Here is a 142,676-nt window from a genome sequence, read left to right on the forward strand (position 1 = left end):
GCATATTCGCTATGGGCGACGAAAAAATAGTAAAACATTTCATCCTGCAAATAGTGAAAAAATAGAGGGGAGGCAAAACGAGAATGTGCAACGGTTACACTTATATCCTAAATGTATTCTATTGACGTGGCGATGGCAAAACAATTTTTGCACCCATACTGGGAGCAACGACATTCAAGATGACAACGCCCTCATGGAAAAGGTCTATAGAATAATGTGCGACTCCAATGTCGGCACGGCGCACACTTCAACTCGGGTCAATCTGGTTCCTGCAAACATGCAGTTGGTAAACATAGGCTTATTTCTACACAATGCATTGGTGTATACGGGAAAAGAATAAATGTCAAAGTACGAGAAGTCAAATTTGCGAGTTTTACGTGCCAAACCAACAACTGGCATCTGGCACGCCCCAGCGGAGGACCGAGGATTAATTTCCACCACCTGTGGATCTTTTGACGTGCAACCGAAAGCTCGGTTAGACGGCGCCTTCTCCACAATAGAGGCGCGTTCACACTCTTGCAACCGAGTACGACCGAGAAAGACTTCTTGGGACCGGATGCGCTGAGCGGAGCTGGTCCTAAGAGATCGCAAGAGGCTTAAAAACCGGTCTGGTCTCTCTCGGTCGTACTCGGTCGTACTCGGTTGCAAGAGTGTGAACGGGCCTTAAGCCTCCATCAGATTGCAGTCACCTCGGCCGGGATTCGAAGCCGCCACCTGGGGATCCTTAGGCCAGCGCTTTGCCTCGGAGCCACCGTGGAGGCTATGTCAAATTACAGAAGTATTGGGGATGTGCACGACCAAAAACATAGTTGACATAGTTGTGGTCAGCCTTCCATGACTGCCCAAGATTCATCACTGTGACATCTTAACCGTCTTAACCCTTTAACTGCCGCGCCCGAGTATACTCGTTTCGGGTTTTCAATTTACTCCCTGCCTCTCCCGGCTAAACTAGGGATGACAATATTGGATGATGGATGGATGGATGAATACGGCTGAGCCCTTTGGATCGGGCGGTAGCTTACGCCACCTAGCCATTTTGTTTTACCATTTAAGCTTATAATATTTAAATGTGAAATCTATATTCACTCCGCAGTGCAAAGAAAGTGAGGCTATGAAACCCCCTTTCCATCAGTGGATAAGAAAATACCTAGTTTTCTCTCGATTTCTGCCACCATTCACTTAATCTTTGCTTGGTAATCTCTACAGTCTTGAAATCCACTCTCCCTTCGCTGTCTCTAAAACCCAATGACTTTATTAAATCTATGTTGTCTTCGGTAGGCATAGGGTGAAGCCCTTTACAGTAGAGTATCAAGTGCTCAGCCGTCTCGTCCTCCTCTCCACAAGCAGTGCACACTGTATCAATTTCCTGGTACTTCACTCTGTATGTTCTGGTTCGCAGAACACCCGTTCTTGCCTCAAACAGCAATGAGCTTCCCCTAGAATTGTCATAAATGCTTTCTTTGGCAATAACTCTTTTGTTTGATCTATAGCTTTCCAGAGCCGTCTTTGTCTGCATTCCCTCTAGCCACCAATCTCTTTCTGTGGCCTTAACTTTCTTCTTAACTGAGACTTGCTCTTCCTTTTTTCTTAATTTCCTAGTGCGCTGTCTCCACTTTGTGTCTACACTCCTCATGTATAAATAGCTGAAAACCTTTCGTGCCCATTGCTCCCCGTCCATTTGCCTCAACCTATCCTCAAATTCTACCTTGCTCACCGCTTCCCTGCTCTCAAATGATGCCCATCCCATGTCTCCTTGTACTCCCTGGTTTGGCGTTTTGCAATGTGCCCCCAAAGCCAGTCTACCTACTCCGCGCTGTTTTATTTCTAGTCTCGCATGCACTTCGGATTTCATGCATAGCACTGCATTTCCAAAAGTCAAGCCAGGCACCATGACCCCTTTCCAAATCTCTCTAACCACCTCATACCTGTTGTAATTCCAAAGTGCTCTATTCTTCATTACAGCTGCATTTCTGTTGCCCTTACCTATTATATACTTTTCATGGTCTCTGAGATATTCTGCACCATCACATATCCATACTCCTAGATACTTGTATTTACTAGCTCTCTCAACTGTAATATTCTGTATCTTCAGCCTCTCAACTTCATCCTCGTTAAAAATCATGACTGCCGATTTTTCGCTACTGAATTCTAAACCTAATTCCTCTCCTTCCCTACCACAGATGCTCATTAATTCCTGCAACTCTGTCCTGTTGTTAGCCATTAGTACAATATCATCCGCATACATCAATCCCGGTAAGGATTGCTGAATTTTTTGGCCTAGCTTACTGTAAGAAAGGTTGAACCCAAGCCCACTCTTCTCTAGTCTATCCTCCAATCCTCTCAGATACAACATAAACAGCAAAGGCGATAACGGGCACCCCTGCCTAAGGCCTCGTCTTATCTCTATTTTCCCTGTCGCCTTTCCTTCCCATGTTATAATCACCTTGTTATCTTTGTAAATGTTCCTTAATAGTGCTGTTAGTCCTTCATCTAGGTTTAAGTTCTCCATTATGTCCCACAGGTTTCTTTGGTTCACATTGTCATAGGCACCCTTGATATCCAGAAATGCCAGCCAGAGCTGTCTGTTTTCTTTTTGCGCTATTTCTATACACTGTGTTAGAGAAAATAAATTGTCCTCCAACCTTCTTTGTTTTCGAAACCCGTTCTGTAATTCGCCCAGTATGCCCTCGCAATCTACCCATTCCTCCAGTCTGTTCTTTATAATCTGCATTACCAACCTGTAAATAACCGGTGTCACGGTTATAGGACGATAATTCCTAATATCAGACTTATCTCCCTTTCCCTTATATATCATACTCATCCTACTAAGCCTCCATTCATCTGGAATATTTCCTTTTGTTATCATGGTACTCACTACCTCCCTTAGTTTTGCCTTAGATTTAGGACCCAAATTCTTCACCAGCTTGATAGGGATACCATCTGTGCCTGTCGACGTGCCACTAGGGACTCTTCGTTCCGCCTTTTCCCATTCTCTTTGTCCAAAATCCGCGATGTCACAAACTGGACTCCTACTTCCTTCGGTTCTCCTATCTTCCACATGTAACCGTTCCCGAAATTTCTCCTCCATCACTGCTCCTATATATTGTATCGCATCATCTCCCTCTAATTGATATCCCTGATGCGAGAGTATGAACCTCTGTCTAGCTTGCGTTTTCTAATATTCTTCTGAACAAGAAGCGCCATCTATGGACAACCAATTGAATCAATGTTTTGAGCGGTCGTTTCGCCTCTTGACGGCAAGTGGAGATTTTTTGTAAAGGCAACTTCCGTATGCGTTTCCGCGTCGACAATCTTTTCCAATGGCGAACGCACATGCTTTGACTTCACGCTCCTTGACGGATGCTAAAAATACAGGAACTTCTAATGAATTCAGAATCTGATGACAGTGAAACCGAGTGTTATTTGGAGAGTGACGAAAGCGACGACGACTCGACGCCACCAGAGAGGCTACTCAAAAAGAAAAAAAAAACTCGACACTGGCTACAAGTGGACCTACAGGTGACTTCACTCCTATTCTTCACAGTCTTGGCTCGTCGTCTTCCGGAGTTTAAAAGATATGTATTCTTTAGATGAACATACACATTGAAGCATGTAAACATATTATTACGCCCAAAATAAATTTGTTCGTGCAGTTAAAAAAAAACGGCACAGGGGGATTGCTGGGCCGAAAAAAACCCAGCACTCAAAGGGCTAAGAAGGATTTATTCTGCTTTGATCCACGAGAGTAAGGGTAATGTTGGAATTTTCCCACTATGCTCTCTACACACACCACCAAACTCGTTCGCAACTGATGATAAGTAGCCAGGATCATTACCGTTGAGACAGAACCTGGCCATCACGTCGCAGTCAGGAACCATAAGAGGGTGTCACTGAGATTTCACCCAGACGCCAATACATCGGGAACCACAGCATGTGCAAGGTACACTATCTCACAACCTGCAGTGGGCCGGAAACACATTGAAAGGTCCCGAATTCCCATCACAGATGGCTTTAATCCATACCTGAAACCCGTTTTCTGTCGTAAGGTTGGAGTACTTCATAGATTCAACCCGGAAGGTTTGCACTCGACTGTCGCTTTGCAGCCAAACTTCATACATGCAGCTACTAAAACCAACAAACTCCACATTCCATGGCTTTGCCCAAGAAACATGTAGGAGTCTACGCTTTTGAGGCAGTTCTTTTATGGCACATTTGATATCTAAAACTGGGCCCGGAGACATAGCCCTTGTTGGACCCTCATTGTCTAGTGCCTTTGTGGCTTTAACCTGCACGAGCACTGGAATGATGGACGAGTCCACGATAGTGTCCTGGTAGATTCGAAAGAGCCACTCTGGGTTTTCACAGCACAGGTGCAGCGGCACTTGACTGCTGTGCAGTATCTTGTCCCGTTGTTCGACGGGGAGGTGCAATATCCCTCCGAGGTGTGGTTCGTACTCCGGATGGGGAACGGAGTTGCTCAGGTTCGTGTTCCTCCAGGACTTGTAGACAAGATTCATCCCTGGCAAGGTGGCCAGAGTCTTGTAAGGCGTGTACTGGTTGGGATTTATGCCGTAAGGGAACATTTCCAAGACTACCCCACCTGGCTTCATGAACATGGACAAAATGAGGGCCGAACCATGCATGGCAACGAGCAACTTGGCCCCCACCAGCAATTGTAGGACTTTGGACAGAGCCTGTCTCTCAAGGTCTACGACGACCGGCACCAGAGCTGCGTGCGTTTTTACCATGTCCAGCAGCTCCTCCTCGTTCAAAATCAGTCTGTTCCTGCTCCTCGATACAATTACGGCATAACCGGCCTCCACCGACAGAGATGGTTGTATGTTGAGCATTTTCAGGAATTCTTTCGTAAACAGCTTAATTTCCTTGCCGGCCGATTGGAGATTTCTTTCAAGAGGTCCCTGTGGCATTCTAAAGCCATACTGGTACCATGTGCTCTGTTTCTGCAAACCCACAATCGCTTTGTTGAAGCAGTACAGCTGTGTTGTTTTGGAAGGTGGTACCAACAGCAGGTCTTTCGTAAGAACTTGATAGAGGTACCAATACGGTCCTTTCGGCCTATTATCTGTAAAAAACAATGTCAAGTTGTCGAGGCAGTTGGACACCTCTTCGCCGGTGCTGCAGCCACGATGTTCTCGAGCCGTTGCAAATATTGGAATGAGGTCGTCGTGGAACACGTGCATCAAGTTATCTGGGTTAAAGCGACTCATGACAATCGTGTCGGTGTGTATGTCTTTAACATCAAACTGTGCCCGCGCTGCCAAAGGAGCGTCGACGAACGTAAAATAAAAAGCACCGTGGTCGTTGACGGATGACAAATCCGCAAGCGCGGGATTGTGTCCGCTGTCCAGATTCCCAAGCATCGTTGTACGCTCGCCATGAAAGAATACAAAATCCCCTGTGTCACTTCGAAAGCACAGGTTTCTAAAAGTACACGTCCTTTCGGTGTGATGCGAACCGCGGCACCAGGCGGAACTCGACCTGTCCTCGAGAGACGAAGTTGGATCGTAAAGCCAGGCCTTGTGGTTCCAGTAGTACACGATTAACTGGCATACTGATAAGTACACAAATAACCCAAGAGCGTGCCTGTAATCTGGCCACATCACGTTCATATTTGCGATGTTAAGTCATGTTCGCGGCTTCATCGTAGCACGGGCGCACGGGTGAGCTCACATGTCAACATCCCTACGGGCGTTCGCAAAAGCCCGAACCTGGACACCTGGACACGGCGATACGGCACACAGATCAACTTCAGATGTAGTCAACATTTTTCAAGTGACTTTCGGGCTCATCAGGGCCCGGAAGAAGGCAAAATTAAATAAACAGAAGAAGCAAAAATCACGCCAACAACTTAACGACTTAACCACTTTACAGCCCTAAATAATACAGCCAAATGAGAAGGATGGATTGGATTGGATTGGAATTCTTGAATTGATCCGGCTAAATTTGACTGAAGTTCTCAGAAATGTTAGTTGGGCAGGCATCTATTTTTAGAAATTGAGAAGTAGTCGTATAAAACAATTGCTGACAAAGTAATTTTGTTTTTATATCTCTAAATTCGCTTACAGCCAGCTAGCCTTCGCTTCAGTCAGTTCAGCGCCATCATGGCCATCACCGCTCATAGAGCAATGGCGCAGTGGAGTGGTAGTGGAGGAGTCCCTTCAATCGGTGCTCTAATCGCTGATTTTGGTAGCTGTGGCCCTACATTAGCGTAGCGTTCATTGCTTTGGAATTGCCGCAAACAATGAATGTGGCGAATGCTTGTTCTCACGCTCCGTGTTCCCTGTGGGCCCGAACAGCCGCATCCTTGTTTCCGTGCAGCCGCGGTCAGTCATGGAACATGACACTCTTCAGGTTCGTTTTTCATCCGAGTTGTCCCGTTACTTTAGGAATGCTACGTTCCAAGGTGCACCGTTGTAATTGAGGTACCATCGCGCGTATAGAGTTCCTCCCTGAGCAAGGAAGAACAGTTTCTAGACACTGTCTTCAAGGAAGTCCGCAAGTTCGCCAGCGGCGACGTCCAAAACAGGTAACCAAATCTTCCGTTTTGTTTAATCTAAAGAGAGATCAAAAAAAGGATAGACCTCTGCTGTCGGTCAAATCACTGCATCTTTTTATGTTTTTATTTTGCCTAATTTATATTTGTTTTGCTTCTAGCCTGTTGCTGTTTCCTGCCTTGCTGAAACGGGAGAGGTTTTTGACCCACAAGGTTGTCGAGGAAAACTTCGAAAACCTTTGTAGTTTTTCGTTGGGCGAGAATGATCTTCGAAGAACGGCGGTTTGTCTGAAATCCCGCCTGATCCAGTAAGCGAAACAAATCGTTATAAGAAAGAACCCTTAACTCACCTGAAGTTACTGACTGAGCAAATCTGAACTCGTGCAAGTGATTCCAGCCATGTGCCTTCAAAAGAACTATCAGTCTGCGAGTGTCCTGTAATCAAACTCCTGTTGCGCATCGCTGTAGTGGATTACTTTTATAACTGATTCTGTAACTGTTTTACTTTCTTTTTCTCTGGGTACTATAGTTTTATCAGTTCTGTTTAAGTAGTGAAACTGCTAGCAACCATATGTGATAACGACAGACATTCCCCATTTTTGCAAATACTTTTTGATTGGGAGTAATTGTATATGGAATGGATTACCTTTTTTTTAATATGTTTAAGACTGACTGACTGACTGATCTAGTGCATCATTTTGGTCCACAGTGCTCTGACAAGCAGACAGTGCAATCATGAGGGAGTACACCGCCTAGCTCTTACTCTCTGCCGACAGCAAGGGTTGCCAGTTGATTTCCTGTCGTATAGAATGAAGAAGGTTGCGACTAACAAGACGGAGGCGGCACTACCTCCGAGGGCGGCACGGTAAGGCAATCTGATTTCTGTTCTTGTAGAGTCTTGCCTGATAGAAGAATGCCAGAGAGCTAATGGGAGTGTGACCCTGTCAAGGAGCTGGGAACTTGGGAGTTATGAAGGAGCTCCCGAGCAACTTTGGCTGCATAGCTCCTTTCCAATTCCCCCCCCCCCCCCCCAAAAAAAAAAAAAAAAAATATTGAGCTGCATTTTTTTTTTTTTTTTAAGAATATCTATTGTTTTTAAGCTTACTTTATACAAAACAATGCCAACTCGGGCTTCAGGTATTCGGTACACTGTTCGGATGAAACTTTGTTTCGCTCGTAAACGTTCAGAAGCTTTCGAGTGTCCTATCTGCACACTTTGGTCAGTATCTAACGTAGGACTTATTTCATGAGCAGGCGGCAGAGGCGGCCCGACATGCAGCTCTATGTTCCTAGAGGGCGCAACCTGGAACCTCCCCAACGTGCAGCATCTAGCTGTGCCCAGGAAGACCGAATCAGCAAGCGGGATGACGACCAAACGAGATGGAACACCGAGGTAAAGGGTCCAAGACCATCGGCTGGGGAAGCCCTTTTATCGCAGAATCATGGTGCACCGTGTCTGAGCACAACACAAATGGAACACTTTGACAGGCGGTCGACAGCGAGCATTCCTGCTGGGAGAAGTTGCAATGCACCAAAGCAGCAAACCACCCCGCTCCCGGGTTGTTTGCCTGAACCTTCAACAGACTCTATGGGGTGTCTCGGCGACCGCAGTCTGAGCAAGTCGTCGCAACCTTACACGGAGGCGGCAGAATGCTCAAGTGTGCAAAAGAAGGCTGCAGCGTCGGGGCAGCAAGACGTCTTGGGAGGAGCCAATTTGTCAAAAAGTTTGCCCCTTGGACTGAAACAAGGGGAGCACAAAGGAGACGTGGCTTCAAAACATTCTTCAGTCTTGGAACCATCACGACCAGACTCGTCAAAACATTTGTTTGGTACAGTAGAGCAAGTGCAGTCTTGGAACAGTGGAGTACCAACGCCACTTGTGTCCTTAGGAGGAATGAGCTCGGCCACTGATGTGCAAAGAGTGCAAGTTAAGTCCAGGAGCAATGAAACAATGAAACTACCTGCTGTGTCAGAAAGTGCCTCATCAAAAGGTTTGTGCAGTGCTGCAGTTCAAGCAGCGTCCGAAGCAGGGGAGCCATCGAAACAGGTTGTTCTATCAAAAAGGGAAGGCTCTTTAAAAGATAGCCATGCTGTGCCACTACAAAAAAAGTCAAGGAGTGAGAAGTTGTCAAAAATACCTGCTGTATCAGAAGGTGCATCGTTAAAAGACCTGCATAGTGTTGCAGTTCAAACGGCGTCTAAAGCAGAGGAGTCATTAAAACCGCCTGTTCCGTCGGAAGGGGAAGGTTCTTCGAAAGATATTGATGTTGTGCCAGTTCAAGCAAAGTCCGGGAGCGATGAGTCGTCAAACCCACCTGTTGTATCGGAGAACGTATCACTGAAAGATGTGTGTAGAGCGGTGGTCCAAGAAGGGTTGAAGACGGAGGAAACATTCACACTGCCCATTTTGCTAGAAGTAAGCTCATCGAAAAATAACCTCGCCTTACCAGCACTAGCAAACTCCAAAAGTGATGATGCATTGAAGCCATCTGCCGTGTTGGAAGAAAGCGACTCGTTGAAAGACTCGAATTGTGCGATGATAGAAGACAAATCTAAGCCCGATGAGAGACTGAAGCCACCTACTTTGTCTGGAGGACCTCATTCATTAGAGACTTTGCCTGACATGCCAGCACACGCAGAGTCCAAGAACGGCGAGGTGTTGAAATCGCATTTTGCTTCAGAGAGAGGTGATGAATTGGCAGATTTCAATAATCTACCATTAGAAGAAAACTCCAGAAGTGACAAATCCATAAAAGTGACTATGCCAGATGTCAATGACTCTGAGAGGGATATTTATGCTGTGCCGGCACAAGTAAAGCTGAAAAATGACGAAACATTGACACCACCCGTCATTTCTGGGAAAGAGGACACATTACGAGATTTACATGCCGCACTGGTGCAAAACATCCTAGAGACTGATCATACACTAAAACCCTCCATTGTTCCGGAAAACGCGAGCTCTTTGAAAAATGTCCCCAATCTGCCAGGACGAGCAAGAACCGAGAGTGATGATAAGGTACTGGATCTGCCCACTGGCTCAGGGTGCACTTCACAAGATTTCCACAATATTTCTGAACAATCGGTGTTTGAAAGTGACGAGTTGTCCATATCTGCCATTTCGGAAGAATTCAACACGTCGGAAGATATCTGTGCCGTGTCGGAACAAGTGGTGGCCGAGGTTGATGTTTCTTTAGAACTGCCTGCTGCTGCAGGGGACGCCTGCTTGTGCGAGGGTGTGAAAAGTGTGCCTGAACGATCGGAATCTGAACGGCACGAGACATTAGAGCCTTCCGAGGTCACATCCACAAATGGCTCGGCGTCATATTCTGGTGAGCAAGACGGCCAGGAGCACGATTCGTGGGATGCTCTGTTTGACGAATCGGGAGAATGTTTCGACCCGGGGGTGCTCAAAGATGTGAGTATCCTGCAGTGTGCTCTCTCTGCCTTCGAAACATTGGGGCCAAGATTAAGATGGGACATCTCTCTTTTCCTGCACTCTTTCAGATTACTCAAGCTCTGGGCGACATTAAGGTGCAGTACGCGGAGCTTGACTACACTAAGTTTGAGCCACACATTCCGGATCTTTCGGAGGCAGGCGAGTGGCTCAAGCATTTTTGGAGGGTTTGGCCAGGCTACTATACTTGAGATTTAGGCATCAGGGTGGGAAAAACTGAACTGTGGCTTACCTTGCTGCCGACTTTCTTCTAGAAGAGGTAGAAGGCACGCATATTGCAGTAAATGGGCCTGCCACAGTGCATTTTAAAAAAAATTAATTTCAGGGTGTCGAGGGAGGTCCTTCAAATATTGTACAAAGGCAGATCCGTGCTTCCGAGCACATCTTCAAGAAGTTTCACCGGTACAAAGCATTGTGAAAACAAAGCCTTATGAAACCTAAATAGCCTCATTTCAGGGTCTGTTGAGTGAACAGAATTATGCGATTTACTTTTTTCTTGCTCGTGGAAGTTTAGAAAAATATATACTTTATTAACTTGAAGCTATGACTTCAGAGCAATTTCGGCTGAAGAATAATACCTTCCTTACCGTTTAAGGGAAATTTTTTGAGTTTAGTGTGCCACTTTGGTAGTTAGACCTGTTCTTCAGTTGGACTAAGCTATCTTTCTCATCGATACTTGCAGCTGATCCTTAGTGCTGTAGTGAGAATGTGCTATTGCAATGGCATACAGTTGACATATGAAAAGGTTAGGACCGTTTAGGTGAGGCAGCGAACATCTAGTTTAAAAATGTTGTTTTGTGACCAAAGCTTTTACCGAGCGTTCTTTCGGTAAATGCAGAGTATGGACACATTCTGGAGATCTACAACTTTCCTCCTGAATTTGAGACTAAGGATGTGGTGTCTGGACTCTCGTGCAGCAGGTGAGTGCAGGAAAATATTGGAAGGGCTTGCATCTTGTAGGTGCCGTCTTGTGCCAGTGGTAGATGGCAGCTCACGTCATTTGAATCCTCAACGGAGGAGATTTCACAGTGCTCGTAACTTCGCCATGCTCGGTACCATATTTGAAACAGAACCGGTGAAAGTTTTTTTTAAAAAGATTGCCCTTTAAAAGCGATAACCCTGCTAATTGCATTTCTGTTTAGTCGCCAACTGGCTGCTGCGACAAAAATGGTTGTACACCGACATCATGCTCTTTTTGCGGCTCTTTCACCTTGTCCCTAACGGAAGAGAATATATTGCCTATGCATGGGAGACAAAGAAAAGGAGGGAAATGGTATATTAGCATAGTTTTAAAACGTTTCTGGTGGAGGCGTGCAATGGCGTAGCCAGTAATTTTTTTCGGGAGGGGTGGAGGGCTGGGACGTCCATGACTTAGGGCTCGTTAGAGATAGGGGAAGGGGGGTAAAATGCATGTTTATATTATGGGGTCGGCTGGGCTTCCGGTATGCGAATTCAAAATACGCCCACTCCTTTCTGTAATGCCCCTTGCGGGGCCTCAAGGAAAATAAATGATGATGATGATTTGACTGCAAATCTAACCTAATATTTTCAAATGGCATTGTTTTACATTTAATGTAAATCGCAGCTGGAATTCTTTTTTGGCAAACATCTATGAAAAGCAAAATAGCTCTATTGCGTGGGAAATATTTTAGGTACTTGTGATCCATAAGCAAAAATCTCTGATAAGATGAGTCAGGTATAAAACATGCATCATGGCAAAGAAAGCGATGGCTACCTTATTCTTTTGACACTGTCCTTTAAAATTAGGGGTTGACTTACAATAATGAGCAAACTTTCTGAGCCTATCGAACCAACCGGGATGCTCCGTCACATGAGCTATTTTTTTTTTTCTAAGCAAAGTGGTGAAACTTGATGCTGGAGTGCTGGTGCAATGTGGTGAAACTTGGCAAGAGAAATCAGGGGAATTCTGAAGGCGTTATTCACAATTTTCTAATATTTAAAGACCTCAAATATTTTTCACAGTAAAGGTGCTTCAAATCGCATGGCAAACATTACTTGCAAATTATTAGAATACTCGCACACCCCTTGTTTCTGGAAATTGAGATGCAATTCCTATTTGTCTTCACTTGCTGTCCACTGTCTAGTACAGGTTTCTGTTGTAAATGCAAACTCCAAATTTTGTTCATTGTGCCTTTTAAGTCAGTGTGTACATTGAGCTCTCTTTGGTTTTGTTTTCTTGTAAATGATGTAAGATCACTACTTATGTCCATTATTTCTTTTTCAGAGACCAGTTCAACATCAAATGGGTGGACGACACCCATGTCCTCGCGGTGTTTTCAACACCATTTGCCGGTAACTCAAAATCCAGTAGATTGTCATACTGGCACTTACTAGCATCTACGTGGCAATGGTTTCATTTAAGCAATTCCTTTACACTATGTTTCTATGTACATGCACTTTTTATTGCATTTGAGATTACCAGTGTTGGGTAAAGTACATCTTGAAAGTACTTGAAGTAAAGTACAAAGTAAATGAGAGTCTGTGTACTTCAAGTAAAGTAGTAAGTACACTGGGTGCAATGTACTTGAAGTAAAGTTCTATCAGTTCAATGTACTTTCGAAGTAAAGTACAAGTACTTTTTGACACAATATTCCAGGATCAAGAGAGCATGACGTCAGCACCGTAGCTTCCGCAAGCAATCCTCTCGTGGAGGAGTGTCCTCTTCAAATATTTTTAACTACCTCGCGTGCACTGACTGAGGTAGAAGTAGCGAGTTTGAAATGCTGCGGGAAAGCCGCCTCCAGTGCAAAGGGAGCGATGCATCGTCCGGTTGCGTTGTTGGAGAGAGTAGAATATCCTGCCTAGTATTTCTTTAAAGTTAACAATGCATCATTTTGTGATACAAATTTATTGAGACCATATTTAGGGAATGTACTTTAAGGTCGGGAGTTGCACTTTCATCAAAAAGTACAAAAAAAAAAACAACTTCAGTAAAGTATAGGGGTGTGCAAATATTGAAATTTTCGAATACTAATCGAATACAAATAAGACAAAAAAAAGGGGTTTGAATATCGAATTGAATATCGAATATCTGTCTAGTAATAAAAGATTGCAAAACAAGAGGTAAGACCAGGTTTTATTTCCTTTCTAAAATAAATCAATGCAACTGCATATTACTGGGCTGCAGCAGATACTTCTAGTAATGCACTCATTACAAATTATCGTATAAGAAAATTAACTGCTCAACGTGTTCAGAAAGTAAGCGCTTCCTACGCGCCGTGACAACATTTCCGCCAGTAGAAAGACCCTTTTACTCGGGGAAACCTGCAAAATTGCACTAAAGTTCGAAGTCCCACCTATGGACAGTGTTATTGCCCGGCTGCTACATGAATATTTGGAATTTTGGGAAACAAATAATTTATAAAGTACTTTATTTTATATTTCATGAAATGGTTACCAATGTTTACACCATATAAAAGCGAAAATATGCGCCTTTAACGCTTTCATTAGTTATTAATGTGAACCAGTGATGCCAATAAACTCAACAAATGTAGCACTTTTCCTCTGCCGGACGGAGTCAACTATATTTTTTTTAAATTTTTGTGCATGCGCACAAAAGTCGAGCTTCACTCGAACCTTTGTCAAACCTCACGTTGAAAGTTAGAAAAAGTCGAAATTGGTCGAACTCGAACCTGGGCAGGTTCGCGACAATCCCATCTTTGACTGTGCGGGAGTGGTAGTTGTTGTTGTCGATAGCGATGCAATGTTCTGCTCGCACCTAGCTTTTTCTTTTTTTTTAATTTTCAAACATTTAATAATATATATTAGATAACACACTCGAGATTTATTTTATATTTATATTTCACTTTCGAGGTTTATTTCATTGTATCAATTTATAGAATGCGCAATTACATTACATATTGCTATACAAGTGCCACACAACGAGGGCTTGGTGAAAAAGAAATCGAACCTGATCCTGTCTTGCTGGCATCGGACAGATAGAAACGGAGCAGACGGATAACGCACGAATTGTACATCTTTCTCAGTGAATTAACATATTCATAGGGTAACGCGTGGCAGGCAGATTATTCGTTACTTGCTCGAATATTCGCAGTTTGTGCGAATATTCGCCGTTTTTCCCGAATATTCGGGAACTTCCGAATATGCAATTTTCTAATCGAATACGTTTCGAATAAGAAAAGTATTCGATTCGTATTCGAAATTTCGAATTTTTGCACACCCCTAGTAAAGTACAAATACATACTGAGAGAATGTACTTCAAACAAAGTACAAGTTTTATGAATCTACTTCAAGTAGTAGTTCAATTACAGTGTACTAAAAGGGACACTGACAAGGTATTTATGCTTACCAAGGTTTTTATTTGTATGTGACATATGAGAGCCCAGCTATTCAAAACAATTTGCTGCTCAAAATTTCTTGTTTTTTTTTTCCTCCCGAAAGTTGTCGATCAAAAACTGGCCGATTGAGACGCACATCTTAAATATAACTAGTTGTGGGTCATCGAAGGGACAAACTCATTATTAAAAACAAAAAAAAAAGTGAAAGCCGTTTACAACTCCCTGTAACGCCGAATTGGAGCGCAGCTCTTGAGGAGGAGGAGGGAAGGGTACTGAGGGGAGGGTGAACCCCTCCTCCTCCTTCTTCTCCTCCTCCTCCCCTCATTCTTGAATATGCTCCGGGGAGGGGGTCACGTGACCTCTGGGAGGGGGGCCACGTGACCTCGGAGGGTCACGAGACCTTGGGGAGTCACGTGACCTTGGGAGGGATCACGTGACCGGGGGGGGGGGGGTCACATGACCTTGGGAGGAGTCACGTGACCTTGGGGTGACCTTGAGAGGGGTCACGTGACTTGGGGGTCAAGTGACCTTGGGGTGACCTTGGTTACGCCGACGCCGCTCAAGCCGGAAACGGGCGCCTAAGAGCTGCGCTCTAAAATATGAAACCCATATGTTTTGTTTCTAAAAAGCTGCAATTACATTGAAAAAAAAAAAGCGGCACAGAGTACTGGAAGTACTTGTACTGCGTAATTCTCAACATGGCGTCATATTGCTGAAGTCGCGGGCTGGACGAAGTGGATTAAGCGATGGCGACGGGTGTGGGACCTCTACTTCAGAATTTTCATTTGCGGTACCGGCGAATCTGTTTAGCTTCGAAAGAGAAATTTTTTACCGACCAAAACACTTGGGATTTATTCTATACGACATGCCCGGCCACCAAGCTGATTCGCACAAAGACGTCGCCAAATCATCGCCCCTCTCCTGGCTGAAGACATCGCTCGTCTTACGAACACAAATTGGTAAACGCTTGACAAACGTGCAAAAGTCAAGCACAAAGTGGTTGACGTTTGCATGTTTATTGTTTGCTTTGCACAGCAAAAAAAAACTTGGTTGGGTGCAGCTACATGACTTCCGCCAACTCTCTCCTCCTCTACATTTCTCCCTCCTTCCCAGTCCACATGTCGTGGCCTTTAACTCCATGCTCATGTTTCAGTTTCGAGCTCTTCCGTTTTTCTACTTTATTAAAAATATATGTGACTCCGTAGCAAAAATATTGATTGGGTAGTCTTCTGACACCAGATTAAATTGCCTGGCAAAGATATAAAAAGTAAATTTGAGGGGGGGTCAGTGTCCCTTTAAAGTACTCCCTAATACTGGAGATTGCAAGAAGATAGACAAATAAGAAAATGTTGCAAAAGGTAGCAAATATTCTAGCAAATTCAGAGAGAGAAAGCAGAACTGACAACATTTCACTTTGTCCATGCAGATATTTAGTTCTACTAGGGGTACAAAAAGAAGGCTATATTCTTTGCGGTATACCTGTAACTGTAGAAATAAAAAAATGTATTAAGTTCTTCAGCTCTCCAGCTAGGCAATACTCTGAAGACATTTAGCATATCAGTTTTCAAGCAAAAATTGATTAACTTTGAAGTATGCTAGGCAAATTTGGGGAATGTACTTTACTTGAAGTACATTCTCTCAGTATGTACTTAAACTATTTTTTTTTCTACTTTCCGAGGAAAGGGCAACTCTCGACTTCAAAGTACATTCCCCAAATTTGGTCTTCGTAAAATTAAGCCGTTCTAAGAACCACGCGCTCACGTCCTTGGCTTTCCCAGTGCTATACACAACTTCTGAGGTCGAGTGTGAGGGTTCACCAACCTTTACCAAAAAAGAAAAAAACAAAAAATTTAAAATGCACTATAGTCTTTCAAGACACCGTCCGGTCATTTTTCTGAGTGAAGTAATGGCGGCTGTCGGACCGATACAAACAAATGCCTTATAAACTGATTGTGTTTGATAGTTTGAAAGCGAGAGTAGAACAACTACTCTTTGGCTACTCTTACTCGCCGCCAAAAAAGTACTATGTTGTATTTATAGTGCTTTACTTATAGTATGTTGCACCCTCATTTATTTTGTACTTCAAGTGCTTTTTAGATGTATTTTACCCAACACTGATTTTAGGCAATGCTGCAAACAATTTACCTACTATACCTTTCAGCTGGCTCGCTTTATCTAGCATCTTCCGATCCTGGTTCAGAATAGCAGCAGCACTATGAGGAACTTTCTCAAAAGGGACATGGACAAACCTTTGTTTTCCTCCCAAAAAGTTAGGGGGAGGGAAGAACCAAAAAAAGAGCCTCCAGAAAGTGATGGTCCCGGCTCTGCCCCGTAGGCACACCGGCTTCTTTTTCCCTAAATTTCCCTAAAAAGACGAGTAAACAAGCAGCATTGGGCAGCAGGAGCACAGGGCCTCGCCGGTCCTGACTGTCACAGTGGCAATAGGTCTCGGCAGTGCTGCCAGTGCCCTGCCTTACGAACACTTCTTTCCCTTGCAAAGAAAAAGGGAGCTGCTGAGATGAAAAACTTCTCTGCCGCCACGCCAAACCGCCTTGGCATGATGGAACGCTGAAGTGTAATTTCACGCCCATATACTGCCTTAAGAAAGCTTGCGAAAATACTCAATGTAGCGGTTGCATTTTTTTTTGCCTTTTTTTAGAGCACAGCTCTTAGGCGCTCGTGTCTGTGCTTCGCAGCGTCGCCGCCGGTGTAACCGCTCTAGATTTAGCGGGAAAATTGACATTGCGTGACCTCAACACCAATTCAATTCCCCGCTAAATATAGCGGGGAATTCAATTGGTGTTGGGGTCGCGCGACGTCAATTTTCCCGCTAAATCTAGCGGAAAAACTGAATTTGTTCATGGGTGACGTGACACCAAGTCCCATGTGACGTCGTATTCCCCGCTAAACTTGGAGGGGTAACTGAATTGGAGAAGGAGGGGCATACCCTCCCCTCCTTTTCCTCGAGAGCTGGGCTCTAATTTCGCATTACAAGCGTCTCATTTTTTTTGTAAATTATTTAGCAGGTTGGTTTCTTTCACTCTGTTCTTTTGTATAGACTTTTTTGTTTCCTCATTCCAACTTTTTGAAAGCTTAACAGATGAGTGATTTGCTCCACATGTCACGAAGGTTATTGCAGTGACTTAGTCGAAACTTGCTTTGCGACCCCTGCATCGCTGCAGGGCGATGTGAATAGTAGCAAAATAAAGCAATACGGCCATATTTGCTCTCTTTTTTTTGTCCTGCAGCAACAGAGGCCCTCTCGCTACAAACCCCCCTGATGAAGATGCGACACATTTCGGAGGCCTCCAAGCAATCCAAGCTCAAAGTTAAACGGTGTGCAGGTGAGGAGGGTTCCCTTGGTTAGCTGCCAAGGACTTGATGAAGATGACTTCGCTTCCAGTGGAGAGTGCTTTGGTATTCTGCGCGAGGTTTCCATTGGTCATAGGTGCAGTTTCAATGAACCCTAGAGGTCAAAATGTTGAGGGAATTTGTTTGCAAGAAGCCTATATCTTGGTTACTACATTTACTTAAATCCAATGCAATGTGTAGAAAGCAAATCATTAGTGTAAGAAAGGAGGCTCGCAGCTGATGAGACGTGGAATATATTCAATCCCATAAACCTCGTCTTTGCTGGGATCTCGGCACGCGAGTGTTGTGCTCAGAATTCTAATGCTGGTCACAGTTTTGAGTCCAAATTGTACCCGGCTCTCATTTGCCGGTCTCTTCCTATGAACCACAATGATTGGCCCTTTGCATGCTATGTATGAGAGTAGAGGCAAGAATGAAGAGGTTGCGTTAGATTCAAGTAAACGTAGTGTGGACTTTCATACACTGTGCGGCACAATCTGCTCAAGTGGAGGATTAGTGCGAGTTCACATTTTGCTCGGGAACATTCAACGGTGGCATAGGACAAGTGTCACGAAGGACAAGTGATGAGGCGGCGAATAACTGAAGAAACTAAACGTTTAATCGGGCGAACTTGTGCTCAAAAATAAAAAGGAAACAGATGATAACAGCAGGACGTCGTGGGCGTCGAAGTCGGCGTAAGAGCAGAGTCGAACGCTGGGGCAAGACTGACTGCGGATTGCCGCTTGGAGCCCCTTATGTACACGCGCTGGCTTCTGGAACAGTCGACCTAGGAGGTTCGGCGACTAGAACATTCATACCTCGAACAAGCAACAGAGTTCTCGAATGTACCAGAACACTAAATTGCAAGAATAAATAAAAGAAGCATCGCTCCCAGGAATCAAACCCTGGCTCTTCGCGTGGGAAGCAAGCACGATAACTGTTAGGCCACAGCCGCGCTGCCTACTTGGCCAGCTGCGGACGCGGCATTGACAAGAGACCGGTTTGTGCGCAGAGTTCCTGCAGCCCTTCAAGCCCCGACCACAGACGTCGGCCTCAGTGGCGCGTCGTCTTGTGAGCGGAGCTCTGGGACTCCGCGTTCAAGTAGAACCAGAACAGCGAAGGCGAGAGCTCCAAATGCTCCGGGAAGCCAAAGGCAAGTCCCACGACTTAGCCGCAGTCCTTGATCCTACGGCTTTTGAGCCAACGGCCATTGCGCTTGGTCACACTTAAAGTCCGACCTACAGAATCATCTTCTACCGGGGAAAAAAACGGTTCCCAGTTTCCTTCTCTCCATTCCCACTCGCCCACTTTTCCCCTCCTCTCCACACGAGCGGATCTCTGAACTACTCCCGGTAGAGAGGGGGAGGGTCTCCCTCTTTCTCAAATGGAACGGAGGAATCGAGGGAGAGTTTTCTTTCTGCTTGTTGGTCGGCCTTTAAGAGGGTGCAGGGAACGTGCAGCATGTCTGACCAAGGCCAGATTATCTAGGGTTAATTAATAAAGTTTCTGCGTAAGACGGACCAGTTAGATTTATTTTATTCAGCGATTACCTACGATGGCAGCAAACATTGTCAATTGGATTACTGAATGGGTGCAAACGTGTTTTCACTATTACACATGTCCTCTCAGCACCTTGTCTGCACTCTGGGCAGACAAGGTACTGAGTATGTTGCCTGGAACTACACTCTAGGACACATTCCGTCTGGGCTGCACAAGCTGGTGCCTTATTGAATGGCGATGCCATATATCTGCACAGAGGCAGACAGATGGACTGCAAATAAGAAAATGGACAATATATGGATCAATCGCTTGTTATGTGTTGTACGAGCTTATTCTGCATGGGACAAGGTAGAGGCGGCCCAAATGCTGAAAGCATTTGCATCTTTTTCCCAAGGTGGCACGTATACAGACATGAAACACTTCAGTGTGTGCACCCTGTGCAAGACCTCAGTCAGCCGATGACCATGATGGTTCAGCCATAGAGTTATTATAATGCACGCTAGAGGTTCAACTGGCGCTAGTGTCTATGCGACATCCGTGATGCAAATTGAAGCAGACAGCAACCAGTCTACTTTTGCGGTGCTCATGTGCATTCCTATGGGAAAACGCGCGTGCATTTTGTCTCTTCGACGGAAAATAACTCTGAGCACTTTGGTTATTTGGGTCGTACCGAATCGTATGTACCTTGATTAACGCTGTAAAAGTGTAATTGCTTTAGTTGGCGCATTTTTCTTCATCAGTGAACGATGTTTAACTTCGCTAGATTTCAATCCCAAACGTGTGTTCTGCAGGACGTATGTAAAAACAAGCGACGATTCAAAGCAAAATTACAATGGAAAGGAATATAGAGTGTGTTTAAGGCTCGCCAGCATTCCAAAGATGCTTATATATTGCTAATATGCCAGTCCTGTCACTATATAAAAATGACCATGTCGTGCATGAGCGGATAAAAACATTCAAAACGTAAAGAATAAAGTATGTGGGCTGTGAAAGGTGTCTCTTCGTATTGTTTTCTCTACACGGCAGCTTTTATCGGGCACTTGTTCTCAAAGATTTCGAGCGTGCGGGTAATATTTTGAACTTAGAACAAGCATCTTTGCACAGAGCAGAAAGAATAAAACGATATACATACTTATTTAAAATCGGAATATATTACATGGTCTTCAATTTATTTTGATCGTACATGCACGAGTAGTGGCTGATCCAGTGTTGCTGCGTAGTTCTTGCAGTCCTTAATTTCTAGATGTCCTTCGTTCGTTTGGCACGTATATTCCCCCATGCTGAAAAGCGCCGACGTCGTGTTCGCGCTAACAGTGTCCGACAGTGCACACAAATACATGTACGAAGGCGTTTTAGCACCGTTTTTAATGCGATATGAATTTGAAAGAAAAACGCCGTAACTGACCGATTATTGCGTCGGCCTGACTGAGAACTGTTCCAAGCTACCTTGTACGTACAAATTATTCGGGATATTTGCTCTTATGATTGAGCGCAGGGAGAAAATGCACTCACCTTTTCCCATAGAAATGCATTACCGGAAGTCAATTTCGGACTGGTTGCTGTCTGCTTCAATTTGCGTCAGCACGCTAGCGCCACTTGAACCTCTAGCGTACATTATAATAACTCAATGGGTTCAGCGACATTGCAGGTGCACCGCTAAAACAGTATTCATAAGGTTTTCTCCACCAGGAGCCGTTTTGTGCCCCTTTTAAGGGGGGACACTACTCAGAAAAAAATATTTCCGCAAAAAGAGTTTATTTAGAAAAATGACAGGATTTACATCCAGCATCATCTAGAGCGTATTCCCAGAAAGATTCATTTGTTTACACTCCATAGTTACTTTTTATCAGTTATTTTCGGTACGCCAATTCTAAAGGAAAGGTAGAGCTTTGAGCGCCTTGAAGGCATTTTTCTCCGTTGCATTTTTTGGCATATATATTTCACTTTAGGAAAACTATCGTTTCGTAACGGTCGACAACATTAAAGGCAGAAATTTGGCTGATTTTTCAGGGCAGTGTTAGCATAAAATAAATTGCTTTTTGGAAATTTTGTTTTCACAGTTGCACTCTCCAGGTATTCTACCGAGTATCTAGTGACGGAAAATGTTTGGTATTACATTAGTTTTCTTACTAGGTAAAGTTTTCCTAAACAATATCAGTGTGTTCCTGATAAAAACGACTAATTGCTTTCACAATTCATGTACACAGATGAAACTTTGCACTGCATTCTGCCTCGCAACTGCCAGTACATACTATGAATTTAATTCATCATAAGCCAAAGCTTCGAAGGTTGAGCCTCTTGGGTAGTGACAGATTCCAACACAACCAGCTTTTGAGTCGCACTGCTGCTGTGCAGAACAGGTTGTGTCATAGTCGGTCGCAAGTGTCCGAACCAGCTTTTAGCTTTTTCCCATCCCTTCTCGCAATAACATGCAGTTGAGGTACCGTGCGCTGCCATCGCTAACGAGCCGACGCTGTCAAAATTGTAAGGACAACTTTATTTCAGTTTTGTTGACTTAGTTATTTGGCAAAGGGAGCAAGCTTCCCAAGGTATGCTTTGTTTTCCACCCACTTCAGAATCATTTCAATGATGGCAAGTGATTTTGTTTTGTTTTTTCTCTTCGCAGGCCGACGGAAAACAGTCGCCAAGCAACGAACTGATGCCTGGAACGGCGACGTAGCATGATCACTTGGGTGCTAACCGTCGGCCCAGTTACTTTCTAAAGTTGCGCGGGTGCAGTGTGCCTCCGAAGGAACATTCCCAGAGCGAGTAATCTCGAGAGACGCCGGACGGAACTTGGCAGGTGGAGGTCATCCGGTCTGGTAGATCGTGTCCCACGTGAGTCCACTGCCCTCCGGTGGATGTGCAGACGGCCAGAGCAAGTGGCGCCATGTGCTACGAAAGGATTGTGGCAAGAGCGACCATGAACCGTTGCTCAATTTTAACCGGCGATTTTGCGCTCGCAATTGAATCTGCTTCAACGACAACAGGAGCCGGTTCTAAAAGCTTTCACGTCACAAACTGCAGGATGTACAGGAATCACCCCAGAGTGGCACTGTCATTTCTACAGCCAGCCACAGTTAATATTGTGAGCAGTACCAGTTTACAGTATGCTACACGGTAAACAGCTCTGGGTGCTACTAGCGTCAACTGGCTGGCAGAGCTTATTGACTAGATGTTTATTTTGCTAAATTTTTAGTAGTCTGGAGTTGCTCTACCTGAAGGATATATGTCAGTATGGTCCATGCACAATTTTGAGGGGCGGTGGGTGAAAAGAGTCTACTTTTACGTGAGGCTAGCTCGTTAAAATCTGAATTGCATGAGGTAGGACAAAAAAAAAATTCAAATGTAATTGCAAAGAGTGCTGCACATTGGACTCTGAATTGCATATTAAATGTGTCTGTGGTACCAGAAGTGACGAAAAATAGAGTGGACTCCACTTACTGAATGCTCATGTTCAAACACGAAACCTATGACACCAAGGTGCTGTAAACAACTCTAGCATAGTTAAAGCTGCTGACAAGTGGGATAGTACTGCAGCTGAGGTTTTGTAATGCCTACTCGTAGGCCTTTGTAGCACAGTAAATACAGACGCTCGCAAACCTTTAGGTATTACGAAATGGTATGTACAAACAAATCCAGTTAAATATACCTTGTGCTAGATCTCGTGCACTTCTCTCCTTTTCATTGGGAAGCAAATTCATAGCTTTTCTTCAAAGCAAACTAGTTAGTGTAGCATGTCTGATAAAAGATTTGTCTGGAACACTCCTGGACCCTTTCCATACGCACACTACAAGTGGTTGAAAGAAACTTCCAATGCTGTTGAAGCATTTCAAACCTTTAAAGAAATATTGGATGATCAGAAGACTTTCCAAAGAGGACTACCACATATTTATTTTAAACTAGGTCGACCTTTTGTGAAGAGACCTGTGTCTACTTTCCCGCAGAACCCACAGAGACCAATAATTAAGACTTTGAGCCCTAGAATAGGGAAGCAGAGATAACAATGGAATAAAATATAACGCAATTCGCACAAAACTAATTTCTGTGTTCCAACGTTATCAGTGCCTCGTCATTCGCTGGGCATCTTCTGCAAATTGCAATGATAGGCTCCCCTTGAACGTTGCAGAGAAACACGGGCTTTGTTCATAAAGAGGTCTTTTCAATAAATACGGTAACACAATTCTGACATCCTGTAAGATCATATCAGGTACACAAAGGGATGATGCCTGATACCCCTGTAAGACTGGCTAATTTGTGTCACTTGAAGCGAGTGCATTTCGCCCCCAGTGTCACTCGTGCGGTGCCATATGGTAACTCTTAGTGTCACTCATCGAAGAATGCACTCGACGGAGAGTGTGTTTCGTAAGCTCACTACATTCGATCCAGGAGACCGAATGTGTAGCCTCGATAGCAGTATTTCAGAAGTAAAGAAAACACCCAATAGAAAACCATAAAGCTGCAGAAAATTAATGTATTTTTCGGAGAAGTACTATTAGATATGCACTTGTTTTATGCCAACAAAAAGTAATATATATTATCGCAAAAAAAAAAAAAGGCTAATCTAGCTATCAGATTTTTCGACGTACACACTGCACTTGATTGTGCAACAGTACTCGGTGCTTCGTCTTTCAGAAACGAGCCAAAAAGCTTGAAGGCGAAACCACGAACTTCAGATTGTAGTATGGAGTCGGCCGCAGCACCGCAAACCCCAAGTTGCCCATGGTCCGAGCAGGAGACTTTTGCTGCATTCAGACTGTGGGAAGACCACCTGGAAGACCCCCTCCGCGCGAAGGTCTTCCAGGTCTGGATGTGATATCTGCTTCGTACTTGTTTCGGCTTGTGATGGCTCAATATATTCATCCAATTGGCGTAAAGCTTTCTAATTAATGTAACAATGTCTGGCAACATGTTTTTAATAAGGATGCAAAAAAGGTTATTGAGAAATATGTGCATATTTATGAGTAATTTGTATGCTTTTTACTTTACCCAAAGTCATTGATATCATTTCCGAGTGACACGAAATTTTGCCGTGTAGCACAAAAGCACTGGAAGTGACATTCGATGCGCTGAAGTGCACTCGCTTGAAGTGACACTAAATGAATCCGTTTGACAAGGGTATTACACACGTGTTCCTCAAGCCAGAGTTTAGAGCTCCGGGTTGCCCATCAATAGACCATATGCGAAATGTAGAGCGCCATCTAGTAGCACGCCGAGAACTACGTCCACCATCCTGGTAGCGGCAAGAAAACGAAACGAGTGACCCGACCGACAAAGAACCCACGTAAACAAGCGACCGCGATGCGAATGTGTTGCTCTCTTCCGCTGCGGATACAGCGATAAATCTGATTTCTGTGTGACGTGAATGCAAACCTGAACAGGGTTCACAATTTTTTTTCTTATTTTTATTTCTTACTTGAGATGCAGCTTTTGACTAAAACAATCGGTAACAACGCGAAGAAACATGCAGACGTTATTGCGCAGCGTGAAGTCATTTACAGCTATTGAACTTTTCAGAAAGTTGTACCAAATTTGTTTCGGGACTTTTTTTTTTTTTTTTTTTTTTTATGCACATTGTAGGTGTTGGCCTGCGTTTTTCTGGATGTGCAAGCAACTCAATGTATGCGGACGAGACCAAGGCTGTTAAGTGAGGCAAAAAGACGAATTTAAAGAATCTACGCCACCAACCATAGTTGAAGATGGGTATGGTTAACACTGAACAAAAGCTGAAAGTACTAGAGCCCTCATTTTAATGTCATGTATGTTAAAAAAAGAACTACTTTGGAGGGCCAGAAAACAATCTCATTGCTTTGCAGCGATTTCTAAACACTTGATCTGGCGTCGGTAATTGAGGTTTGTAAAACACTGCTAAAACTAAACAGGAGAGTTTGTTGATACAATAATCTTGCATATTTGAAGCGCGGGCATGCAGAATTGAAAACAGAAGACACGGATGACGTGCCTGTTTTGCTCAACACTCGCAAAGACGGGATTTTGCTGTATTTTTGTAGAACGCCACACTCGATTACATTGAATTGGGCGTTCGAATTTGGTTTATCGCAATGACTAAACCTTCTATGTCGGCGGTGGCGAAAACTTACGCTGTGGGCGTCGAATGGAACAACACGGCCGGTGCCAACTTCATTTCACAATCTCCTTTTCTTTTTCTTTTGGTCAAAATTTTAGTGCAAAGAAGCTCGGAAATAGTTTTGAGAAAGTCAATGCAGTTATACAGCCAGGGTTGAAATCTTCTTTAATAGCGCAACATCCGTCAACTATCTGAAACCAATTTGAGCTGAACTGAACAGTACAACTTCATGCGTATTCGCATCGAAAAAAGAATTAAAAGTGTCCAGATGAAAGACATGACGGCCTAGTCCTTTGTCCACGTTGGGTGATCGGAAGTCAGAAAACAATAAAGTTTCCTAATTGCACTTCGTGGCAGAGCGTCTATGCCCTGGAAATGCTGAGAAACCGAAACTCAATATACTTGACGCTACCAAGATGGCTGCGTGCACAGTGCTGCCAGACCACCAAACATTTTGCATATTGTCTATCGGATATAGGAGATACTCGCCCAAGAGAAAGAAGACAGTTTGATCATCTCAATTACCGGCCATGAGTGAGTCCCAGAAACCGCCTCCAGTTCCTCCTGGGTCCAAAGTCATACGGGTTCACGTAGACCTGAAAGCGAGGTGGACAGAGCATGCAATTTTATGCTCGGCGTCAACTATTTCGTGCTACCTTCTTAAAGCTAGCATAGCTTTTAAAGTACTCCAACTCTGTCAAAGCTGGTTGCGCGAGTGATCGAGACGCAAGCCAAAGCCACATGCTCTTGCAACAGTGCGGGGCTGCAGCACTGTGGAAGCTACGATAGCTGTGACAGTGGGGCACAAGATAGTTAATGCTGAGTATAGTTAATAATTATCCCGAACAAAGTTAAAGGAACTCTCCATGGAGAGAGAGAGTACTTTTGCTTGTCTCCCAGACAAGGCGACTACAAAACACCACACTTGAAAAGTGATGTTCATCGCGTGTACTCAAAACCAAGTCGCACTTCTACCAGAGGGTGTGCTGACATCTTAAAAATAAATAAAAATTTTTCTCACAAAGCATTAGAATATAGTGTCAAGACACTATCCAACTTTTTTTTTCTGCCACAGATTATCATATTTGAGCTAAAAAAAAGGAAAACGTCAAACCAAAACCAGGGACTATGATGTCGTAATGCCCTGGAGTTGCAAGGTGTCTCTCCTCGTGTAGACTAAGTGCTCGTAGTTTCTATAAATCAATGCGTGTTTTAGTGTTTCAGCGGTAAGAAAAGCCATGTTTCGTGGATTCTATTACTTTTATTAATGAATGTGTGCTTTAGGTGGCAATAAAATACAATACAATACAATACAACTTCAAAATTACATTGTGCTCCGACATGTCCACACATGACCACAGAAAAGAGTGAAAGCAGACCTGAACACTCGATTCTCGACCAGCGGTTTTCGTGCATATATAAATCGGATTTTGAGTCGCAAATGTTTTTGCTGGATAGTTGGGTCCCCGTAGGACAGTATCTTTTTAAAGGGATGGTGAACCAAAATTTGGATTTAAAAAAACCAATGCAGGATATGTAGGCGGGACACTACAATCCCTACAACACTACTCTTAAGGCGATATCTCAAATGGACGGTCGTATTTTAGGAAAAAGAGGTCGAGATTGAACCAGGCCGACGAGGCACGTGACCGTGAAGATACCTAGTTTCCTCCTCTCTTCGCTTCGCTCCCTCAAGGCGGCGAGGCGGAGAAGACGCGAGGCCCTTCCCTCTCCTTCTCGGAGAAACATGACGTAAACATTTCTATCAAATGCGCCTCCTTTTCTTGCAAAATACGGTCATCCGTTCGAGATATCGCTGTATGAGTGATGTTTTGGTGTTCGTAGCATCCCATTGCACGCTTTTGCAACGTGTTTTGTGGAATCCAGATTTCGGTTCAGCATCCCTTTAACCGCTCACCAAATTCCAAGTTGAAAATTAATATAAAAGACACGATATACACCGTGCAGTGCAAGCAAAGGCAACGCCAAGCAAAGAAGGAAAGGGCGAGCACTACAAATGCGGGAGGGGAGAAAGTGATAGCACTAGGAACGTTAGAGAGGAAAGGAGGTTTCTCTCCTCCTCCAGAGCCATCCTAGTGCTTGCCCTTTCTTCCCTCGCCTGGCGTTGCCTTCGCCTGTACTGCACGCAACTGGTGACACGGAGTATAGGTGCTGAATTTTCAAAAATAAGCCATACCATGGTATGCCTCTATAGTCCAATGCTACCAAAAACTGCACAAATCCTCCGCTTGTCCAGGTACTAAATGAGATTACTGACAACCTCTGATGGACATGGAGAAGTGACTGTGAAAGGGTACAGCCACAGGCATCGCACATCTCTCATGTCAAGGTTCCCAAGAGGTCTACACACTAGCCTCGTGTCAAGCTTTTCATCATTTATCCGTATATGCGGTGGGGCTCGCAAACGGCGGATGCAAGATGGACATGTCCTTCAGAAATACAACTCCCTTTGCATTCAACCTCAAGGAACGGGCACTGATCTGTTTCGGTCCGCACACACGTAGGCAAACGAGACTTGTCAAACAAATGCTTTGGTGACAGAGCCAGCAGCGTTGCTGATGTTTCACTCACAATGCCCTCCTTGCCCAGCCGTATGCGCTCCTTCTTGTTGATGTGGGCCTCGATGCTGGTCTCACCATTGGTGATAAGGCGAGCGTGCCACATGGTGAGCGCTCCCAGGGCAAAAAAAACTCCGATGCACACGAGCGCCGTGAAGGTGATGTAGTACCGCCTGGCAAAATCTCTGGAGTTCTTGGTTGGGGCCGTTGGCACTGTGACGTTCTGCAGGAGAGAGCAGGCGACTTAAGCATCCACTGAACTCTCTTTCTTTACTTGGTAGTACTTTTTGTTCCTCCCACTGTTTTGCAAAAGCAGAAAATGGTAATCCTAAAACGTTGAAGGAAGTGGAAAAGTAAGGGTGTTGCAAAAAGCACAGAAGGCTGGTGGCCTGTTGCAGTCCGTGTGGGTTTGCTAACACCGCAAGCTTTCTCTGAGAAGTTAGGCATTATGGCTATAATATACAAGTTTGGTGAGGCACTGACCCATTCAATAGATTGAGGAGAATGCTTTTTTTTATACAAATGTACAGGAGCTCGTACCAAAGAGCAAAGAAGAAAATGATATGGGACTGAACAGCTGGAAAAAAATATTTATAAGGAGAGATACACGCACTGCATACCTCACCTCTGCATGCTGTGGAAAGCAGTGAGAGTGAAAGAGAAGAGGAGGATTGGCCCATACACTCCATCCACGGCTGAATCTAAATTGCAGCTCACGGTACAAACCTTGCATTGATTCACTTTCTTTAAAATGCATTTTGTGAGATACATGGTATCTCACAAATTACTGATGGACATCAGAAAGTGTAGATCTGATAATGGACACTCAATTTGGTGATCTTGGGACAAATTTAATTTTTCTCACCACTGCATCTGCTGCCACGGATACGTTGAGGGGTAGCTGCAAGTATGAGGATGAAATAATTAATAAAAACTAGTTGCGAAAGCCACTACGCCAGGTCTTACCGTGGTGGGCTTGCTAAAGTACTCATCGTAGGCAATTTTGTAGCCGAACACCATGAGGAACATTATGCCCAGTAGCATGTAGGAGCAGAACATGAAGAAGTAGCGGTGTGTGAAGTGGCCAATACAATTGTTTAGCCAAGCTAAAGCATTTAAGGAAGCTACACTCGAATGAAAACAAGTTGTATCTCCAAGCTTTGTTTCTGAAGCAAGGAGGCATTTGTAGCAAATAGGTATGAGAGCTGGAGGCACAGGATTAAACAGTAGACAGTTTGATACTTCAAACCCATGTTTTAGGGGTGACAAAAGGCAGCTGTCGGATGGCCAAAACAACATGCTTTTCGTGCAAGGCTCCTCAAAATATTAGGTGGAGAGAATAAGCCATCTGCTTTAGTTCCTCATGTCGAACTCTGTGTTCACGTTCCGTCAATTGAAAAGCACAGCGAAAGAGCCCAAGTACATACCTGATCTCGTTACAATACAGTCTCCTTCCGCACAATAAAGTCCGTCTGCTGCGATCACCAAATGCCAATAGACGCGCACGTGAACGCAGCATCTGAAGTCTGCTACAGCTGTGCCATCTTCTGAATGCCATCTGCTGCCAATGCGACAATGTTAGTTTGGGCTCCAAGCTAGGCTGCCAAACAGACTACGCTGCGTGCAGTCAACCCTCACTTTGCTTGGGGAAGCTTTATTATAATCTCAGGCCTGAGCATGCACCAAACCTTGTCGCAACCACCAAGGGTTCGCCAGCTGACCGCTTTCCGCTCTCAGCATTAACCTCCACAACGGCGGGTCCGACTTTGGCTAGCATTACGGCGTTTACTAGCAGACAACGTTTGGAAGATGGCATCTGCCATTGCTGGCTTCAGACGCTGCGTTCCTCCATAAAGAAGGCGCTTCGTTGCTGTTACGACACTGGCCATAGCAGATAAACTTTGTTGTGTGGAAGGAGACCGTGGTTTTCAATGGGCGAAGCGTAAACAAAAAGCGTTAGAAATAAGGACTTAATGCAGATGGCCAATTTTCTCCAGCACCTAATATTGTGACGAGCTTTACACGAAAAGCATGTTCTTACTCGCAATTTAAATTAAGTTTTTTTTATTTTTACTGCGACATGGGGCTAAACTACTGATGTGCTATACAGTATAACATTTCGAACACCTAGTGACCAAAACATCAAGCAATGAAAGCAAGGTTGACATGAGGTCTCGCGTCATGGTAACTGATAATGAAACTATGAAGGATTAGTGGAACTCTCAACTTTATAGAGGACCATTTTGTAATAACATTTTCACCATCGCCATTCTGAATTTTGACATGATAGTATAGACACGGACTTTGTCAGTGTAACGAAAGCACAACATGTGTGCTTAATTGGTGCAACCCCACCAATCAAGTCATGTTGCTTCTTTTTTTAGGGCTAATGCAAAGTGCAAGTTCATCTGCAGAATGCCGAACTTTGATTGGCTCTGATTGAAGGATAGCAAGTAGACCTCAAAGCAAGCTGCCATGATGCCATCAGAATGCCGAGCTCCGACTGAAAGATAGTGAGTAGACACTCACTATCCTTCAGTCGGAGCTCGGCATTTTGATGTCACCAGAACCCCTGCAAAAGAAGCAGATGAACTTGTGCTCCGCATAACTTTCTTTGTGTGCTATGTACAATTATAAGACTGATGTCAATATAAAGAGCTGTCATTTAACTGTAACTTGAATGTTCAGAGATAACTCTAATGTACAATCATTGTTTTGTTATCTAGGTTTTAGTAGACCCTTTCACAGTTTGGGCATTTACTTCTTGAGTTGTAGTGTGGCAAGTTTCATAATACTTCATATGCACGGTCTACAAGATGTCAGGATTACAAGGAGCAAATTCAGTTCACAATACCGTGTATTTTGTAAAATAAAATATAAAAATCCAATTTACCCGATTTTTTTCAAGGTATAAAAGTTTATGTGAGTGAACAAAATAAAATTTTGTTTGGTTACATGTGAACTTTAGTATTGAACACCAATTTTTTTTCCATTGAGTTATGGCAAGAACAGATTTACTGCATATTTATCATTGTTTGCCACTTGGAATGCCATGTGAAGAACAGAAGCAGCACCAGATGTTCAGGCATCTGATGTCTTGATGCTTAACATGAGCAAGTCGGGAAGTTTAGAACAACAAGCGCGAGGCTTCACAAGGCCTGGACGACTACTCTACGCCATCTTTTCGTTCAGAATCTCACTAAGCAGTGGTAGGGTTTCAGCTCGTAAAGAGGCAGTATAGCATTGCATTAATTTTAACTTTTATCATTTCAACCGAAGAAGACTGATCCAATCGGGAGTTATTTGACGGCAGGAAAGGATACGGCAATGATGATCCATTTTGAGGACGCAGCGATTGCAGATGCTGCAGTGGTGCGTGCGAGGTGGTTTTGGCGCTATGCATTTCTTGCATATGGACACCACCTCTGGCAGAAGGGAGCCCTGATGGAAACAGACTGGCGTTAGGCAAATGAATGGCCGAGCTCGCCCCCCCGACTTGCCTCTGGAGGAGTGCCAGGGTTTGTGGTGAGTGCCATCCAGTAGTGGAAGACGATGTTGACTAGCAGCCAGTGGCCAATGACTAATGCTATTGCCAGGATCCATGTGTTCCTTTGCCACCAGTATGGAATGCCGATGGTGTAGGCGATGGTGATGATTGTACAGGCAACAATAGTGATGGTGGTGACAAATATCTGCAAAAACAAGCGCTGCATTAGTTACCCATGCATGTCGTATACACGGGTTGACAATATACAACATTGTATCAGCAATGATCTACTAGTATTTTTTCATGTGCTTTGATGCTGCTCGAAGATACGATACAGAAATAAATAGGGCAAGAAATTGAGACACCGTTGGAAAGGAGTTTCACTACCAATCTCGAGGTGCGGTCACATTATGAAACTTTACTCTGCGGTTATCACGAACGAGACCTTGCTTGACCGGGGGCAGACAGCTGGTCGTGCGAATGGCACAGCAAAGTTTGGACCGGGTTCAGCGTCGTGTGAGTTTGATGTTGTCCCAGTCTACTTTGCTCTCACGGAACTTTGGAGCATATCGGAAACTACTCACCGGTCCCATAGCTTTCGCGAAGTGGTCCACAATCCAAAACAACGGTTCCATGAACGTGTCCCCGACGTAATAAATATCGGCGAACTCATTGTAAACTAGGGAGTAGAACACGATCCTAGGGTAGGTAAGCTTGTGGCGAACCCGACTTTTTAGGCGCCCGAACGCGCGGCGACTCCATCGGGTGAGTCGCACAACTGTTTCCATGTGTCAGCTTGAAATTTTGCGGTTTTCGCGGCCTTTCCGCTCGCTTTGCAGACTGGCTATGCTAGTTCTGCGGCGGGTGCCCACAACCGATCCAATGCGTTACGCAGATTGGGTTTCAGTTTGAAACGTCAAAAATCACTCGGAGCGGATCCGTGCGGAGCAGCCGGGAAGAGAAGGTGGCACGCAGGCACTGCTCGATACCGTGCCAGCGGTTGTGGACCTTGGGGTTGTTGTGCTGGTTGCGCCATTAAAAGCGATCGGATAGCCCTGAGTATGTGCTGCTTGCGGCGTTATTGGCCCTTGAAGGAAGAATCATTTGAAACAAATGAGCAAACCGTACGAGCGAAGCAACCGCTGGCAATGGAAAAAGTGCATGCACATGGTATCAGCAACGGCCAAAGAGGGCAACCGGGCAACTTTTGTTTTATTGTGATTTTGGTTTTATTTGACGTCATGCGTGATGTAGGTAACACTAGCTTTACCCTATTCGAGGGAGGGGCAGGAAAACAAAACTTTGAGAAATTGTAGAAGACGACCTCTGGACTTTTAGCAATAAATTTTTTAAATAAAAGTTATAATTTTAGTTTACATTTTTAATTAGCTATTTAGACAAGGATGCCACTTGTGATCGCAAAGACGGCATCAAGGAGGTTGGATATTATCCAGCTCACAGCCTATCCAGAGCCGACGTCACCCGACGTGGCCCGTGCTAGAGCACTATATAGCTCCTACGGAGCAGAGTAGCGCAATCCTTTGAACCCCGTGTTTTGCCGACAACATGGCCGACAGAGCGGCTCGGCGCGAGTCACGTGGTACTCAGGGTTCCAGGAGGCGGCCCGCCCTATGGGAGAATACATGGAGATCGATACAACACGGCTGATTAAAAAATGAACGGCGAGTTCACACTTTTCAAAACTAGTCTGTCGTGAAGTTAGTAAAGCACTAAACACTTTGTCAAAGTTTTAATAATATCGGATGCGTGTGCAAATTTTGAGAAGGCAATTTCCAAGGCAATGGCGTTTGAAGCAGACGATTTTTGCTCGCAGCGGAGATGGGCTTTTCGGGTTGGCCGGAGCGGGTCACGTGAATGGTGTGACGTCACCGTGTCGTCTGCTGCATGATGCCGCTCAAGCAATTTTTTAAAAAAAGTCAGGTCCTTGCGGGGCACAAAACTTAGCGCAAATTATTCTAAAATGTTCCATTATTATGTCAAAAACGATTGCCATTCCGTATATTCCCACAATATTGAAGAAACAACGATTTTCTCACGTTCTCCATGCATTTTTGACCGCAGTTGGAACCTCCGGGCGTTCGCCGCTAGTCGCCGAGAGGCGGCGTTCTAGATTGCGCTACTCTGCTCCGAAGGAGCTATATAGTGCTCTAGCCCGTGCAAATCTCCTTGGGCTCCTTGGGCCCGTGGGACTGTAGGACGGACTTTGAAGACATGTTCACCGATGTGTTCACCGGTTTCACCGGTAGTAATTGTTCATCAAATGGCAGGACTTCTTTCAGAAAAAGCGTCGCCAACCAACAATCAGAAGAATCTGGTAAGTAGATTGTGAGTCATTTCATCGAGAAAATTGTGTCCTTCGGTGCAGCTTCGGTGATATGAACACAGGCCGTCTTCAATCAAATTTTCCGGAAGATCGCTTGAGCGCTCTTGTAGGATTTCGTCTCTCGGGACTACCTACAGTGACTGACAATCCCGGCTTTTCACTCTTGGATGTCTGTTGAGGTCTTTTGTTGAGCCTCCTCGCTCCACAAAGGACCACGTGGGCGATGTCCTTACGAGATGTTACCTTACGGAAGACTTTTAAATCTATGGTCGTAGCTTCTATGGACTACTAGTATTTTTTCGTCTGCTTTGATGCTGCTTAAGATCAACGCTATTAGAGCTTTGTTGAACGTGTCTTGTGTGTTGTCTTGTTCGATCTCGCAATACGGTGCGCAAGTCCGTCGGCTACTTTGATATTGCTATCCCGTTCGTACTGTTATTTTTTTTTCTTCTTTTAAGTGTTGACTATACTGTAATTTGACAAAATCCCCCCTTGTGTAATGTCCAGCAATGGACCTTCAAGGTGTTATGAATAAATAAATAAATACTTGCGCAAGTTCGCAAGTCTAGTTTACCTGCTAAATACACTTTTCTGCTCTCGTTTACCATTTTCCGCATTTAGTGATGGGACTGCTTTCTTGACTACGTCCTCGTCGTGCGCATCTCGCATTCTTGGTGTTACTCGGCAGTTGGGGTACTCCTCCATCCTTTTCTAAGAACTAGTGTGTTTCCATGCTCAAAAGACACATTTTGGTTTGCTTGAAAAGTGGAGCAAAGTAGTGTGTTTCTGCTAACAGTTGTAGAGTAGAGCAAGCACACTACTCTCCACTGCATGGGCCACAGTTATAAGTAGTCCTAACAGCAGTCCCATGTGGTTGGCATCCATTCATTGTTATTGCAGCCCCTTGCAGAGAAAGCCAAGCCCCTGCACTCTTGGATGGTGAGTTTTGTCTGTCAGTTGCATTAAACATTTGGCACCGCTTTGCTCTGTTGGTACATTATTCCATCCACCGGTATGAATCAGTGATTATACCCTTAACATGCATCACCATCTGAATATGATCAGCTTGCACCATTTTCTCTTATCTTTTGTAACATGGTTGAACAATGGTTGTTATGTTGCAGTCCTGCATTGTAGTAACGTGAAGACAGGGCATCATCATGGTGAACAATCTCTGCACGGGTAAATGTCAATAACAAGCATGCACAATGTGGTCATCAATGATACCGCTGGCAAAATGATTTGACTTCAAGGCTCCTTCAAAGTTTTCCAGGAGGACATGGGTCCTAATAGGCTTTTGATGGTGAGTGTCTTTTTTTCTTTTTCTTCAAAATAATTGTGGCGATTTATTATGATGATAAACTATTCCATCCACCGGTATGAACTACTGTGATTATACCCATATCATGCATCACCATCTGAATGTGATCAGCTTATACTGTTTTCTTGCTTCTGTAATATGCAGTTGAAGAAGGGTTGCTTTATTCCAGCCTGGTGGTGTAATCACAAAGAAAGGTCGTCTGCACAGGTAAATGCCAATAGCAAGTGTGGATTATGCTTTTATCAGTAACACTGCTGGCAAATTAATTGGATCTCAAGGCTCCTTTGAACCTTTCCTGCTTGCTGGAAGATGACCACATGAGACCTGATGGTCTTTTGATGGCGAGTTTTTTTGGGTTGGGAGGGGGGGGGTTCTGAACTATTGGCACCAATTTAATATGATGATAAGCTATCCCATCCACCGGTATGAACTATTGTGATTATACCCGTATCATGCACAGGGTGTCTAGCGACCGGGAACACCGGGAAATGTCAGGGAAATTTTGATTACCGGGAAAAATCTGGGATATTGTCAAAAAGCGAGCCCAGTCAGGGAAAATGAGCCGGAAACGTCATCGAGTAACGCCATCGAGTACCTAAGCAAAGACTTTAGGACTTGGGGACAGCAATATAGGCAAGAAATTTTGCTTGGAGCGGAGCGCGGGCTCTGCTTACCTGATGGTAGAGTGTGCTACCCGATGCAAAGGGAACAGCCGACAAATCCAGTCCAAGCTTTGGATTGGACTGGATAGGACTGAGGGTGTGACACTAGGCTAGATCCAGTTCGAGCTACTAGATTTAGTTACAAATTGGAAAGTCGCAGACCCCAATCCAATCCAAACCTCAAGACGAAAGTCTCCGAAAGTGTGCATCTGGCGGCCATGCTCCCATTCGGTTATTGACGTCTGTGGTCTAGTGTCGTGTTTTCATCGCGTTTCCGGAAGTGCCCTCTTCACTGATGATGTTGGCGGCAAGAAAGTGCTCGTTTAATCCGAAATGGATGAACCCAAATATTTCGGAATATGCAAGTTGAATTAAGCCCGTGCAAAATTATCCTCATAGTGCTCAATGCCTTGTGTGGAAATGGTCTTATATATTTAACCGCCTCTACAGTGATCAGGGAATTTCACCTGAAATTGTCAGGGAAAACCTGGAAAAGTCAGGGAATTCCAAAATAATAGTTCCCTATCCCTGCACAGCTTATACTGTTTTCTTGCTTCTGTAATGTGCATTTGAAGAAGGGTTGCTTTTTTCCAGCCTGATGGTGTAATTGCATAAAGAAAGGGCATCAGCACGGTGAACCGTTTTTCCACAGATAAATGCCAATAGCAAGTGTGCATTATGCTTTAGTCAGTGACACTACTGTCAAAATGATTGGACTTCAAGGCTCCTTTGAACTTTTCCAGCTTGATGGAAGATGGCCACATGAATCCTGATGGGCTTTTGATGGTGAGTGTTTTTTTTGGGGGGTGGGGGTCCTAAACAATTGGCACCAATTTAATATGATGATAAACTATCCCATCCACCGGTATGAACTACTGTGATTATACCCATATCATGCATCACCATCTGAATGTGATCAGCTTATACTGTTTTCTTGCTTCTCTAATGTGAATTTGAAGAAGGGTTGCTTTTTTCCCAGCCTGATGGTGTAATTGCATAAAGAAAGGGCATCAGCACGGTGAACCGTTTTTGCACAGGTAAATGCCAATAGCAAGTGTGCATTATGCTTTAGTCAGTGACACTACTGTCAAAATGATTGGACTTCAAGGCTCCTTTGAACTTTTCCAGCTTGATGGAAGATGGCCACATGAATCCTGATGGGCTTTTGATGGTGAGTGTTTTTTTTGGGGGGTGGGGGTTCTAAACAATTGGCACCAATTTAATATGATGATAAACTATCCCATCCACCGGTATGAACTACTGTGATTATACCCATATCATGCATCACCATCTGAATTTGATCAGCTTATACTGTTTTCTTGCTTCTCTAATGTGAATTTGAAGAAGGGTTGCTTTTTTCCAGCCTGATGGTGTAATTGCATAAAAAAGGGCATCAGCACGGTGAACCGTTTTTGCACAGGTAAATGCCAATAGCAAGTGTGCATTATGCTTTAGTCAGTGACACTACTGTCAAAATGATTGGACTTCAAGGCTCCTTTGAACTTTTCCAGCTTGCTGGAAGAAGGCCACATGAACCCTGATGGGCTTTTGATGGTGAGTGTTTTTTTTTGGGGGGTGGGGGTTTTAAAAAATTGGCACCAATTTAATATGATGATAAACTATCCCATCCACCGGTATGAACTACTGTGATTATACCCATATCATGCATCACCATCTGAATGTGATCAGCTTATACTGTTTTCTTGCTTCTCTAATGTGCATTTGAAGAAGGGTTGTTTTTTTCAGCCTGGTGTAATCGCATAAAGAAAGGGGATCACTATGGTGAACAGTCTCTGCACAGGTAAATGCCAATAGCAAGTGTGCATTATGCTTTAATCACTGATACTGCTGGCAAAATAATTGGATTTCAAGGCTCCTTTGAACTTTTCCAGCTTGATGGAAGATGGCCACATGAACCCTGATGGGCTTTTGATGGTGAGATTTTTTTGGGGGGAAAGGGGTTGGGGGGGGGGGGGGGCTTCTGTACAATTGGCACCAATGTAATATGATGATAAACTATCCCATCCACCGGTATGAACTACTCTGATTATACCCATATCATGCATCACCATCTGAATGTGATCAGCTTATACTGTTTTCTTGCTTCTCTAATGTGAATTTGAAGAAGGGTTGCTTTTTTCCAGCCTGATGGTGTAATTGCATAAAGAAAGGGCATCAGCACGGTGAACCGTTTTTGCACAGGTAAATGCCAATAGCAAGTGTGCATTATGCTTCAGTCAGTGACACTACTGTCAAAATGATTGGACTACAAGGCTCCTTTGAACTTTTCCAGCTTGCTGGAAGATGGCCACATGAATCCTGATGGGCTTTTGATGGTGAGTGTTTTTTTTGGGGGGAAAGGGGTTTGGGGGGGGGGGGGTTTGTACAATTGGCACCAATGTAATATGATGATAAACTATCCCATCCACCGGTATGAACTACTGTGATTATACCCATATCATGCATCACCATCTGAATGTGATCAGCTTATACTGTTTTCTTGCTTCTCTAATGTGCATTTGAAGAAGGGTTGTTTTTTTCAGCCTGGTGTAATCGCATAAAGAAAGGGGATCACTATGGTGAACAGTCTCTGCACAGGTAAATGCCAATAGCAAGTGTGCATTATGCTTTAATCACTGATACTGCTGGCAAAATAATTGGATTTCAAGGCTCCTTTGAACTTTTCCAGCTTGATGGAAGATGGCCACATGAACCCTGATGGGCTTTTGATGGTGAGATTTTTTTTGGGGGGAAAGGGGTTGGGGGGGGGGGGGTTCTGTACAATTGGCACCAATGTAATATGATGATAAACTATCCCATCCACCAGTATGAACTACTGTGATTATACCCATATCATGCATCACCATCTGAATGTGATCAGCTTATACTGTTTTCTTGCTTCTCTAATGTGCATTTGAAGAAGGTTTTTTTTTTTCAGCCTGGTGTAATCGCATAAAGAAAGGGGACCACTATGGTGAACAGTCTCTGCACAGGTAAATGCCAATAGCAAGTGCGCATTATGCTTTAATCACTGATACTGCTGGCAAAATAATTGGATTTCAAGGCTCCTTTGAACTTTTCCAGCTTGATGGAAGATGGCCACATGAACCCTGATGGGCTTTTGATGGTGAGATATTTTTTGGGGGGAAAGGGGGGTTGGGGGGTGGGGGGGGTTCTGTACAATTGGCACCAATGTAATATGATGATAAACTATCCCATCCACTGGTATGAACTATTGTGATTATACCCGTATCATGCATCACCATCTGAGCAAAACAAGCCTGAGTTGTTTTCTTGTGCCTTGTTTGAAGTTCTTTTTATGAAGCATTACTGTATTTCAGGCTCATGTTTCTGTCAAATGACGAGGGGTCGTCAACATGTCTCCATTTTCGTGCAGGTAAATATCAGTTGCAGGGCAGTGCTAACTGCTTGTTTCTTTCTGTGTAATATCCTATGTTTATGTTTGCATTTATTGCAGTATTCAAGTGCAGTGCTAAATTTCAAAATGTTTGTAGATAATGTTTTTCATGTGCATATTTTCCAAAACCATTCCAGCTCTTCAGCAGCCTTGTGTATGTTGGTTGTCAAAGAAAAGCAAAAAAACATCACGCAGTAAGTTTTTTGCGTGCAATGTTTGTTTGGGGACCATTTAATGTTATGGTGGTTTATTGTGTCCACCATATAAATCCCTCTGATTATACCAAGCATCATCATTTGAGTTTTTCCATTAAATTGTGTTTTGTCAGTTTGCGCGAGGTAATTTTATGAATGGGTGCCATTTTACAGACTGGCGTCAGGGGTTTGTCTAATGGTGAATTCCACTGGTAGATCCGGAGCGCTTTATAAAATCCGTGAGGGAGGCTAAATCCCGCTCCATAGGACGACCCACCGACCTGGATGGCCGTTCAAAATGGCCGCTGCTCGAATTTGACAAGCCGACCAACGCCTTTGCCGGCTGATCTTTTCAGCGGCCAGTGACAACTGTCACTGGCTGTCGGAAATATAAATATTCGTACCACGGAGCCCATGTCATGAATAACGAGGAAGACGTCCGCATTTGCCGCCGTCGCATACCTTTTGGCCGCCTCAAAGTGGCGGGGCACGCACATTGATTGCCATTGGTTGTAGTTCAGATTGCTGGTACGACTTAAATAAATACAAAGAGGTAGCAAACTATCACTTACATGGTCGTTGCCTAATCTGTTCTTGCTTTATTACGCTAGAAAACACCGGCGACATGCAATATAAAAAGGTAAACCATCGGTGGCGGCAAAATAGACAGGCCTAACCTTGTGTTAGGCCTGTTCACGAGAAAAAAAAAAATGACAGAAAATTGGAAGGAGGCAGTCCTTCCGATTTTCTGTCTTTTTTTTTTTTTTTTTCTCTTTTTCCTCCCACGACCACAGATGTCAGCGCTTGTGACTTGCCACGCTCCAGGCCCAGCTTTGAATCCCTTATCTACGCGAGGTAGAAGCGTTCGAGCCGTCAAAATCCCACGTAAACTACTGACGCATCCAAACAGATCCAACTCGACAGCGTTCCGGCGACCACGTCCATTGTTTCGTCGCGCATGCGCACCTCTGAGTTCAGGGGACACACCCCCTGGGAGGGTCAACTTTTGAACCCTTGGCTTAAAATGAATGAAATTTACAGGGTAGGCTAGTGGCTATGCTGGAGGGTGCATAACAAAATTTCAGGTCTGGCGGTTAGATGGGAAGGAAATTGCAGCAGCTCCTATCAGCAACACGGCTACATTGTTTAGTTAATCTATCGTCGGAAAACTCGCAATATTCAAGATTTTTATGCGTTAAATATGTAGCAGATTGCCTAGGGGGTGCGGTAATGAAATGCTTTTTGTAAAAAGTCGTTTATTTCTATACATTTTGTCTTGTCCAAAGTTTCTCAACTTTTTGGTCTTCTGCGTCTTTGACAGAATGTCAACATTTTTTATAAAAGACATCCGTAAAGTGACAAAAAAGTACCATAGCCGCATTCCTTATTAAATTTCAGTCAGGAAAAGTGAAGAACGAGCCTTCCCTGTATTGCCATTATCGAACGATAGATTGACTAAATGGAATTTATACCAAAAAGTGGAAGGGAGAAAGATGCATTCATAGTACTCCAAACCCTACCTTTTCTTTAGCTTCGGTGGACAGAAAATAATGAAAAAAATTAACTATGCTGTGTAAACTAATAAACTTACTGGGAATCCTCCCTAGATATTTCAAAATCAACTTTTTTTGCAAAAAAATTGTCAACTTTCGCCAATATCTCTGAAATCCCACGGATCAAGTTCGGCGGGGTTGCAGGCTCTCCACGGGGCGGGCGCTGCCAGAGATCTACAAGTGGAAATGGCCAACTCGAGCCAGATCTGCGAGCGGAATATGCACACTCCAAATGGAGCACTTTTGGAGCACTCGAGATCTGCAAGCGGAATTCACCATAACGCAGCAGCCAGTTTCTCGACCGGGAAGTTGGTGTTGGCATCTTCTACTTATGCCCTAATACACTAGCCCTTTCAACTCTCATTGAACCAACGACAGTAGACGCATTTGTGGTTAGCCGGGGTTACATATTGTTGCTAAGTTTCATTGAACTGCTAATGAGAGTTAAGCTCAATTGAGACTTAGTTTTTGTGCCTTTTGAACATTCCTTTTCTGTGATGCTCTCATGCCTACATTGTTTGATTAGCTCCGATATCAAAAGTTTACAGATGACCACGTCTGAACAAATCCGTGTTCTGGGAGGAGAGTTAGCTTGCACAATACTTGATGTGGCTGTCCTTTCTCTTTGCAGAGGTCAACCTGAAGTCAAAACTCAAATTACTACATGCTTAGAGGTGGCATTCATGTTTTCAGAAGCAGTTAGTTTTATTCTCGTGTCTCATGGTTCCTTAAGTTTTCTGTAATGCTCTCATACCTACATTGTTTGATCAGCTGTGATATCAAATCTTTACTGATAATGCCGTCTGAGCAATTCTGTGAGAAGAGAGTTCAGTTTGCATGCAAAATCTTTGATGTGGGTGTCCTTTCTCTTTGCAGAGGTCAATCTGTCTGAAATGATGAGATGCTTAGAGGCAACATTCATCTTCCAAAATGTGGTGAGTTTTGTTCTTGTGCTTTTTGATTTTTCTCTTTCTGTGAGGCTCTCATACCTACATTGTTTGATTTGCTGTAATATCAGATCTTTACTGATAATGTCATCTGAACAATTCTGTATGAAGGGAGTTGAGTTTTGCAAAATCTTTGATGTGGCTGTCTGTTCTCTTTTCAGAAGTCAATCGGAAATGAAAACTGAAATAACGACCTGCTCAGAGGCAACATTCGTCTTCCAAAATGCAGTGAGTTTTGTTCTTGTGCCTTATGATCGTTCCTTTTCTGTGATGCTCTCATACCTACATTGTTTGATCAGCTGTGATATCAAATCTTTACTGATAATGTCATCTGAACAATTTTGTGCGAAAGGAGTTGAGTTTGCTTGCAAAATATTTAATAGGCTGTCCTTTCTCTTTGCAGAGGTTAATCTGAGGAGAAAACTGAAATGACGACATGCTCAGAGGCGACATTCATCTTCCAAAATGCAGTGAGTTTTGTTCTTGTGCCTTATGATCGTTTCTTTTCTGTGATGCTCTCATACCTACATTGTTTGATCAGCTGTGATATCAAATCTTTACTGATAATGTTGTCTGAAATTTTTGTAAGAGTTGAGTTTGCATGCAAAATCTTTGATGCCGTCCTCTCTTTGCAGAGCTCAATCTGTCCGAAATGATGACATGCTCAGAGGCAACATTCATCTTTCAAAATGCAGTGAGTTCTGTTCTTGTGTCTTATGATCGTTTCTTTTCTGTGATGCTCTCATACCTACATTGTTTGATCAGCTGTGATATCAAATCTTTACTGATAATGTCTGAAATTTTTTGTAAGAGTTGAGTTTGCATGCAAAATCTCTGATGAAGTCCTCTCTCTTTGCAGAGCTCAATCTGTCCGAAATGATGACATGCTCAGAGGCGACATTCATCTTTCAAAATGCAGTGAGTTTTGTTCTTGTGCCTTATGATCGTTTCTTTTCTGTGATGCTCTCATACCTACATTGTTTGATCAGCTGTGATATCAAATCTTTACTGATAATGTTGTCTGAACAATTTTGTGCGAAAGGAGTTGAGTTTGCTTGCAAAATATTTAATAGGCTGTCCTTTCTCTTTGCAGAGGTTAATCTGAGGAGAAAACTGAAATGGCGACATGCTCAGAGGCGACATTTCATCTTCCAAAATGCAGTGAGTTTTGTTCTTGTGCCTTATGATCGTTTCTTTTCTGTGATGCTCTTACATTGTTTGATCAGCTGTGATATCAAATCTTTACTGATAATGTCTGAAATTTTTTGTAAGAGTTGAGTTTGCATGCAAAATCTTTGATGAAGTCCTCTCTCTTTGCAGAGCTCAATCTGTCCGAAATGATGACATGCTCAGAGGCGACATTCATCTTCCAAAATGCAGTGAGTTTGGTTCTTGTGCCTTATGATCGTTTCTTTTCTGTGATGCTCTCATACCTACATTGTTTGATCAGCTGTGATATCAAATCTTTACTGATAATGTTGTCTGAACAATTTTGTGCGAAAGGAGTTGAGTTTGCTTGCAAAATATTTAATAGGCTGTCCTTTCTCTTTGCAGAGGTTAATCTGAGGAGAAAACTGAAATGACGACATGCTCAGAGGCGACATTCATCTTCCAAAATGCAGTGAGTTTTGTTCTTTTGCCTTATGATCGTTTCTTTTCTGTGATGCTCTCATACCTACATTGTTTGATCAGCTGTGATATCAAATCTTTACTGATAATGTTGTCTGAAATTTTTGTAAGAGTTGAGTTTGCATGCAAAATCTTTGATGCCGTCCTCTCTTTGCAGAGCTCAATCTGTCCGAAATGATGACATGCTCAGAGGCAACATTCATCTTTCAAAATGCAGTGAGTTCTGTTCTTGTGTCTTATGATCGTTTCTTTTCTGTGATGCTCTCATACCTACATTGTTTGATCAGCTGTGATATCAAATCTTTACTGATAATGTCTGAAATTTTTTGTAAGAGTTGAGTTTGCATGCAAAATCTCTGATGAAGTCCTCTCTCTTTGCGGAGCTCAATCTGTCCGAAATGATGACATGCTCAGAGGCGACATTCATCTTTCAAAATGCAGTGAGTTTTGTTCTTGTGCCTTATGATCGTTTCTTTTCTGTGATGCTCTCATACCTACATTGTTTGATCAGCTGTGATATCAAATCTTTACTGATAATGTTGTCTGAACAATTTTGTGCAAAAGGAGTTGAGTTTGCTTGCAAAATATTTAATAGGCTGTCCTTTCTCTTTGCAGAGGTTAATCTGAGGAGAAAACTGAAATGGCGACATGCTCAGAGGCGACATTTCATCTTCCAAAATGCAGTGAGTTTTGTTCTTGTGCCTTATAATCGTTTCTTTTCTGTGATGCTCTCATACCTACATTGTTTGATCAGCTGTGATATCAAATCTTTACTGATAATGTCTGAAATTTTTTGTAAGAGTTGAGTTTGCATGCAAAATCTTTGATGAAGTCCTCTCTCTTTGCAGAGCTCAATCTGTCTGAAATGATGACATGCTCAGAGGCGACATTCATCTTCCAAAATGCAGTGAGTTTTGTTCTTGTGCCTTATGATCGTTTCTTTTCTGTGATGCTCTCATACCTACATTGTTTGATCAGCTGTGATATCAAATCTTTACTGATAATGTTGTCTGAAATTTTTGTAAGAGTTGAGTTTGCATGCAAAATCTTTGATGCCGTCCTCTCGCTTTGCAGAGCTCAATCTGTCCGAAATGATGACATGCTCAGAGGCAACATTCATCTTTCAAAATGCAGTGAGTTCTGTTCTCGTGTCTTAGGATCGTTTCTTTTCTGTGATGCTCTCATACCTACATTGTTTGATCAGCTGTGATATCAAATCTTTACTGATAATGTTGTCTGAACAATTTTGTAAGAGTTGAGTTTGCATGCAAAATCTTTGATGCCGTCCTCTCTCTTTGCAGAGCTCGATCTGTCCGAAATGATGACATGCTCAGAGGCAACAGTCATCTTCCAAAATGCAGCGAGTTTTGTTCTTGTGCCTTATGATCGTTCCTTTTTTGTGATGCTCTCATACCTAAATTGTTTGATCAGCTGGGTTATCAAATCTTTAGTGATAATGTCTGAAATTTTTGTAAGAGTTGAGTTTGCATGCAAAATCTTTGATGCCGTCCTCTCTCTTTGCAGAGCTCAATCTGTCCGAAATGATGACATGCTCAGAGGCGACATTCATCTTTCAAAATGCAGTGAGTTTTGTTCTTGTGCCTTATGATCTTTTCTTTTCTGTGATGCTCTCATACCTACATTGTTTGATCAGCTGTGATATCAAATCTTTACTGATAATGTTGTCTGAAATTTTTTGTAAGAGTTGAGTTTGCATGCAAAATCTTTGATGCCGTCCTCTCTCTTTGCAGAGCTCGATCTGTCCGAAATGATGACATGCTCAGAGGCAACACTCATCTTCCAGAAAGCAGTGAGTTTTGTTCTTGTGCCTTATGATCGTTCCTTTTCTGTGATGCTCTTATACCTACATTGTTTTGATCAGCTGTGATATAAAATCTTTATTGATAATGTTTGAAATTTTTGTAAGAACAGTTGAGTTTCCATGCAAAATCTTTGATGGCGTCCTCTCTTTACAGAGCTCAATATGTCTGAAATGATTACCTGCTTAGAGGCAACATTCATCTTCCAAAAAGCAGTGAGTTTCGTTCTTGTGCCTTATGATCGTTCCTTTTCTGTGATGCTCTCATACCTACATTGTTTGATCAGCTGTGATATCAAATCTTTACTGATAATGTCTTAACAATTCTATGTGAAGAGAGTTAAATTTGCTTGCAAAATCTTTTATGTGGCTGTCCTTTCTCTTTTTGCAGAGTCAATCTGAGGTGAAACCGGAATAATGACATGATTAATAAAGGCAACATTCATGGTCCAAAAACCAGTAAGTTTTGTTCTTGTGCCTTACAATTAGGGTTCCATGTTTTTGGTGTTTATTTTTGCTCAAATTTGAGTGTCTTTGGGGTTTTCTTTTTTTCTTTTGTGTTTGGTGCTTTTTGGTATAAAGTTTTGGTGTCCGACAAAAAATCTGAGATTATCGGGTTTATGTTAAAAAAAATAGTGCACGGACATGGAATTCCCCAACCTTCAAGGAACATGCACATGGGCCGATTACTGGGAAAACGTCCCCGTATCGATAATAAGAGAAAACAATATGTGATTCCAGCAGCTTTGAGGGCAGTTCATAGGAGTGCTACATGCAGTGGTGGGACAGCTGCACCATTTGAGCCAAACTGCTAGAATGAACAACCTGCTACCTGCTGCTCCAAGGGCTGTATTTGTGCACAACTTGTGCCATTTCTGTGCCAAAAGGGAGTTGTTCTCGAAAAGGAAACTGAAAGTGTCTGGCACGTGGCATTGTTGTCGATGCCACTAAAAATAAAAAAAGTAGTTTTTTTTCTTCTTTTCTTTAGATGCCTAATTACTATGTGCAAAAAGTGGGGTTGCATCAGTATTCGAATTTTTAAATAGTTGTTTCAAATAATACATTTGATATTCTCTTCAAAATTAATTGAGATATTTGTACTTTTCGAAGTGTTGATCATGGTGGGTTAGCCCATTTAAGTGAGCTTATCCTCAAGCACCGGTGTATTACGGAGAAGCAATACCCACAGAGCTGACACCGCGATATCGCGACTCGTTTCGCCGCCTGCTTAGGCAAAGAACACACCTTTGAAGTGGTCTGAAGTGAGTTTTGTTCTTGTGCCTTATGATTGTTCCTTTTCTGTGATACTTACATATATACATTGTCTGCCAGTGCTTTGTACGGGCTGGTAACTTTGTCATCATAAAAATTAAAAAAAAAATAAACTGCAGTAGATGTTTATTTTAATCTACTGCATTTTTGCCGCCATTATGATGACAAATGTTAGTGATAGTTGAGCCACTGGAGGGCACTAAATTTCAAAAAGGGTTTACAGTGGGACATCCGTTATGCAATTCGAGGAAGTTTGCCGGGTGCGGATCCACCGAACTCCCTGTAGAAACGATGTCTTGGAAGTTACAAGTGCAGATTTAACATTGCGAAAAAATGAAACTGCACTTCTCTCGCAGTTGCCTTCTCCCTATTTTTTCCCGCCCTGAGGGGCTGTTCTTTGTCTCTTTGTTGTCTCCTTTGCTGGCGGTGTTGCTTTTGGTTTTGGTTTTCGCCCCCTTGCCTCCTTTCGATCACGCCTTCCTTTGCTTTCGTGCTCCCCTCTCTTCTTTTCCCTTTCTTTGACAACATGCTGCCGGGCTGTGAGGCAGCAATTGCCACGTGCTTTCGAAAGCCGAAAAGGACGGCAGATAGCGTCATGTTCTCCATTTTTGATTTCCACGTGCTCTGCTGTTCTCACGCTCATGAATAACGACATGCCATGCCCACGTGGACATGAGTGCAAAGTGATAGGTTCGCACATTACATGCCGGCGAAAGCCGCAAATGCACGCCACCGATGTAAAGAGAGAAGAGGCATCACGGCACTATCACGATCGCCGCAGTGCCGGCAATGTTTGGAACTAAGAATGCCGCGAGCCTCCCAAGTTTTAAATTAAGAACCGTTTAGGAAATTTTTAACCTCCCCAAGGTATGTATAAGAAAAGCTTGCAGCTTTTGAACCATACTAAGGTTGGAATTTGAAAAGTTTGAATATGTCAGTTCCTGAAAGTTACGGTTCATATTTTTCTTTTTACAAATCATGTCAGAAATTTTGGAAGACTTACATTTTTAAGTTTGAATTCTTCTAATCTCGCGCATGGAGGTCGAACTCTGCAGTTTTGAATAAAGTTTGCACGGATTCACCTCGAAAAGTTGCGGAAAGTATTGCAAATATCACTAAAATCTTCCACATTTCTTTTATACCATGAGGACTCCTTCCTTCTCAGCACTTTGGTACTTAGGATACTACCAGTACTATCATTATTTATTGCAGCTCATGAAACAAGCATTGAACTGATTTAAAAGTTCAGTGAAAATTCTTGAAGCAGTCCGGTGAATGCCCTTCGTATACCTTTTTGTAAACTGACGGCAATCCGATTCAACACCACGTAAATATGATGCTGGCATGAAACAACAAAAGATACAAGACGATATGTGCACATAAAGGCACCCAGACACAACATTCTGCATACCGAGAGGTTTGTTTCTCTCCATTTATTTCTTACAAAGTGGCCCATGTGAAGACAGTGGTGTGATTGCTGCGCCAAAGGCGCTTACCCTGCTACATTTTGCCAAAATGTAAGGAATTTGCACCAATATTGCTCCAAAACTTGTTTTGCATTTATTATTACTAAAAATTTAATACAATAAAACCTCGTTATAACAAGATGGGATATAACAAACTAATGGATATAACAAAGCAATCATAATTCCCCTTGCTTGCTCATAGTGGAAAGAAATGGACAGTGGCTATAACAAACTAATGGTTATAACGAAATAATTATGACCGCTCCTTCAACCTTGTTATAATGAGGTTTTACTGTAAATCATTCGCTGCTACATGCTTAAATCGTGAATGTAGGCTCGTGCGAATTCCCAAAACTTTTGGTTATTGCCTAAAATAACATTATATTTGATTTTATCTTTATATCAAACTCAGTAGTAGCAAGTTTTGCAATATTTCTCATGTTTGTCTGTTCTGACTGGATCGCTAGCATCGTTGAGTGTGCTTATCACCTTCCAGTGGTGTACTTGAAGTGAAGCAACAGCAGCATAGTAAGCGTTGCAATTTTGCATTTCTTGCTTCGCCACAGCCAACAGCGTTCTGAGGGAAAAGCACTCCTCCAGAACGGGACGTTACACACAGTTTCCGGATATGATTGTGGCTAGTAGTATATACGGTAGACTACAATGGGGGGGGGGGGTTCTGATTAAATCTCTTTCACATTCAAGATTTATCAAGGATATTTGAGTGTTGTGGTGAAACTTTTGGGGATTGCTCTGGTGTTTATTTTTTTATGTCATCTCATTTAGTTGTTATCTTAATGTTTTTGTTGTGCTTTTAAAGCGTATTTATTGTTCCCATGCTGATTTTTGTTATCGTAAAGTCCTGATTATAAGATGTAATTGACGTTTATAATCAAATGATAAAAACTTTTTCTCTCTAAATTAAGAAATGCAGTTTAGTTACAACCTTTAGAACTTAAAAACAAAACAACAAAAAAACATCAATTTTGGTGCTTGAATTTATTATAATCTAACATTATTTCAGAGAAATATACTATTTGGTGTATGCTTTATTTTGTATAAAAAATATTGCATACACAGCAGTTTGTACTGCCCTTCATCAATCAGAAGCTTGTTGCCGTGACTTGTGCTTCTACGTGCAATTAAAGTGTCGGTCAAAAGGTTGCAGAGAAGCAGGATGGCAAAGTAGATACAAGCACATAAATCTTAACATAATATTTGCACTGGTGTGAGTGAAAATAAACTGTGTGCTTTTGCTTCAGAAGTATGTTGCACTGCTCTTAAAGGTGCTCCAGAACGACTAAGATCAATCGCATGACCGGGAAAGGGAAAATCCTGGACAGAGGGACTCGGACAGAACATTCATCGCAGCTAAAAGCCGACTGACATGCAACCAGGCTAAACTCAGGGGGCCGGTACAGGTGATGAGGTCACGACCGGTCGTGCCTCGAGCCCACCACACTGCCAGTTTCTCACACTTATTCGGTAAATAATAAAATAAGTGGAAATGTTGTCCTTTCTAAAATGCAACTAGCTACTCACGATAATGGAGGCAAGTGCTGATCCAGCGTTCGCTGTTGCTTGCAAAAGGAAATTGGGAGACTTGCGTTCGGAAACAGCAAAGGTTATGAACAATGCCCCAGCAAAGCGCTTCGGTCGGATTTCAAACCTGCAGACCAGGGATCTGTTGGCCCACTGGTTCCATCGGGGCAAAGAGGTGGCTCCCTGCAAAAAGAGGAGGAAAGGATCTCTGGTATGAGGCCCGAGTCCGACATTAAGTTAATACATAATCTAGTGGGAAAATTCCCATGCATTTTGACCGCAGCATTGATGAAGAGATTGACACCATGAAAAATAAGAAGAAAACTTGAAGCAAACAATAGCTGATCTCACAGCTTCAGCTGATGCCTATGCTGAAAATGCAGAAAAAGAAAATATCCTCACATACATTGTGAAGTCAAATAGCCCGAAGAAAATTGCAAAAAGCAAGACCGAGGAGCTACTTAGCATCAGCCAGCAAATACAAGAAAAGCTGCAGGAGCTCCCCTGAAGTTACCACAAGGGGTTTTACAAACTAAATTGTTTTTTTGGCTTAATGCAATGCAAGCAATTTTGCAAGAAATTTTTTTTTGTTGTTGCTTAGTTCAATAGAAATTATACCTGCAATCGTTTGACAGTGGTGTTTTGTTGCAAATTGCTGCATGCAGTATCGGGTTAAGTAATTGAAAATACTCCAACGGGGCCATGAAATTTAATTCTTTGAAATCTGTAGGAACCCTGCAATTCATATCTTTGTATTGTTTATATTTTTCACCTAAACCTTTGAACCTTTGGGTTAAAAGGCAACTCCGCTTCAATTTTCGTTTTGAAAAAACAATGCAGTCCTCTTCAGTATCGCCTAGGAAGACCACACGTCAAATATTACGACGCAGTTCTGTCTAAATGTTTCTTAAACGGTCCGGCAAACTTTGCAACTCGCCAAGTTGCCGAAATCGGCTGACTCGAGCAGGCGAATTCAGGCGCAACCAACAGCGCAGTCAAGGCTACGGCATGGGCGGAGCCAACATTGAGCTAAACGTCATCATCATGGCGCCCTTTTGCTTGTTTTTACTTCTTTGGGCAAGCGTAGCGCATGATGTCAGCAACGTTGCCTCTCGGCGCTCAGAGGTGTCCACGTGATTGGCGTAACGCACCTGCACAGCACGCTTCTTGGGAGCTGTCCAGCCCCCCGCTGTGGTCCCGCCGTTACCGCCGTCTTCCACATCACAACCACCGTCGTCGTCGTCTCACCGTTTGTGATTATTGTCTCGGGAGTTTCGCCCACTTTACGGACACCACGTGCGCAGGTATATGCTGCAGTTGTGCAGACGTCGTCGAATGCCGTAGACACCAAAACGTGGCAAAGAGTGCGGTGCAGACGACACTCGCGCCTGCCACACGCCCGCCCCAATCCCGCCTGTCGTTGGGCCGAGGATCACATGACATCTCATACCACGTGATGGCTATGTAGTTGGCAGCCCGAGGCCAATGTTTCCAAACGGAGCCGAAGTTTTGGTTTCAATTTCCGCTTGTGTTTAAAATTAGATTTAAAAATATATATCCCATTTTTCGCGAAGCAAACAACGTAGTGTCTTTTAGTAGGGCTTTTTAATGTGAAATCACTCATTATCCCGAAATCTTCAGAATTGAGCGGAGTTGCCCTTTAAAGTTAATTCAAACTTTTTTTTTTATTGTAAGTTTGATCTTTGTTAAACTTTTGAAGCCTGCAGGTTTCAACATTAGAAAATTATTAATTTTTTAGCATGATGAAAATTGTAGAATTTCGTAGTGTGGCAAATTCAGAAGTTTGAAAATAATTTAAATTTATAGCACAAAAAAATCTGGTTAAAAAAATGTTGAATTTTATAACGTAAAAAGCTTGAAACATTTTTGAACTTTTGAAACTCTTTGTTCAATCTTCAAGCCTCGTGTTCTAAAAAAATTTGTGGCATCTTTATATAGAACTCATCGCACCTTGTGGACCACGACGAACATCAATGACAGCATTGTTTTACACGATGCAGTGTCACTCGAAGCCGTTAAAAAGTGAACTACCCAAATGACACTTGTTCCAGGTGCCAAGCTGCGCATGCTGATATTTGCAGACATGTTGCATATAACCGTCTGCCTACACACACGATGGCATTGCTCACTTTTCTGAGAATGAGGAACGGTGAAAATGTTATCACCGCCTTTACCGCACCACACTTTGATATTCATTTCATTTTGGAAGTTCCATGTATTCTTGTTCTGTGGGGCAAAGCACCAAAGTCGCAGTCATTATTTTTGGTGTTATTCAGATTATTCGACTTGTATAATGGGGTTCCACTGTATTGCATTTTAAGGGAGGTGAATTCTTGACACAGCTGCCCTCTTTCCTTGCAGAGATCAAGTGAAAGCCCAAATGATATTATTTAGGGCTGGCATTGGCATGCTGAGAAGGGATGGGTTTTGTTCCTGTGCCTCACAAATTTTTCTTTTATGTGATGCCATCATACCTACATTGTTTAACTCCAAAATCAAATCCTTGCTGACACCGGTTTGGTTGCTGGCACTTTGACCTTGCTGTTTTGTTCCTTGCAGAAGCAGTTCTGTAGGCTGATGGTTGCTGGCAAAGCCATTTGGAATGCAGCTGGTGGTTAAACATGAAACCCAAGACTGGGACGAGAAGGGACGGACAAACAGAGTCTCAACTCGATCACCAGCTCGTTTGCACCCTAACCTTTTGTTCACTAATTTGCAGCTGGTGGGTTGTGCAATTGCTAGGCATGAATATTATGTTGACTAATAAAGGGCTAGCAAAGGGAGATGTGTTTCTGAACTAGTGTTTGTCAACTCTAAGACCCCATCAGGCTGCTCTTTAGCAGCTTTTTGTCTAAGAGATCTGCTGCCACCTAGGTGCACAACAGAGTTTAGATTGGGTGGCTAGAAAGCAACACACACTCAAGCATCTCTGATCCGACCCCAAAAACATCAGCTACATCCTGTTAGCTCATTCAGATATTGTGACCTAGATATGGCTCCCCCAAAGATCGCTTTTGCGCCCAATGTGAATTTTCATTGACCCCAAGGTTGATACAAAGAAGCCATCTTCCCCCTCTGCGTGGCCACCAGGAAGAGGGACACCTTGCAGTTGACTGTGATAGGTGTATGTGTTCTCTGGTTTTCACGGAAATTCAGATTCTGACTCTTCGCCGCAATAAGTGACAAGAGAAATTGACGAGGCGTTTTTTATTGCTACCTACAGAGCGGACACGTGTGTGAGTGCCCCGTCCGTGGCTTTGGCGAATGACGAAGTTGCTTTTATCCAGAAATTCGCCAAATTTATTTAAATGTTTGCAGGCGTGGCTCAAGGGGGCAGATTATTTCTTTATCTACCTTGCTTTTATGTTTTCCTTTCTGTTCCTTGGAGGAATAAATTTCAGTTGCCAGTTAGCGGAGTGTTCGTTTGCTTATTTTGTGCTGTTTTAAAGTTTTCATAATACAATAACTAGCCAAACTTCATGGCTTGTTGTAGAGGGAGGGTACTAAATTCATTATCTCGTACCCGCATTTCGGGAAAAGGTTGATTGGGTCTACACATGGGCAAGTATATTGGTTATGGCATTTGTCTTGGTAAACTTGGTTCTGTAGTTTATCGCTCTTCCTGTAGACTACAAACTTCTCGCCAAGAGCAGTAACGGCGGAAAGTTCGGCGAGTTGCTGCTGCTTGTTGTGATGAAGTAAAACCGAAAGACAAAATGAAGTATGAAGCGCATTAGCGCTTTATACTTCATATAGGTGGTATTCACTGGACGCCATATTTGAGATAACTGCTCACAGCGCATGCCCGGGAAGAGTTTCCCGTCAGCTCTCGGGCAACCGCAAGAGAAGAGGGAAAGGAGAAATTCTCTTATCACCTGGACTCACCTTTGTAGGTCCCAGGCCTCCACAAACGTCGCTATTCTGCCTCTAGAAGATTAACTTGCCACTCAAAACTCGTACAAAAGCATCTTTCCCCTCTCTCTTCCCCGGTGGTAAGAAAGCAGCAGCGAGCTCAGCTATGACCGCCAGTGAATACACCCTATTGTCTTTCGTTTTTTGGCGCTCTTTATTTGACCTTTAAGTTTGTCCATCCTGACCGATTCAAGCATCTGGCGTCTTCTCGGTGAAGATGAGGCTGCATTGTTTGTTTGTTTGGTGAATTAATTTTCAGCATTACATTTTGCTGGTCAAACTATTTAACAATATTTTGACTAGCTGAGTCAAAAGGTAAGCGTTCGCGCAAAGATAGGAAAGGCAAGCTGCTATGGTCGACACCGCGATCGCCTCGTCTGATAGTCGAGAGAAACTGACTAAAAGTCGGCAAGTAAATACCGAGCAAGCCCCGCATGAAACCAGTTAAAAGGACTCGAGCGATTACAGGTGTAAAGAGCATTATTAAAGGGGCATACTCGATCAAATGACACATGGGTGAATCAGACGCTCGCAGTGCTTCTGACGCTTCTCCGAGCATATCTGTTTCGGTTTGTGCTTTTCGCGGCCCTTTGCCTATTATCACTTCCGCTTCCGCTATGGCGTCATTTTGTTTTTGTACGTAGTTCATTGTCGGTGCAGTCGGAGCAACCCCCGGTCACAGTCCCAGTTTCGCGGCGCTGACATTAGCGTCGCCACCATCAGCGGCGCTGTGCATAGCGTCGCCACCGGCAGCAGCGCTTATGCGTCGTCAGTTTCGTTCCGCAGTTTCAACTGGGTTTGTCAATTTCACGCTGGTTTTTAACTTCTATCTCACGGGCAGTTTTGGGGTGCAAGCTCGTTCTTGATGACGCTTTTCGGCTGCTCGTGCGTGACTGCGATCGTTAGTCGCGTCGAAGCATGGCCAGAGCGAGCTCGGAGCGGAGGCGGGACAATCGAAAGAACCTTACTTCATATTTCGTGTGACCTTACCATTTTTCTGCTCAGCGGTAACATCTGTTGCTGCCATGGCGTGAATTATAGCGTGTTCGCAGTTTCATAAAATTTGTATCGCCTAGCTGCGAGATAAGTTCCATAATCCCTTTCCAACTCTGCTTCCGAAATTCTGTGCGGCGCTGTAGAGAGCGCTTTTCGTTCATGAGGGCTCGTCCAAACAGCAAGCAGGTGTGAGGACAGGCACATTAAATAAAAGGAATAAACGCGTAAAACAAGGAAGGACTCAAGCACATACTTAATATTTTGCAGGCTTTTCTGCTACGGGCTTTCGGCCTATCTGCTCTTGCGACGTACTCGTAGGGCGCGCGAACTAGCCTCGTTAGATTTACTAGCACCTCCTACACCGGTGCGATAATCAGTGGCGTACCAATTTGTTTTTGAGTTGGGGGGGGGGGGGGGGGGGGGAGCAAATTAAACCCCTCCCCCCCCCCAGGGCCGGGGGGCCGTGCCCTTAGTATCCCTTGGGCGCCGCCGTCCAGTGTTTGCCCTGCCTAGTGGCGGCTGTTTCAAGGGGGGGGGGGGGGGGGCGGGCGGGGCAAAACACATGCCTTGCCCACCATCCTGAGAACTGGGGGGGGGGGGGGGGGGGGGCAAGCCCTTGCCCCCTCGATTGATATTCCCATGGCGATAATAATAATAATTGGGGTTGTGTGGATATTTAGACAGCGTGTAGTTGGTCAGCCATTTCAAAGTTGTGACGAGTCGCTCGTTGTAGATGAGAAATTTAGCCAGTGCAGTACAACTGCTAGCCTGGGGTTTTTAACTTGCACCACGCGGTAGTGATACGCAACCGCACGCCGGTACGATGCTCATCCAGATCAAAACGGGCAGGGGTGGGGATTGAACCCAGGACCCCTGGGTTCTGCAGTGCGAGCTTTCGCTCCACGTGCCCTGAGCTCGTGTGCGCTAGCCCACTCAGCCACCGATCCCCTCTGCACCGGAGCAGAAAAGTGAAGGGTGTACTTCCGGTATGTTTATTGAGATGTGAGCGGAAGTACACCGCCCTACACTTTTCTGCACCAGTTTGGCACCAGTGCAGGAGGTGTAGGTAAATCGAGCGAACGAAGAGGTTCAACTGGCGCTAGTGTACTGTGGCTAATGCGGAACGCAAGTTGGTCTGATTCTTGCAAAGAGGTTGCGGTGACATCAGAATGCCGAGCTCTTATTGGCTGATAGAAAAAAGTAGTGGGTAGAGCTCGAGACATCTAGCATTCAGGTCTGCTGAAATAAGTAGTGGGTAGAGCTCGAGACATCTAGCATTCAGGTGTACCCAGTACCCACTCCTTTCATTCAAAGTCGATCAGAGCTCTGCGTCTTTCTGACGTCGCTGCAACTCCTTGGCAAGAAGTAGACAGCGACCATTCAGAAATTGACTTCCAGTAATCCATTCCTATGGGAAAAAACGAGTGCATTTTCTCCCTGCGTTGGATTATAATAGCAAATGTCACAAATAATTTGTATGTACTGGGTAGATTGAACCATTTCCCAGTCACGCAGACGAAATAATTGGTCAGTTATGGCGTTTTTATTTCAAATTCGTGGCATTAAAAACTCTGCGAAAACGGCTTCATACACGTTTTATGTGCACTGTCGGACATTGTTAGCGCGAACACTGCATCGGCGCCTTCCAGCATGGGGGATATACGTGCCAAACAAACCAAGGACATGTGAAGAACCAAGAGAGACAACAAGAACTATGCAGTAACACTGAAGCAGTAACTCCCTGTGCATCTAGACAATCAAAATAAATTGAAGGTCACGTAATATAGTCCTATTTGCAATAAATAACTACTGCTTTATTTTTTCTACTCTGAATATATGAGAAGACACTCGAAATCTTTGAAAATAGGGGGAAGCCAGACAGCAGGTGCCCGATAAAAGCTAGCTGCCTGACATAGGGAATAATAAAAAGACTCATCTTTCATAGCCCATATACTTTATTCTTTATGTTTTGAATGTTTTTAACTGCTCGTAAAGATACACGATGGGATCATTTTATATAGTGACAAGGCAGGCATATTAGCAATATGTTAGCACCACTGGAATGCCGGCGAACCTTGAACACGCTCTACATTACTTTCGACTGCTATTTTGCTTCAAATCATTGCTTGTTTTTACGCACCTGCTATGGAACAGAGGTTTGGTCCTTAAATATAGCAATGTTTAACAGCGTTCACTGGTAAAATAAGAACTAAGCCAACTACACTTTGACAATGTCATTAAAGGTAAATACTATTCGGTACGACCCAAATAACAAAAGTATGTTATTTTCCGGCAAAGAGACAAAATGCATGCACGTTTTTCATAGGAATGCACAGGAGTGCCACAAACGTAAACTGGTTGCTGTCTACTTCAATTTGCATCCTGGAAGTCACATAGACACTAGTGCCAGTTGAACCTCTTGCAAACATTATAACAACTATGGGACCAAACAAATAAAATAAAAAAATTAGCCTGTGTTGCACCTTGTTTTATGTGTTTATGCTTTCTTTTTTCCCAGACTTCCACCAAAATGTTTATCGGTTTTGGGAATGAACCTTTCACTTTTTGAAAGGGTGAAAGATGTCTTTTTTGTTAGTTTGTTTTATCCCTTGTTTTGTGTGTTCATTATTTTCTGTGTACTTTCACTTAAACCAGCATGCTCATCGGTTCTGTTAGGGACAAATCTTTTGATAAGTAATCAGAACACTAGCCGCATGCTGGGTATGTAAATACATAATCTCACCTTGTTTGTAAAAAATATTTGGGGTAACTTACTCAAATAAGGCGGTGACAAATGCATGCGTAAAATGCCAATTGTTTGAGATTTTCGCTTTGACAAGTTTCTTCTGCAGACGCCACGACATGCAGCACGACTACCTAGGAACCAAGCATTCTTTGTGTTCCAACTATTTTGCAAAAGGTTATTGAACCCAGGATTCCTCGGTTTTGCAGCACGAGCTTCCGCTACAGCTGCTTGCTTTATAATGCTGCACACAAGATGTTTCACACATGTCGCATTTTAAATTTGTGTTGTTAGCATGAAAATCGTGTGGGCCTCAAAGTGGTGCTTCCGTTTTTATGCCGCAGGCCATGCAGTGTCCGCAAGTGGAGGTGAGTTAAGTGATAACCCGTGGCTTGCTTGTGCAGTTTCCTCAAGTACGGAGTCTCTTTCAGGTGGAGATCTGCGTCGATGGCGTGGGTTCAGCCCGCAATGCTGCTGCTGGGGGTGAGCGGCATACCTTGTTACCTGTGTCATTGTCAGCATGGGCTCTCTTATGCAGGAGCTTCTAGACTGGAGCTGTGTGCAGGCTTGGCACTGGGGGGTCTCTCGCCTAGCTTAGGTAAGCAGCTACCTTCTGGGGAACACCTTTTTCTTGGGGATGCAATAGTTATCAGAAAGAAGTTTGAATGAGAGCAACAATAAAGGGTTTGTTCGATGCAACATTTGGGAAAAGGGGCTCTGGCCAAAACATTGTAGCGACGAAGCTTTAATGTTTTAATATTCGCTCTGATGCGCAACTTTGTAGTGTGGAGTAAATGGAGTTGCATATTTTGTGGTGTTGCACGACATTCCTTACTCTGCTACATGTTCCGATTAGTTTAATCGAAATTGAAATTTGTACCATGCTGCTTGATGACGTGAGTGTTTGGTTTGTTTGTTTTGTTGCCTTATATCTTGCATTTTTTAACATTATATTTTGTTATTCTTCCCTCTGAGAGTGCTTGCTGACATCTTGGGTGGTCTGGGGCTACAGGGCATTTCTTTCGGAGCTTTTGCTCGAATGTCTGACGAGATGTCTACCACCATGGAAATTGAAGAAAGCTTGGAATTGTTGGGGTTCACAAACCTGCAAAATTGTGGAAATTTTCAGAGAATTTGGCCCCATGCATAGCCAGCATTGGGGGAACATGTGAAGATGTGATAACTTTTCAGCACACCTTTCAGCTGCATGTGTAGAAGTGACGTTTGCTTTCTAAAAGTTCCACAGCCACTATCAGCCAGCTGAGAATTGTGAAAGTGCCTACAAGCACAATAAATGTGAATCAAGGCACATTTCAGCCCTCCAATATTTGTGACTAAATTAAGTCTTTCACACAACCATTTTCATTGCCTTTAGTTATAACTAAGGTTCCGTGTTTCTTTTTTTAACTTTTTTTATTGCAATTTGGGGGGTGTTTTATAGGCGTTTGGTGCCTGACTAATTATTGGTGGATATCGGGGCTTGTGTTGAAGAAAATAGGGCACGGGAATGGATTTCCTAAACCTCTAAGGAACATGCGTGCGACCCAAATACTTGGGAAACGTCCCTGTGTAAGTAAAAAAATTAAACAAGATAAGAAGTCTGGTTCCCCAAAAAAAGCAAAAAAAAAAAAACACAAAAAAACAGCCTTATGGAAAGTTTTGTGGGGTTGAAGCTTGATTTTTGTCTTATACGTCTGAGAGCTTGGTTTTTTTTTAATTGAAGCACAGCTTCAATTCTGGGTTTTTCGTTTTTCCCTGATTTTGATAAAACTGGGCCGGGAGTTATTTGTCGGGGTTTTTTGGTATTTAGCGAAAACATGCAATCCTACTTATGACCCAGTTATATGTTGTAAGACATCCTTCTTTCAGCAGATTACCATATTTTCTGAACTATAGGCCACGGGCCATACATCTTTAGAAGTTTATATTCTATATGAACTATCTGCAGATGCGAACTATGCAAACATTGCTTTTTTTTAAACTCATTCATTATTACTAGACAGGCCCAGTGCACTTGTTGAGGTCACGCTGTCTCACGCTGGGCATTATTCAGCAACACAAGGTCAAACTGTTATTGTGTTGCCCTCGATGCCTTTGCGGGTGATAAAGATTAAAGGGACGCTGACAGGTTATTTATACTCGCCGAGGTTTTTATTTGAACATGACCTATAGACACTTTGCACACGCGCCAGATTGTTGCCGCCATTGCTGACCTCCTCTCGTCTTATCAGATGCTGAGCCAGTAAAGCGGGTATTGACGAGCTTCCACAAAGGTCATTGCTGGGGAGAAAGACAGAGTGGAATCTAAAATTGCAATAACCTGCCCTGCTGTGGTCATGATTAAGTGAAGTAAATGCAATAGGAGGAAACAAAAATTGATGGTCGGTTATGATGGCACCCATGCACAGATGCTGCAAAGCGTTTATAAGAGCCCAACTACCCAGTATACGAAGTATATCTTGCCAACTACCAAGTATACTTTACCAACACGCTTGTCAGAAATATATTACCCAGAACACAATTTGCGGCTCGAAATGCGTTTTCTTTCCGCCCGAAAAGAACTGGTTGAGAATTGGCCGGTTTCAGTCACGCTTACTCTTTTTTCCATTGTCACGTGGCATTCAAACTATGTGTACCAAATGTATTTAGTCATGAGTCATCTAAGGCACAGATTCAATATTAAAAAAGAAAAGAATATGAACCCTATTTTTGTAGCATCCAAAATACTGCAAATATGTTAGCTGAAAAAAAGAAAAAAAGAAAGAAAAAAAAATGTTTAGCAAACAGGATAACTGGGCAAGTTGGTATGTATTCATAATACCTTCATAGTGGGAGAAAGCCTTGCCGTCGAGGTCGGGGACTAAAGGACGCCGGTTTCCCGGATTCGGTAATCGCCTCGGCCGTGGAAGCAATAGGGAAAAGTATTAAGGGTGAGGCGCGTGGAAAAGTAACAAAAAAAAAGTAAAAAGGCAGGTCATAGTCATCCCTTATGCGCACCACATGTCACACGGCTTTAATACAGCCGCTTCGAAGTACGGGGTAGGTGTGGTTTTCTCGGCACGTAACAAGTTAAGAGGTATTTGCTGTGCAGTAGAAAAGCGTGTGAACAAGGAGAAAAACGGGGAGAGGCCGTGCGGCATAAAACACCGCTTTGAGTTTGTGCCATGCACATTGGGTGTTGTATACCAGATACCCTTCACCTGCGGGAACGTATACATCGGACAGACGGGGCGGTGCCTCAACATTCGCCTGCGGGAACACCGTAGTTCTTTAACAGGAACAGCAAGCTCCCACTTGGCGTTACACTGCAGGGACTGCGCCTGTACACCGTTACTAGACAAGGCTATTGCGTTGTATAAACACAGGGACCAAAGAGCTCAAGAGATTGTCGAAGTTCATAGAATAAAGAAGGAGGGGCCAGCCTGCGTGAGTCAGGCTTCCTTGAATTTGCTGGACATATGAGGTAGAATTTTTAGATCGGGGATGATGCACATAGAATTGTGTAACAGATAACACCCAATTTTATGAGGTGCATGCGCATTTCCATCGTGATTAGAGAGTCGTGTTGTTCTATGTTTTCTTTGTGGTTTCCTGATAATAAACCTTTCAGTTGTTAGCGCTTGTCCTGTGTAGTTCCTTCCTCTGTCCTTGTAAAATTTGCTCTGTTCCATTAGGAAAAACTGTTGCACAGATCACAGGAAGTACATGCACTTGTCATTCTCAATATGGCGACGTACCGTGGGCTAGACGATGCGATGGTGGCGCACGATGGACTAACGTTGCAACGGACGTGGGGCAGCTATTTCGGAACTGTGGTTCCCCCTTTCAGAAATTACGGCCATGATACCTCGAAATGAAGATAAGCGCTTGCGGCATCCTTCAACCTGAATGTGAAAGAGCTGAAGCGAATCACATATCTGAAAGGAGATCGACATTGAAGAGTGTGACAATGTGGAGATCTGCAGGACCTCTAAAAGAAATCTCAAAATAAAGCAAGTCACAGGGCAGGGTTTGTTGAAGTTTGAAGAGTTGCTGGATGGATTCGCTAACAATGTGAAGCAGGATGCCCCGCATTCTGTGTGGACTATGGCAGGGCTGGGCAGTATCGCGATACAAATGGATCACAATAGTATCTTAGAGGTATTTTCGAGTATCTGTATCTCTGTATCGAGATACATTTGTAAAACGTGTCTGTATCTCAATAGTGAAATATATTTACAATGTATCGCTTGTATCGCGATACTTTGCCCGACTTAGGCATTTCGTTACATTTGTTGTTCTTTTTAAGATAAATTTAAAGGATAAAAACATCCGTTTGGTGCCACTTGCTTCAGAATTTATATTATGAACCTGCCCTGTAACATAATATATCTCAGTCACCAACAATAAAAAAATTGTGGTTTAAAGAAGGTTACTTGCAAGAATAACAAAATCAGCGTCTCTCACAAAGCCCTCCGCTCTTTCTAATTTAGCGGAGCGAATGCTGTAAAGGAGTTGAGCAAAGAAAAAGTATGGCCCTGTTGTCCAATCTCCCTACACTATGGCTATGAATGACTCGGAAGCTTATAATATGACAGTTTGAGATGCACCCTGACGGCAAAACAGGGTTCAGTTCGGGCAGACGCCTTTTATCAAGCATGGTACGCAGTCTTTATTGTTCTGTAACCATGTGGTTCAACGGCAGTGACATGTTTTTTTTAGCGGAATTAATGATAGATGAAGAGCTCGAGGTAATGGGTAGTGGATACAATGGCACAAAAAAGGAGCACAGGCATAAATTACCTTTCGCATTCGCCACAAACTGCACCCTCTCCACGTAGCACCGTTCGGGAACAAATGTATTTCCATGAGTATCTGTATCTAGTATCCTGGAATACATTTTTGCTGTTATTGTGGAAGTATCTCGGGGATATCGCGTTGCGTAAAAGACAAATGTATCTCAGTATCTGTATTTTGGCCTTACAACACATGTATCTCAGTATTTGTATTCCCAAATACGTTTTAGAGTATCTCTGCCCAGCCCTGGACTATAGATAGAGTGTAGGTTATCTAAGGAAAAACTTTTTTTCATTATTTTTTTTTTTTTTCAGCGAAAACTTTTTTTTGCAGACTATATATCGGGTGTGGACTATTCACAACTCCAACGCCCTGTAGACGGCGGGGCGGTAGTTCCAAGATGGCGAAAGAGACGGGTATAGATTCTCCAAGTTCTCCCGCACACCCGCTCGCCGACGCTGACGAGTACGCTAAAATTAAATTATTTGACTACAAATTCAAAATGGTTGGGATGGGACAGGTAACGGAGATGTTGACGTGCATTGAGAAATAGAGCGTAAAGATTTTAAAAGTTGTGAAGCGGAATGCAACAATTCCTATTATAGCGCACTCGCTTTTTCCGTGAAAACTGCACAATGCATGAACACACCGACCAAAACCATGCGGTAACAGCAGCACCAAGGACGACAGTCCCTGCCATCATATCCGCCGCCGTCCCTGCTCTTTTGGTTCTTTGTTCGTCCGCGAGCAGGCAAGCAGCGGGCTGGATTTGCGAATAGTCGAGCGAATACGGTATTCGTCAAAATATGCTAAAATGGCCAGTAGTCACCTGGGTAGGTCAGTTTAAAACTGAAACTGAATAATACAATGAAGGAGGGAATTCATTCTTTGCAGGCACTCTAGTAACCATCAAGGCTCTCGTCAAGCTGCCCGTGTTTGTGTTGGTGCGACCACGTGCTGGTGACTTCTGCTACAGCTGCGACGAGGTGGACCTCATGGAAAAAGATGTGACCTTGTTTCGGGAGCATGGGGCTGACGGCATTGTGCTGGGAGCACTGACCAGGTAGCCAGCTGCCGTATGTGCTCGAATGGATGAAGGCCTTTTTGTGGAGAAGGATTAGGTACTGTATTTACTCGAGTAGCAGCCGCTCTGTTTACGAATGAAGCCTGTGACTGCTTTTCCACGGAGCACGGGGGTAGTGAATCACCGTCATTGGCAGAAAAATGGCAGCAATTTATGGGACGGGGATATAGTGTCTTCACAAAAATGCTATCTTCTCAGATTGCATTTTTACGAAGAATCATGTTCTCGAACTCGTTATTCGCTGCATTTCTTCTGCAGAACGCAATGATTGGCTGTATGTGTGGTCTGCGGGCAAGTAGACGTAAGAGCCTTGTTCATAAGAACTGGCTATTACTCGAGCAAATACGGTGTCTGCTCATCCATAGGGTTTTGGAGAGCCAATCTTTACATTCTGAGGAAGGAACAGAGTGGAATATGAGAGACAGTTAGTGTTCGGAACCAGAAATGCGGCCTCCCCTGGAAACGTGGAGTGTGCCATTTCACACTCAGTGTTTTATCAGTTTTGTGATTCAGTAGGTTCCTTCTGTAGGTTGCGAGTGTTAGTTCTCTGCTTGGCCTACCCAGGGGCAAACTTCTCTCGTCACTTGGGGCGGTCTCCAAAGTGATGTTCCTCCCCTGACTCATTGCATTTAGTGCAGCTTGATGGCTTCTTCATCAGTTGTTGAAGTGAGATTGAAATATTGAAGAACATTTACTACCCCTCATTGGTTGCTATGTTCCTCTTGCCTTCATAAAAAGTTTTTGGGACATTACTACTGTTAGTGACCGCTGACATGCGCCGTTGGAAACAGTGATAAAGAAAAAGATAGCGACAACCAGGTGGAGGAGAAGATGGAGCTAGAGCCATATACTGTATGTAGACCATTCCTCGGTTTTTCAGAATGTGAGACATAAGCATCTGTCAAAAACAGTCCAGTGGCACGAGCCAATAGACCGATTTCACCAGGAGTTGCGCGACGCCACCGCTGCCGCGGTGCATCCTGGTACCTGTTGTTCTCCCCAGTTTTCCGGCCGCGTCAATGCTCATCGTTTGGAAGTTTTCAGGTTAGCACGAAACTTTTAGCCAGGTGTTTACTCATGGTTTTCAATCGGTGGCTTCACATGTTGTATGCCACTGAGCTATAATAACAGCACCAGGCAAAAAGGCCTCGGATATTATGTATTCCCGAAAGAAAGAAGCATGGCAAAGAAAGGTCAACAGAGCCGGACAGAGCAGCAGGAAAAATAGCGTTTTACGATTTGTTTCGCGATTTGCTTCATAATTTATATCCAACCTATTGCACGTCAGCTAAAATGTATAAGATTACAGGGCACGAGACATAGAGCGTGCCGAAGTGTTCCATAAGCTGGAATCTCTCTGACCATTTGATCCGTAGCGGTCTATTCATTGGTCTATCTCAAATAGGACCTCCGCATTGCTTTGTGGAGGCCGTTTTTAATACACTTCTTGCTCGGTGTATTTTGGTGGTTATAACTGTTATTGCGACGACATGTTTCAAGCACAACTGTGCTTCAAAAGATCGGGACAATCACTAAAAAAGAGCAGCGATTCCCGATATGCACCACTTGAAATAAAACAACCTTTTCGGAAGCTTCATTTTTTTTTTCTTCATAAAAACGTGAAAAGATTACATGATGCAATTTAGAAGTGCAACACATACTTACCGCCAAAAACTCTAACAAACGAACCTCATTCATTTTGTGGTGGTCTATTAGGCTGGTATTACTGATCCACTCTGCATTAGCACCAGTCTAGACCGCAGAAAAAAGCTTCCCCCGTCGGGCGACTGTTAGCGTACGGATCTTGCCAAACAAAATAAAACTGAATAGAAACTGTGCACGAAAAATCATCTCCACCCTAAGCTTTTAGGTATCTGGCATGGTTGCTTCTTTTTGATAGATGCCAATTATTACGGCGCGTCAGGCATGGCCTTTTGTAGATCAGTTCTTTGTGTGCAGGCTTCTCCCGCTGTTCATCTGTACTCTGTCGCACAGGCTGTCAACCAGAATGAAACAACTTTTAGAAAACTATTGCTCACCGAGAAATTCTATTTAGCTCCTCTTACTTGATGGCTCATTAAACGTTATGCACAAGATTGAGCACCACCAAGCTCAGTTTTTCCTCACATTTGATGCTGTTCCGTGGTGCCACACAGAATTTTGTTGTTCTTTGCTATTGCACTAGATGTTCACTTGTTTGCAAGGTAATTGAGACGTCCTAGGAATCAAAATGCTGAAATAGTGGCACCGTTTTTTGTTTTTTTTTCCCCGCGGCCGCAGTGGGTTTATTGCGTGAACGGCAGTGGGCTCGAGCGTTCGCGAAGACGAAGAAGCAGACGACAAGGCGATTCGCGATTCTAAAGCGATAAGACGACTGAAACTGCTTTTCTGCACTTGCTGAAGAAAGTAAGGCATCAGAAACAACACAATCTTATGAAGTAAAAACATGCAAGAGAATCAAGGTGATACCGGGGCGTGCCAAATGATAATCTATGATGATGTACGTACGCGCAGCTGTATGTAGCCGGGAAGCCGGGAAGGGATGACTACAAGTAGCATGGCGGCGGCACCACTTCCAGAATGCGCGCGCATGCGCAGTTCGTTTGGTGGCATCGGTCTATTGCCACCTCGTAGAGCGGATGAGGCAAGCATCGACACACAGAATTGCAGTTGCCGGACAGAAGCCCTTTTTGGAATGATTTATATTGGTTTAGATGCCAGAATAACAAGACAAAGGTGCTAGACAATGCCAGAAGTAGCAATGGTAATTTTCATTTGGGTCTTGATTCACCATGGCAACCTGGTGGTGATTTTATGAATTAATCACCCATCCGTTCAAGCATGTGTGGAATGATCCTGTAGCAATGTGCGTACAGGCACGTGATCTTTTCTAACCGATTGGGATGGGGAACAGCATGCTGTAAATGGTGAGATGACACAAGAGCATCATCTCAGCCACACTCTTCAGCACCGTGGAAAATTGACCGTTCACAAGATGCCGTATTTCAGGGTGGCATTGTAAAACTTTTAGAGGCAATTCCCCTTTTCTTAGAGTGGTCTCCCCCCTTGACCCTGGTTAGATTGCTCTGTTCTGCAGCAGGAGTACAAAAGACAAAGCCAGAGTGTGTTGTGGACACCGGTAAGTTGGAAAGCAAGACACACTGCATTTGTCCATGTCATTTCAGAGATGGGGACGTCGACAAAGACATCTGCCAGCGCCTCATTGGTGCGTCAATTCCCTCTCCTGTTTGATATATCTTCTTAAAACTAGGAATCGTGATTGATGGCACAATGTCAATTGTCTGAACACGGGATATGTGTTAGAAGGCAGTCATATCTCGAAATGGGCATAAAGAACGCAACAGGATGTGAACGATTATATTACAAACTTTTTTTAGGAGTATTTGTCAAAAAGTTTTTTGGCTTAAAACTTTGAATAAAAAGTGCCGTGTGTGTGATCAAAGTGGTGCCATAAATAGTTTGTAAATTTAAGAAGAATCTTTCTACCTTTCATGGGTATCTTGAGAGGGTGCAAAGAGTGGAGCTGCACCCCCTTGGGATTCGGGGGTTCATGATCCAGTCCCATGCCCCACAATAAGCCTTTTCCAGAATTATATTGCTTGTCTATTGGTAGACCATGAAGTTTTTTTCATTATACCCTCTCAAAAATTTGAACCAGTTATTATACAGTTGCATTTGTGTTGTAAACAAAGGCAAAACGTAATTGCAGCAGGTTGTAATTGAAACGCTGGGCTATATCCTTGGCTTCTCACTGTTACTGACTGCTGCTCGCCACAAAAGCAGCACCAAAAATTGTGGACGGCTGTGTCTGCTACTGCTAGGCATGTGCTCCCACCTAAAATAAAGAGTTGCCTCCCCCCACCCCCCCTCTTTGGAAAAAAAAGTTTTGTTGACTTCCATGCCTGAATTCAAATCGGACCACAATCCGCCAAAGGCAGTTGCATCTCTGAGTAAATAATTCTGTGGCACTCCTGCCTGTATTCTTTCTTCACAGCTGCTGCCAAGCCCCTTCCTGTCACCTTCCACCGAGGTGAGTGCTCTTCCCCTGGGAGGTGGTGGGGCTTTCAGTGGGACTCTGCACATAGCCTTTGACTTGGCGGCCAAGCCTCTGGAGGCCCTCGAAGACATTGTGGCTCTCGGCTGCTGCCGTCTGCTGACCAGTGGCCAGGCGAGCAGCGTGGACCAAGGCCTGCCCTTGCTGCAAAAGTTGGCTGAGCAGGTGACTGCATGTGGCATGCTCTGCCATTCCTGAGTTTGAGCGGTGAGGAGCTCGAGGAGAGACTACCTTCTGCAGTTGTTTGTAGGGCCATTCCTGACAGCTTCTGCAAAGTTTCGTGAAATTCCGAGAAAGGCTCGGGTGTGAGCGTGGAACTCTGCTTTAATAGACCCTTTCCAGAATTCTTTCTGGCCACTTTGATCACTATCATGATCATCTGAAAATGGCATATGTGTGCTATACTAATGGCGGCCTTCTGTTTCCTGATGAAGGAAGAAGTTGAAGATGCTCCTGATTCGAGGCCTGTACATTCTAGATGTTAGCACGATGTGAAGCAGGAGTTGGACGCAAGAGCTGCTTAAGCGTTCATTTCTAACTCTGTCCCAGTCAATCTGTTAGTAGCACTCACTCGGCTTCAAAGCCCCTTGATGTATAGAACTCTATCAAGGCGACTATGTAGTTTGGCGCTTCGTTCCGACTGGCTGCATTTGTTTTGCAATCGACGCTAAAAGAGATTGAAAAAGAATTGTAGTGAAGTGCACATTCTCGTTTACCGTTGACTTGTGAAAGTGACGGTGCCCCATTAAATGCAGCAGACCACAGGCTCATTGCCGCCATTAGTACAGTAAAAAATTAACTGCCATTTGAGTCACCAGATGGCACTCAATTCCGGAAAGGGTTTATTGAGAACCAGCTTGCTGTACCCAGCTTTTGCGGAGCGAAGAGGGCCTAAATTATGTGAACTGCACTGGACACTCAGCACTATTCTATGCAAAGTCAAAATTTGTGTCACCCCTGGTAACCATGGCATTTTCCTGGCCTCAACCAACGCCTCACCCTCAAGCCCTCCATGTGGTGCCTGAAGGCCCAACCACACGAGGCGTTTTTATGCATATCTCATCGCAGTGGCATAGGCAGAAAATATTTTCGGGGGGTGTTTCAAGGTGCTGGTGCAATCACACACACACACACGCACAAAAAAAAAGAATATATATATATATATATATATATATATATAATGTAAAATTTATGGGGATGTTCTGACACCTGAACACCCCCCCCTGGCTACGCACCTGTCTCATCTGCATCGGCGTCCCCCTGCGTCGGGGCACATTGCTCGATGCCACCCGCAACAATGCGATGCACGTGAGGCGCTCGGGCACCAATGTCTGTCTCGGCCAAATCTCAGCATTCACGCCAGAAGTGGCTTGCCAGGTCAAGACCAATAAGAGTCGTGCGTGGTGGAAGTGAGGCCGGCCGCGCTCCCTGGTACATCCGAGTCAGTCTTCATGTAGTAGATGCAGTAAGGTATACGACTGTTTCGGGATGGACAGTTAATTTTCTTTAACGTAAGGCTTAAACGAAAGGTTTATAAGCTCTAAATAACCTTCTCTCTGCAGCACCAATGCACTGACCAGTGTGTTGATGACGGTTGTCCGACGCTGTAGGCCTAATCGATCTGGCGACACTGCGCAGCGCTTGATTGATGTGTGCATAGAGTTAATATAATAATCTAGAGGGAAAGGTCCCACGCATTGGGGCCTTTCCCTCTGTGTCGTTTAGCACTGCTAATGCACAAAAAAAGAAAAGCTATTGCAGCCAGTGAATACATACCGGAAAGCATGCTGTTCAAACTAGTTGTTGAATTGTTTTCAGGTAAGTTTGGCCGACCATGTCCAGTAACCATTTTTAATTTTGAATAAAATTAATTTTGCCTTTGCAGAAAATATTTAGAAGCACACTGTCAGTCTGAAGTGCTTTCTGCGGATTGCTCAAAGTTGGCATTTCGGGCACTTCCCCCTTAAAGGGACACTGACAGGGTATTTATGCTCGCCGAGGTTTTTAGTTGTGCATGACATAAGAGAGCCCAACTACCCAGAACACAATTTGCGACTCGAAATTTGGTTTCTTTCCGCCCGAAAACCGCCGATCAAGAACTGGCCGGTTCGAGTCTCGCCCGAAAACGGCCCGTGGTCACGGGCCGTTTTCTAAGGTAGCGAAGCGACCACCAAATTTAATCAAAGTCGTTGGTCACTGAAGGCACACACTCAGTATTAAGAATAGAAAGAAACATGCAACCCATTTTTTTGTGGCTTATAAAAAGCTGCAGATACGCTGATTGAAAAAAAGAAAGTTCTACAGAGAACAGGAAGCATTCTGTGCGTGCGTCGTTTCGCGTATCGTAGGACTCGCGGGGACGGAGATGGCAGCGGACGACGGGCGTGGGACCTCTACTTTAGAACTGTCGTTCACGGTACCGGCAAATTCTGTCTGCCTTTAAAAGAGAAATTTGGGACTGATCAAAAGGATTGGTATTCATCCCGTACGACACGCCCGGACTGGACGATGTGCCAATGGACTGGACGATGTGCCAATGGCAAGCAGGTCCACATCCCCTTTATTGCCTTGGCAAGACAGCAAACCCTTGAGAGCCCGCTTTTTTTTTTTTTCTGAGGAAAGCATGCTCAAAAGAAGAAGCATTGTATTATTCCTTTCTATAGATGTAAAAAAACAAATGCAAAGGTTTGAGCAGAAAACATTGTTTTAATGTTTTTATGTGAAAATACTAGCCATGGACCGATTTCCGTTCTTCCGGTATTCTGAGATTTTTGCGTGCATCATCAATTGTATGCTAACAAAGATTGATACTGTGAAAAAGCTCGAAATCCAGTGTCCGAAGGGTTGTGCTAAGACTAATAAAGAGATATCTTACTGATCGTTATCAATATGTATTCATAAATGGTCATTCATCTAGAAATAAAGTGAAAATATGACATGGTATCCCTCAAGGCTCCATTCTAACGCCCTTTTATTCCTCGTGTACATTATTGATATTACGGCAATACCAGGTTCCCCTGAATTAATAATGTATGCAGATGACAGAAGCATATTCTTTGCTGGTGTGACGAAAAAGTGTATAAAAAAGTTGTTAATGAATTTCTTTGTAAATTATCAAAATGGTTACAAATAAATCGTCTACATTTAAATACAGGTAAAACAATGTACAGGGAGTTCCCAAGAAAAGAAAACCGTGTTTTTTTGGCCCGAATAAATAAACCATGCATCGCAGAAAGCTCAAACTCTGTGATAATGTTAAGCTAGCGGTTGGGATAGAACTTGAAAGTCTGAGAACATGTCGCTGCCTGGATTAAAAGATAATTAAGAAAAACAAAATTTATTTATGAGCCGATGTTCACCTATGCCTACCGTAAAATACCGGGGGAGCGCCCAGCCCACTTTCACTGAAAATTGGGTCAGTCAAATCGGGCGCTTTACGTATAAAATGCCCAATTCCCAAGTTTGAGAAATGTTAATAGTGGGCTCTTGAAGGAAGCGGGCACTACCGTGGTATTTTACGGTAATGTCGTCAAAACAAGAAATTATATTGTGAACGCTCAAGGGTTTTATATCGGTGAAAAACACTTCTCATTCAGTTCGTTTCTCTGAAATGGATGCTACAGGCACCCAAAATGTAATTTTTTTATTAGACGACATTAGCAGGTGTAGTCCAGTTGCACCATTTGTGCTATATTGATAAATTCCTGCTGTTTGCCCCTTGCTGCATACAGAGGGAAACATTGTGCCAAATTGTGCTAAAGCGAATGAATCTGCAAACGAATTGGTTTTGGAAGAGTTTTTGTTTTTGTCTGGCCACTGAGGGAGAATCTAGAGGGGTTTGGCTATGGTGGCTAGAGAGTTGGGTGTGTCAAGCGGCGGCCGGCGCGCGGCACCAAAAGGAAATCTGTCGCCAGGAGGCGCCTCGGAAGCCCTGTATGCTATCCGACCGCGGCATCAGCGGCATTTTGGCTGCGCTGGGGCCGAAAAGCGCTGCGTGCGGACCTTTTCCCGGCCACTTGTCGGCTGTGTTTTTTTACAAGATTAATTAGTGTGGCATAATGAAAGTCTGATAAACCTGGATTCGATAGTCGACCGGATTTTGGAGCGTCGACGAAGGCAAATCCGCAATTGAAGTCGTTCTCTTCTCACCGCAACGCTCTCGGGGTAATATAAAAAAATGGGGCAGTTTATTTTTTTTTATTTTCTCTCGTGTACTATGTTTTCAAAATACGTGAAACGTCCGCCGAGGTATCAGCAGCCGTGACGAAATTTCGCGTTTCAAGCCGCTGTGTTACGTCTATCAAATAAATCGACGCTGAACGGCTCAGGCATTTTAACATTAGAATATGTGTGAGGACGCTGGATACTTCTGGAGCAATTCCCCTGTGATTCAAGAGCAGACATGGCTGGCGACAAAACAACGCGAAAAGTTGTCATGACACAAAGGAAACAATGCATGTTTGGCACTTTACATGTTTAAGCAACGTGGAAAACTAGCAATGAAATAGAAAATCGATTTTAAAAGAGAGTGAGCGAAGTAACATATTATACATCATAGGGTGTTTATTTATAACAAAAATCGGCGGATGTTTATCGGCGTTTATTTATTTCACCAATACCGGTGCTTTTTAGTGAATTCTCTCATGCAGACGCTAAAAACTGGGATCATCGGGGGCGGGGGCGCGGGAGATCGGGAATGCAAACCACCGCTGAAGACGAAAAACATTCCAAATTTTATTTACGTCTTTTACACAACCTCTTTCACACAGGATTATTGTTGTATATGCATGCATACATTCCTAGGCTCGTGTCTGTCACTGACGCCCGCTCCTTCCTGTTGACGACGCGAAAGGTCAGCGTTAGGTAAAATACATCTAAGAGATACTTCAGGTAATTAAAGTACAAAGTAAATGAGACGTGATGTACTTTAAGTAAATTTGTATGAAATACAATGGGAACAATGTACTTGAAGTAAAGAACTATAAGTACAATGTACTTTCAAAGTAAAGTACAAGTATTTTAACACAATCTTTCATGATGCCCTTTCATTCCCCTATACAGTGATTTTTTTAAATTGGTATGCATTGCCCAAGGGTAATCAAGGCTGCAATGCCTCAAAAACAGCGGCGAATATTTGATAAACTCAAGTAACCACAAAATAATTTTTTTTTTTTTGCAATGGAGCCGAGTTTAGAAGACCCTCTTCAGAATTTGGCACCCCTTGCACTGGATTGTAGCACCCAAGGGGGTTAAATGTAATAGGACGGAGCATGACGTCAGCCCCATAGCTCGCATAGAAAAATGTCCTCTCCTTAATAAAAAAAAAAAATGCTTGTGCAAGCAAGCTGGTGATAATTATTCATAACGTGACACCTGAGATTTGAGTGCGAAAAAAGTTAAGGAACTTTCAAATAGAAGAAAAAGACAAAAGAGAATGTCTTAACACTTTGTGACGTCCTCCTCTGTTGTCTTTTACTTCGACTTTAAAATTTAATTTTTTCGCACCACAGTCTCAGGTGCTACATTATGATTAATTTTGCTCTCCTGATATCTTAAAGCTCCTTGCTTGCGCTGACCGACAGAGAAGTAGCGAGAGTTTAAAAAGCTACGGGAACGCCGCCCCCCAAACAAACGGAGCGATGCGTCGTCTGCTCACGTTTCTGGTGAGAGTAAAATATCCCTCCCAATATTTCTTCGGAGTTGACAAAGCGTCATTTCGTGATACAAATTTAACAAAACCAAATTCGGGGACTGTGCTTTGAAGTCGGGAATTGTACTTTCCTCGGAAAGTAGCAGAAGAAAAAAGTACAGTACATACTTAGAGAATGTACTTCAAGTAAAGCACAAGTTTCCTAAATGTAATTTAAGTGCAATGTACTTATGTACATTGTACTTTAAGTACAACGTACTTAAAGTACTTTTCAACGCTTGCCGCAGACGTGTTCAGCAGGACGCTACGAGCCCCAAAACATCACTCATACAGCGATATCTCGAACGGATCGAGCGATACTTTAGAGAAGTATCGCTTGATGTACCGCTCGTCGAAGTGAAGTGCGCACACCACAGAGTTTTCCTGAAAATGCCGTGTCTCCCCTCGAAATATTCCTGTCCCACTGAGAGAAGAGGACTGGGCCCTTCGGGACGGTGAACAACGTGTATTTTTCTTTTGCAGACCTGTCGTGCATCCTGGAACGAAGCAGTGCTTCGCTCTCTGCTTTTTCTTTACGCCGGAGGTTGACCGGGCAATGTCCATGGTCTCCGCGTGTCACCTGACTGACGGGCATGCAGGAACGGTTGCAATAAATTCACACGAGCGCTAAAGAACAGATGAAAGCGGGCGTGAACTCGTCGCTACCCGCCTTGCCGCACGGAAATCAGTGCGCCAGCTGCGCGCGCCTAGCATACAGGCTGATTAGAGCGCCCCTGACGGTGATTTTCCAAACCGGCCGCGGCGATGCATGGGAGAGCCGGCGCGCTCGACACACCCAACTCTCTAGCCACCCTAGTTTGGCCATCACATTACAATCTAGGTTTCTGACTCCGCGGTATTGTTTCACGCCAATTTTACTGGCATACCTAGCGTGGCACAGTTTTAACAGTTTTAGTTGGATTTCAAAGCGCACTACTAAAAATTAACAAGCACAAGTAATAATTTTTTGGCGTGCTTATGTTCAGAAGCGTGACACTGTTTTATAGAAATGTGCTCGCACATGGTTCCCATTTCGTTAGCATGCTTGGTGGGGACTGCTTGGTTAGAAATTGTTGCCTTATGTCAAATTATCTGAATACTTGATAGTACTACTCATTTAAAGGGATACTTCAACGAAATTTGAAATATTCCCGTCGTGTTCAAAAATAGGTTGAATATGATCCACAATATCCGTAAATGACAATCGCACGTTTGTATTTTGAGCCTGGTGGCTGTATTTTTCGTTATAAACGGCCCACTCTGGCAATCGCTCGGAGAAGGCCCAGCTTAGAGCACGTGACATCAACGCAATCGTGACGTAGGTCGTCTCAAGACGAGCAAAGCTACGGCGAGGCTGACGTTGAGAGGATGGCCTAGTCGTTCCAGCCACCGAAGCGGCTGCTTTTGTACGAATTTTGAGTGACGGGTTAATCTTCTATAATCTTCTAGGGGGACAATAGCGACTTCTGGGACACACAAAGGGAAGAGGGGAGTTCCCCCTTCCTCTCTTCTCTCGTCGTGGCCGCAGGCGAGACAATCTCCGTGCTAGCTGTCAAGGTTCCTAGACGAGCATTACAAGCGAGGCGTTAGCGACATCCACCAGGTGCTCTCTTCTAATCGTTTAATTCGTTTTAAAATTCCTTTTCGAGACTTTTTAACAAGATATTGGTATGTTCCATGTGATACTGCTCTTTTGAACACATATAGACCAAGAAATGAACGCTGAAATTTCGTTGTAGTATCCCTTTAAACGTCTGTATATTAGGGATGGGAGAATAATTTTATTCATTACGCTTTTGCCTACTAATTTGGATTTTCGGGCAACTAGGTCACTATCACAACTGAGGAAAAGCAAAATAAATCAGACATTGAATGTTTCCACAGTGAGAGATCGTCAGGAAGTGTCGTCGTAAATAAACTGTTTGTGACAAAGCATGTTGTCTTTAGGTGTTTTGAGGACCAGACAGTGCGGATTTTTGTGTCACCTGAGAAGACTTTGTATAGTGCCAATTTGCCTCTCTTTGTTAACTAGAGAGGGTTAAATTGGTATTCTACATCGACTATGGCACGCTTACATCAACCCTGCTACATTTGTCCACTAGCACTAATGGAAACAATACATGAATTTGACGAAGTTTATGACACAGCTTCACTGCAGTCAAAAGGCAATTTGACTAGTACAGTATAACTAGTGTTTGGAGTTTTCGGTTTAAACAGATAAAAACCGATAAAAGTACGCCGTATCCATTTTCGGTAATTCAGTTTTAACCGAAAAAAGTCAGTTTGTAGATTCGGCGTTTTCGGTTTAAACCGATAAAAACCGATGAAATTACGTCCGATACATTTTCTAAAATTCGGTTGTCACCGAAACAGGTCAGTTTTTTAGGGCCGCATCGAGGTTGGCGAGGGGAGGGTGGAGAGGGGGGGAAAGAAAGAGGACTTTGCAAGGTTCGACGTTGTGTGACCTCTTCGTAATTGCCCTCTTTCAAGGTTCAACATGCAACAAAAGAGGCCTTGGATTGGCCTTTGCAGGACATTGTGCCTTTTCTGTGCTCGGGCTTAGTGTGTCAAATTCCCAATCCTAAAAAAAAAAAAAAAAAGTTGGATGTGGGCTAGTATAAGGTTTTTCTAGGGAGCCTTTATGTGCAAAGCGCACATGAAGGCACCCTAGGTTTTTCGCTTCATGCACTTCAGGGGACATCGAGGAAAGCCGTTAATACCTTTCTTAACACCCTTTCTCAAACTTCCTTCTGGTTGAGAACTAAATACTGTGGATATTATTACTTTTGCCATTCGGCTGGTTCCTGTACGGTCATCGCCTCAGACGGTCGCGTCGTCAGAATGGGAAGGAAAAAGAAGCGCGCTAAAGATTATGCCCGCGAATTCCGCGATTTTGAGATGTGTCCTGACGGAAGTTGTAGCGAAGACCACGTATGTATCTGTGCCGTTATCCTTTGAGTGATCACAAATATCAGAGCTACAAGGATCATCTGATCAGGTGTCCGATAGCGTTTCTTTCATATTCACTGGAAAAAAAAAGAGTAAACCTTTGTGGGCATAAATATACCACAAACAAAAAACGAAAAATAAATTTGAAAATAAACGTTGAAAAAAGTATGCCGAATTTTGAAAAAATAAAAACCGAAAACGCGGAACTCAAGTATAACTGCTAACTTTGGGTTCTTAATGGGCATCACGCAGCTGATAACATGAATGCATGCCGACATCACGAATAGGCAACTGCACCGAATTTCTCCAAACTTACGCATGTACTGCTCTAAAGCTGCTCCTAAAAGCGTTCTTTTCTGATACAAAGGCGCTCCAAAACGAGATTTTTTTCTGCTCCAAAAATTGCTCAAAACTTGGTGGACCACCCCTGCATTAGGCTTAGGTGGACATCGGCTCATAGATAATTCTTTTTTTTTTTCGGTTATCTTTTGACCACCGTGCTTTTGACCCAGGTAACGTCATGTTCTCAAACTTTCACATTCTATCCCAACTGCCAGCGTCACATTCCCACGGAGTTTGAGCTTTCTACAATGCACAGTTTATTTACCCAAGCCGAAAAACATGGTTCTGTTTCTCGGGAACTCCTGTATATAATTTTTAAACCAGTAGATAAACAAGACCATAGTGTTATTAATATAACATTTGAAGCTGCATTGTTGGAGCAAATGGCAGAACAAAAATTTTGGGGATATATGGTTTGCTGAGAACGTTTCATGGAACTGTCATGTCAACAAACTAAAGGCTGATTTATCCCAGGTAACAGGAAGCATTAATAGGATACACAATTTGATTGTATACCTGGTTAAAACATACATTATATATGTTATTCCTTATTTTACTCCAAATTGGTTGTGGTATTTTGTTCTGGGGAATGACGACAACTGCAAACTATGTGTTCACCGATGGTGTAAGTTATGGAACTTAACACAAGAAAATGTAAAAATGAGTTGGAGCTGAGCTAACTGGGTCATGATTAAAGGTAGAACCAGTGGAACATTTGCTTTTCTCTATTCATCTTCAAATGTTCAGCTGGTTCTATCTCTAACCAACATGTAAAATTGTGAGGGTGTCACCATCTCAACAACGTTCCTTTGTCCTGTCTCAAAAAAATTTGGGCATCCATATTGTAGTATGTTGAATAGTATGTCATCAATAACTATATAATTGCATGCTGGGTTACCAATAATAATTTTTTTTTCTTGCACCGTCAGCCTTAAAACTGACCTTCTATAAAACTCGTCTGCTTCAAGCTAGAATATGCTTCATCTATCTGGGACCCAGTCACGCTTATTTAATCAATGCTCTCGAGGTAGTACAGCACTGGTCAGCTCGTTTCATTCTCGATAATTGTCATTGCACCACAAGCGTAACATCCATAAAAGCCAATTTATCTCTGCCTAACCTCTCTTTCCGCCGTAAAACTGCTCGCTTATATTTTTTTTTTCACAAGATATATCATACTAACCCATACTTACACCAACGACTTTTCACTCCATGCATTGACCACTTGTTCAACGGATGGATGGATGGATGAATACGGCTGAGCCCTTTGGATCAGGCGGTAGCTTACGCCACCTAGCCATTTTATTTTACCATTTAAGCTCAGAATATTTAAATGTGAAATCTATATTCACTCCGCAGTGCAAAGAAAGTGAGGCTATGAAACCCCCTTGCCCTCAGTGAATAAGAAAATACCTAGTTTTCTCTCGATTTCTGCCACCATTCACTTAATCTTTGCTTGGTAATCTTTACAGTCTTGAAATCCACTCTCCCTTCGCTGTCTCTAAAACCCAATGACTTTATTAAATCTATGTTGTCTTCGGTAGGCATAGGGTGAAGCCCTTTACAGTAGAGTATCAAGTGCACAGCCGTCTCGTCCTCCTCTCCACAAGCAGTGCACACTGTATCCATTTCCTGGTACTTCACTCTGTATGTTCTGGTTCGCAGAACACCCGTCCTCGCCTCAAACAACAATGAGCTTCCCCTAGAATTGTCATAAATGCTTTCTTTGGCAATAACTGTTTTGTTTAATCTTTGAATGGAAAGCGCCGAATGAACAAGGACGAAGAAGGGGACAGAGACGAAGCGCACTCACAACTGAAGGTTTATTGAAAACAACATTGACTATTAATACCGTCTATCAGGGTGTTGGCTCAAAACGAAAAACTCTTTATCAGTTAAGTGCAGTGACGGCGCACTAATACACACACTCACCCCTTGCTCTCTTATGCGGAATGCTTCGTGTATTTCTCGCGCTGTTTTGTTTTCGTATCTGCCCAGAACTGTTGTTTTTTCCAATTCCGGGCCACATGGGCACCTATCACAATGCACCGCAAGATTGCCCGACGGGGACTGTTTGACTGACCAGGCATGTTCTCTGGCCCTTTCATTTATGCAACGCCCCGTTTGGCCGGCCGATAAATGAAAGGGCCAGAGAACATGCCTGGTCAGTCAAACAGTCCCCGTCGGGCAATCTTGCGGTGCATTGTGATAGGTGCCCATGTGGCCCGGAATTGGAAAAAACAACAGTTCTGGGCAGATACGAAAACAAAACAGCGCGAGAAATACACGAGGCATTCCGCATAAGAGAGCAAGGGGTGAGTCTGTGTATTAGTGCGCCGTCACTGCACTTAACTGATAAAGAGTTTTTCTTTTTGAGCCAACACCCTGATAGACGGTATTAATAGTCAATGTTGTTTTCAATAAACCTTCAGTTGTGAGTGCGCTTCGTCTCTGTCCCCTTCTTCGTCCTTGTTCGTTCGGCGCTTTCCATTCAATGATGTACCAACTAGCCCATTTATCTATTTTACTTTGTTTAATCTATAGCTTTCCACAGCCGTCTTTTCCTGCATTCCCTCTAGCCACCGATCTCTTTCTGTGGCCTTAACTTTCTTCTTAACTGAGACTTGCTCTTCCGTATCTTCGCTATAGCCCAAAAACTTTCCTTCTAATTTCCTAGTGCGCTGTCTCCACTTTGTGTCTACACTCCTCATGTATAAATAGCTGAAAACCTTTCGTGCCCATTGCTTCCCATCCATTTGCCTCAACCTATCCTCAAATTCTATCTTGCTCACCGCTTCCCTGCTCTCAAATGACGCACATCCCATGTCTCCTTGTACTCCCTGGTTTGGCGTTTTGCAATGTGCCCCCAAAGCCAGTCTACCTACTCCGCGCTGTTTTATTTCTAGTCTCGCATGCACTTCGGATTTCATGCATAGCACTGCGTTTCCAAAAGTCAAGCCAGGCACCATGACCCCTTTCCAAATCTCTCTCACCACCTCATACCTGCTGTAATTCCAAAGTGCTCTATTTTTCATTACAGCTGCATTTCTGTTGCCCTTACCTATTATATACTTTTCATGCTCACTGAGATATTCTGCACCATCACATATCCATACTCCTAGATACTTGTATTTACTAGCTCTCTCAACTGTAATATTCTGTATCTTCAGCCTCTCAACTTCATCCTCGTTAAAAATCATGACTGCCGATTTTTCGCTACTGAATTCTAAACCTAATTCCTCTCCTTCCCTACCACAGATGCTCATTAATTCCTGCAACTCTGTCCTGTTGTTAGCCATTAGTACGATATCATCCGCATACATCAATCCCGGTAAGGATTGCTGAATTTTTTGGCCTAGCTTACTGTAAGAAAGGTCAAATCCAAGCCCACTCTTCTCTAGTCTATCCTCCAATCCTCTCAGATACAACATAAACAGCAAAGGCGATAACGGGCACCCCTGCCTAAGGCCTCGTCTTATCTCTATTTTCCCTGTCGCCTTTCCTTGCCATGTTATAATCATCTTGTTATCTGTGTAAATGTTCCTTAATAGTGCTGTTAGTCCTTCATCTAGGTTTAAGCTCTCCATTATGTCCCACAGGTTCCTTTGGTTCAGATTGTCATAGGCACCCTTCAACAGTGATTTCCCTACACACCCCCTAGTGGGGGGCGAAGGTGTACCCCCCCCCCCCCCCCCCCCCCCTTAATTTCAATTCTTGGTGAAACCCTTGCTGTTCAAAGTGGGCCTCCTTAATTGTATGACTACCGTAAAGTTCCGAGAGATTGCCCATCCCGTTTTTTTTGGCTAAATATCTGTAATAGAAAAATTCCGAAACATCGCTCATCGGACGTCACGCGATGTCCGACGGGAATCGCATCAACCGCGCTATTTGCTGTAGCAGCACGTCTGACAGGCGAGTTCATTGCGGGTTCCCGCGATTTGCGCACGCGATATCGGCTCCCGTAACACGCGAGTCGTTCCCGCATGTATGTTGCGCCGTGAAATGCGAATCTGCTGCGTCCGCAGTCTGCTGTATACGTTACCGTGGCATGAGTTTGGAGCGGATTCCCGCGTTTTTGTCCTCGATTTGCGCGCGCGATCACGATTCCACGCGAATACGATTCTGCTGCGTTCGCGATCTGCTGCATTTGTTCCCGTAACATACGAGTTTGTAGCGGATTCCCGCGTTTTTTATCCGCGCGCGCGATATTGGTTTCCGTGACAGGCAAGTTTGTAGCGGGTTCCCGCGTGTTTATTGCACCATAATCCTTGAATCTGCTGTGTCCGCGATTTGCGGTATTCGTTCCCGTGAGATGCGAGTTCTCGGCGGGTTTCCGCGGGTCTTTCGCAGCGTGAAACGCGAATCTGCTGCCTCGGTAACCTGTGGCACCCTTTCCCGTGGGTCGTGACACAGGAGTTTGTAAGCGAATAGACCGATCTCACCAGCTAGTTTAAGTACGCCACCGCTGCCGACATGCACCGTGGGAGCTGTAGTCTTTCTGCACGCGCGACAACCCTGCTGGAGGTCTGCGCGAGCAGAGCACGAGGCGGCATGAGCTATCTCGTGAACTGGCGTCTGCCTCCCACGAACTAGTTATGGCGGCGTCACGCATGCGTGGAAGGCTTGGTGAGATCGGTCTATTCCCGCCAGTTTTTCGCATCGTGAAACGCGGATTTGCGGTGTCCACGATCTGCGGTATCAGTTCCCGCGTCAGGTGGTTTGTAGCCGGTGCCAGGGTGTTTATCATTATTTTTTGCTAAAGTTTTACTGTGGCATCCCCAAAGATATTCCACACCATGTTTTTTCACCATTTATCTCTTCATTTTAAGCGGGCGCTCTTTCGGAACTTTACATAATGCCTTTTAACATTCATTCGTCCCTAAAACTTCTTTGGAATGGAACCACCCTCTGGCTCTTATTCTATCCACTGTTAATTATGTATTGTTTAAAAATGTGAAGTAACATCCTTTACTGTTTCGAGCCTTCATGAAGCATAAAATGACTGTCTTGTTTTTCTATTGTTATCTTTGTTGTTCCCACTTCCCTTTATAATGTCAATGGCCCTGAGGGTATGTAAATGAATAAGTAAATAATAAACATATCCTTTTGCTGAAGAAAATCTTACGAATGTGTGCAAATTATATAGGGGATACCAGAAATTTAGGAACACAGACACTCTTCATCAAATATAATATTAAGGCAGACCAACTATATTAGTACTTCAGACTTTCACAATGGATACAAAAAAAAAAAAAAAAAAAGACTATGCACCACACCACTAAACAGCCTGAGTGCAGAAATCGAAAGCGAAGAATGCTGGCCATAACAACGAATTCTGTGGCCGATAAACGTTAACTTTTCAATCAAATAAAACTCTAAATAGAAGGATTAAAAAAATAATAATACATGTTTTTTTTTTTAATGATTGCAGAAGGTTTCTGGTTGGCATGCAGTAAAATCGAATTTTCATGTGGATAGTGTGTTGCACCGACAAAGGCATATATTTTTATTGTAATCTCGTATAAATATGTTGTTGTTGCTGCTGTTCACGTGTCGGAGATGTATATGATTATAGTTTTGTTTTTAGTTGCAAAACGACTAACATTTAGTGACGTTTATTTATAATATTTTTTAATGAATGTGCTGCTCTTTATTTTGCCTTTTTGCTTCTAAATTGTTGTTATTATGTAACTATAATTGAGCTGCTGAATTTTAGGGGTTGGAGGCTTTGTCAGGCACCACGCCTTTATCTCTTCACCTCCTCGCTTCTTTTGATTTGTGACGTCAGACGTCATGAAATTTAGAAGCTTTGTAGCTACAATTCTATGGCTTTTAATAACGGCATTCGTAAAGCATGTTTTTTACGAAATTAGCGAACGCACTACGGTCATTCTTTTTGAAATACCGAAAATCGGAGTCCGGTGTGATGTCGCCTCCTGGCTTTTTATCCTCCCTCGGAAAACATGGCGGTGTAGCTCAGGATGATCGGGGAATTGGACGAAGTAGTCTTTTATGGGTGCCTGACGACCTTTTAGACTTCGAAAAGGATATCGTCAAACGGTCAAAACAACTGGGTTTGGTGTCTGCATCGTTTCGGTTGTGACTTCGCCGGGGCAGCCTTTCACGCAGAACCGGCGCGACGTGGCCCTCCACCTCGTTCACAAAAGTCCGCTGCGCGTTCTATTCAACCTCACACCGTTTCAAAGATCGCTGAGTGGGCCCTAAGAGAACTTCAAACTCGAAAGTCAAGCGTCATCCGCTCGCAGCCGGTTGTTCGCGGGACGCTGGCGAACACCATACTTCGGTGGCGTCAGAGAAACTCGACTCGCAGGACGGCTCAATATTTGACGTCACTGCACTGGCGTGGATGGTACGGGAACTTTAAATTCGGCATTTGGAAATTGTTTTACTTCACATATACTGAATTCCCAAGTTCCGAATTTTGAGGATAATGTCCATGCATGTTTTCAATCGTTTTGGATAATAAAAAAAAAAATGATTTTGACGTGTCAGTGCCCCTGAAGGACCTATCGAAACGCCTCGCTCGATGGAGCGTACGACTGTAAGAGTACGACGTGACCGCGTGGTCTACAAGTCAGGCCGAAAACAGCGACGCCGACTACCTGTCCACTCGAGTCAGCTACCGGCCGTGCCAAAGACGACGACGATCGCTTTTGTGGCGCAGTGGGCGTTAACTAGCGTTAACAGCATGGCAGCGCTCCAATGGGACGATCCTGAACTGCGCGCACTGATTGACCACTTGGAGGGACGAGGGGAAACGATTCCCCGAGCCTTTTCACGTGCCCTACCAACATTTGCCGCCAGGAAAGGTATTCTCTACAAAGAGAACTTTGAGAGCAGCAACTCGACGTGGCTCCTGGTAGTCTTCAACAAGCTATCTTTCAAGCCTTCCATGACGGCCCGACATCTGGTCACCTTGGCTACTACAAGACTCTCGCAAGGATTCGAGAGAAGTACTACTGGCCGAAGCTCGCGAAGACTGTCCACCTCTACACACGATCGTGACACGAGTACCAGCGACGGATGAAACCGGCGACGAAGCCGGCAGGCCTCCTGCAGCCGATCGCGCCTCCGACTGCACCGTTCCAGCAGATTGGAATGGATCTACTTGCACCTTTCCCGCCGTCGATGCAGGGAAACCGATGGATAATCGTGGCAACGGATTATCTCACCAGGTACGCCGAGACAAAAGCACTCCCATCGGGAACCGCGGTGAAAGTAGCCAAGTTCTTCGTCGAGTCCATGGTCCTCCGGCGCTCCCCAAGTCTTGATTACGAACCGCGAGAAATCTGGCGGCCGTGGTTGGCCAACGCCGCACTTGACCTTGGCGCCGGCCAATCATAGCCGCTGAATTTCTCGCCGACCTTCTCGCCAAGTGTACAGATTAGGGCGCTAGCTGTGTTTTGAGATTTGTGTTTCTCCTTTGTCCTTCTTGTTCCCCTTTTCCAGGGATTATTATCAATCGCTTGCGTCGTCTGCTTGAAAAATGTGAAAACGCCATCCTATGCGCAACCTTTCCCGCTATGCGTCTCCTTTTGTCACGTGGTTCTCCGCCGCGCTGTGAATGGCCAGCGCAAATGCTACCGCTCTGCCGCCGCGAAAACTTTCCAACCTTCTGGAACCGCTCCGCTCTGACGCTGGTCAGGGTGCCGCGGCTGCGAGAATCGCGCCGCTCTGGGAGCAAAATCGCTGCATGTGTCGCACAGAAACTATCGCGCAAAAACGGATACCGGCACAGCTCTGCGACGTAAACGCGCCGGGTCACTTCGACAAGTCGGCGTCCCTCGGCGAGAACGACTTAGGAGGCAGCGCGCGTCATGTTGAAAAATATTCATCAGCCCCTGACGTCAGTGACGTCAAAGAATGAATGGAAGCGATTGGCTGGCAGAGTGAATCCAAGGTGGCCAACTGTGCTTTGGCTTTCTTCACCAGACCTTCGGTATTAAGTTTTGATAGGTAATCTCTACTAGTGAGCGTATTTCCCATATAGTTGCGCTGCCGTCGAAGGCGGTGCCGTCACGACATTCCATTGAAGCTTCGATCATAACCAACAGCCAGTTGGTTTTTGGTTATCGTTATTCAGTTTAAATTATCTTTTCTTGCGTTTTCCAATGAAATGTTTATGTTTCTGAAGTTCTACTGCTACCTACGTCATATTGAAGCAAAGAAATGAGCTCCAGAGTTCGGTTTCCGTACCCCTTTAAACATGCGCCAGATTACAGCCACCCTTGCTGACCTTCTCTTGTCTTACCGAAATACCGAGCCACTGAAACGGGCCTTGACGAATTTCCACAAAGGCCAATGCTGGGGAGGACACAAAATAATCTAAAAGTGCAATAACCACGCATGCTATGGTAATGACGAAGTGAAGTAAACGGAATAAGAGGAAACAAAAACTGAAGGTCGGTTATGGCGGCGCCCATGCACAGCTACTGAAAAGCGTCTATACTTCCTTGGGCACGACAACAGTTTGTGACCCAAAATTAGTTTTTTTTTTTCGGCGCACTAGTAGCGATCACAAAGATAACTTCTAATCATATCTAAAGCAACACCACGAATACCGTGAAGATACAACTTTTGAAGTAATGTGACCGATTGATGATGGTTCGCCATCATCAGTCAATAAATACTGCAAGCGTTACCAACTTTTTTAACAAGGCAAGTTCCGTAGAACAACCCTTCCTAAATCCATATTGACTGGGCGTTAGAATGGAACATTTTTCGCAGAAATTATGTAGCCTAGCTGATTGGGCTAGCGCAAACCAGCTCGGAGCACGTGGAGCGGAAGCTTGCGCTGCAGAACCCAAGGGTCCTGGGTTCAATCCTCATCGGTGCCCGTTTCGATCGGGATGAGCATTGTACCGGCGTGCGGTCGTCTATCACCACTGCGTGACCCCATGCCGGCGGTTTGTACTGCACTGGCTGAATTTCTCATCTACGGCTGTGAGAAGTCGCCCGTTGAGCAGACTAAATTCTAAAAACATACATACACCCCAATTTTTTTATGTATTGTTTTTTTTTTTTTAGATCTTCTAAACATAGGGTAGAACAGAAACAGGTCTATAATTTCTAGAGGTTGTTTTAGAGCGCAGCTCTTTAGAGCGCCCGTTTCCGGGTTGAGCGGCGTCGGCGTAACCGCGTGACGTCACGAGTGACGTTACTAGGGTCACCAGTGGCGTCACGCGGGTCACGAATGACGTCACGAGGGTCACCAGTGACGTCACGAGGGCCACGAATGACGTCAGGGGGGTCACCAGTGACGTCACGAATGACGTCACGAGGGTCACCAGTGACGTCACGAAGGTCACCAGTGATGTCACGAGGGTCGTCACGAAGGCCACCAGTGACATCACGAGGGTAACGTGTTACGTCACGAGGGTCACGATTGACGTCACGAGGATCACCAGTGACGTCACGTTGACGTCACGAGTGAAGTCACCATCGTGACGTCACACGGGCATACCCTCCCCTCCCCCTCCTCAGGAGCTGCGTTCTAATTCGGCATTATAGAGAATTGTAAAAGTTTTTATCCCCAGCTTTATACAAAACTGTCACCATTGCCACTTGCATTTTTTATGTTTTCTTTTCAAGTGTTATATTAAAAATATGTGTTAGACGAAACAATCGACCGCAACACATATTTGATTGGTTTAATTTAAAAATCATATATATCACAACTCTTACTGTTTTTAAAACAATTAAAAACAAAAACTCATCTTTGTCAGTTGAGAACAGAAACAGATTATGAGAAACCCTCTGCACATACCTAACGGCATTCCTCACAGTCTACACTTCGGACAAGTGTAACAAAATGATCATTAAACTTTTGCGCCAAATCAACTCCTTTTACGACGATACCTTCGATTTTTATCTGTTACCTTCCCGCGTGCGACCCTTGTTTTATTAATCTTTTTTTTTTCATCAGATATCTTGTCATCTTTAAATAAATTGTTGAAATACGTGCGTTTGGCCTGCCTTAAAGTTTTTGTTAATATATTTCTAAGTTTCTTAAAGGGGCCATAAAACGAATTTTGGGCTGGGATAAATGATTTTAAATTGGGACTTTACTAATCGCATATCGTTTAGTTGGCCAAAAGAAAGAGGGTAGAAAGTCAACAGCCATCTTTTCGGTACAAACATTTGAAAATATAGCGGACTATTTTGTACCTTCTTTCCTTCAAAAGGTCTCCGCCTTTTCACTTTATAATACATCCGCGGTTCCCAAAGCGCGTCAGCGGTGCCAAACTGACGTCAGCCGAGCTGGAGCTCACGCATTGAACACGGGAACTGCGTGAGCACGGGAAATGCGCTCGTCAACAATAAATCCGTCGACGAATATTCGGATTCGCGTTCGTGGCCAATGAGTGCCCTGACGGAACTTATCGTCACTGGGGAATGACAAGTTCTATGGTGTGCATAAAAAGCACGATGGAAGCTAGGAGTCATCGCACTGGTGCCGAAGAATGTCACGACGACGTGATTTCACAATTCGCATTTGAGTTGAGGATTAAAGCTAAGGAGGAAGAAGTAGGGAAATCGTTTCATGGGGGGGGGGGGGGGGGGGGGGGGGACCCCTTTAAATGCAAACGAGATGTTAATGTCTTTAAGGTGCAACCCCACCGTGCGTGACGTTTTGGTGCTTCTTTGACGGCTTATAACTTTCGATATATCTTACAATTATAAAGTTAATATCAAAATAGAGCTATTCTTTCAACGAGACTTTAATGTCTCGATATTACGATTATCTTTAGTTGTTAGTTAATTATACAGCTTTTAATAGCCTACAGTCTCTAATAATGAAAAACTTCTTTCTCGAGTTATAACGTCCCATCGTCCACAATATTTTACGTGAGCGTTCGGTTGGATGTAATAAATTAAAAAAGTAAGCAACAAACTGTACAGATAATGTATATTTTAAAATAAAAAATAAAGTTTAAAATGGTATTATTTTATGGCGCTATAAATACAGAATCACGTCAGCTAATCAAAATAACGAGACATTAAATTATGAAGCATCCTTCGATAGAACATTTTCAAGAACTTTCATATTGATATATTACACGTTAAGAATGTTATAAGACCTCAAACTTTTCCCATTCAGTTACGGCAAATTGTAGTTTTTTTAATATAAAATAGAGATGGCGACACGTGTTCAAGAACAGCTTGATGTGCATTTTCCGTCGTGTGCCGCTTGGAACGCCACGTGGAAGACAGAAAAAGCGCCAGATGTCGGGGTGTCAGATGCTTGGATGCCCACAGTGAGCGAGCCAGAGATGTCAGGACAGCAAGCGCGAGGCTGCGGGTGCACCACAGCTACTTTAGTGCGCGTTCTACTGTGCGTCGGTACACATGCCCGACGCGATCCAAATGAAATGGGCACCATGAAATGCATTCTGCCATTTCAGATTCCGCCACGTATGTGAAAACATCTTAATGTTTTTATTACTTGCAAAAATCATTTCCGCAATCAAACTACGCGTGTCGGATTGGTTTGACTATATTTTGCTTAAAAACCACCTCGGAGGCTTTTAAGTGGCTATAATATTAAAACAAAACACAAAACATTAAATCGTCTCAGTGTCTCTGAGCCAACGCGCTGGCCCATGAATTCATATTTGTCGGGTTTAAATATTTGCCGAGGTGGCCGCAATCCGACGGAGGCCAATCTGAGATTTCGGTTGCACGTCAAAAGATCTCAAGTTAATCAAAATAAACCCGCATCTTTTGTGTTTTTTTTTTATTTTTTATTGGGGCGTGCTAAGTGATTTTTGTTGGTTTGGCTGCCAAACCCTAAAATATGAATATTTGCTTTGCTTTACCTTAGTTCGGAGTGCAGCCAACGCTACCGGCTGATGAAGCCACTGAAGCAGCGCCGAGAGCGCAAAATCAAGCAGTTCGTTTTCTTTCTGTGTCTGTGCGGTCGCGCTAACTAGAGCCACTAAATAAGCTACGCTTCATACACATCTTGGTGCTTAAAATGATGGTAGTCATTTATCTGAAGCTTTATCTGAAATCACAGGAAACGCTTTTCCGTCCTCCACAAATGTATAAACAGTTCGCGACAAAGCAAAGCAATATCACGTGAGCTTCCTGAAACCGAAACTAATGCTGAGGAAGTCGCACTTTTGAATCATGACGATCGGCAGTTTTGTTTGATTTGTTACTTACCACCAAGATGGCGGCGCCCACAAAAATATCGGGGAAAAAGTGCGGATGCTCTAAGCGTAGCTCATTGGGTGTAGCTCACAGGCTAAACCAAGTGCGGTGGGGGATCGTTGGCCGAGTGTGTTGTGGCACCGCAGATCAGAGCATCTGGAGAAATGCTCGAGCGCGAGCTCCGTTCAAAGCACGGAGCTCACGCTGCAGAACGTGTAGGGATTAAATCCCCTCGATGTGTTTGCGTTGGATTTTCAAGTAACCTCAAATGTGCTAGTGCACGAGGCCCGTCTCTCCAGCGGCCCTTGGAGGTAAGTGGCGGCGCAGCACTAAAATGACTGGCCCTTGAAAGCGAATGGCGGCGGAGCACCCGCTCGTGGCACGTGTCTTGCGAGTTTCCACATCAAGGGTGGGTGGTACTTGTAATGAACGCCTTTATCAAGGGGCTTTAGCAGGGACCCTGGGTTCAGTCGCCCATCTGCATCCTACCGTCGTGCGATCGTGTACCACATATACCGCGTAATACACGTTAAAGACCCCGAGCTAACAGTTGTACTGCACTTTTTATAATGTTCAACGGGTAACAATGTCGCCCTATGCAACTGCTGCTCTCTAAAAAAAACTGACGACTAATTTTGAGTGCGCCGTTACATTGCATTTTTAATGTGTGTTAGCGTGTTCGCGTTCCTTTTTTATTTTTTTTTCTACATCTTTGATTATGCGGCTTTTACTTATGATCAAACAGACTATAGTTGTCGGACTTCTGGGAAAATATAATATAACTAAGAAAGTGGCACTTCAACGCAAAAGACAAAAATAGAAGACACACATAGGCGCACTTAATAAAAATACTTGAAATAATAGAATTGAATATAATTGTGTTTTCAAAGGTTTAGGTGCACCAAAAGCTATAAAAGCGAGCTCAATGCTTTTGATGGCGCGCTTGTTCACTGGAAGTGTAGTTCAGGGCAGTATGCTCGCACTGTTATGCTCCGCTTCGCTCGCGCGATAAAACCAAATACTTTACTGGTACTTTGTTTAGACAAACAAAGCTTACCTTCTGTATACGTGCAATGCCCTCAGTTTTCGCGTGATTACGCGATTGTTTATCATTATTGTTTTCGTTTCCCACTGCGATTCATTTCGTGCTATTTTGTGTGCTGCATGCATTAGAGACCAAGCTAACCCAGGAGCATTCTATTTCGTGGATTGTAAAAAAAGCCTATGCAACTTGCCACGTGTGCCACAATCAATACAAAATAATATAAGCTTCACATATGACCGCTTGCCTGAGTAAACATTGTTGTTTGCCAAGAACAATTGTGCTTGTATGAAATCACGTGGGAAAAACTCGTTCTAAGCACGCGACCGTTGGCATGCAGTTAATACTCATAATCGGTGCCGAGATGATTGGAAGCTGTCAGCACGTGGAGTTTCTCTATCAACCCAGAGTTTAAATGTTTCCTTTTTTTGTTGTCAGGAGACAACTTACATCAAATCTGCAGGGTAATAAACTACTATGAGCATTCAAACATAACGGCCTGAGCAGTATATGTATACAAGCTTTAGCTTTTGATGCACCCTTAACTTTCGATACGCCCAACGCTAGTGTAAAATGTAGGGCTGTTCATTCTTAATCAGCGTACCATATGCGTGATTTCACTATATTTTATACAACGTCAAACTCTATATCCGTTTGCATCTTTCCATTTATGCACACCACTATTTGCGCGCATAAATCACCAAATTAAGACTGGTACACGATGTCACAAAAAATGTACAGTTTTTTTTTTTTTTTATCGCGAAAATAAACTACGCATTGCCTAAAGCTCACTCTCCGCCCAGAGGTGGCGCTAGGTCACAACCAGACGCCAAAGTTTCATCCAGAACGAACACCTTATTCGAAAGTTATAAGTGATTTTATGAAAATTTCAATGCGAAAATGGAGCCCATTTTGGCCCGTTTTCGGTTTCTGGTGCCATAAAGCCCCATGTATTCGAAAACTTCGTCGGCCGCCATTTTCCCATTGAACTTTTCAGAAATCGCTTATAACTTTTGAATAAGGTATCAGATCGGGCTGAAACTTTGACATCTGGTTGTGATCTCTAGCGCTACCTTTCGCTGAAGAATGAGCGTTTATTTATTTTTGTTTATTTTTGCTGTAAAAAAATGTATTTTTTTTTGTGACACGTCTATACATTGCTTAAACTAAAAGATATCCACCGACCCAGAATTTTTGCCTGGCCAGTCATTGCATTTATCACTGGATTCGTAGTAAAATTAATTATTATCATTTATTGCTGTGAGTTAATTTTTAACCTCGGCATTTTTTTTTTTTATTATGACTCCCACACCAGTCCTACTTTGGGTTTACCAAACTCAACATATAAACCTGAGTGTCATTTTTTTGTGTTTTCCAGTCTCGTGGCTTTTTGGTCAAAATAGACACCCAGCTACCGAAATGAGACACCTGACCGCCCAAAAAATAGTTCATTTGTTTTGATTTTTAAGGTAGTTAGTTCCTCAAACTAGAATTTTGAATACTCAAGCCTATCACGTCATCACGTTTTCCTGGAAATCCACAAGGAGCCAAACAAATGCACGAAAAAAGGGTCCTCCGGTCATATTGCCGCCCGCAGAGCCTAGAAAAAAAAAAAAAAAAACGCTCGGTCACGGACTTCTAGAAGATTCGCGTTCATTCTTGCACCATGCGTAACTTTCGCCCTGCTTTCTTGTTCTCGAAAGTGCCAGTTCATCCCCGCCCCGAGCACTCGACGCTCGAACCTTCTTTGCCGGACTTTCGAGATAGTGACGCGCTATAGATAAGCAGCTGCCCGCGACCTTGTCGAGTCAGTCTCGCTCTCGCTCTCTGTTACGCTGCCCTGCCGAATCGCCGCCTGCTATTCTGCTGCCTCGAGGCTCTTTCTTTACTTTTTTTGTTTGGCACAAGTTCGACGACTAAACCTTTATTTTTCAGTTCACTGTTTGTCCTCTCGTCACCTTCATTCGAACAATATAAATCTGATCACATTGAAATATCTGTAAGTGGCCTCTCAAATTTCCAGTGACGGCGCACAGGCAATTTTATATTTTTCAACGCGTCGGTGGTTTTGTTGTGCATGTGTCTCGCCATTTGGCGCAGGACGATTTTCGCGTTTTGTCCTGCCCACATTTGCTGGAGACGTGAGCTCGAAGCGTAGGCAACTGGCCCCCTTGCACGAGAACTGGCGCAGCCGTGCGCGTTCCAAAGAAAGCTCGTGCAGAGAAAAACAAGCAAGGGACCAGGGATGTCAAATTCAGGATATAGAAGAATACCCCACTGTATCGAAGCGCCACCATACACGATTTCTCACATTGATGTACAGGTCTGGAAGGAGATCCCACCGCCATCTCTTGGTTCAGAATCACACTAACCAAGGGTGGGGTTGCACCTTAATGCGTACAAATCTGTGGTAAAGTTTTTTTTTTTTTTTTTTTTATTTTTAAGGCGTAACTTTTTACGACACTTTCAAGGAACATTATGCAATTCGGTAGGAAAGCAACTATCATGTATTATTTTAAACGTTTTAAGGAAACAATTAAACGCTTCGTCAGCCTACACTTTAAATAGCACCGCACTCCAGCCTTCAGAATTTATCTGTTGTTCAAAAAGGTTTAGGTTTCTAGTGCTTATATTTCTTAAATACGCTGGATAATCACATATTTCTTTTTGAGCTGTTGTCTGCATTAGAAAGCATAGATATTTGGAAGGTGATCACTAATAGTTTCCCCGACCGCGCCAGCAACTATGTCCGCTTCTTAAACATTTGTTAAAAATAAATCCAGCAAAGCCTAATTTCGAGGTGCTATACGAGCTGGTCAGAAAATGGCATCGAACAATCCATATAATCGATATAACGACAACAATTTCATCTTTTGTGGGGAAGACGCAAGCTTGTCAATATCGTAATCACTGCCAAAATTTGCTCGAAAAAAATCGTCGTAAAATTGTTCTTTTTTGTCTCTTTCATAAACTACTATGAATGTGCAAACGTGTCTTTTCTCTAGCCTACAAATAGATCTTCTCATCGAACCACCAACAGCAGAAAGCGGTACAACGAATGCGATCATGAATTCAGCAGTTCCAAGTCTCATCTGTGATTCCTTGGACACCATCTTGTTTCGTGAAGCATTAACCGCATTGTTTCCATAAGAGACTAGTTCTGTGGATATTGAATTATGGCCTCTAGTTAACTTACTAATGTTCATTGTGATTGTAATTTTTTTTAAATTTATATGTTATTCCTTTGACATCTGGCGTTCTTTTGTTCTTTTATTTTTGTAGATTAATATTATAGAAGTGCATAGTGAGTGTGCTTTGCACCTAGTAACTTTTTTGTTCTCTGCCTCCTTGTGTAATGACCTGCTCTGCCTTTAAGGCTGCAATCAATAAATGAAGAAATTGGCAGGCCGCGAGTGACGTCTGTTCTGATGACTGACTGACTCGTAGCGCTTTACGATTGTTTGGGTGAAGAGCAATTATGACGTCATTTGCGAATCGTGCTGTGTCGTGCCCGGCTGAGCCGTTCGTTTCCTCTCTGAGATCGTACGTGACCGAATCGGATACTGTAAGTACGTTACAGCTCGAGAAGGTAGGGCGAGGGAAAGGAAGGCTGGGGAGGGAGAAGCAGACGGAGAGCGGGAAACCTCCTCCTCCCTTCAGCGTTCCGTTTGTTTCCTCCTCCCCGGCCTTCCTTTCCTTCGCCCTGCATTCTTTAGCTGCAACGGACTAGAATACAAGCAACAGCGTAGAAAAATACAAAAGGAGGAAAAACACAAGGACAAGCAGCGCCCTTGTTTGCCCTTTGCGTCTTTTTTTTTCTTTTTTTTTTTTCTTTGTTGTTTTGATATGAAGCAGCAACTCAGCCAAGCTTCCGTCTTGACAAAAATCGGATGTTTTATTTATTAATTTATTTATTGCATTGTATTCGCTCGGGACAAACCAGACATCCGGCGTGAGCTTTCGGCGCACTCGCAGCCAAAGCACGGCGGAAGAGCTCCCGTTGGAAGTCATATGAATCTGTCACCGACTAAAGCCACTGGATCTTGGGAAAGTAGCGTCATTGCCTCCCCTACCTGCTTGCCGGACACAAACAGATAGTAACATACAGGCGACCAAAACCTCGCAAGGCGATTGGCTAATCTGTCTACGTTGCCATGGAAATCGCCATTTCGGTCCATTGAAATCTTCGAAGCTTCCAGAGGATCGTTCTAAACCAGTCGCACCAAGATCACCATGGAGCGGCGTTCCTCGCCAATATAAGCGTCTTTGGAACTTTGTATGCAATCAACTTATCAATCATGCCCATCTCCACGGATGTCTTACAATCATATTGTTCTTCTTGCGTATTTCAAAACAGTAAAATTATTTTTCAGTGCCTCCAAGCACCGACACAGCATGTGGTGGTTGTACGAAGATGTACGCTTGTTACGTCGGTGTGTGGATCGCAAAATCTGTATATACAAGAGCCGTCTCCATAAAGCTACCCGTCGCTAGCGAATTTAGATCGGCTCACCAAGAACGGAGGGGGGTCATTCCATGTGAAACGTCCCAGACGCTGCGCTCGACCACCTTCAATTTCTAAAAAAAAAGGAAATCATGGCTTTTTGCCGTATTGTCCACAATAAACTCTTCTTTAAGAGTCACCACGTTTCGTATTTCTTTTTGAGCCACCTCAAGGCAGAATTGACGGCTCAGGAAACGGCAAAATGCAATTTTACACAAATTTAGTTGTTTTCCGCATGATAGTTAATTGTACAGCCTGAAACCTTTTTTTTTTTTTTGTGAAGTATACTTACAGGGCTGTCAATAAGACTTTTTACAGTCACCTGCAACAACGAGATAGTTTATAAGAAAACTATCAAAAATGCTAAAATTCTTACATATTCCTTATTGTTTTAAATTGCTTCAAGTCAATATTCATGATGCTTAGTACATAGCAATCCAAATACCGTGTGGTTTTTAGGCAAAAATATTCCACCTTTCCATAAATGTATCTTACTTCTCATGGAAAAGTAAGATACATTTATGGAGAAGCCCACGTCGCCTGACGCATTGAGAAGTCCACGTCGGCTGATGCCACCCGTCGATAAGGCATGTTTCGGAGTGTGAGGAGCCGCCCTCGGATACAAAGGGCATAACGAGCCTGCTATGGCTACGCGCTGGCGGCTCCTCCGATTATCAACACGATGCCCGCCCTTTCTTCCCTTGCAGTTTATAAGACGGGCAAGGAGAAATGGCAGTAAACTCCGTTCTTTCTTTGGACCTAATCGTGTCAGCTATCGTCGCCGGTGGCGTGCTGTGCGGCGAAGAAGCGACGCCGGGTTGTGGTGCGAGAGTTCAACTTCAAAAAATGTTTTCTCGCTGTAAGCAAAAATTACTTTGGTTATACTTTCAGAACGAAAAGACAATCGATTGTGCTTGCAAACATACCATATTTTGTATTTTTACTTAGACCACCTCAGGGTGAAATAAACGGCTGTTTATAAGATAAGTTAAGATAAGATAAGTTTATTTGATTTCAGAAAAAACTCTCATACAATCCAGCCCGCTTAAGCGTAGGTACGCTTGTATGCGGGACATGGCAGTACAGACATTTTCATCATGTAGACACAAATGATGGTTAAATGTAAGTAAAACATGAAAGAAACATTCAAAATAGCACAGTAAACAAGAAATTTTACAAGTAGATAATTCTCCTGTGAACTAAAACCCAGTTCGACAACAACAATCAATCAATGGTTACAAAAGAAACATTGTGAATTTAAACACATAATGACAAGAATCAACACGTATGCAACGAGATACACTCGATAGAAAACCCTAAGCTTTTACATAATACCTCATTGTTCAGAATTTCAATTTGACAAAAAACACCACTCTTTTATTTTTTATACATCTGCCTCTTAGATGACAGGCTTAGGATGTCCTTAGGCAAGCTATTAAATATCGCAGGAATATAATAGTTTCTCTGTTTTTTTCCGTAGTTTGTATATATTTTTGGGATTGCATAGGTTTCTGTGTGCCGGAGTGTTTTTATCCTGTTGGGTATTTCTTTGAACTCCTTCGAAAAATAATGGCTGGTTAAAACGACAAATTTAAAAACATTTTCAAACGATAATAGTCCGACTGCATTCTTTCTGTCTTTGGTTTCCTTCAGTTCATGTTTTGACCCATATACTATATTACTAACACATCTATTAATGATACTATCCATTTTTTGTTGCTTGTATTTAGGACATGTTCCATATATAGCAATTCCGTAACGTATCACAGATTCCCCCAATGATAGGTACACCTCACGCCTCAGATTAACGTCGCATCCACTTTTAAGTCTATATAAATATGCAGAAACAACGCGAAGTTTTTGTATGACATGATCAATGTGATAGCTCCATAAAACGTTTTCATCGAAATGCAAACCAAGGTAGGGTGTTGTTTTAACAGTATCCATTTTTTTGCAGTCGCACTGATCACAATGTTGATCATGAAGGAATATGGGAACATCAAACGGAACTTGTTTATAAGGGCTTCGGAAACACATGAGTTTAGTTTTGTTGCGATTGACAAAAATACAATTGTTTGTGAACCAGCTCATTAACTGTACTATATCGTTTTGAAAGAAAGGAGCAGCGAGATTGTACTGTTCGTGTGGTAATATTAATGCAGTATCATCTGCGTATTGAAATAAATTTGATTTGAGCTTCAGGTGACCTATGTCATTGATATATATGTTGAAGAGTAAAGGACCCAGTGTAGATCCTTGTGGAACACCAAAATTCATTTTAATTTGATCACTTGTTTGACCGTTAAGCTTCACCATTTGAAATCTGTTTGTAAAGTAACTTTTGAGAACGGTATAAAAAGGCCCTCGAAAACCCATTCTGTGCAGCTTTGCTAACATGATTGAATGATCTATGGTATCAAAGGCTCGGGATAGGTCAAGAAACAGTGCGATAGCGATTTGATTATTGTCTAAAGCCTTATAAATGATATCCGAAAAAATTTCCATCAGCAAAGTCGTGTTTTTTTGTTTTCGAAACCCGTATTGTGTTGAGAGTATTAAAGAAAATTTGTCACAAAATGAAGTCATCACTTTCGCTAGATACTTTTCCATGATGTGTGTCATGGCTGGAAGTATGGATATTGGTCTATAATTTGTTAGCTCTTTTTTAGATCCTTTTTTGTGTACTGGCCTTATGATAGACAATTTCATCCCGTCTGGAATATTTCCGCTTTCAAATATGCAATTGAGAATTGAAAGCAAAACACCTTTTAGTTTATAAAAGTTACAGTAAAGATCCCGCACTCTTATCAGGTCATGTCCAGCTGGCTTGAATAAAGACATACTAGAAAGTATTTTTTCCAGATCGTACTCCGTCATCGAAGGTAAAAATGCTGAGTTTACACTGGTTCCGATATCGACAGGAATCTCACTGTTTTTATTTATCATGGCTCTTAAATTCTGTACAGAATCAATAAACGCATGGTTAAAAGAGTTCGCAAGGACTCGAAAATTCGTTGTTTCTCCAAAGCTTTTTGCAATTACATCGTCAACGTTTTGTTTAGCCTTTATACCTGATAACTGCCGTGTTAGTTGCCATATTCTTCGAGGATTTCCTTTGCAGTCTTTGAATTCCTTCAGGTAATATTTCTTTTTTGCTAGTCGTATAGTAGCCGTTACTTTATTTCTCATTGTTCTGAATTCCTCTTTAAGGAGTACATTATCCGGGTTTTTTCTACATCTTGCCCAAAGCTTGTCTTTTAAATAGCAGAGTTCCATTATGTCCTTATCGATCCACACGTTTTTATCTTTTCTTTTTTTTAGTTTTTTTTCTTCTTTTTGAGTTAGAATAAATTTCTTGGAATTTTTCGACTAGTCGCGTATATGTAGCGATATGGTCACTTTCAATAAGCAGGTTCCAATCGTAATCTTGTATTAACCTGTCGATATTTTTGTTATCAAAAATATCTACATTATCATCTTCGGCCCGGGAGTTTTCAAAGATCTTCTCTTGCAGTAGTGTTGCAATTACAAAGTAATGATCTGCAACTTTTTGCTTGATCACCCCAGATAGTGTTCTCAATTCACTTACTCGAACTATTATGTGATCAATACAACTCCGCGTAATATTATCCCCTAGGCATTCTTATCTTGTGTAGTCGTTAATAGCATTTTCCAGCCCAAACTCAGCTAAAATATCTAGGTACTGAGATGATCCACATCTAAACAGATTTTTAACGTCAATGTTGAAATCACCCGCTAAAATTAAGTGAGGGTTATTGTTAAATTTTTTCAAAAAAGTACTTAATTCGTCGCAAAAAGGAACTATGCTATTAGTGGGCGGTCTGTACACAGCACACACTGTAAACGACTCGTTTTGCCGGTATATTGACACTGTTACCACTTCTGCAGTAATAAATGTGGTCTCCACGCGCTCTGACACCCAGTCGTCTCGGACAAACGTCAACACACCCCCACCTCTACGTTTTTCGCGGCACAAGTAATGTGGACTGAAATTATTTAATTGGAACCCTTGACAGGCAGCTTCATCGACATTTATTTCAGTTAATATTATAACATCCAGCTTACTCAACCTGTCCAATAAATAAACGTTCAATTGATCCCAGTGTTTTTGCAGACTTCTAATATTAATGTGTAACAGTGTTAATGCATTACTTTCATTCTCTACTGTTGTACGTTGTGTAAACACATCCCAATCTGGGAATGACTGAAATGACCTTTCCATTTCAACGAATCTTGTTCAAATCTCTTGCATTGTCAATTCGAATAGAAGCAGCTCCTTCTCTTTGCCTCACACATATCTTACCATTGCGCATCCAAACAAATTTGCACGACTTTTCTTTGGCCACATTCTTTGTATCCCAAAACAGCCTCCGAAGAGCTCTAGTTAAGTTTTCGTTAATGAATACTCCTTCAGTTCTGAGCGTTGTCCTTTTATCTGTCCACAAGTCCCTGCTCACTCTCTCCGTGAACCTAACCAGGATCGGAGGGATTTTTCCTTCTCTGGCCTTTAGCCTGTGCACGGCCTCGATTTGTTCGGAAGCGGGAACCGGAAGTTCAAGCTTTGATGCAAGGTCCTGAACAATCTTCATTACATCTTCCTGTCGTTGCTGCTTTATGCCGTGAATTTCAATATTTTTCCGACGAGAGTACATTTCCGCCTCGCTTAGTGCACCTCTAAGCTCGATCATCTCATGGGTATTTTGCTCTAGCCTCGCTTCCAGGTCTTCTGATTTCTTTCTCAACTCCCTCATTGTGTTTTCGTGCGTTTTTAGCGTCGAGAGAACCTCATCATATTTGGTGCTAAGCTCATTCAAGCTCTTTTCCATTCCTTCCACTGTCTTAGTCTGGTTCTCGATTTTCTCCATCATGACGTCGCCTTTGCTCGACTGTGCACCAAGCGATTTTTCCACCCTTTCAATCTTTCCTAGCACGTGAGCCAACTTTCTGTCTATCTCTGACATCCTAGTCATGATAGATGCCAAGGTACAATCTTGGGAATCCTGAGTCATCAGGTCACCCTCAATCGCTTTGACCGAATCCGCTGCTGTCAGACTGTTTGATCGCCTAGCGCGTGTGTTGCATGTGGCACAATGCCAGGATTTCAGAACTTCACTAGTCATGTTTTTAAACACCGTTTTGGTCGTACCGGAACATTTCCCTACGTGGTAGGAATTTTCGCATCCGACGCACTCAATACACGGCGTATCTTTTGTCAATGTTTTCAGGCATGCCAAACATTCAGTAGACCCAGACATTATGCAAATGACAAGAAAAGAAACGTACAGTAAACAGGCAAACTGGCAGTCCGGCAGAATACAACGCCCGATATGCGTCAAAACACACTTTTTGGCAACTTCAGGATTTTTTTTTACTGCGAGATATTTAATTGAGCGGTTTAAACATTTTTTATAGATTATATACCTGCAGGGGCAGCCAGTAAAATGTTCTATTAAGTCCCCGGAGCAATTAGATATTTTTAATAAAATAACTAAAATGGTAAAATTTTCAACAAAATTGTGTTAAAAAAATTTAAATTAAACAAAACTGCACAAGCCCAATCACATTGCAAGTGGAAAGCCGTGCAGATTAAAAAAAAAAAATCATTGTTGAGTGTTTCATAAAAAAGATGATTTTTCATAAATTATGGAGTGATACCTAGTTTCACGCTACCTTTAAAAGTTAAAACCGCGCTCACGCCATCAAAAAATTTTTTTCGTCAAAAATATTTTAGGGCATGGCTACGGACAATGCATCAAAAGGTCATTAATTTTTCTTTCTTTTCTTTTTTTTTTTTTTTTTAGAAATCGAAGGTGGTCGAGCGAACGTCTGGGACGTTTGACATGGAATGACCCAGGGGTCGAGGAGAAATTGCTCATTTCACGGACCAAGATGGCGACCATACGGGGAGTTTGGCGCTATACTTTCCCAGGATGCAGTAACTTTATCACCGTATAGTCACTCGCAGGATGTGAAGGGATTCAGCTCGAGTTTCTACTTTGGGTAACACTTGTGGGTCGCCTCGCGTTACCGCGGAAGGCAAGGAGCACGTGCTGGAGGTCGGGCGTCTGAGGGAGACGCCATGTCGTTCTCATTCTTCTGCATATTTAAGCATGCAGTGAAGTGTCATGCTCATGGTCACTGCGCGGACAGCATTTCCGACCGAAATCCGTTTTTCGACCCGCCTTCTCATGCGAAATCTCTCCGCGTACTGTGCGGGGAAGTGAACGGCGGGAATTTCCTTAGTGTGTGGCACGAGCGCTGTCCTCTCTCTGTCCAGTGCCGCGGTCGCATCACCCTGATGCCAGGTAAGCCGAATGCCCTCGGTGGCTGTCCCCGTCCAGTGGACGCTTGCCCAGCACTGCCGACGTCCTCCGTCACCCAGGGGGCGGCGTGCGCGAGGACAACCTGGCGGCCCTGCTGCGCGCCACCGGAGTCCGGGCCGTGCACGCATCGGCAAGCCGGCCCGCGGTCCCGGCCCAGGGTACCCGGGCCCTCTCGCTGGGCTCTGCCAGCCAGGACCAGTCGTGGTTGGAGTGCAGCGTTGACCGGGTGCGCCAGCTCGTCGTCATTGCGGCCGAGTTTACGCCGTCTCAGTAAAGGAAAAACTCGTTTTGGAAAGTCGTGTGGGTGTTGCCTTGCCTTAGAAAGTGCCCTTAGCGCCCGCGCAAACGAGGCATTTGATAGAGCTCACGGTGCACATTCGTGTCTGTGACTTCGGCAGTGCTGCTTCTGAAAGTGAAACTATTTGACATTGGCAGGTGAACTGCAGCTAAGTACCTGCTAAATTGAGGATCGTTGAAAGGATTTTTATATTCCGTTTCAGTATAACTTAGCAAATGTACTAAAATGAACGCTTTTCAAGTCAGGTATCCGGTGCGTGCCCTAGGCTGTCGTAGGCATTTAGTTTTCTTGGTGTGGAGTTCACACAGCCCCGATTCCTTACGTTACGTAAGCTTACGTACAGTACAAGCCACTGAGATATCTGCATATCAAGCGTGGCTACCAATTCAAGAAGATAGCCTGGCACGCGACATTCGAGACACGAATGTTTCGGTGACTTAGACGTAACTCAAAAAAATGGTGCTGTGTGAAAAGTTGAACCGAGCTCAGCTCCTTACGTTACATTACGACGAGACTTGTGTCCTTGGTTGCCACGGTAACTCGCCATCCTAGCTCGTCACCAAAACATTCGTGTTTAGAATGTCACGCGCTAGGCTATGTCCTTGAATTGGTAGCCACACTTAAAGGGACACTGACAGGGTATTTATGCTCGCCGAGGTTTTTATCTGTACGTGACATATGAGAGCCCAACTACCCAGAACAGAATTTGCGGCTCGAAATTCTGTTTCTTTCCGCCCGAAAACCGCCGATCGAGAACTGGCCGGTTTGAGTCGCGCTCACTCTCTTTTCCGTGGTCACGGGCCGTTTTCTAAGGTTTCGACGCGACCACCAAATTTAATCAAAGTCGTGGGTCATTGAAGCCACACAGTCAATGTTAAAAATAGAAAAAAAAATGAAACCCATTTTTTGTGACTTCCAGAAAGCTGCAAATACGTTGATTGAAAAAAAAATAAAGGTAGCACAGACAGCCGGAAGCATTTTGTGCGTTCACTGCAACATGGCGTCGTTTCGCGTATCGAGGGGCTAGCGGATGGCAGCGGACGACGGGCGTTGGACCTCTACTTCAGAACTGTCGTTCACGGTACCGGCGAATTGTGTATTCCTTCGAAAGAGAAATTTTGGACCGATCAAAAGAACTGATATTCATCCCGTACGACACGCCCGACCAGCTAGCCGATTGCACGAAGACGTCGCCGAGTCGTTTCTTCTCGTGGCTGAAGACATCGCTCGCTCAAACGTCAAGCACGAAGTGCGCACTTCGAGTTGAATACGCACGCGTACGGTCTCTTTACGAGGTGCGAATGTGGCCTGTGTGTGGTGTTGCCCGACCTCAAGCCGGGAGTGCATGTATTGAAGGTAAATCGGCAGCAAACTTCCGACATACAGTCGACCTGCTTCATTACTACGCGTGAAGGAACTCAGTAGCTCAGTGGAGGACAGATAGCGCTCGGCAGTCGAAGAGTGCGGATGCGCGATGGCTTGCTCTGATAGCGAGGTGATAAGAGCCGACGCCGGCGGTGGTGACAGGCCTTTTTGCATCCCTGCCGACTATCGGATTGTGCTGCTGACGTTGCCGACTGGGCCCAGGGAAAAAACCAAGTCTACCTTCACTGCGATGTAAACGCCAGGCCTATAAGGATCGTCGACTTCAAGGAGCCTTTAGAAAAGGCGGACCTGCGTAAGCATTCAGCAGGGCTAGGTGTGTGCCAAATGGGACACGTGTGGCTCTGTAGCCTCGAAAGAACAACTGCTACAGCTTGGCCGGCTCACGGTGAAGGGAAAGCTGTGCGTCCCCGTAACCCCAACCGGCAGCAAGTTCGGGCCAAGTTACATTGGGTCCCGTTCGAGGTATCCAACGACACTCCGGAAGGCACTGGAAGAGTACGGCACAGTTCACGAAATGACCAAAGAGAAGTGGCGAGTCGACCACCAGGATCGCTAAACTGACACTCAAGGAAGGCAAGACGCCGGAGAACCTACCTCATCAGCTAAGGCTCCAGGGGGGCACGATCCTCGTTGTCGTACTCGGGCGGGCACCGCTCTGCCTGCGGTGCCGAAGGCAAGGGCATATGCGACGCGATTGCCGTGTACCGATCGGTGCGGGCAATGCCGTGGCCTCGGACATGTGGCCCAAGACTGCGCACGTACTACGTACGCGAATGCTATAGTCAGCCGAGCGAGCGACGAGGGATGCGACCTCATCATGGGTGAAGCGGAAGCAGAGGAGGCCGCAACATCGTCGACGCTGTTTGAGAGGGCACAGCAGGACAAGGCGACAGTCGAAGGACATGACAACAAGAGGGCGGAGGCGACAGTCCAGGACGAGAAGCGCAGGGTGACTGCTCCTGAAGCCAACGAAAAAGAGAGGCTGGCGACAACGCCTGGAAAACCTTCACCGGAGGCAGTAGCGGTGACGGCGATGGAGAGCACCGGCACCGAGGCAGCAGCCATCGAGTGTGAGCCAGCCATGGAACTGGATCCCTCAAAGGTGAAACGGCGACTGGCCGACGAGTCTCCGAGAAACGTCGCACCTGTACAGCAGTGGTTTCAACTGATTGGAAAAAAAGGGCGCTATGTCAGCAAACTGCGGTCCTCGTCGCTGACCCGCGACGGGGGTCTGTCGCAGTGAGTATCGACCCTGGTACGATATGACGCAGAGGGTAATCGCCGGAAGCTGGGTCTGACGCAATAAAAAACGGCACCACTGACGTCTAGTCTGCGCATAGGGACCCTTAACGTCAGGGGACTTGCGGCACGCCGCCGACAATGTCAGCTGAGTCGCCTTCTCCTAGAGAGGGGCCTAGATGTTTTGGCGGTTCAGGAGTCGAAGGTTGAGAGTGAAAGTCAGACCGAATTCCTGGTGAAACCGTTTACGTCGAGGTATGCTGTAGGTAGATCTGGAGGATGTTGTCTGTTCTTGAGCAGAGCTGCTGGGCTCATTGAAGAGAACGTTATATCGTGTGAATCGGGAAGGCTTGTTCTCTGCGATTTTGTTTTTCTAAATCAAAAGTGGAGGGTTATGTGCATTTATGCGCCAAACGTGGAGAGTGAGCGACGGGCTTTTTTTTAATGACAGATTTGTGATTAGTGACAGATTTACGATATTGCTGGGGGACTTTAATTGTGTCTGTATGCCAGAAGACCGGACAAATCAAAGACGAAATAGTGGTAGGTCTAGTGAAGTTTCAAACCGGTTGATTCAAGATAGGGGGCTCGAAGACCTGGCACCCTGCATAACACCGGGACATCGGGTCCTTTACACGCACCACCAAGGCAGAGGTCATCCCAGGCTTGACAGGGTATATGTTACAGCGGATTTAGTACCCCACTGTAACGACTTCGCGGTAAGTCATGTCTCGTTTAGCGTTCACAGTTTGGTGAGTTTTACTTTGGGTAAGCGTAAGAAACCAACTGGCTTTTCGTGGGAGTTGTGGAAGTTAAACGCAAAACTCCTTGAGGACCAAGAATTGATAGGGAAAATTGAAAGTAAGCTGGGCAGACTAGAAGGCGTTTCCGAAAATAACATGTGTGAGGAGTGGGAACTATTTAAACAGCAAGTTAAGATTGATGCGATTGAAAGAGCAACTAACATAAAGTGGGAATAGCGAAGGGTAGAGAACGGTCTTCGACAGGATTTACAAAGGCCTTATGTAGAGGAGGAGAGAACGCCAGGAGCCTTCAAAGACGACATAAGCACTATCAAGGCTAAGCTTGAGAAAATAGATGAAGAGAGATATAAAGGGGCAATCGTTCGTGTCCGTGCGACGAACTTGATTGTCGGGGAAACGCCCACAAAGAGGGCACTTGCGTTGGAAAAAAAGTATGCTAGCGGGAACCGGATTGAAGAAATAGAGTACAGAGGTGGCAGTAACTCGAGATCAGGACAGTATTCAGCATGCTTTTGTTGAGTATTATACACATTTGTTTGAAAAGGAAATACCAAAAGAAAAGGGGCTTGATACGGAAATTTTGCAAAGTCAGCCGAAGCTAGATAGCGATACTACGACGTTTTTAGAAGCTCCGATTAGTTTATCAGAGGTCGAGAAAGCGATAGATGACCTAAGCGTAGGCAAGTCACCGGTACCGGATGGTTTGAGCACGGCCTTCTATAAGAAGTTTAAGCCGCGAATTGCACCGGTTCTGCATAGGGTTTTTTCTCAGTCCTATCAAAAGAAAGAATTACCACTTTCTTGCGCACGCACACGGTCTTGATACCCAAATGTAATGATGCCGATACGCTTCGTAGTACTAGTAATTATAGACCAATTACCCTGGCCAACGTTGACTATAAAGTGCCAATGAAGGTTTTAGCCAGTAGATTGCAACATGTTATATGGAAAATAGTAGGGCCGCACCAAAACCTGTGGGATAAAGGGTCGTAGCATTGGCACAAACATACACACTACCCGAAGTGCTCTAAGGTCTGTGACGCAGAATATCGGTAAGTAGCTATACTTCAGATAGATCTTGAAAAAGCATTTGATCGGGTGTGCCACGATGTTCTGTTTTCTATTTTACAACACGTGGGAGTTGGATCTGTGCTGCTTGAGGGAGTAAGGATGGCATATGTAAACTGCAAAACTAAACTAGTAATTAATAAAACAGTTAGTGCGGGGATCAACGTCCGCTCTTCGGTGCGGCAGGGATGTCCCTTATCACCCTTGCTTTTCGCAATCTACCTAGAGCCCTTTTGCCGCTGTGTCATTCAATCTCAAAATATTAGGGGTTTTACACTACAGGAATGTGACATTAAAATACTGGCATACGCAGACGATGTTGCTATTTTTTGCTCGGGCCCTCAAAGTGTGTTAGAAGCTCTTGAACTGACCAAAAGGTTTTGTGAGGTCACTGCCTGCCCGGTGAATTGGTCAAAATGCGTAGGGCTATGGCATGGTGAGTGGACGACTGCTCCAGTTGTTTTTGGGAATGTTCAATGGTCACGGACTCCATCAAAGTACCTAGGTGTTCCTCTGGAACATTATCGTGAGCCCACAGATTACTGGCGAGAAGAAATAGCTAAACTTAAGGCCACTGCCGAGAGGTGGGTACGGAGAGATTTATCCATTTTCGCGAGAGCGACTGTGTGCAATGTGTTTCTTCTGTCCAAACTGTGGTATGTCCTCCAAGTGCTGCAGTGTTCGAGAGTCAACATTCAACGGATTCACCGTGTATTTGCAGTGTTTATTTGGGCGTCCCAATGGGAGCGAACTCGCTGTACGAACCTTTTTTTTAAGACCAAACCAGGGGGTGTCGGACTGTGCCACGTATTTGTTTGACAACTCGTCTCACGCTTTATGCTTATCCGTGACCAGCGTGATCCCTTTCTTCGAACCGTTATTCAGAGAAGGCTGTTCGACGTTTTACCGGGATTTGTTGTTTCGTCCTGCCGGGCACGGTGCGGACCGCTGTCGGGTTTTTTGCGCGAAGTTGTATCTGCCTGCGGTTTTCTGTTCGTTTTTCTGTGAACTATTTGTCTGGTATATCACGCAAAAACTTGACGCGTGACCTAATGGCTATGTTGTTGCCCATGCCAACGTATAGGTCCATAGGCTCTGGGGCCCCAAAAGATGATGTGTTACAGCGAGTAAAGAACGCCATGGTACCAGCGGCGGTTAAAACTTTTTTTTTTCTTAAATTACACAGTGAAACGTTGCCAGTAAAGACTTTTCTGGAGGCAAAAGGCATGAACCTCTACTGGTCGGTAAATTGTAATTTGTGCAAACAACCGGAGAGCATTGAGCATGTCTTTTTGGGCTGCTGGGATGCTCTTTTTTTCTGGGACGTGCTTCACCGCACCATAAAGAAAGAGCTCCCTCTGTCACCTTAAGGAATCCGGTTCTTAACAATAGAACGTGAACCTGTGCCCTACGACATAATCATGCTCCTGGGTCTCCACGGCATATGGAAGAGCAGAATGACGGTGCGGCATGGCTGATGTTGACGCACGCAACCCCCGAGAATACTTCATTGAAACTATCAAATGGTTAAGAGAATGTTACAAAAAGATAAATACTGATGTGGAATGGTTACCAGTTCTGGACGAGTTGGCCGCGCTCAAAACCTTTTAAATTAACCATCGCAACGACTTTCAGCCAAGCCTGGCTGATACGCTTTTAGCCCCTTCATTTTAAGCAATGTATATCATATGTAACCTGGCAATAAAAAAAAAATTAGTAGCTTAGTGGAGAGACGTCCGCTTCACACGCAGCGGGAACGGGTTTAATTCCTGGTGAGATGTGCTTTTTTTTTTTTTTTTTTTTTTTAGTATTTTGCGATGTTTGCATTTCTTTTTTTACAGCTATCACAGAAAAAAAAGAAAAAGTTGTTGACGATACGTCGCTGAACTAATAGGTATGGGATTCCATTTTTGACACCTGCGAACTCAATGTAGTCACTTTCCACAATATGCAAGGAGCATATGAATCGGGTAGCGTCCGCCTGCCGAGCTTCGCGTAATTGTTCTTCAGGAATTGCAGCCAGCCATTGATCCCGACCCGTTGATCTTTCGGAAACTTGTGCACTCTGCCGTACAATGCCACTTTCAGATGCAGGACATGTGAGGCAGCTCTTCACGCAACATCTTGGGAGTATTCTTTTCGGAGCCGATCACGGGAATTCACCACGGGCACTCACTACTAATCGCCAACACTTAAACGTACAAAACAACTCATCTTGAAGTACAGAACAGCGAGCGGAACAAACGTAACTGCAAAGGAACGGAGAAAAAAAAAAAACCCGCACGGTTGCGTGTAGCCACGTGACTTCCGCCTCCCCCCCCCCGACACACACACACACACACACACACACACACACACACACACACACACACACACACACACACACACACACACACACACACACACTCACACACACTCACACACACACACACTCTCACACACTCTCTCTCTCTATCTTCTTCACTTCTCCGTGGGGTGCGGGAGTTTCGGTTTCGAGCAGTTACGTTTTTTGGCTTTATTAAAAAAATGCGTGACTCTGTAGCAAAAGCGACACCATAATAAATCGCGTGACAAAAAAGGAAAGAAAAACTTTTGAGGGGGGGGGGGGGGGGGGGGGGTCAGTGTCCCTTTAAAGGACACATGCAAACGAAAAAAAAACTTTTTTTTTAAACAGCTGAGATGGAAAAAGGATGTCATAAAACGATTTTACAACGAAGGAATAATACGAAGCACAGATTTCCCGGTGACTTGGACATAAGCTTTCGTAACGTAAGAAAAGGTACCAATGGTGCGTTTTCCTCGCCTCTACTGACGCGCTCACAAGCGGACAGGAGAAAAGAGGAACAAGACGTTTTGCTCCTCTAGGCAGACGGGAGGAATGTTTCGCTCTCCCGCCTCATTTTCTTTCGGTTTCGTTTTTCGAGGACGTCGCGCGCGTTGATTAATAAACGTTGAGTCGATAGAGCTTCAGTCCAAACGTACAGAACATCTCGGTTGCATTGACGTTTTTACCACTAATTTTGTCAAAGCGAGCAAACAAAGCAAACAGCGAAGTCCCGGAAAAGTGCCAGCAACGCTACGTAAGTACACTGGGCTAAGATCGGTGGCAATCAGTTCATCGAACGACATGTCATCAACAGCTCAGATTAGTTTATTTTTTATTTTTTTATTATTATTTTTTTTTTTTTTTGTAATAAGCCGCCGCGAAGCGGCGTGTACGGGCCGCTCAGGTTAATGCCCCTGAATAAAAAAGGTAGCGACATGTTCTCCCTCCTCCTCTGACGCGCACACCTTTTATCTTTATGTTTTGCTTTTTTACACGTAGCGCCGCCTGGATCGGCCCAAGATAGCAGACAGCATTCCTATACTTGAGTCGGAGCGCAGTCAAAAGCTGAAAGACGCGCAAATACACACAGGCTAAAAGCGCACTGTCCTGGTCTACCAGCCTCGAAGTATGTGCTCAAAGAAAGACGATGGAAGCCGTGACGTTGCACAGTCGGCTTATTTGATTGGCGACATGAGCTCATAGCATGCAGTGCACTCCGACCAGCATAGGCATTCCCTCTCTCCTCGTCCCTCATCAACTCCCTCATGCACACTCTTACTGTTATACACCGGGGGGGGGGGGGGGGGGGGGAGGGGAGGGGGATGTGGTGTATAAAACAGGAAAGGAGGTTTAATGGCTATGCGAAATGTTATTCTCCAGGCAGGGAAAAGACTCGCATAGCCAAAGGGGAGAGGGAGGGAAAGATGTGGATTGAGATGGGTTGAATAAAATATTTTAGCAGTTACTAGGGGGAAGCGCCAATCAAATCATTTGTAGGGTAGAGGGAGGGGGGGGGGGGAGGGGGCAAAGCGTTGCTAACACACGGCTAAAACATTGTTCAAAGTAAACGTTCGATAAAACGCTCAAGTGCCAACAGTAGCTCAATCGCTCTCAACATTCGGTCAATTGCACAAGTACAGCTCGTCGCCGCGAAGCAGCGACGAGCTGAACTTGTGTAACATGTCGCGCCGCCGCGAAGCGGCGGCGAGACTTGTGTTTCACAGCCGCAGTTCCGCAGTTCTGCCACAACACAGTAATGTTCACTGGAGTTTTGCATCATTGTCATGTCCCAAACGTGTGACGAGATCTTTACCGGTTTCCGAATTGCGCGCGGCAGTTAGAGGCGGTCTGAAATCTCAGTCACATGCGCAAACTCGAGCACTGCACGGGATATGACCCGCGCCCGTTGCTTGCCACCAGTAGGAAATAGCAGTTCCTTTGTCGTGGACGCCTGTGCCCCTGTCGCCCTTACCGAAGCTAGTAATGTTTTCCGTGCTTTCTCGTATTCCGGGCAGTGCCATAGTATGTGATCGATGTCTTCAACGTCCCCGCACGCAGTGCAGTCAGCACTGCTTCTCTGAGACGTCCTTCCAAAGCGATGCAATGTCTTCCTCGTGAACGCGCTATTAGTTCGGAGGCGATGCAAAAGCGTTGCGTCTTTCCGCGTCAGTTTAGAGGTTGGGACTTGTACAGGACCTTCTCCATTGGCTGTTCCGGGATCGGGGTGTCTTTTCCTGAGATCGCGTGCGATGAGAAGGCGCGCCTCGTGGAAGCGTTGCAGGTTGTGCGTGGTAGTCGAGATGCTGTGTGCCCTTGTTGCCAGGGTATCTGCACGTTCATTTCCAAGAATTCCGCTGTGGGATGGCACCCACTGAAATACCAGTCTCCAACCGTTGTCCTCTAGCTTTGTTGCTATGTGTGCAGCCTCCTGGGCGATCAAGGGAGCGTGCTCGGGATTGGCGATGTGAACTAGCGCACTTCGAGAATCGGTTAGTATCACAGCCTTACCGATTTCAGGACGTTCCTGCAGTGCCGTAAGTGCCAGAAGGATCGCAACCGTCTCCGCTGTTGTAGAGGACGTCTCGATGTTTAAGAGAACCGCACTTTCAGTTGATATTGCGGGGATCGTGTATGCCGCGGTTGCAGTTCCTCTCTTCTTGTCAACTGAGCCGTCTGTGTAGACCTCAAGATGTTCAACGTATTCATTTTCGAGAGCCACTGCGACAGCTGTGCGGGCGACAGTTGGGTGAATATCTTTTTTCCGAGGCAGGTCTGGAAGTGTTTCACGCACGTCTAGCGGTGGGCGTATGGAGTGTCGGGGACGTGAAGAATATAAAACTCCAGGGCTTCCGATGTTACGCTGAAATTGTGCAGCTAGTTGACCGAGATGCGACGATGGTCGTTTCAGCAGGTTGGCAAGAAAGTACTGTGCCGACGGGGTCGTGTGCATTCGCACGAGGGAATGCATTGCCACTCTTTCCTCTCGTAGGATGATTGGCTCTTCTTGTGCCTCCGTGAGCGTTGCCACGTTTTTCGCGTATGGGGGAAGTCCCAAACAGAGTCGTAAAGCGACACGGTGAAAACGTTCGAGCGCGTCTAGCTGGGGTCGCCTGATATTGACGAATGGTAGTGCGTATAGGAGCTTCGATTGGAGAATACCTTTGTAGAGTGTCAGCAAACCATCCGGTGGGATACCTCTCTGACCGTATGCACGGAAACTCCGGAGGACGCCCAGGAGCTGTCGACACTGTCCTAAGAGTCTTTTCACTGCCGGCCGCCATGTCGCGAGGTCGTCGATTAAAAGGCCCAGGTAGAGGTGGGACCTACTCCTTGCGATTTCTACGCCGTCGAGTGTAATTTTGACGGTCTGTCGCCTGCTCCTGTTGGTGTAGAGGAGAGCGGTCTTTGAAGCAGATAATGTCAGTCGCAGACGAGAAATTTCTTTTGCTGTTTGATCCAGAGCAAACTGAAGAATTTGCCCAGTCATCTGTGCCTGGTTGCTTAACCCAACCGTCCAAATTGCGACATCATCCGCATAAATGGCGATGCTTGTCCGTGGCGTAAGTGGATATGTCATTGGCGGAAGCACAGCAGGTAGTGACGCCATTGCCAAATTGAAAAGAAAAGGACTTATAACGCTGCCCTGCGGTACTCCTTGGGTCACATATCTTGGGGCACTTGTTGTTCCCCGGACGTTTACAATAAGGGTCCTGTTTTGAAGAAATTCACGGATGTAAGCGTAAGCTCTACCTGCGATGCCGAAGAGAGTGAGTTGGTGGAGGATGGTGGCATGAGGTAGAGCGTCGAAAGCCTTGTGGATGTCCAAGAAGGCACAGTACATCGTTTTCCCAGCAGCCCGCGCTTCTTCGAAAGATGTTGCTACTTCTCCTATGGCGTCGACCGTAGAGCGATGTGCCCTGAAACCAGACAGTTGGTCAGGAAGTGTCTTGTTGGTGCCAAGTTGCCACGTGAGACGGCGAAGAACGAGGCGCTCAAGGAGTTTACCGACGCAACTTGTCAAGGAGATAGGCCTGTACGATGACAGCAACGCGTGAGGTTTACCAGGCTTCGGGATCGGAATCACATGGGAGACTTTCCAGACATCCGGGAGTTCTGCGGTGCGCCACACCTTGTTTAGTGCCTCCAGGAGGGCGGGATGGTGACTCTTATCTAAGTTTCGCAGTGCCTGATATGTCACTCCATCAGGTCCAGGAGCGCTGCGCTTCGTGCACTTCCGTAGCGCGTATTCTAGTTCGCCTCTGGTGATGTCGTTATCTAGCTGCATGGGGGCGCAGGCATCAGACGGGCGAGTTTCTGGCTCTTGGTACCCTGGGGGTAGCGGAATAGCTTTTGAAAATTCATCCGCCAATAGTTCCACCGTTTCCTGCAGAGGCTTTTGAAGTGCAACGGCGAGTCCGGATATGGGGTGTTGAATCTGCTTTGCGGAAGACAACGCCTTTGCTATTTTCCATGCTTTAGAAAGGCCGCCAGCCGATCCGAAGGAGGCGCAGAGTTGTCCCCATTGCTTTCGCTGAAGACGAATTGTATGTCGACGAAATTTGGCATCAATCTTGTGGTGAGTATTCCAATTTTTTGGATCTTTTGTTCTTCGTGCCTTTCGTTGAGCTCTCCGGCGCGCGGCGCGGAGGTTCAAGTATAACAGGTCTGGCGCTGACCTCCAGAGTGCCACCTTTACCGTCCTCGTCGAGAGACTAAGAGCATTGGCGATTGCTATGATTGGGTCCTTCAGAGGACCTGCTGCTAGGGCTCTGTCAAGGTGCCGTCGGTACATGTCCCAGTTTGTGACCCTGCATCGTCTGTACTTCGGTTTACTAGCGTTGGGAGATACAATGTTGATAGGAATATGGTCACTGCCACATGAGTCGGGTTGTGGAGTCCAGTTTGCAGCTACATCCGGTGGGGCAAATGATAGATCAAGAACACTGTCGTTTACACCTCGGCGAACATATGTTTCTGTGCCGTCGTTTAATGCTTCTAGGTGAAGCGAAGACGTGACACACTCGAGCGATCTGCCTCTTGCAGTAGTTCGCCTGTCACCCCAGGCAGAGTTATGTGCGTTAAAGTCACCGCAGAGCATCAAATGGCCAGGGCATTTAAGCGCTATCTTATTTAAATCTCCCGCGTCCCAGCTGTTAGCACGCCCAGGAGCGACATATGCAGAAAGTATAGTGAAGAGCTCGCCTCGGACTTCAATCGTGGCAGCTGCAAATTCTGCTTTCTCTGTGGTGAACGATGAAAGATCAACCGGGTTGTGTGCTAGTCCTGCGGTCACAAGGAGCGCTGCTCGAGAACGACCTCCCTTTCGCGCTGGCGTACTGTGGTGAATGACGTAAGGGGAAAACCTGAAATCGCCCGGTCGCGTCATCGGTTCTTGGATGGCCAGGACGTCAGCAGGAAAATGAATCAGGTGCTGTCGTAGGTCGGGAAGTCGCCTTCGAAGGCCACGCGCGTTCCATTGGAGGATGGATGGACAGGTTAGGTGGGTATTTCTTCGTCCATGACGTGCAGCACGCACAGACACTGCCGGGGTCGCTCTGATCGAGTCTTGTGCATGAGAGGACGATGGCACTAACATCCTTCAAAAAGGGGAAGCAGAGCTTGTATCATGGTAGTCAGTGTCGTTGCCCAGGATGTTTTGAGGCTTCTAAGTAGGGTGAGAGCGATATTGACTGCTGCCTTTTTTTTTTTTATTGAGGTTACCTGCATCGCCTTGGAGGCATTATTACAGGGAGAGGTTTACAAAGAACAGTTCAGCTGAAAACACAGATGGAAACACATTTCCGTTAAGCATGTTCCATTCTAATGCAGTTCGAACAAAATATGATTTACAACAAGAGCTAATGGTTGCAACTTTGTATTGGTGGTCCACTCTTTCCGACACGCAGAAAGGACATCGAATGTAATTTTCTTTACTGATGCAAGTTTTATCATTATAAAGACAGTAGAAAAATTTTAGTCTTAGATTTTTTCGTCTGTACGACAGCGGTTGCCAGTGTAACTGTTGCTTTATGGCCGTGACGCTCGCTTTGAACCTATAAATATTTGAGACAAATCTAGCACCGCGATTTTGCACTCGTTCTAATTTATCCGATAGATGTTTAGTCTGGGGGTCCCAAACTATGCATGCATATTAAAGAACTGAACGTACAAAAGAGAAATATAAAGTTTCCTTCAATTCCTTCGGGCAATGGCGAAAATTGCGACGTAGAAACTTGACTAAAGGAATCCATCCTGCAGAGTCCCCGGAACTTGACGGCTTCGCATCCGCCTCCCTTACTTGACGGCGCTGGCGCACAGTTGATAGCTGCAAATCAGACTGAGGTGTCTCGGGGGGTGGTGCTTCCGACACAGCAGGCATTTGTATACCCTGTGATGTTGATTCTTGTCGAACTCCTTGAGATTTTGGTGCCTTGGGCTTAGTTGCCTTGAGAACCGACGCATATGGTGTTGCCAAAGCTGCCGGCTTTTTCGAGTGTTCGTTCTTGTTCCCTGCAATGTCCTTGAAGCCAGAAGCACCAGCCAGCTCTTTCGTGACACTGCTGTCAGCAGGAGTAAACTCAAGCGCCGGACAAAGTTCCTCGTGTTCTAAGGCTGTTTTGGCAGCGTGAAAGTCCACCGAGTTTGCCTTCGAGTAGGTTTGAATCGTTTCAACCTCTCTTCTTTTCGGACAGGACCGTGCTGTGGCCTCGTGGTTTTGCCCACAGTTCACACATTTCGCCGACAATGACAGGCATGTGCTGTCCGTTTGGTCGTGATGTTGTGCGCAGTGTCTACATGTTTTCGGGCGTTTGCAAGCCACCTGTTTGTGACCAAAACCAAAGCAATTAAAGCACTGGATTGGTCGGGCCTTGAACGGAGACACCGGGTGGCGCACATGCCCTAGCAGAACGTAGGATGGGAGTCGGTTTCCGCGGAACGTTACTTTTACAGAGCTGGTGTTTCCGAGCCGTCGTACGCTGCCAATCTCTGCATCCGCCCTCAAATTTGAAGTGATATCTTCAATAGAAAGTTCCTTGTCGACGCTATGAATCAGTCCGACAACAGTTGGTCCAGCCAAGGGAGAATAGGAAAGTAAAGGAATGCTGCAGAGCGTTGTCATGCTTTGTAACTTCTTGACAGCTTCTCCATTCAGCGCATCAACTGCAATGAGGTTTAGTCGATGGTTAAACCGAACCTCGCGAACGCATTTGGGGAATTCTTTATCTAGTGCATTTGATACCTTCAGGCTACTGAGATCTGTAAGCACCGTTTCGGCTTTCCCAGGAGCGAATATTACCGTGAGCCCCTCTTTGTCAGGTTTTGGCCGTATAATCGTGTCCGAGCTCGAAGCAGACAGGCTGTTTGTGAGTCGCGTTCTTTTTCTGGTTCGAACTTCGTGCCATATGCCTCCAGCGTCGTTTTCGTGGTCCATGTCGTCAATTTCAGTTGCGGACGATGTCCTCGATAGATCAGAAGAACCAGGTTGTCCTTCCATCGGTGTCATTGAGGGCGCTCCATCTGTTGCATGCTGTGCAGGTGTTATGCTAAGCGCCATATTTTCGACGTCGGTGACGTTTCCTTGGGCCGATGTCATGCCGGGTCACATCTATGGGGAGCAGCGATGGAAGGCTGCAATTCCTTCGAGGTGCGTCTGCTTCTATACGGCGTTTGGGACACTGATATATATATATATATATATACCTTGTTCGCAAATATTTATAGGTATCTGGAGACTACAAGGCAAAAGAATTATCGAAATTACCGGGAGCGGAAGATTTGGCGTTCCTCATACAAAACACTTCGTCGTCTTCCCCTCACTGTTATACACCAACTCATGTTAGGATGGATGGATGGATGAATGCGGCTGAGCCCTTTGGATCGGCCGGTAGCTTATGCCACCTAGCCATTTTGTTTTACCATTTAAGCTTAGATTATTTAAATGTGAAATCTATATTTACTCCGCACTACAAAGAAAGTGGGGCTATAAAACCCCCTTGCCATCAGTTAATAAGAAAATACCTAGTTTTCCCTCGCTTTCTGCCACCATTCACTTAATCTTTGCTTGGTAATCTCTACCGTCTTGAAATCCACTCTCCCTTTGCTGTCCCTAAAACCCAATAACTTTATTAAATCTATGTTGTCTCCGGTAGGCATAGGGTGAAGCCCTCTACAGTAGAGTATCAAGTGCTCAGCCGTCTCGTCCTCCTCTCCACAAGCAGTGCACACTGTATCTGTCGTGTCTTGACGGGGCAACAGACACAGTAGACCGGAGGACCATGGCCCGAGGTTTATTCCATGGAGCGTGGAACCAGAACGAACCTCTCGTGCTATCAAACTGACACGACGATAAAGAAGAAAAGCGAAGGAACTAAAGCGCCGCCACTATAGTCCCAGTAGCGCGCGCTTGGCGGTAACTACACAACACTCCTCCCCCTTTAATTACGTAGCAGCGCCAACGGCAGTATTATACAAAAGTTAGGAGCGAGCTTGGTATCTGTCAGGCGGACGCCGTTCTCTCGATGGGTAGCGTCCTTCAGAAGTAGATCGGCCTGTAGGAGGTACAGGATCCCGTTGCGGGATGGTGTGAGGCTGCTGTGGCCCATGCTCTTGTACCGTGGCCGGGACACTTGGCTCGCCTGGTGAAAAGACCAGGAACCCCTCAGCGTCGTCGGTGTCCGAAGGTACCGGCGTTGCCGTTGGCCGTGTTTGGCTCAAAAGTTGATCGAGGTGCCGACGCCAGATGAACTTGCCTCGAGGCGTGGTAACCTGGACTTGGTAAGATACTGGACCAGTCTTCTTGAGGACGGTACCACGTAACCACCTCGGCGAACCCCTGTAATTTCGCACTAGGACATTGTCACCAGGGCAGATTTCTTCTCTGCTTGTCCTCCGTTGCTTACTTTGTATAAATTGCTTGTGGATCACTTTCCCCTCTACCGTAGGCTTGATTACATCCAACCTGGAACGCAATCTTCTGCCCATCAACAAGTTTGCTGGCGTCTCTCCTGTTGTTGAATGTGGAGTATTCCGGTACGTCAGTAAAAAGTGTTGCAATGCTTCTTCCAGAGACTCACCAGCAGATGACTTGCGTAGTGCAGACTTCAGTGTCTGCACAAACCGTTCTGCCAGGCCGTTTGTGCTCGGGTGGTATGGGGCGCTCACGACGTGTCTGACCCCGTTGTTCCTCATGAACACCTTGAATTCCTCGGACACCAGCTGCGGCCCGTTGTCTGAAACGATTGTTTCCGGAATTCCGAACCTGCAGAAAAGTTCACGTAGGCACCTCACAGTGCGCTCGGTCGTAGTGCTCTGCATGGTGAACACCTCTGGCCACTTTGAGTGCGCGTCCACCACGACTAGGAACATGGTTCCGCGGAACGGGCCTGCAAAGTCCAGGTGTAGTCGTCTCCACGGTGCTGTCGGCCATGCCCAGGGGTGAAGAGGCGCTTTGCATGGATCATTACGCTGTTCCTGGCATGCTTGGCAGCTTCGTACCTTTCTTTCAAGGTCTGAGTCAATTGATGGCCACCAAACATAGCTGCGAGCCAGCTCCTTACTTCGCACGATGCCGGGATGGCCTTGATGCAGTTCGTCGAGCACGGGCTCCTGCAGCTGGGACGGAACAACAACCCTCATGCCGTACATTAGGCACCCTTGATGAACACTCATCTGCAAGCGTCTGTCAAAGAACGGTCTGAGTTGTTGTTCTTGCACGTGCGTCGGCCAACCCATGCTTGTGTATTCAAGTACTTGACAAAGTAACGGGTCGCGCGACGTAGCGCGTGCAATCTCCTGAGAGGACACCGGCATTGACTCTAGCCGCAGTGCATAGAAGGACTCTTCGCCCTCGCAACTATCGTCTTTCCCACTTTCGAGAGGGAACCTAGAGCAAAAATCGGCCTCTGCATTGTCACTGGATCTCTTGTACACCAACGAGTACTTGTACGCTGACAAGGTAACAGCCCAGCGCTGCAACCGTGCTGCCGCAATAGACGGAATGCCTGTCTTTGGGCCCAAAATAGTCTGTAGCGGTTTGTGATCCGTGACGAGAGTGAAAACTCGGCCATAGATGTATAAGTGGAACTTTTTGATCCCAAAAATAATGGCTAGTGCCTCCTTTTCAAGTTGGCTGTACTTCTTTTCAGCTTCGGTCAGTGTGCGTGATGCATACGCCACAGGACGAGTGTTTCCATCTTCAGTCACATGAGACAGAACAGCGCCTATGCCATACTGGGATGCGTCGCACGCCACTTGCAATGGCTTACTTGGGTCGTAGTGTGCCAGAATCGATGGTGTTGCTAGCGCTGTCTTGATTTCCTCGAACGCTGCTTGACACGCTTTGTCCCAACACCAGCGCTGGTCTTGACGCAGCAGCCTGTAGAGCGGGCTCGCCAGGGTGGATAATCGTGGAACAAACTTCCCGTAGTAATTTACCATACCCAGGAATGACTGGAGCTGCTGCTTGCTTGAGGGTGCAGCAACCTTCAGCAGAGCCTCGATCTTCTCTGGCGTCGTGCTGACACCTGCAGCACTGATCACGTGGCCCAGATAACGCAGCTCCTTCTGGAAAAACGCGCATTTTTCCTTCTTCACACGAACTCCACGCTCTGACAACCGCTTTAGGACTGCTTCCAAATTGGCCAAATGCTCTTCCGGCGTCCTACCGGTGATGAGGACGTCATCCAAGTAGCAACTGACGCCTTTCAGATCTTTCAGCATTGTGTCCATGATTCTCTGAAAAATGGCTGGTGCCGAGGAGACTCCGAACGGTAACCTGTTTACGGCAAACAGTCCTTTGTGTGTATTTAAAGTTAGGTACTTGCTCGACGTTTCAGCCATCACCACCTGGTGATAAGCCCGGTTTAAATCAATCTTCGAAAATTCCTGGCCTCCTGAAAGCGCTGCGAACAAGTCGTCGACTCTCGGGAGCGGATACTGGTCAGTGTCAAGGCAAGGATTCACGGTGGTCTTGTAGTCGCCGCACAACCTTATTCCACCGTCCTTCTTCACTACTGGCACAACCGGCGTCGCATAATCACTCGTTGTGACTGGTGTTATGACGCCCATGTCTTGCATCTTCTTTAGTTCAGCCTCGACAGCAGGCTGTAGGGCAAACGGCACGTTTCTTGCCTTGAGGAATTTCGGTACGTGACCTTCTTTTAGCGTCAGCTCTGCCCTTTCTTCAGCAATAGTTCCCAGGTCTTTATTGAACAGATTTTGGTACTTGTCCAGAAGCACACCAAGCTTTGTGCGTTGTTCGGAAAGCGCCAAAACATCTGACCTGGCAATGCTGTTGATCCCGAAAATCCGGTTCCAATCCAATCGGATCGCTTGCAGCCACTGCCGGCCGAGCAGAGGTGGTCCCTTTTCTCTTGTGATGTAGAGGGGAAGCTCGGTCCTCTGCTGTCCGTACTGCACGTCGACGTGAGCAACCCCGACGGGCTGAACGATGTCTCCCTTGAACGTGCGCAGCTTGAGCGTCGTCGGCATGATCTTTGTTGAAGGAGATATCTGGCGAAACTGTTGCAGTGACATGACAGAAACAGTTGCTCCTGTGTCCAGTTCCATTTCCAAGGCAACTTCCTGCACGTTTATTGTGAGTTTTATTGGTTCCATGCCAGACGTGGTCATTTCCTTCATGCCAACTGGGTCTTGAACAGGAACCAGTTTCTTCATCGCCTTACGTGGCGTCCACTTCGATTTCTTTTCTTTGTCCGCATGACACACTCTTTGGACATGCCCCTTCTTGTTACACTTGAAACAGATATCCGCAATGTGCGGGCATACCCGGCTTCCATGTTTCGCTGAGCCGCAGCGATAGCATTCTCGCTGCGTCACGTTCGCCTCCGCGACGGCCTTCACCTTGTGTACGTCTGAAACTCTAGGTTCTGACGCATGTGTTTCAGCGACGTTCTTTTTTGCTGCTTCCATGGCTAGCGCTTTTTCGACGGCTCTCTGGAAAGTTAGCTTGTTGTCCTCTGTGAACAACACACGTTGAATGTCCTCTCTGCGTAAACCGCAGACGAAACGGTCCCTCAAGGACTGGTCAAGTGCGGCTTCGAAGTCGCAGGTTTGCGCCAATTCGCGTAATTCTGCAACAAAGGCTGCTACAGATTCGTTCTCGAGCTGCGTTCTTCTGTGAAACTTTGCGCGCTCGCTGATTACCGATGGCTTCGGTGCCAGGTGATCCCCCAAAAGCTTCTTTGGCTCATCAAACGTTTTTCTTGCTGGCAACTCCGGTGCGGTCAATGATTTCAGAAGACTGTACGTTTTCGGGCCTATGAGACTCAAAAATGCGTGTACCTTGTCGTCCTCGGCGATTCGGTTGACCAGAAGAAACGACGTGAGTCGTTCCTCATACGACGGCCAGTCGCTCGTCGATTCGTCGAAGGGCTCGATGTGTCCCAGCCGGCCGAAGACTTGCGGCACTTGACCCGTCGCTGCCGGATCCCCCGTTGCCATGTCGGCTTCCGCGTAGCAGTTCAGCGAAGCCTCCTCGTCGCCAAGTTGTTGTGTCTTGACGGGGCAACAGACACAGTAGACCGGAGGACCATGGCCCGAGGTTTATTCCATGGAGCGTGGAACCAGAACGAACCTCTCGTGCTATCAAACTGACACGACGATAAAGAAGAAAAGCGAAGGAACTAAAGCGCCGCCACTATAGTCCCAGTAGCGCGCGCTTGGCGGTAACTACACAACAGTATCCATTTCCTGGTACTTCACTTTCTACGTTCTGGTTCGCAGAACACCCGTCCTCGCCTCAAACAACAATGAGCTTCCCCTAGAATTTTCATAAATGCTTTCTTTGGCAATAACTGTTTTGTTTAATCTATAGCTTTCCAGAGCCGTCTTTGTCTCCATTCCGTCTAGCCACCGATCTTTTTCTGTGGCCTTAACTTTCTTCTTAACTGAGACCTGCTCTTCCGTATCTCCAATATAGCCTAAAAACTTTCCGCTTAATTTCCTAGAGCGCTAGCTGTCTCCACTTTGTGTCTATGCTCCTCATGTATAAATAGCTGAAAACCTTTCGTGCCCATTGGTCCCCATCCATTTGCCTCAACCGATCCTCAAATTCTATCTTGCTCACAGCTTCCCTGCTCTCAAATGACGCCCATCCCATGTCTCCTTGTACTTCCTGGTTTGGCGTTTTTCAATGTGCCCCCAAAGCCAGCCTACCTACTCCGCGCTGTTTTATTTCTAGTCTTGCATGCACTTCGGATTTCATGCATAGCACTGCGTTTCCAAAAGTCAAGCCAGGGACCATGACCCCTTTCCAAATCTCTCTCACCACCTCATTCCTGTTGTAATTCCAAAGTGCTCTATTTTTCATTACAGCTGCATTTCTGTTGCCCTTACCTATTATATACTTTTCACGCTCACTGAGATATTCTGCACCGTCACATATCCATACTCCTAGATACTTGTATTTACTAGCTTTCTCAACAGTAATATCCTGCATTTTCAGCCTCTCAACTTCATCATTGTTAAAAATCATAGGTGCTGATTTTTCACTACTGAACTCTAAACCTAATTCCTCTCCTTCCTGACCACAGATGCTCATTAATTCCTGCAACTCTTTCCTGTTGTTAGCCATTAGTACAATATCATCCGCATACATCAATCCCGTTCTCGACGTCGTCTTAGACGTCGTCCTTAAGGTCGTCCTAGACGTCGTGCCATAAGTCGTCCTACACGTCGTCCGAGAGGTCGTGCCATAAGTCGTCCTACACGTCGTCCGAGAGGTCGTGCCATAAGTCACGTCGTCCGAGAGGTCGTCCTAGACGCAGTACTTGACGTCGATCTCTAGCAAGTTGTCCTCGACGTCGTCCTAAACTTTAATACGTGTAGGAACATTACCCGAAAACATTTCTTCTCCTTAGAAGGGTTACACTTGTACGAAGTGAAAGACAATCGGACAAAAAATATTTTCACTCTACAAAAAGTATTACACTTTTTTTTAAAACATGCAAAGGTGTACTGAAAAGGTCCACGTCAGGGTTAAAACACTTGTCATGCATGGTCTGCATCCGAGTCAACAGAGGAATATATTCTAAGAAGGGGGAAAAAGAAGTAAACCGTAGACCGATTTTGTCGCTGGGGAACATGAAGTGAGATTCTACTCAATAACGGGGGAATCAATAGCTGCAGCGTTGAGCAGTTTATATTAAAAAAAAAAACCTGTCGCGAATCAGTCGTTTATTCGAAAGAGGCGAAAGACCAAGTGTATTAAATAGACACACGTAATCACAAAAAAAACTCTCCGTCCAATGTGGCGATCTAAGACAATTCTTACAAATCGTCGTTGTGCGCACTCTAACCTTAGTATTTAAACGACCGAAATATTTGCGGTATGCAGGTGTAACTCCGGAAATTACGGGTAATGCGTACAATTGCGCCTAAGATGCCTAATGAATCATTGATAATTTTCGAAACATGGTAATTAAACTTGAACCGTGAGTCAATCAAAACACCTGCTCAGAATCATGTGGTTTCGGGTTTGTGGGGGACGTTCCGAATTTGATTCGTCCTTCTCAGTTTACCGCTAGTACTTCCTAATTCTTTATTGCTTTGTTTCCCTCCGAAATCCGTGTTACACACTTCGAAGCGGTTCGTGGCTATCTTCGGGGCAGCCCCTAAAACATCCCTTGTTTGAAGGGTATGGGGTTGCAAACGCCACTACGCTGGGCCTTATTCGGATGCATTGACCCTGTCGCGTGCCCATTGAGTGCATCGCATAACGGGCAATAGAGAGCTTTAGTAGATCGTTCCGATCGATACCCCCAATATGATGCATGCGCAAAGGCGGCGGCGGAGTGTCGAGTATCATTAGAGAGTTTTAGTAGACCGTTTTCGGTTTCCCGCTCCGCTCTATGGAAAGCGGAGTCGCCATCGCGCATGCGCGACCCGCTCTGGGATTTGAGCGTGTAGCGTCAGCTCCGCTATAGTCGCCATTTTAAGAAGTACGTTCCACTCTCAGTAAAGGTTCACTAGATGGTGTTTTTCTGGAAAGGTGGGTGCTCGCTATTTGAAATCATGCTTAGGAGCGCGCTTGACCGTTATGAACCTTGCTGCACTAAGATGGCTGCGCAGACTTTGTTTGAAAAGGCGTCCCCCAGAAAACGTTTCACGGTGGTCAAGAACCTCTGGCTGCTTCGAGAAATCGCTGGCCGCAATCCTTTCACGGCCCCTGAACGGTGGGAACAGGTGCTGCCTTCCTTGTCTAAGCCAGCGGGCTCGATTTTTCTATGCGAGATGACGACGACGACGTTGAGAGGATGACACACCGGGCGACGGCGGTGCCTCAATCTGAGCCCTGGGCCTCGGTTCCTCGGAGGCGGCAGCTTCTACTTCGGCTGGCCTACCTCCTTGGAGCATGATTCTTTGACCCCAGTGGACCCCAGTGAGCAATAGCGCCATTATGTTCCTGGTGCTCCTTCATGCACTGATCGAACGGCGTGCAAGATCCTCATAGCTCGCTGCTCACCCGCCCAACCCGCCTCCACGAAGTCTGGACTTCTGCGAATCAAACTGCCACCCTCCCCAATACCAACAACCCATGTCGTCGTCAACTTGCACGTATATACTCATCACATTACCATGTTCCCTAGACGCGGCACCGCGGGCCTCGGTGGTACGGGCTGCTACTTTCCGCGGTGCCGCGGCTCTTCAGAGCCAAAAATTAAAGGTTAAAGACCAAAGATTAAAGCAGTCGGCAAACGGACAGATATTTTGTTTAGTTACTTCAGGCAGCAAGACAGCGAAAATTAGCGAAAGCGAGTGCTCCATTTATATCTCTACTTTTTTTTCCCCAATGAAATGAGTCTTTTCTTCTTCGTATGCTTCGGTTTGTGATATATGGTGCCTTGGTGTTTATGTACACTGCGCGACATTGATAGCGGGAGCATTCAATATCTTAAATTCGAGGGGCTGGCATTTGCCTATTGGTGTGGAATAAAGCGCTCGTTTGGGGCACTAATCTGAGCGACAAATTTTCAACTTTTTCAATATCTGTCAAAGAAATAAACTGCAAATAAAAGCGATATTTTTCGTGTTCGTATTAACAGTGGAGCCCAGTGTATGTATCTGCCCTGGGGGGTGACATGAAACCATTTTGCTTGACTATACACTTCTTTTTATTTCTTTTGTGCGTTTATGAAAGTGCGTTTTCCTAGTTTCTGCCTCACTTGTGCTACGGTCTTTTCTTGCAATAGAAGGCCACGCAACATAGGCTACTCTTACAATGCTAAATTCAACAGTAACACTGTAATTTGGTTAGATGCAATATTCACACGCACATCTGAGAAGTAAAATGGGAGTTGTTAGTAAACGTTTTTTATTAAAATATTTCTAAATGCCTTTCAGCCCAGTTGGACAGGTATTTCGCTCAGTACAAAAGCTTGAATATGATTTACTGTGATAATTTTATGCATTCTAATATTAAACAAACAAAAAAATGCCCATGGTCTTTGTAGGTTTCGTCCAGCCATCTGCGCACATCACTGCCTGGTGCTTCACGACGAGCACCCTCTTGTGGTCTTCTTCTGATTTTTTGATGGACGGCATATGGGCATGCTGTGCGTTCAACAAAACACCAACAGTTGTTCAGGGGTGTTCCCTTGTTCTTGACGGCCTAATAAAAAAGACGAAGAAAAACACTCTTACAACACGGCAGTATTTAAACACTACCAAAACATGTGATATGGGACTTGTTACTCCTCTAAGATAAAGCGTATTTCCATTGTAGGGTTGTAAAAAACTGGGTATTGTAAATTAATATATATATAGTTGTTCCTTAATTCTGCTAAGCTTTGAGGCCCCCAAACTGTGCATGCGAGGCCCGCTACGCCGGAATCCAAAACGAAACTTCTGAAAACTGTTCCAATCTACCACTATTGCTTAGAAGTCCAGGGTTGTGTTTGTTAAATTTTGCATTGTTTATGCCTGTCTGGTTTTCACCAGACAAAAAATTGACGTGGAATATTCTTTCGACCGTTATTGGTAACTCTTTTCAAAACACCACCGGGTAACATGTTCGGCCGCCATATTTTGGGCATCGCTTTTAGTGCGAGACTTGTGACTAGAATCAATTTCATATTCAGTATTGACGCAGCATTCGTGTCTAATACATTTAGACTCGCATCCGCGACAAACAATGACGTAGCTCTCTTGCTCCCTAGACACTTGGCCAAAATAAGGCGGCCTTGACATCGATTGATCGTCATCGCGGTATAGCAGCATGTGCCCCAAATCGAGGAGCTAGCTATGAAATGAGTCGGAAAAAAAATGTCGCCTGCATTAGCAAGCTCGAATTTTTATCTAATATGTGCTTTAAGCGATGGATTTTATACTTTGTGCAATACCAAGACGTAGCTCAAATTACTTGGAATTATGTAGCGATGCATCGGTCCGCGTCCCGTCAAAACTTCAGGACATCAACGAGAACGTGCAAGAATGCGCGTCACATTAATCTTACACAAATCCGCTTTCCGCTCTGTTCGGTCAATATCATTGTCATCGACGACGTTTTTCTTCACGCCAGAGGAGAGGCCATTTATTCGTACCGGTTTTTGCCCGACAACCCGGCGCAAATGACGATGAGCAGTGCTCTATGCTTCCGTCCCCGGTCAAGTGGTTTTTAACGGACGTCCACACACTTTTCATCCACACGGTGTGAGACGGGCGTAATGTTGATACTGTCGATTACACCCATGATTTTATAACCGTTCATGTTTATTGCTTTGATGAAACGGTTGCTGATGTACGGCGGTACCAACATCGAATATAATTAATCGCCACACAAAGGCGCGTATGATTAGGAAGTGCTAGAGAATGTTTTTTGCAACTCCGATCGAACTCTTCGTCCGAGAGGAGCCGAAAATTAGGTGTCGCGCGAGCATCAGTTTTATCAGTTCAACTTCGATTTAAAAAATCACCTCCCCTCGCTAAAGGTGACCGAAGACGTGTAAATATACAGCCCAGGCAACACACCGTATGTCGCCGATATTGGATCTATTCGAAAAGATTGTGCGCACACCATTTTGGTTTAGCCAATATTTAACGAATGGGAGGAGTCGCGCCAACGATATCCTGACACATAGCCTCCTCTATACGGAGAAAGCCTGGCACATCGACGACGGAGCCATAGAGCGCGCGGCCGCAGGAAAAAGGAGAGGAGGAGCGCGCCGAGCGGTGACCAATATGGTAGCGCAGAGCAGAAAGGGCAGACCTAGACAGCGAGCGCTTGGGTCATGAGCGGCCGCTCCCCGAACCACGCTTGTTTTTGTGTTTTCGTCACCGTTGTTTTCGTACTCCGGGAGAAACGGGCGCGGCGATTCGAAAGGGCGCAGGGAGAAACGGGAAAGGGTGGACGTCGAGTTTCTCCTCTCCACGATAGCGACAAGAAAAGAGAGAGAGAAAAAAAATTGTTTCTGCGTTTGGCCGCTCGCTCTTTTGTGGCGCTAGCGGATAAGGTTCTCTCCGCTCCCGTTTCTCCGCCCCTCCTTTCCCATTTACGGCGGCCGTCTTTTCACGCGACGCGCCAGGCTTTCTCCGTATAGAGGAGGCTATGCCTGACATAACGTACGCGACGCCGTTTTTACTTGAGTGTTGAGAGTATCCTGCGTGAATCGGCTATGCCGGAGAGATATTTCTATTTCTTTGCCGCCTAAAATACGACGTTAAAAATAAAAAAAAGATTAGCCAAAACGGAATCTGCTTGCTTTCAGCCCGAGAAGTCTTTCCCGGGCAAAAAGCGAGCAAATTCCGCTTTGACTAATCTTTTTATTCATTTTCTTTTTAACTGCGCTGAAACTTGGAACAAACAGTGGCGCCTTTTTTTTTTTTTTGGTAGCACAAACTCACCTGACTGAACCAATAAATACACTTCCAAACACATAAAGAAAAAAAAGGAAAGAGAAAGAAGGAATTCAAACGCATAAACAAGACGACGATCAACGAGTTCTACCCAGAAAGCATAAGCCACTCCCCGGCTCCACACTTTTCGAAAGGGAACCGCCACTCGAACAACAACAACTTCAAGGTCCCACATGCAAGGCGACCCTCCCTGTGCAGCCCAGGAGGCAACAGAGGGAGATTAGCAGCTTTGTCCACCCCATTTGACCTCTTCTTCTGATTAGCCTCCCCACTTTCTTTTGTGTCCGTGTGGCTGTGAGCGAGTACGAAGGCCGCTTCTATAGCGAATCAGAGGTGAGGAGCGAAACACGTGACCGCTCTCCGTAGGACAAAGACGCTTGGACGAACATTTGTCACGCGACTCGCTCTGACGCGCTGATGGCTTACTGGAGTCATAGCCTTCGCCGTTTGCCAGTTTATGGTGAGTTGTAGGGACCACGTAAATCCGGTTTTCAAAAAGCGTCCGTCAGTGTTTTCTTTTCCGTGCAAGCAGGTCCTGACGAGTTCCATTTCGCGACCGTGGTTTTTCGTCGTGAACGGCCAGAATACATCTATGCAAACTTTTTCATCTATTGGCCATTTATTTCGTCGGGGTCTATGGAATTATTGTGCTGTGTTTGTTGGACGAGTTTCGACAAAGAGCTGCTCATCGGCGGACGCGAGACTTCCGTTGAATGTGATCGACCGCCTTCATCCTCGACATTGTGTTTGCGGTGTTTCGTGCTGCCCGAATCGGATTGTGCATCTATCACGACTGAGAGCTGCTCATCGGTGACCGCGAGGCTTCCGTTGAATGTGAGCGACCGCCTTCATCCCCGGCATTGTGTTTGCGAATTGGTCTGTGCTGCCCGAATCGGATTATACATCTATCACGGATTACATGAGATCGCTCTCTTATTTGTAAGTACTTTGCAAGCATGCTTAAAAACATGAACTGCCGCTTGCGTCCCAAGTAACTTCCGGTCGTTCCGTCTTTCCAAGCCTGTCGAGTTTTGCTTACGTCACCAGTGCTAGAAAGAATAAATGTCGCAAGCAGGGTTCTCCCCAGGAATTTTTGAGAGGTGGACATTACCGGGGGGGGGGGGGGGGGGGGGGGTAGAAAGTAACACCCCTTTTTATGGTGTTAGACATTAATCACACCCCTTTTTAGGGTGTTAGAAAGCACACCCATGACTAAGGGTGTTAGAAAAATCACGCCTTTATTCTAGGGTGTGAGAATATCACACCCCTCTTTTAGGGTGTCCGAAAATCACACCCCTTCCTTAAGGTGCGAAGAATTACACCCTTTTCCTAGGGTGTTCTGTTACACGAATAAGGGTGCTCCCCATAGGACAAGCCATTTACACCAAAAAGGGTGTTAAAATTTTAAGTGTGTAGCGGCACCATGGGTTGCACTTTTAAAAAGGCTGCATTCAAGTTTCTATTATTTTCTAAATCTACCAAGGAAATCCATTGCGAACATTTCCTGAGGAAAGTTAAACAATTCAAAAGTTGCGAGCGAGTGTGTATAAATAAAGCTGAGATGAATGGTTTCTTCGGTGCAGCTTGCGAGCGCTATGCTCGTGGTTAGCTTTCAGTGCCATTTTCGACAGGAGGGCGCATGCACAGATATAATCGGCGTTCAAGCACGCGCACCCGTACATCTGACAGCATAGCCATAGGACGTCCACAAAAACGCGACGACTTTACCGACGCCGTGCTGGTTGCAAAGTGATACTCGTTCACTTCGTTTGATTATGATGTTTTGTGTTACATAGAACTCAAATCGAATGGTTTACTTTTTACGCGCGGGGCGTACGCTTTACTTCTTGATTCGACCTCTTTCAAGCAGAGGTCACGGTCAAAAACATCGACGCGTATTGAGTAAGTGCAGCCATCTTGAGATCTAAGCGATCACGCTAGGGACGCTGAGGGCAGTCAGCTCTACAACTTGTGAAGCGGAGCGCACGCTCACTCCGCTAACTATACGCTCCAACTCAGAGCGGGCCACACATGCGCGGTGGGGACGATGCTTCTCGCAGAGCGTAAAGTAGAGCAAAGAGGGCTCATAAAAGTGGCCTACTAATACTCACAGATTACGAACGCGCTCGTCGTGACTTGTCCTGACACTGCCCATGTACACCTTTTCACCAGACAGAGCAGCTGTGCTAGAAACAATGAAAATGCGAAATTTACACAAACCATGCCGGGGTCTCACCTGTGAGCACAGCTCCAGTTTCGCCAGGGTCAACCACCTATGTTTGTTCATGTCAGCGAGCAGGTGGCCGAACCTCTCGTTGATGTGACCCACGATGAGGTTCACAAACTGAAGAACACCGACAAGTTCCGCCCAAATGCTCATCCAAGTACGAACAGACGGTTGGGATAGGCCATGTCGAGGAAGAACCATGCAAAGCGTCTCGCCAGATTGGCAACACCCTGCGCCGATCTGTCGGGTGCTGGTATTTGGAGGCCCGCATGCAGAGCAGCCAGGTCCTTCTTTAAACAGGATAGCTTCCTAAAGGGTTTCTTTTCTACGTTGCAAATATCCAGCAAACCGCGTTCGGAAAGGAAGCTTCGGCGCTTGATGGCACGAGGGATACGAATCATAGATTCGATGTCTCGCCAGCTTAATCTCGTTAGTAGAAGTCTCCTTCCTTGAGAACAGCGGGGATTCATCGTGCAGATGCCTTGCTAGCCTTGAGCAACAATGTACTCGTACTACGCAAAAGGATGTGCTCGCAATGCGCAAACTTCGTCCTTTTCTTTTATTTTTCTACTTCGAATAAGTAAATCTGTTTCATTTTTAATTCGAGTGGAGCAGAAGCTACAAGAGCGAGTGCTGGCCTTTCAGCGTCCTTGATAAGCACGCGCGCTCGTGCAGTGCAAGTACCGTTTAGAGCAACATGCTCATGCTTATACCTTCGGCTTCACTCGCACACAAGGTGGAACGATTATATTTATATTTTATAGCATAATATTTCTTCAGGTTTGTGCCTACTCTTTTGTGTTCATTATTGTCGCCTTCGTTTTTACTACCTATACAAACAAGCTCCCTTTCACTCTCTTGGTGTTAACGTTTAGGTTTTTTTGTCTTACTAGTACTATAAACGTCCACTTGTGGGGCTACGCAAGCAAATTTTTCGAACCCGCTCAAAACGCTCTTACGCTGAAGAAAAACGCTCTACTAAAACGCGTTTTTGGACCTCCGCTTTCTATTCCGGTGAAGCAGGCCGCGCATGCGCAGTTTGGCACCCCCAGAGCGGAGCGGAAAATGAAAACGGTATACTAAAACTCTCTATTATCGGAATCATCCGAACGATCTACTAAGACTCTCTATGTTCGACATCCTTTAAGGTGTATCCACACGACGGACCAAATTGCTGTTTTGGTCCGCGGGCCGCGCATCACGTGATCTTACACACTAAACATTGTAACACCCATAATCGTGTAAAAAGGGTGTAGGAAGGGTGTAGGTTAGGAAAAACACCCTTTTTACACGCTTTTTACACGGTTTCTGAATATCGGTTGGTGTAAAAAGGGTGTGCTGAGGTTTTACACCCTTTACACGCCCTCTTTACGCCCCACTTGCAGCGATGGTGTCTGAAATCGTGTAAAAAGGGTGTATGGGCGAATTTTGCGCCCTTCATCCACACGGTGTGAAAGGGGCGTAATGATGATGCTGTCAAATACACCCACGATTTTATAGCCGTTCATATTTATTGGTTTGGTGAAACTGTTGCTGATGTACGGCGGTACAAACATCGAGTGTAATTAATCGCCACACGGAGTCGCGTATGATTAGGAAGTGCTACAGAATAGTTTTTGCAACTCCTATTGAATTCTTCGTTCGACACGAGCCTAAAATTACGTTTCGCGCGTGCATCAGTTTTATCGGTTCAACCTTGATTATAGAAAAACGCATCTCCGCTCGCAAAAAAAAAAAAGAAAAAAAAAGAATGAAGACGTGTAAATATACAGCCTAGGCAGCACACACTATTGCGGTTATGGAATTAAATCGGAAAGATTGTGCCAATATTATTTTGTTCTAGCCAATATCTGAAAAATGGGATGGGTCGCGCCGACGCTATCCTGAGATACCGTACGTGGCGCCGTTTTTGGTCGACTGTCAAGAGTGTCCTGCGTGAATCGGCTCTGCCGGCGAGGTATTTCTATTTCTTGACTGTCTAAAATCCGACGTTAAAAACAATACAAAGCAAGATTAAGCGAAATAGAATCTGCTTACTTTTAACCTGAGAAAGACTTTTTTAAGCTGAAGACTTGAACAAACTGTGGCGCCCTCATTTCGGATATTACAAACTTACCTGAATGGGTTTCGCACTACTTATAGCACCTTCACTGATACTTTATTTTGGAGTGTAGCTCTGAAGAAACAATGTCGCAAGACAATCGAAAGTGCCGGATTAATGACACCCCCAGGGACGCGACTCATATCTCTGCGAAATGACACCAAAATATCTAGCTTTCCGACGCTTTTTTTTTTTTTTTTTTTGGTTTTTCTTTGGAACACGTGAAAACGCGTCTTCGGCGGCGTTAAAAATGTTTTTTCGTATTTATCTTGTGATCTCGCGGTCCGTACCAGATCATGCGCGTCTACAGGAGTGGCAGTTTGAGACGCTCAAGGTTGTACTACGCAAAGCAAGCCCTGGCGAGTCCGATTTCGCGACCTTCCCTGGGCAGGGCAGGTGGCAATACAAAGCAGCAGAGGGAGATTAGCGGCTTTGTCCAACCCCCTTTGACCTCGTCTTCTGATAAGCCTCCAAACCTTCTTTTGTGTCTTCGTGTTGCTGTGAGCGAGTGCGAAGGCCACTTCTAGCAAATCAGAGGGGTGGCGCAAAACACGTGATCGCTCTCCGTAGGACAAGGACGCTTGGACGGAAATTTGCACGTGATTCGCTCTGACGCGCTGATGGGCTACTGGGGCCGTAGTCTTTGCCGTATGCCAAGTTATGGTGAGTTGTAGGGGCCACGTAGGCCCGGTTTACAAAACGGGGGGCGCCCGTCAGTGTATTCCTGTTTTTCGTGTGGTTCAGCCGCGGCCGTGATTTTTCGTCGTGAACGGCCGGAATACATCCATGACAACTTTTCGGAAATGGTCGTCTATTTCGTCGGATTCCATGGAAATATTGTGCTGTATTTGGTGGACGCATTTCGACAAAGAGCTTCTCATCGGCGGCCGCGAGACTTCCGTTGAATGTGATCGACCGCCTTCAACCTCGGCATTGTGTTTGCGTTGTTTTGTGCTGCCCGAATCGGATTACGCATCTATCACGACAGAGAGGTGCTCATCGGCGACCGCGAAACTTCCGCTGAATGTGAGCGACCGCTTCATCCTCGACATTGTGTTTGTGGATAGTTCTGTGCTGCCCGAATTGGATTATGCATCTATCACGGATTATATGAGATCGCTGTTTTATTTGTAAGTACTCTTCAAGCATGCTTCTGATAGTATTCCAAGGGGGCTATGTTCGACAAATGTTTCATTTCTCCTAAAAAGAAACTGAAGTGACGGAAGCCACGATCGCGTTTGATTGGTTGGAAGGTCAAATGGCGAAAATAAGTAACTTTCGTCATTGAACCTCTAACCAATCAAACGCGATATCTTCACTTCCGCCACTTCCGTTTATTTTTAGGAGTAACGAAACATTTGTCGAACATAGCCTCCCTGCTTCCGTTTCAATAGACCATTTTACGGTTTACAAACATGAACTGCCGCTTGCGTCCCAAGCAACTCCTGGTCGTACCGTCTTTGCAAGCTTGTCAGTTTTGTCCACGTCACCAGTGCAAGAAAGCATAAACGTCACAAGAAAAGTACAGTTGGAGATTCAACTAGGGCCTTCGGTTCTACAATTTGAAGGGGTTATGAAGCAATATCCGGTTGAAATATTCATGACCTTACACGCACGGACCGCCGCTGGTTTAGAAGTGTCTCGGTCGTGGTGGAATTGCGAGGGTAAAAGAGAACTATTTCTTTCAGTCTTGTCTTCGCCAAGTTTGATGACGTGCGCGTGAACGCAGCTTTGCCCTTTGGCACGCTTGTAATTGCACGCACTTGCCCGCATAAGCAGAGACATGGCTGCGACCAGATGACCTGCTTGCAATCGTCTATAGAGAATTTTGTAGAACCTGTTAGAACCTTGATTAAAAAATAAAAAGTGAACCAGGCATTTGCAGTCATTTTCTCGTGCACTCTTTTGGGTTATTACGCATTACTTTATGGGTGTTGGTAATCGTGCCTTTTTTATTTCCCTTTCTGGCGGTGATACACACAATTTAGAGGGCCTACTGCGCAGACATAACGCCCTAATAAAAAGGTGTACAGATGAATCACACCCTAATTGAAAGGTGTTCGGAATAACGCCGTCCTTTAAGGCTGTTAGGGAAAAACGCCCTATTTTAGGGGCGTTAGGAATAACGCCCTTTGTTTAGGGCGTTTTGCTACACCCAAATGGGTGTTAGTTATAGGACAAGCCATTTACACCCACAAGGGTGTTACGATGTTTAGTGTGTACGTCACCGCTTTTCGAGGTCCGCCGGCGGTCCGCGGCCCGCGCTTGTGAGAAATGCCAAGCCAGTTTTCTCGCCCGGACCTTGGCGGCGGACCGCGGCGTTTTTAGTATAATTGAAGTGCTAAGTCTGGCAACAAGCTGACTTTTGTTTGGATTGGAATCCAAATCCAAAGTCGTGTTCTTTTGGCGCCAACTGTTGAAGACGAAGACGACAAACCTTTTGTTGTGCGACGATGGCGGCATGGTGCAACGATGCAACTTTTTACTTCATTGCGCTCGTGGAGCGATTTCCCGCTCTGTGGGACAATAGATGCATGCCCTTTCCGGTTCACTTAAGTCCTCCTCGTCTTCAATAGTCAACGCCAAAGCCACCGCGGCCAAAAGTCTCTTTCGTTCAACCTCCATCTTGGCTCCTTACAAATAGCCTCAAAGCAGCTCGTTGCACGCGTTTGGCGGAGCTGTGAGGTCGAGGGTTAGACCGGCCCGTTCACTCTGTCGTCTGCTCTTTTGGTCCGCCGTGTGGATGCTCATTGCACCCGGGCGGCCCGCGGGCCGCGCATCACGTGATCTATCGGTCCGCGGCCCGGTCCGTCGTGTGGATACACCTTTAGCGGAGTGTGTCGGTCCATGGGGGGTAAGGGGACTGCATTTATAATTTATCTATGCCCTAAGAAAGGGAAACGAAAGGTGAAGTTAGAGTAAAGAAAAACAACCTATTCGGTCTACCATAAGCCTTCTCATTACTTATAACCTGCAATTAATTGAACTACTCGGCCTAAACAATCCCACCACGTTGCACTTCCGACATTGAATGCGTGCCATCCGCTTCTGCAGCCCGTGCACTGTTTGCTCAAATGAAACGCGTCGCCCTCGCGATTTGTATGACGCTCGCTGTCGTTATGAGCGTCGCCGAGCGCACCTTTGTGACAGATCGGTCGCCTAATTTATCGTAGGTACGTCGGCGTCGGTTAACACTCGCTCTGCTTGTCCCAGAGCGCGGGTGTTTGCACAGCCCACGTCTGACGCAGTTTCCCAACAAAGAACACGTTTCCGAGGTGCCCAGAAGCTTTCTGCAGCCGACGGAGGGTCCAGCCGGTCGACATCGTGACACCTTCCAGTGGGGTCAACGTCAGGATGCTGCGCGCGATTCACCTCCTACTCCTGACGGCCGCGCTGATCTGGGCCGACTACTGTGACGTGGACTCGCGCAGTGGTAGGTCCCGTGCACTGCACCGTGAGTCCGCGCTTGCCCGCTTTGGCTCACAGTCGTCTTCCGCTTTATCCCAGCAATCTTCCATGCCAATGCCGTGGGACGAGCAACGAGCTACTTTTTCAAGAACTGCTCGAAAATCTTGTACGGGCTCTCGAAGAAGCCGACCTCCCAGAATGTCATTAGTGTAAGTGTACTTCTGTGTACGGTGTCGAAATATAGATTGGCTGCACAGAGACATAAGACATAAATTTGTTGCATAATGAACTAGTACATGAATTGCCCAGGCCCGCAAAAGCACGGGTGTGCTTGTGGGCGGGACACTGTTGCAATGGATAAGATGTTATTACTCTTACACAAAACAGCACAAATTACCGGCATGCTTTCGGCGTAAAAAAAAAAAAAAAAAAAAAGTTGTCACATGTTATAAAACCCAACAAGTTACAAACTCTAACTTTGAGACTGAAAATCAAGATGCAAACACACAAAACACACACAAACACACCAACTTAAAACAACGACTAGAGGTTGCAAATTCGGTTAACCAGCAAAGTTATTGCACCACTCTCACCTCTCTCTTCAAGCGAGAACAAATCCAAAAGTCGATCGGGCAACATGTTACAATAATGTGAAACATAAAAACGCCTTACTTCTTATCGTATTTTGTGAAAACCCTTGGCAGAACGAAACGTTCTATTTTCGACGATGTACGACACACGGTACACTTCCGATTTACAACGTATGCGGAGGGCAAGTCGTCTGCTTCTTGCGCAGGGGGTAGCGGTGACGTCAGAATGCCGAGCCCTGATTGGCTGATCGCGCCCCCCTATCTCAGCGTCGTCTGCTCTTTTGCAACGTCGTCTGCTCGCAACGTCGTCTGCGTCTGTCTTACCTTTCCTCGAAACGACCTTACGCCAAAATTGTGCGTAAGACAAAACTTAAGAACTAATTCGTATTCACGAAACGAAATTTTCGTAAGTTTTGCACAAGTTACGACGAAATCCTACGGCAGCTCCGAAGCTGTCTTACGCACTTCTTACGATCAAATCAGCATGGCCGACAGCGTCGCGGTCGCGACGACCCACGGACGTTTATTTTTCTACCTGCGCTTCTGACGCGTCCCGACTTCAAGCAGCAAGAAAAAATTAAGAAGTACTTGAAACAGACCACGACGAACAAGAACGCTGGATCCACAAACACCCAGGAAAAGCTCCAACGGCCTCGATTCCACCGAACGCGACCAAACGAGCTGGGCAGTTAGGCCTAGCAGGCGCTCCGCGACTCGGCGACCGTCTGCCCACGACCGGCTGGCGTGCTGAATGGAATATGCCCGCACGACCCTTGTGAACCCTTCCCGTATTATACTTTGATCGCTGACCTCAATTTTAGATTAAGAGGTCAATTTCTTCCTCTTGTTATCTCCTTGCTTCCCGAGGCAACGGTGACTCTCGCCGGTGAAAAAGCGGTGAATCTCCGACAGACGCAGAAAAGGTAAAGCAGCCATCGCTTTGACTGGCAGACGTAAAGCAGACGACGTTAACTGCGCCAACCCGCCGACGCCGTTAAAGAGTGAGGGGTCTCGCCGCACACGAATGGAGGGAAAAAGTATTTGGGAGGGAACTTGCGGACACTAACACGCTCACTCGGTTCTAAGCAAACAAACCTCGGCGCCCCGGGACACCTCGCCAGTGAGTCCTTTGACTTCCCTCCTTGATGCGCATCTGCTAGTTTTAGACAAAAACAACGTACCGCTCGAGTTATTTCGTGTGCCCTCTCTTAAAGGCGAAGTCGAGTTCGCTCCGAAAGTCGCAGGAAAGGTAAGACAGGCGCAGACGACGTTGCGAGCAGACGACGTTGCAAAGGAGCAGACGATGCTGAGATAGGGGCACGCGATCAGCCAATCAGGGCTCGGCGTTCTGACGTGGCCGCTACTTCCTTTATCATGCGCAGAAGACGAAAATGAGCCCACTTGCGAGGCGTATTCTTAATTTTATTATTATCGTTGTTGTTGCTATTGTGCCATGAGCTAATACACCGTATTGCAGGCCCGCAAAGCACGAAGCCGCTTGTAGGCGGGACCAGAGCCGTATATAGAGAGAGTTTGGTCAATGGGAGGCGCGGGCAGAGCCAGGGCGTGCACCAGGCTCGGAAAGAAGGCTTGGCATGCTCTCTTGACCAACCAGAAGCCGAAAAGAATCCCCTAGCGGTGGTAGCGAGAAACAGTTTTGATCACAGGTATATGTTGGTATATGGTTTCAATAAGCGCGTAAGAGTGAGGTGTAGTGACTCTTTGTGGTTGAAAATAAGGTGCACGTGATGTTTCGATCATGATCATGCATAAAGATGTAAGAAACGAATGCGCCGCTCAACTCTGTTTTGCTCGGACAGAGTGTGACCGCTCGGTCGGCGGATTCCCGCCCCTCGGCGCTTAGCGTAAGGATTATGTCGATCGTTCCGCTAGTCGCACTCTTCCACCATCATTTTGGATGACCGTGGTTGAAACATCACGTGCACCATATTTTCAGTCACCGAGATTTACTCCGATGCACTTATCAGGTTTGTTTCTCGCGACCATCGCCAGGGTATTATTTCGGGCTTCTGGTTGGCCACATTGGAATTTGTGCAGAAGCCCTGGAACACGCCCAGCTCGCTTTCGGCCAATGGCGCCTCCTCATTTGTCTCCTATACTTCCCAACGAATGGCCAAACTCTCTACATATACGGCTCTGGGCGGGACCAAAGCGCCATCGTGCCTGTGACGCATGTAGGATGTATAATAAAAATCAGGATGATTTATATCGTGATTTAAATCAGACCAGCTTTACGATGATGATTTAAATCAAACCTTACCCGCCAAAATAACCCCGAAAGTCGTTTTTACTTACTGTTTATCAATTTTTTTAATGCTTTTTGTGTGCATTTGCTTTGTACTGAAATCAAAGATGCGATCAAGCAAGGAAGATCTATATCAGGCAGAACACGAGCAAAAAGCAGTGCCCTTCTGAGCAAATCGAGCACTGAGCTTTCTTCCTAGCTTTCAATTCGCTCGTGCAGTTACCTAATGTCCTGGCGAAAGCAAATCAGAATGCGAAAGGAAAAAAACAAATAAATAATTTTAACTAACGGAAAAAAATCAAGCTGTTTTTGTTCTAGAATGGAGGGGTTTCCATCAGTAAAAAGATGTTAATTAAACTTACTTCGAATTTACAGTGTTTTTTTTCTTCTGCATTGTCAGTAATCTGACGAATTGATTAATCAATCTGTCATGTTCAAAAATACATGCATCGATAAAAAAACACTATCTGTTTGCTACAGTAATTGAAATAAAATAAATCTGACTTACTTAATAAAAAAAAAAAAAAGAATCGTAATATTTTTCCACATTGAGGATAATATAACGTAGTTTACGGGGACGGCACCACGTGACTTTTTTAAAGCCCAGCCATAAAAAAAAAAGTTTAAACGATACTTTCACCCACGTGGGGTGCACGCGAGCTCCGTTCACACATCTGCAACCGAGTTCGACCGAGAGATGACAAGACCGGTTTGTCTTAGGACCGGATGCGCTGCTGCGGAGCTGGTCCTAAGACGTCGCAAGAGGCTTAAGAGGGAGCGCTCCTCGAATTTCATCTCCGATAGGAACTTTTCAAGAATCCAGATGGCGCGCGCGCCGAAGGCGTGAAAAGGCGCTCTCCCTCCGAGGCGAATGAGTGCGTAACGTATCTGGGTCTAGCAGCGAAATGAGAGCTCGTGTCCCTTAAAACTCCTCGGGAAAGAACGTAAACCACATTTTGTTTTGTTACAGTTGCATTTCCTTCAGTATAGTCGAAACGCAACCAAAACGCCGCTAGTGACAGCCTTCACAGTGCTTCCGTGCCCCGAGAAATTCGCGGACGGCGCTTCACGTCCTCTTCGGTAGGGTGACGTAAATGACACGTGATGACGTCGCATTCGATGCTCGCAGCGGATTCGCGGGTTTGTGAGGCTCGTGCCGAGTCGCCCACGGCGGCGGCGGCGGACAGTCGTCCCGAGCGGCTAGAGGGGTGCGGAGTGCGGTAGGTGAATGTTCGCGGGGAGTGACTTCTCCAGAGGATTCGCAGTACTCTGAACGCCGATACGTTGTCCGTCCGGCGGTGACGGCTGTTCGCGCTCGACCGCTCTGTTGTGGTCGTTATTGGTTGAGAAGGCCTAGACTTTTCAGTTGCGATACGTCAGTCGGCTGGCCTTGCCGAAGAGAACCAAAATCAAGAGGTAAGAACTTTTTTTTTTTTTTTTTTTTATGACGTTTCCATTCAGTTATGATTTCTGTCGCAAGTGATGTACATTTTCACTTTATCAGAATCGTGCGATTGCCACGATCAACTGAGAGTCACTTTGTGTACTTCAGGTTGGCGCGAACCACACACTGAATAAACGTATAGCTTCTATTGTAAACAGATTGCTTCCAGATTCGGATGTGTTCGAGGGACGAAGTACGTCGCTATCATTACCTAGTTTGAAATTTTCATGAAAGCTCGCAACTGTTACTTGGTGTCCTGCATTGAACATAAAATCTGCTATTTATACGTTCTAGCGCAAGACTTGGTCGGCTCGGCAAACAGTCTTATCGACTCCAGTTTGTGACCGCCTCCAGTGCTTCAACTTGGGCGGTCCCGTGCCTGAAGACTGCGCTAATCTGATATCGAGGGACATGATGTTATCATTCTTTGCGCAGGCCTTTGAAACATTAACTCGTTATCGTTTTCACTGTGTTGGGGTTGTGGAGGAAGAACGAAGTCCCGCTACAGTATTCTGAGTGAGGACAGGAATGACATGCGTTCTTTCAATTGAGAACGTTTCCACTTGCGTCTATTTTCCAAATTTAGACGAATTTCATAAATGCAATATTAAAATGCGACCGCGCAATGTGAATAAAATCTCCTGGGTTTTGAACTTGACTGACCACCAGTTTTCGTTTCTACATTTCTTGTCGTGTCTCTATAGTCGTTTCGATTACTTCCCCTCGACTACTAAAATTCCTCTTTTGTACTCGAAAACGTGAAGGGTCCGACTTTCCTCTACCCACTAAAAGAAAGCATTAAAATGTGATGTTGCAAGCGTATTCTACATAAATAAAACGTAAAGAGGCCACCTAGCTTACTGATATTTGTGCGTCAAATAGACATGCAGTTCTGTCATGTTATGCCGCGGCAGTTTTCTCTAGGACATCTCTGTCTTCAGATAAGAACGGCCGACCGTGTCCGGTGACAGTTTTTAATTTTGACCAGAAAAATGCATCTTGCTGCCTCAATGCCCAAAAAAACGGAACCGGTATTTGTTTTAGGAAAACAAAAACAAAGTTACCTTTAAGAAAAAAAGTCAGAAAAAACCTGCTCAATCTGAAGCGTTGTCTGTGGATTTAGCAAAATTGGCATTTCAGGCAGCTCTCCCCCAAAATGTGTTGTGGCTGCTGGCCCGTATGGGGATGGTTGACCCAAATTATTTATCACGACGTATCGACGTCGTTATTTTGAAAAAAAAAAAAAAAAAAATCGCACAGACGATGGCACATTAAGCCATACTGCCAAAGTTTTAACTTTTTTTTTTTGTTCGCATTTATTCAAGCCCGTTTTCAAACTTTGCCAGCGTGTTGTCCTCTATTTGGCTATAAATATTGTTAGCAAGAAAAGTTTACGAGAAACGCTCAAATCGAGGCATTTTACTAAATATGCATACTTTTGCAAATCAATTAAAAAATGCTATATTCGATATTTTAATTCTTCCAAAATAACGCCAATGGTATCTATGAGCTTGATGTGCAAAAATATTATTGCATTGTTTCTGTGTCTTATACATGCCCGTAGTTGACAAGTTCATAATTTTTACAGCCCGTAAGAGTGCTCCGGGGTGGTCAGATTGACAGCGCAGGGGTGGGCGATAGTTTCTAAGTGGTAATGTTTAGCAAGTTATTTTTTCTTTGTACAAGATTTAAAAAAAAAAGTACGCATGAGCCGGAGCAATCGAGAGACGCTAGCCTGTCGCACGCTTCGCAGGGTACGTTTTCAGTGAATAAACAACGCATATATATAATGCTATTTGTTTCGCTAGTTATTTTGGCTCGCTTATTTCGTAAGTGTTTGAACTCTCACTTCAGTGCGCTCTCCTCTCAATTAGCTTGACATCTAGTCCAGAGTTTGTCCTCTTTATTTTCAAGCTTCATTATTTTAGTGATAACCCATGCACTATTGGGTTTCCTTTGTTTCAGTCAATTTTTTTTTTTTTTAAGCTTAGCCACATAATTTTAGCCATTTTTTGGTAGACGTGCAGGTATGTGATTCAATCAGCAGGGTGCTCGATCCAGTCGTAATAATCAATTTATGTAAGTTTTGCTGGGTGGTTTCATTTAAACTCGAACAAGCGTGTTGGGGTGGGTATTTTGATTTGCTTAAGGTATATATATATATATATATATATATATATATATATATATATATATATATATATATATTATAGACCCACTTCCGCAATGAACAAAACAGCTTTTTAAATTTTTTTCCGAGAATTATTTTTTTTTTTTTACAAATATTTTGAAGTGGAGCCAGGTGAAATTCGCAACTTTCACGACCTGTATATGGGGCGCGACGGCGCCCATCAAAATTGCTGCCATCTGGATGATCGTTGTAGAACAGTGGTACGAGGCGAAGTCTACGACGCGTAAGTAATTCTAGTGTTGCTTTATACGAGCAATATCAGAGCCATACTTTATTTTTTCACCCCAGGAAGGTGTTGGCAAATGCCTTTATTGTGAAGCCGATCATCCAGGAGCTAAGGAGCGCGATTCTCACACCGCGGTACATGGGCGTCGGCAGGATTTTGTCTTGGGGTGAGCCAGACTTGTCCTGGCCGCGGTTTTGGCCCGATAAACTCATTTTTGTGAAACGTATGCGACGGGTAAAGAATGCATAATATACCTCTCATCGTAAAAATAGAAGTGATGGAAAAAAATGTTTAGCCTTTCCTCTGTGGTGAAGAAGGAAGACCAGCGAAGCTGTACTATGGTGGGACGACCTCAAGGACAACTTCTTGGACGACTTGTTAGACGACCTCAAGGACGACGCCTAGAGGACGAGGACGACCTCAAGAACGACTTCTAGAGCAACCTCGAGGACGACCTCAAGGACGACCTTGGGGACGACTTCACAGACGACGTTTAGGACGACCTCAAGGATGACCTCTAGGACGACCTCAAGAATGACTTCTAGGACGACCTCGAGGACTACCTCTCGGACAACCTCAAGGACGACGCCTAGGACGACCTCAAGAACGACTTCTAGGGCAACCTCGAGGACAACCTCAAGGACGACCTCGGGGACGACTTCACAGACGACGTTTAGGACGACCTCAAGGATGACCTCTAGGACGACCTCAAGAATGACTTCTAGGACGACCTCGAGGACTACCTCTCGGACAACCTCAAGGACGACGCCTAGGACGACCTCAAGAACGACTTCTAGGGCAACCTCGAGGACGACCTCAAGGACGACGCCTAGAGGACGATGTCTAGGACGACCTCAAGGATGACCTCTAGGACGACCTCAAGAATGACTTCTAGGACGACCTCGAGGACTACCTCTCGGACAACCTCAAGGACGACGCCTAGGACGACCTCAAGAACGACTTCTAGGGCAACCTCGAGGACGACCTCAAGGACGACGCCTAGAGGACGAGGACGACCTCAAGGACGACTTTTAGGGCAACCTCGAGGACGACCTCAAGGACGACCTCGGGGACGACTTCACAGACGACGTTTAGAACGACCTCAAGGATGACCTCTAGGACGAGCTCAGGAATGACTTCTAGGACGACCTCGAGGACTACCTCTCGGACAACCTCAAGGACGACGCCTAGGACGACCTCAAGAACGACTTCTAGGGCAACCTCGAGAACGACCTCAAGGACGACGCCTAGAGGACGATGTCTAGGACGACCTCAAGGATGACCTCTAGGACGACCTCAAGAATGACTTCTAGGACGACCTCGAGGACTACCTCTCGGACAACCTCAAGGACGACGCCTAGGACGACCTCAAGAACGACTCTAGGGCAACTTCGAGGACGACCTCAAGGACGACGCCTAGAGGACGAGGACGACCTCAAGGACGACTTCTAGGGAAACCTCGAGGACGACCTCAAGGACGACCTCGGGGACGACTTTACAGACGACGTTTAGGACGACCTCAAGGATGACCTCTAGGACGACCTCAAGAATGACTTCTAGGACGACCTCGAGGACTACCTCTCGGACAACCTCAAGGACGACGCCTAGGACGACCTCAAGAACGACTTTTAGGGCAACCTCGAGGACGACCTCAAGGACGACGCCTGGAGGACGATGTCTAGGACGACCTCAAGGATGACCTCTAGGACGACCTCAAGAATGACTTCTAGGACGACCTCGAGGACTACCTCTCGGACAACCTCAAGGACGACGCCTAGGACGACCTCAAGAACGACTTCTAGGGCAACCTCGAGGACGACCTCAAGGACGACTTTTAGGGCAATTTCGAGGACGACCTCAAGGACGACCTCGGGGACGACTTCACAGACGACGTTTAGGACGACCTCAAGGATGACCTCTAGGACGACCTCAGGAATGACTTCTAGGACGACCTCGAGGACTACCTCTCGGACAACCTCAAGGACGACGCCTAGGACGACCTCAAGAACGACTTCTAGGGCAACCTCGAGAACGACCACAAGGACGACGCCTAGAGGACGATGTCTAGGACGACCTCAAGGATGACCTCTAGGACGACCTCAAGAATGACTTCTAGGACGACCTCGAGGACTACCTCTCGGACAACCTCAAGGACG

The 142,676-nt window shown here is 45.0% G+C and overlaps 5 protein-coding genes and 1 pseudogene across 36 annotated transcripts; 4 read left to right on the forward strand and 2 right to left on the reverse strand.

Moving 5' to 3' along the window:
- Window positions 1–3,703: 3,703 nt before the first annotated feature.
- On the reverse strand, window positions 3,704–5,926 carry LOC8025821 (protein O-linked-mannose beta-1,4-N-acetylglucosaminyltransferase 2). The gene has a single exon (XM_002399253.4). The coding sequence runs from the start codon at window positions 5,628–5,630 to the stop codon at window positions 3,951–3,953; it is 1,680 nt and encodes a 559-aa protein (XP_002399294.3). The 5' UTR covers window positions 5,631–5,926; the 3' UTR covers window positions 3,704–3,950.
- Window positions 5,927–6,131: 205 nt separating this feature from the next.
- On the forward strand, window positions 6,132–22,799 carry LOC115316502 (coiled-coil domain-containing protein R3HCC1L). 2 transcript variants are annotated; one of them, XM_029975866.4, is made up of 11 exons: window positions 6,132–6,372; window positions 6,462–6,547; window positions 6,676–6,822; window positions 7,224–7,379; window positions 7,769–9,929; window positions 10,019–10,109; window positions 10,807–10,888; window positions 12,214–12,281; window positions 17,536–17,631; window positions 18,651–18,791; window positions 21,765–22,799. In XM_029975866.4, exons 1-11 carry the CDS (start codon window positions 6,352–6,354, stop codon window positions 21,821–21,823), a joined length of 3,108 nt encoding a protein of 1,035 aa, XP_029831726.2. In that variant the 5' UTR covers window positions 6,132–6,351; the 3' UTR covers window positions 21,824–22,799. The 2 variants fall into 2 exon arrangements, with proteins under 2 accessions (XP_029831726.2, XP_042143243.1); XM_042287309.1 differs by lacking the exons at window positions 6,132–6,372; window positions 6,462–6,547; window positions 6,676–6,822; window positions 7,224–7,379 and having other exon boundaries at window positions 7,810–7,907; window positions 8,003–9,929.
- On the reverse strand, window positions 21,615–32,523 carry LOC8025823 (palmitoyltransferase ZDHHC16). Of its 2 annotated transcripts, XM_029975868.4 has the most exons (8): window positions 31,877–32,523; window positions 31,306–31,497; window positions 31,129–31,246; window positions 28,772–28,911; window positions 28,671–28,706; window positions 27,819–28,028; window positions 25,752–25,822; window positions 21,615–22,033 (listed from the first exon to the last, which is right to left on the reverse strand). In XM_029975868.4, the coding sequence occupies exons 1-8, from the start codon at window positions 32,078–32,080 to the stop codon at window positions 21,949–21,951; spliced, it is 1,056 nt and encodes a 351-aa protein (XP_029831728.1). In that variant the 5' UTR covers window positions 32,081–32,523; the 3' UTR covers window positions 21,615–21,948. The 2 variants fall into 2 exon arrangements, with proteins under 2 accessions (XP_029831728.1, XP_029831729.1); XM_029975869.4 differs by lacking the exon at window positions 28,772–28,911 and having other exon boundaries at window positions 28,671–28,678; window positions 31,877–32,487.
- An 866-nt stretch (window positions 32,524–33,389) lies between these two features.
- LOC121046467 lies at window positions 33,390–52,277 on the forward strand. Of its 27 annotated transcripts, XR_006076830.1 has the most exons (38): window positions 33,470–33,627; window positions 34,537–34,575; window positions 34,761–34,939; window positions 35,102–35,164; window positions 36,363–36,405; window positions 36,599–36,656; window positions 36,748–36,790; window positions 36,983–37,039; window positions 37,131–37,173; window positions 37,366–37,420; window positions 37,512–37,554; window positions 37,764–37,821; window positions 37,913–37,955; window positions 38,163–38,217; window positions 38,309–38,351; window positions 38,558–38,612; window positions 38,704–38,746; window positions 38,961–39,016; window positions 39,175–39,231; window positions 41,661–41,719; window positions 41,893–41,959; window positions 42,135–42,201; window positions 42,367–42,425; window positions 42,591–42,649; window positions 42,825–42,892; window positions 43,052–43,110; window positions 43,286–43,352; window positions 43,518–43,576; window positions 43,976–44,043; window positions 44,209–44,267; window positions 44,435–44,493; window positions 44,662–44,943; window positions 45,112–45,170; window positions 45,337–45,395; window positions 45,571–45,638; window positions 47,664–47,868; window positions 49,204–49,402; window positions 52,040–52,277. XR_006076830.1 is itself a non-coding variant. In XM_042287312.1 (4 exons), exons 1-4 carry the CDS (start codon window positions 33,525–33,527, stop codon window positions 34,935–34,937), a joined length of 225 nt encoding a protein of 74 aa, XP_042143246.1. In that variant the 5' UTR covers window positions 33,470–33,524; the 3' UTR covers window positions 34,938–34,939. The 27 variants fall into 27 exon arrangements, 1 of the variants encoding a protein (XP_042143246.1); XR_006076828.1 differs by having other exon boundaries at window positions 35,127–35,164; window positions 44,435–44,943; XR_006076820.1 differs by lacking the exon at window positions 49,204–49,402 and having other exon boundaries at window positions 35,127–35,164.
- Window positions 52,278–54,154: 1,877 nt separating this feature from the next.
- Window positions 54,155–100,408, forward strand: LOC8025824 (copper homeostasis protein cutC homolog). 4 transcript variants are annotated; one of them, XM_029975874.3, is made up of 10 exons: window positions 54,161–54,188; window positions 57,476–57,499; window positions 57,563–57,614; window positions 57,670–57,729; window positions 62,802–62,970; window positions 66,177–66,217; window positions 67,007–67,042; window positions 67,098–67,231; window positions 100,068–100,095; window positions 100,173–100,408. In XM_029975874.3, the coding sequence occupies exons 2-10, from the start codon at window positions 57,479–57,481 to the stop codon at window positions 100,385–100,387; spliced, it is 756 nt and encodes a 251-aa protein (XP_029831734.3). In that variant the 5' UTR covers window positions 54,161–54,188; window positions 57,476–57,478; the 3' UTR covers window positions 100,388–100,408. The 4 variants fall into 4 exon arrangements, with proteins under 4 accessions (XP_042143245.1, XP_029831734.3, XP_029831733.1 ...); XM_029975873.3 differs by having other exon boundaries at window positions 54,162–54,188; window positions 57,426–57,499; XM_042287310.1 differs by lacking the exon at window positions 54,161–54,188 and adding an exon at window positions 57,258–57,308.
- Window positions 100,409–102,336: 1,928 nt separating this feature from the next.
- LOC121833758 lies at window positions 102,337–103,063 on the forward strand (annotated as a pseudogene).
- The last annotated feature ends 39,613 nt before the right edge of the window (window positions 103,064–142,676 follow it).

Source organism: Ixodes scapularis, unplaced genomic scaffold (genome assembly GCF_016920785.2).
Source record: "Ixodes scapularis isolate PalLabHiFi unplaced genomic scaffold, ASM1692078v2 PGA_scaffold9__187_contigs__length_104089568, whole genome shotgun sequence".
NCBI lineage: Eukaryota > Metazoa > Arthropoda > Arachnida > Ixodida > Ixodidae > Ixodes > Ixodes scapularis.

What these genes read in the sequence shown, in the direction of transcription:
- LOC8025821 (XM_002399253.4), bottom strand. Translation starts at nt 5,630, where the DNA reads ATGAACGTGATGTGGCCAGATTACAGGCACGCTCTTGGGTTATTTGTG.
- LOC115316502 (XM_029975866.4), top strand. Translation starts at nt 6,352, where the DNA reads ATGGAACATGACACTCTTCAG. An exon ending in CTGAAATCCCGCCTGATCCA is followed by an intron (nt 6,823 to 7,223) that starts GTAAGCGAAACA and finishes TTTGGTCCACAG; the next exon opens with TGCTCTGACAAGCAGACAGT. An exon ending in ACCCGGGGGTGCTCAAAGAT is followed by an intron (nt 9,930 to 10,018) that starts GTGAGTATCCTG and finishes GCACTCTTTCAG; the next exon opens with ATTACTCAAGCTCTGGGCGA.
- LOC8025823 (XM_029975868.4), bottom strand. Translation starts at nt 32,080, where the DNA reads ATGGAAACAGTTGTGCGACTCACCCGATGGAGTCGCCGCGCGTTCGGG. An exon ending in CAAAATGGATCATCATTGCC is followed by an intron (nt 28,912 to 31,128) that starts GTATCCTTTCCT and finishes TAAATGCTTTAG; the next exon opens with CTTGGCTAAACAATTGTATT. An exon ending in GGCTGGGCAAGGAGGGCATT is followed by an intron (nt 25,823 to 27,818) that starts GTGAGTGAAACA and finishes CCTCGCTTTCAG; the next exon opens with GTCTACGTGAACCCGTATGA.
- LOC121046467 (XM_042287312.1), top strand. Translation starts at nt 33,525, where the DNA reads ATGTTCACCGATGTGTTCACCGGTTTCACCGGTAGTAATTGTTCATCA. An exon ending in AGCCCCTGCACTCTTGGATG is followed by an intron (nt 34,576 to 34,760) that starts GTGAGTTTTGTC and finishes GTTATGTTGCAG; the next exon opens with TCCTGCATTGTAGTAACGTG. An exon ending in GGTGAACAATCTCTGCACGG is followed by an intron (nt 34,819 to 34,912) that starts GTAAATGTCAAT and finishes GTTTTCCAGGAG; the next exon opens with GACATGGGTCCTAATAGGCT.
- LOC8025824 (XM_029975873.3), top strand. Translation starts at nt 57,467, where the DNA reads ATGCCGCAGGCCATGCAGTGTCCGCAAGTGGAG. An exon ending in CATCTGCCAGCGCCTCATTG is followed by an intron (nt 66,218 to 67,006) that starts GTGCGTCAATTC and finishes CTTTCTTCACAG; the next exon opens with CTGCTGCCAAGCCCCTTCCT. An exon ending in TGCAAAAGTTGGCTGAGCAG is followed by an intron (nt 67,232 to 100,067) that starts GTGACTGCATGT and finishes CTCTCTGTCCAG; the next exon opens with TGCCGCGGTCGCATCACCCT.